The 144179-nt window shown below is 34.6% G+C and overlaps 5 long non-coding RNA genes across 5 annotated transcripts; 4 read left to right on the forward strand and 1 right to left on the reverse strand.

Annotated features, from left to right (window-relative positions):
- The first annotated feature begins 44686 nt into the window (after nucleotides 1-44686).
- Nucleotides 44687-49940, forward strand: LOC145691659 (uncharacterized). Its single transcript, XR_014132470.1, has 3 exons — nucleotides 44687-44727; nucleotides 46694-46856; nucleotides 49764-49940. It is a non-coding gene; the product is annotated as an uncharacterized LOC145691659 (long non-coding RNA).
- Nucleotides 49941-75551: 25611 nt separating this feature from the next.
- Nucleotides 75552-93024, forward strand: LOC145691660 (uncharacterized). The gene is made up of 3 exons (XR_014132471.1): nucleotides 75552-75594; nucleotides 90490-90646; nucleotides 92838-93024. It is a non-coding gene; the product is annotated as an uncharacterized LOC145691660 (long non-coding RNA).
- Nucleotides 93025-103604: 10580 nt separating this feature from the next.
- On the reverse strand, nucleotides 103605-107166 carry LOC145691661 (uncharacterized). The gene is made up of 3 exons (XR_014132472.1): nucleotides 107126-107166; nucleotides 105761-105893; nucleotides 103605-103842 (listed from the first exon to the last, which is right to left on the reverse strand). It is a non-coding gene; the product is annotated as an uncharacterized LOC145691661 (long non-coding RNA).
- A 10313-nt stretch (nucleotides 107167-117479) lies between these two features.
- On the forward strand, nucleotides 117480-122352 carry LOC145691662 (uncharacterized). Its single transcript, XR_014132473.1, has 3 exons — nucleotides 117480-117587; nucleotides 121387-121543; nucleotides 122167-122352. It is a non-coding gene; the product is annotated as an uncharacterized LOC145691662 (long non-coding RNA).
- Nucleotides 122353-133793: 11441 nt separating this feature from the next.
- On the forward strand, nucleotides 133794-136785 carry LOC145691663 (uncharacterized). Its single transcript, XR_014132474.1, has 3 exons — nucleotides 133794-133840; nucleotides 135388-135520; nucleotides 136514-136785. It is a non-coding gene; the product is annotated as an uncharacterized LOC145691663 (long non-coding RNA).
- The last annotated feature ends 7394 nt before the right edge of the window (nucleotides 136786-144179 follow it).

Here is a 144179-nt window from a genome sequence, read left to right on the forward strand (position 1 = left end):
ATAAAGCCGAGATAGATTCGAACTCGCATGAACGGCTCGAACAGTCAGTTCAGTGTCCACTTTTTTTTTTTAACTGACTCACCAAATGTGTTTTAGTAACTTTCTTATTGCTAATTTTATTTGCTTCACTCGTTTAACTTGCTTTTTCTAATAACTTATAACGACAGGGACACGAACACAGAAACATCGAGGACAGTTAAAAATCATAGATGCTCTCCCACCGGGAATCGAACCTGGGACACCATGCACCAAAGGCGCACGTGCTAGCCACTAGACCAGCCAGCGGGGCACTGCTCACTCTCTGTGTCGTTAGGGATTACGACCACTGTATTGCCAGCTATCACTTCTGAGGGTTGTATACTATGATCACATGTTTCTTCTTTGCTGGAAGAGTTAAACCTACATTCTATGTAATACATGAAATATTTAGACCTACATGCTCTTCATATAATGTAATAAAAGGTCATGCTGGGAATAAGAAAAAGAACATTCCTTGGACAAAACGGAAACTATTGGCATCAGAAATAATTATCTACGAGGCATGCGCAGTAGTATATTTCAGAATAGTTACTGTTTAGTTCAGTAAACGAAGAAAGGGGTATAAAAAAGCAAATATGTCGAGTCAACGAGATCGACCAGAGTTGACAGAGGCGGAGTAGTAATACAACAACTTGGTTAAATTGATAATTGGTTCTTTATTCTGTAGTAGATCGTATCACTCTTTACGGGAGAGTAGAGAAAGACTTAAACGCTGTTATATAGTAAGCATTAGTAACACGATCATACAGACACAAATGGATGTAACTGTGAGTACTACAACTTGGATTTAACGAAAGCCGTTTAGATATTCAGTGGTTTGCAGGGTTGTATAAGACACAAAAAGATAAGACACAATACAATTCTTCATACCTCAGCTTCCAGTAACTAGATACATGCAATTTCAGGAAAGATACTGAAACTGCTGTCGGATTTTAATACATGACGTATTGCAGGATACAAAATGCTTTGCATTACTTGTTTGTTTGTAGACAGCTACTAGCTTAGTGTTCTGAAAGGTTGTGTATAAACTAGAGATAGCCAATTCCGGAATTATTACTTTCCGGACTCCCGAAAGTAAAACCGGACAAATTCCGGAATTCGGAAAATTCCGATTTTGGAATAATTCCGGAATTCGGAAAATTCCGATCTTGGAATAATTCGGAATTCGGAAAAATCCGGAATTTAGAAATTTCTGATTTCGTTTACATTCCGGAATTCGGAACAATCCGGATTTTTTTCGAAATCCGGAATTTTTCTCAATTCCGGAATTTTCTAAATTCCGGATTGTTTCCGAGTTCCGAAATTATTCTGAATTCCGGAGTTTAACTGAATTTCATAATTTTCCGAAATCCGGAAAGTGAAAGTTCCGCTTCCGAAAAATGAATTTATTTTGGTTAATATGAATCGTGGCGGAAATAAGTCTTTGAGCAGGTAATGGCGACTTCTTTGAAAGAAATGGGGTGTATGAGAATTCAATCTGTCATATTTGTAGTGTCGTATGGAGAAAAAACAGGTGTGTCTTGAAGCAGTAGCGTAGCCAGGATGTGTGTTTGGGGGGGGGGGGCAAGTGCTGTTATAGGCACATATAGAAAAATTACAAACAAAAAATATATAAACATAAAAATATATAAAAATTACAAACATCAAAGTACCAAAGTACAATTTCGGACCTCTTTGGGGTCCGGCCCCTCCGGGCCCCCTTCCCTACGCCACTGTCTTGAAGGTACGGAACCCTTTCCCCGAAATCTCTACTTTTAAGTAAGTTTTGCCAAATTTCAACGGCAAGTTTAAAACTTTTATTATTATTATCATTATTATTATTATTATTATTATTATTATTATTATTATTATTATTATTATTATTATTATTATTATTATTATTATTATATCAACACCGTGTATAATCTTTGAAAGATATACGGTTTGTATCTGAATAGTAAAAGCTAATTGACTGTCGATCTCGGTCGTCGAGAAGTCTTCAGGAGGGAAGGACATCGGTCACGTTCTGGGTTTGAGTTCCGAAAGGGCAAGTTTTCGGGCTCGAGCCAAAAATTGTTAAGAGTTATAGGCTTCAGCCAAACATGTTCAAAACAGCTGGGACCGGGTTTAGGGCTATCAACGGCTCGAGCGGCTCGGCTTACAGCTCATTCACTATCGAACCGAACCAAGAAGTGAGCCGAGCCAACAGCTCACCCATCCGAGCCGATTTGAGCCATCGGCTTAGTTGAGCTGAATCGAAACGTGCCGATGGACTAATTTCAACTTAGCTGGCTTGAACCGGTTCACATGAGCCGAGTAGGGGACCCATCCCAACCGAGAAAGCTCGAGGCATCGGCTCAATTGAGCTGAGTCGATGGCTCGTTCCAACTGAGCCGGCTCGGGTCATCGGCTCATCCCAACCGAGCCGACTCGAGCTGTTCGCTCAGTTGATACGAGCAGAGCCGGTTGATATCGCTACCCGAGTTGGTCTTCTGCTTGGGCTCAAAAATTCGACAGTTCAGGTCTCAGCCTTGATTTTAAGAACAACAGTATATACTTATATTGGTGATTACGACAATTGAGGCTGTCTCGTAATAATAAAAAAAAAAACCTTGTCTTCTCGTTATCTAGACGAGACGAGATACACAAAAATTGCCCCACGAGATGCACTAAAATTACGAGAAGACACGCACCCCTGTCGTGAGCAGCACTAAAAAAGTATTCCATATTAGTGCTTACATTTCTCATGGCTTTCGCTTTCCAGTCTAATCAGGCCATTATTTAAAAAAGAGTTAAAACGAGCTGAACGAGCGAGCGAGCCATTATCAAACTCGACTCAACTCGAAACTCGCTCTGGAAAACAGCTCGACCTTGATCGCTACGCGGTAAACGATTCGTCTTTAGTCTGGTTACGTTAGGTTTCTTTGTCTCAGCTTGCAAACTTGTATGTTATATTTCTTCGATTCAAAATGTCTTTCGTATTTCTTTTATGATGTCCGAAAAGTTTACATTAATAACTTGTGTTTTCCTTGAACCGTTGGTTCACAAGTATGTATTTTCTCCACACGAAACTACAAATATGACAGATTGAATTCTCATACTCTCTATTTCTTTCAAAGCAGTCGCCATTACCTGGTCAAAGACTTATTTCCACCATGATTCATATTAACCAAAATAAATTCATTTTTTGGAAGCGGAACTTTCACTTTCCGGATTTCGGAAAAGTATGGAATTCAGTTAAACTCCATAATTCAGAAGAATTCCGGAACTCGGGAAGAATCCGGAATTTAGATAAATCCGGAATTGAGAAAAATTCCGGATTTCGAAAAAAATCCGGATTGTTCCGAATTCCGGAATGTAAACGAAATCAGAAATTTCTAAATTCCGGATTTTTCCGAATTCCGGAATTACTCCAAGATCGGAATTTTCCGAATTCCGGAATTATTCCAAAATCGGAATTTTCCGAATTCCGGAATTTGTCCGGTTTTACTTTCGGGAGTCCGGAAAGTAATGATTCCGGAATTGGCTATCTCTAGTTTATACACAACCTTTCAGAACACTAAGCTAGTAGCTGTCTACAAACAAACAAGTAATGCAAAGCATTTTGTATCCTGCAATACGTCATGTATAAAAATCCGACAGCAGTTTCAGTATCTATCCTGAAATTGCATGTATCTAGTTACTGGAAGCTGAGGTATGAAGAATTGTATTGTGTCTTAACTTTTTGTGTCTTATACAACCCTGCAAACCACTGAATATCTAAACGGCTTTCGTTAAATCCAAGTTGTAGTACTCACAGTTACATCCATTTGTGTCTGTATGATCGTGTTACTAATGCTTACTATATAACAGCGTTTAAGTCTTTCTCTACTCTCCCGTAAAGAGTGATACGATCTACTACAGAATAAAGAACCAATTATCAATTTAACCAAGTTGTTGTATTACTACTCCGCCTCTGTCAACTCTGGTCGATCTCGTTGACTCGACATATTTGCTTTTTTATACCTCTTTCTTCGTTTACTGAACTAAACAGTAACTATTCTGAAATATACTACTGCGCATGCCTCGTAGATAATTATTTCTGATGCCAATAGTTTCCGTTTTGTCCAAGGAATGTTCTTTTTCTTATTCCCAGCATGACCTTTTATTACATTATATGAAGAGCATGTAGGTCTAAATATTTCATGTATTACATAGAATGTAGGTTTAACTCTTCCAGCAAAGAAGAAACATGTGATCATAATATACAACCCTCAGAAGTGATAGCTGGCAATACAGTGGTCGTAATCCCTAACGACACAGAGAGTGAGCAGTGCCCCGCCGGCTGGTCTAGTGGCTAGCACATGCGCCTTTGGTGCATGGTGTCCCGGGTTCGATTCCCGGTGGGAGAGCATCTATGATTTTTAACTGTCCTCGATGTTTCTGTGTTCGTGTCCCTGTCGTTATAAGTTATTAGAAAAAGCAAGTTAAACGAGTGAAGCAAATAAAATTAGCAATAAGTAAGTTACTAAAACACATTTGGTGAGTCAGTTAAAAAAAAGTGGACACTGAACTGACTGTTCGCGCCGTCCATGCGAGTTCGAATCTATCTCGGCTTTATTTTTTAATCCATTTGAGAGAAAGTATTGTTTCTTTTCGCTAAGGTTGTCTCTTTTCGTATTTTTCGCCGTCGTTCGCAATTAAAGTAACTGGCTATTCTTATTCTTTCTATGAATGATGGATCTTCTCTTTGGCTTCACGTCAAACATGCACACGTAATGAAAAGACGCTGTCGATAATAATAATAATAATAATAATAATAATAATAATAATAATAATAATAATAATAATAATAATATGAAATATTACTAGCTAACTCGTGTGTTTATTTCGACAATATAATTTTATATTATTATGTGGAAATAAGTAAGGCTGGCTGGCGCCCGCCCCCCTAATTTTTTCGATGCGCCTTATGGGTCCATGGTGTCCAACGTTGGTCCCATCTCACTATCACCTCCTGTTCTCTCGATATAAGTTATCGACATTTTGCCTAAAGAGGGCTCTGCTTGGCTCCATGACTACCCATGACAATGACTCTTCTTTCATTTTTCATTGAAATCGCTTATTTTTCTGAGTACTATGAGTGCATACTGTCCAACGTTGCTCCCATCACTCAACAGTTTCCCGTTCTTTCGATATAAATTGCTATTTTGTTTGTAAGGGAGATATGGCGTTACAATCATTACGTTTGAAGAAGAATTGAGGAAGATATTGCCTTGCCACAAACAACACCTATTATTATTATTATTATTATTATTATTATTATTATTATTATTATTATTATTATTGTTGTTGTTGTTGTTGTTGTTTTACTTACCACTAATGTTGCCTACCTTTATTTGCAATGCAATGTGTTACTAAAAAGCAAATCAAATGACACTCCCCGCCATTCACGCTCTCTCTGTGTTAGAGGAAAGCACATTTATTATATGATTCTTTCAAATAACACGTTTCACAAGTTACTTCACTTTCAATGTGTAATTTCATATCATCACTAGCAATCATCTTATCATCACTACAAAAATAACCCCCTCCTGAAAAAAAAAAAAACTGACCGTAGCGAAAAGGGCGTGAACATTCTTTATGCGATTAATCGGGTCCAATATTTCAATAAGTCTCTGCACACAAATATTTCAGTAAAAGAGGAAAAGTTATTCAAACTTTCTGAATACCCATTTATGTGCGAAATTTGGTTCCCTTGGAAGTTTTTACGAGTTTAAAGGGCCGCCATTTTGAACATTTTCGTCTGATTATTCTGGTTAACGAACTGAAGATATTTCAACAATTAATGTTTGTGCCAAGTTTCATCTCAATCCGCTGAAAATTAGGGTGGTTACGGCATTCACAAATAGCGTTATATATATACAGATAGATAGATAAACAGACACACAGAGGGAGAGAGAAAAAGTGTTTTGCTCCCTTCTCGCACCTGTGGTGCGTCAGAGCTAAACCGGGCCCCTTTGCAAAACGTATTGACCAGCCTAACCTAAACACAAACCTCTTACTTGCTAACGTAGAAACGTGGTCGGGAGGCGTAAGGGATGTAGAAATTGTATTTTTAATAACCATGAGTATGATCTACTTCCATGTTTTTCTTTTTACTTTTATCAAGGCAAAAAGACAAAAACAAAACAAAAAGTATTATCAGTACTAAACCTTACCAATAATAATTGCTACGAAAGACTAAATACGATCTCTTTTACCACCTCTCATGAGCTGCATAGTATATTATAAACAAAAATTTTTAAAAATGTCCTCACCGAAGATTCGAACTGGCGACCTTTGCATTTGTAAGCCAGCACCTTAACCACTACACCAAGATCATGGCATGGTGAATGTTTAGTTTTCGGCCTATTTGTTGTATTTGTGTTTTATGTTCCCACTTCAACAATTTTTACTCTTTTTTCTAAGTTCAACAGCTGTGTCTGGCTTTCTCTTTCGGTGTCGTCCTTTATTTACACTATGCACTATTCGTATTCACAGCTTGTGTCCCTCTGCAATGTCTTATTCAGATTTAACTTTTCTTTTTGCCCCTCAGTAAACATTTGATTGATTTAATTCTCATACTCTCCACGGATGGAGAGCAGGAATGCCAGACTCGAAAAACAGGTGTACATTTACTTTCCTGACAGATAATACAAAAAGTGCAGAAGAACACACTATATTTTTATTTGTACCTCTTGAACTTGAGCACTTTCTGTGCCTTTTGGTGGCATCTTTTACTTTCCCTTTCTGTATATCATCGCGGCGCCTCAAACAACCGCTATGCGACATTTTTGTGGAAAATGAATTATGTCGTGCAAATAAACCAGAAAGCTGTCAGGCAGCGTCCATTATAATGTGAATATTCAATTGTTTCGCCACAACAATAAAAAATTATAGATTGAAATTAAATACTTCTGGTTTTCATCACGTCCGCATTGATTAATGTATAGGAATCCTCTATGTGCATATAAAGTCGCAAAAGGTGCTACGTAAACCCAAAAATAGTAATATAATACTTTTGAATCAAGCTACAACACTGCCCAGTGCATAATATACACAGAACCAATTTTATTTTATTTTTCAAGTGTTTTCGTGTATTTGGAAAAAAATTTAAGTTCGGATTTTTTTTTTGCTTCTCCTGAAAAGTTGTGGTTTTAACACACAGGAGCGTCATTTCAGATTTTGCTTTGGGGGGGGGGGGCAAGACCCCTTGATATAAGTAAAATTTAGGGTTTTTCACTGACTTACTACTATTCTATTGATAAAATCTATATACATCTCAAACTCAGGGGGGGCAAATGCCCCTCCCTGCCCCCCTAAATGACGCCCTTGTTAACACATAGCGGTTATTCGAGGGGCAGCGAGGGTATATGCACCTCTAAGGCGAACACAAGTGATAGAAAAAATAGACTCGAGTAAATCATTTCTCTTTACAGTGCATAAAGTAGAAGATTTCATTAAATATGGAAGCAACTGGTTGCATAAAATATTACTAAATAGATCAAGATATTTAGTATATTTAATATATAGTAAATTACACGATTAATATAAAGCAACAATTGAAATTAACGATAAAGCATAATTTGAAAAAAAAAAACAAAGCACAATTAAACAAAAAAAAAATAAAGCATAACGTAGGTTGCTCTAATAATAATGTAGCACAGGATTACAAACAAAAAGAATAGAATAATAACAAAAATTCACATATTGAAATTCTTTGCTGCTAAGTCATATGGAAAAACAACTTGTTTTCTGCTGTTGTAGGTAGGTTCAGACAAAACTTCAATAATGTTACCGTTGTCTATTAGCTGATCAATATCATTATTTTTAGTAGAAAAACGGAAGGAAATAAACAAAATGCCCACAGATTGTTCCAGAAAGGAACTGAAAATGTAAAACTAATTCGTCTTAGTAGGAAACTTCTAAAATCAATTACATTTAGCACAACCAGGTAAAAATCACTTTTGATTAGGGAAACACAGGGACAGTTTAGATTTTTTTTTTAAAGTATAAGTTGCTGTGAGAATTTTTAAACCAGTCGATAAATAAGAGACACCACTTACGCCCATCCATGTTGTTTCTTTTAGGTGCCCGCTTTTCATTGGTCTAGAAGAAAACGGCGTATCTGTCATAGTTCTTGCATGATTATAGGCCTACTATATAACACAAAAAATGTTTTTTTCCAAATAGCCCCTGATTTTCCAAGTAACCCCAATTTACGACAATAATAATAATAATAATAATAATAATAATAATAATAATAATAATAATAATAATAATAATAATAATAATAATTTTTAAGTCTCTATTACCTACGTGTATCAGTAAAAATACCATGTCAAAAATATTTTGGTGTTTACAGATAGGGATGCGCACGAGACGAGACGAGACAGAATTTTCCTGACAAAATTCGAGTCGAGACACATTTCTTCCAACAGAAAAATATACATTTTTCGAGTCGAGACCACTTTTACAGCACATTTTCGTGACGAGACAACCTCAAATTTTGTCTCGTGTGCCTCCCTATTTACAGAGAAAATTAACTGGAATATACTTTGTTAGAATCTAACCAAATGAATTTGGCGAATAGCTTTGCATAAATAGATTGCAACTTCTGGCTAAACTCATTACTCAAAACGATTTGTAGACAAAACCACAGAGAGAAGTGAAATGAAATCTTTCAGTTTAACGTCCCACAGTTATGCCACTTAAGTTAAGGGAGACGGTGATTAAAGCAAGTGAATGATGATGGAAGAATTGGTGGAATGAGGTTGTGGGAGGAAATGGAAGTATTGAGAGAAAACCCCATGAACGCAATGCTGATTCACCACAAACTTACTTGGTCGGAGACCAAACCAGAGCTCCCACGCTACACGGAGAAGTGATCACATTTTCAAAACAAAAGATCAAGCAGAAGCAACACAAATTATTCAAATTTTGATATCTAATACACAAAAAAGCACCTACGGCAAAAAAAGAATATTTCAAATACAAAAATGTTTCTTTTTAAATATAAAAGTCTTTAACAAAAATCAAGAATCATAATGTAATAGTTGGCCAAAGGGTTGCCAGAGGGCAAAATAAAATCCTAGAACATATGGGAAAACGAACGATCTGTCAACCCCAGGGGTAAAAGTGAGAGAGAAAGCGAGGGGACCCCGTCCGCCCACTTCCAGAAAAATATCTGTGGCGTCCCCTTGCTTTCTAAAATATTACAATGGGCAAAGATACGCACGGGGAATGGCGTGATGTCATGCATCTCCCTACCTTTTCAGCTCCACTGTTATCCCTGCTCAACCGTGGTTTGGGTACAAAACCTCGCGGCCGGAACCTCGCGGCGACAACCTCGCGGACCAAAACCTCGCCTGGCCAAAACCTCGCCTCCCAAAACCTCGCGGCCCAAAATCTCGCCAGACCGAAACCTCGCCTGGCCAAAACCTTGCCGCCCAAAACCTCGCGGGACAAAACCTCGCCAGGCCAAAACCCCGCCTGGCCAAAACCTCGCCGCCCAAAACCTCGCGGGCCAAAATCTCGCCGGGCCAAAACCTCGCGCCCCAAAATATCGCCATACCCAAAATCTCCCCTGACCAAAATGTAAATGTTCCAACAGATGATAAGGATGACGGTATAAAAGACGCTGTTTCAGAAGAAGTATCACGGGTATTTGACCAAGTCCCGCGATACCATATGAAAATTCTATTTCTGTATTAGAGGATTTCAATGTGAAGGTAGGGCGACAGGATGTTTTTAAACTGGTTATAGGGAAAGAAAGTCTGCATAAGGAAAGTAATGACAACTAACGAGGTTAGTTTCGTGAACTTTGGAACATCCAAAAACTTAAAATTTTAACAAAAATCTAATAATATTTATGAAAGTATGAAATAATATATGAGTTTTTACGACGTCTCTTGATTATGTCCTATAGGTTAAAGGAGACGTAGATGACCAGGATGAAGGAAATGATCGAACAAAGAAAGTGGGAGGAAACGGGAATAACCCGAGAAAGCCCACGCACACGATGTTTTGTATCTTCTTCTTCTTCTTCTTCTTCTTCTTCTTCTTATTATTATTATTATTATTATTATTATTATTATTATTTGTAATGTGGAATTGCATATTAGGAAACACATTGGGTAAATTTTAAAGAAAAGTTTCATTCGCGGCGAGGTTTTGTCCCGGCGAGATTTTGGGCGGCGAGGTTTTGGCCCGGCGAGATTTTGTCCCGCGAGGTTTTCAGCGGCGAGGTTTTGGCCACGCGAGGTTTTGGGCGGCGAGGTTTTGGCCACGCGAGGTTTTGGCCCGGCGAGATTTTGTCAAGCGAGGTTTTGGCCGGCGAGATTTTGGGCGGCGATTTTTCGGCCGCGAGATTTTGTCCGTATACCGCTCAACCGTATGATAGCTATACATTACATAACATAATAGATGATGAAGTATTTTAACATACAATATATTCTTTTTAATTTCACAACGAATTACTTAATTTATTACAATATCCTCACTATAATTTTAGATGAATATATTTCAAGGTATAACTTGTAATAAGTTCTTGATCATAATGCAATTAATTAGTTGGTTTTGAAAGTTTAACCCTAATAACATAGTCGGAAATGTCAGTGAATCTTCTTTAGAAGCTTATAGATGTAAAAACGTGAAATATACCGTGAAACAAAACATTGCTGAACATGTTATTCCGAATACCAGAAATCATGAAGTGACACTTCAGAATTGCGTGTTCACTGTTGTCGACTCCCAGCCTACTTCTGCCTACTTTAAACCTACTTTTACGAATTCGGAACACCTCTGAGAACCGTTCCCAGCATGTCTGGTTATAATGTCCTATAAAAAATCCCTTAAGTTCACATTGCAGAATTATACATTTTATGGATGGCGTATGTTTGACTTCATTTTTGCTGATAAGGACGATTATTCCATCATTTTTTGTATTCAAGATAACGCATGTAGTTTCCCACTCTTTTAGACGGTTCTAGCTCTGAAATTATGCACTTTTCTCCGAAGGTCCATATTTTTTTCCCCTTTTGATCAAAGAAATCATATCCTACAGTTTACTAGTATAGTTCATTAACACCCTGCACATAATGTATACAGTGCGAGGGGGAATTAACTCTATTGAAAAATGCTTATAACTAATTTTCATGAAATGAAAAGAATTTTGTTCCTTACAACGGTAGAAATGTTATACATTACAAGATTTCCAATTAGGCACCAATATTATCTAAAAGTTTTCGTAAGCGATTGTTTGCGACTGACTTCTGAAGATACTTCAACGATACTTTTGAAACAAATTGGTGAATTCGAATCTCCAAATTATCAAGAGTTTCTGGTTTTGTGCGACAAACTTCTCTTTCGCCCATCCCAAGGAAGAAGTTGCAGGGTATAGGTCAGGGATAATTCCTGATCATTGCAGGTGGCCACGTGTCCCAACCAGGAAGATACGTGTCGACGGACATGCGAAATGAGGCGGGACACCATCTCACGTAAACATTAGATTATTGTAATTGTCTCAGAACAGTTCAGATTGTGTGTCGTGTTAAATCACTTTTGCAAGATGTCTGTTTTTGTTATTGCTAAGGACTTCTAGTAAACGTTTCCTAAACCACTTACACATTTTCCTCCGTCCTGGATGTTGAAGGTTGACCATGTCTCTTAATATCTGCTAGAGAACCTGTGTCCATTGGCTTCAAACAGCAATTATTTATGGCCACTGCATCTACCGAGGCACGAGATGTTTTCACATTTCGTTACCATCTCTGTACTTGTGTCACGGACTGGCATAATTCATACCGGAATACCAGCTGAGCTCGCTCACGGCAGTTAAACGTTACTCCATAGTCCGCCACTGATACCTGCGATGACATAAATGAGATATCATGTAATAAATTATACCAAAATACTTTTCGTTTTATGAAAATTGGTTAAGTATTAAAATAGTGTTAAACAGTTTTCAATAGGGAGTTTATTTTGGCCCACCCTGTATATTTAGTTATTTATCGTTATCTATAACCATTTTTTTCGGTATGACGGTGAGTGTTGAAAAAGGAAATAAAAGATTTCCATCATTTCTGGCTTGAATACAGTGAGAAACATTGAGATTAGATTTATTCCTGGGGCGCTGAATTCACATCAAAGAGTCATTCCTTGATATTCTGTGGAGATCAACATTGAAACTAGAAGTCGTAGTTTATTCCTACCACTTCCGTTGTCAGTAGAATGATAAGAGTGGAGAGCGAATTTTATTCCTAAAACACTGGCCCGATTGCCCCATGCCGTAAACGTCTCCAACACCTAGTGACCCATTTGCCGGTTAATGTCGATCGTCGATATAGTGACGCGTCGAATATTTGCCGCTAGTGTGCCACTGGCCGTACGGTTTCATCGAGTGCAAACACATATCTAGAGTCGGGATGTTGAAGTTACTACCGCGTAACAGCGAGGACTTCATTTTGGTCCGCGCTTCTTCCATTCGTCGCGGAGAAGCGGGACGGACCAACACGAACTATCGCCAGTCATGTGCACGTGGTTATTATTATATATTGTTATTATTTTCTGACGAATTGTTTCTAAGGTGAGCCACGGGGGTCAAGAGTAGCCTCTACATCACTAACTGAAACATATTGTGATGAGTGACTATAAATGTACGCATTTAGATAGCAACTGTCACCAATTATTCGAAAGTGAATATGGGAGAGCTATGAAATAAAGTACATAATAGACGCGTGTACTTTCGTTGTAAAATTATACGGTGTCCGCATTTTACCTTATCAAAATAGTTATCGTCGAATATATACGATTAAAAGAGCACTCTGAGTAGCCAAATTGAAAAAAAAATCCCAACGATTTATCCATCTACAAGCGAGGTTTACTTCATCGCCTCCATGGTGAAATCTGAAGAACACGCGCCTAATAATCATAAGTCTTTATTTGGCGTTTTTTAAAGATTCACCTTAATATAAACAAATTACGCATATAGGCTATTTAATATATTCTGGGGAAGTAATTTTATGTGGTTGATTGGCGTTTCGTCGCGTCTCTGCCGCTGGTGATATAATTTTCAAAACGGAAATGGAGCCACCGCCAATTGTCGCTGCTGGGCCGCCAATTTTTGGCGAAAGATCGCTAGTAGCCTATCGGTAGTTCACTGATGCTTACGGCATGGCGTGGTTTGTTCGATTCGATTAAGCAGCAACTGCAGAAAGTCGATTAGCTGAGCAACTATGTCTAATGAGTGAAAAACAGAGCTTTAAAAATAATGAATACATTTAGTTCAAGAAACAATGCATTTCTCGTTACTTCCTTTGGGAACCTGTTTGAATTTGGCTTATTATCTGTGCATTATCTAGTCTAGATTGTGCACAAAGTGATTTAGTCTTGCAGGTGAAAACCCTAGGCAATTTGTCGCCCTGTGCAATCCCATCATTTGCCGCCCTCTTTCTCCAGAAAGAACAAATCTTAAGAGACAAGATTTTAAGTATGTTACCCCATTATACTTAAATCAAATTCATAAAGTTGTATATTTGGAGCATTGGACTGTATGGTTCAGAGACTTGGACATTACGGAAGTTAGAGAAGAAATATTTAGAAAACTTCAAAATGTGTTGTTGGAGGAAGATTGAGAAGATAAAATGGACAGAAAGAGTAACAAACGAAGACGTTTTAAAACGTTAAGGAGAGAAGAGGACGCTTCTAGCTACCATCCTTCGTAGAAAAGCGAATTGGATTGGACACATTTTGAGAAGAAATTGTCTTCTTCATACCGCCATAGAAGGAAAGATGGAAGGAAAGTGAGGAATAGGAAGAGAAACACAAGTGATCGATGATTTGCAAAAGAGAAGAAAATATTGGGAGTTAAAAGAGGAAGCTGAAAATCGAGAAACATGGAAGAAACATTTCCAGGTCAAACTGAAAATTAAGAAGAAAAGAAATAAGAAGAAAAAACTTACTAGTTCCAGGACCTGCCAAAAGGCAGAATATGTAATAATACTACCTCATTATGAATAACAAAGAAGAGAGAAATAGCACTATCACTCAGAAAGGCCTAAACACTACAAATACAATCTCATTGTGCCTGTTTCTTCTTTAAACAATAATCTATTAAGTTAGTGAAAGATAAACGAAACACACCTATAGAGGAAAGATAATAATCTTTTTTTATAGGATTCAATATCGAGCTTCACTCTCAAAATATCCGTTTGTAATTGCAGTGCAATTAGCTCTTTTATCTTTATTTCTTGATTTTCTTTCTACATGTGTTAAAAAAATTAAAAAAAACTTGTTTCCACGTTCAATGATAAGGAACTTGTTTGTGACAAAGACATTAGTTTTGATGTCAAAACTGTGACAATTAACTAAATGGAACAGGTGTTCGCTACTGTTCGAGAATTTAGTTCTTGTATTTGACTACAATTAAGCAATTCAAGTTGGAATTTGTTTGAACGTTTGCTTTAGAACTATCCATGTGACCTTAAACTAATGCGACCTAAACATGATTTATGAATGTAGTATTCAAATAGGTCAGCTAAGTAAATTTATCTAGCATCATCATGAAGTCTATTTCCAAGAAGAAATATTTATTTTAAATAACATAGTATGATAGATTTTGCCGCCCTTCGAACATTGCCGCCCTAGCAAATGCACATGTTGCACATATAGTAGAGTCAGTGATGAAAATTTTCCGGAAAATTTTCCGATTCATAAAAACATACTCCACTTATTCCTACATCGTTGTTTAGCCGTGATGTGAGGTGGAAAATTTTCTTCTATATTTTTCCGGAAAATTTTCCGTTCTTAACAAATACCAGTCATCAAGTAACAGTTCCTCAGTATTCATAAAATTGATGGAAATGATGTATAGAAATGTTAAAAAGTGAAAGAAAGATCGTTTAAAGAATCTGAAAATTTTCATTGCTCAGACAATTTTCAGTACTATGTAGGAACAAATGAAACAATTTTTCATGAATCGAAGAATTGTCTGTCCTGTACAGTGATGAAAATTTTCGGAAACAATTTGAAACGGAAAACTTTCCGATTTATGAAAAGATACTCCACTTATTCCTACATCGTTGTTTAGCCGTGATGTGGGATGGAAAATTTTATTGTATATTTTTCCGGAAAATTTTACGTTCTTAACAAACATCAGTCATCAAGTAACAGTTCCTCAATATTCATAAAATTGATTGAATTTATGTATAGAAATGTTAAAAATTGAAAGATCGTTTAAAGAATCTGACAATTTTCATGGCTCAGACAATTTTCAGTGCTATGTAGGAACAAATGAAACAATTTTTCATGAATCGAAGAATTGTCATTCCTGTACAGCGATGAAAATTTTCCGATTCATAGAAACATACTCCACGTATTCCTATATCGTTGTTTAGCCGTGATGTGAGGTGGAAAATTTCCTTCTTTATTTTTCCGGAAAATTTTCCATCCTTAACAAATATCAGTGATCAAGTAACAGTTCCTCAGTATTCATAAAATTGATTTAAAATGTTAAAAAGTGAAAGATCGTTTAATCTGAAATTTTTCATGCCTCAGACAATTTTCAGTACTATGTAGGAACAAGTGAAACAATGTTTCATAAATCGAAATATTTTGTATCTTGTATGGAAAAAATGAAGAACTTTTTATGAGTGGGAAAATTTTCATCATTTTGAAGCAAAAAGTAAAACAACATTTTGTGAATCGGAAAGTTTTATTGCTCTGTAGAAACAAATAGAAGGAATTTTTATGAATCGGAAAATTTTCATCACGATGTAGAAACAAGTGGAAGAAACTTCTCATAATCCGGACAGTTTTGGATATTATATATAGTGATGTTAGGTGGAAAATTTTCTACTATATTTATCTGCACATTGAGGTATACAATTCCTGTAGAGGAAAATTAGACAGCAACAAATTATAATTTTCCAATTTGATTTCAGGAACCAGAAAATTTTCTAACATTTCAAGTAGGGAGGTAAAAATTTACATAGTGTTTCTCTCTCTCTCTCTCTCTCTCTCTCTCTGTGTGTGTGTGTATTATATCTACTTATTTATAAATGTTGCAGAATGTAAATCTATAAAAGTAGTAAAGCTATGAGAAAACCGTCTTATGCGTATTAAACTGACGAAATCTAATATTGTAAGATCAAAGGTGGATTCTGAGGGAAGAACGCATTGAAGTTTTTGAAACATTCTTGAAATGAAGAATCGTTAGATTTTCACTTCATGAAACTTTTTAAGACAATATTTATTACAAGTAAATTTTACGACTAAACAAGGAGGTAGGAATAAGTGGAGTATGTTTTTATGTATCGGAAATCATTCATGACTTTTAATAAATTGAAATTTTAAATCATAGAATGGGATATTTGTACTCTACGAACTTATGTTCTCAGCACTTTGCATACACACACATACAAACACACACACACACACACACAAACACACACACACACACAGAGAGAGAGAGAGAGAGAGAGAGAGAGAGAGAGAGAGAGAGAGAGGAGTTGAATTGAGTTGATTTTGAGTTTAACGTCCCTTTCAGCAGCGAGACTATATAAGACGGGACCAACTGATTAACGTGAAATCCGAACTACATGAGCTTCCGCTGGGAATCGAAGCCAGGACTTCCATGCCAAAGGCGCGTATGCTAACCGCTTAGCAACGAAGGAGGTCGCAGATGAAGAGAGAAAGAGAAACACTGTGTTAAAGTTTACTTCCCAACTTGAAATATTAGAAAATTTTCTGGTTCCCGAAAGCTAAGTGGAAAATTATAATTTGTTGCTGACTAACTTTCCTCTACAGAAATCCAATTTTGTAGCTGAGTGTGCAGTTAAATATAGTGGAAAATTTTCCACCTAACATCAATATACTATACATAAAATCCAAAATTGTCCGGCTTATGTAAAGTTTCTTCCACTTGTTTCTACATCGTCATGAAAATTTTCCCATCTATGAAAATTCCTTTTAATTGTTTCTACAGAGCAATAAAACTTTCCGATTTACAAAAAGTTGTTTTACTTTTTGCTTCAAAGTGATGAAAATTTTCCCACTCATAAAAAGTTCTTCAATTTTTTCATATAAGACAGAAAATATTTCGATTCATGAGAAATTGTTTAACTTGTTCCTACATAGTACTGAAAATTGTGTGAGCCATGAAAATTTTCAGATTCTTTAAACGATCTTTCACTTTTTTTACATTTCTGTACATGAATTCAACCAATTTTATGATTGCTGAGGAATTGTTACTTGATTACTGATAATTTTTTAGAACGGAAAATTTTCCGGAAAAACTCCGCGGAAAATTTTCCACCTCACATCACTAAGTAGAGCCTGCTCTGGTGACAAGAGCGCCCATGTTGTGGTTTCCAAAGGGGGCAAGTATAAGCGATGTTTCAAAAATAGTTTCAAATTTTGCTGTAACTAATGTAAAAATTCTATTGGATTTTCGATATTCTGAAGTACAATTTCCTCTAGGGGGGAACAGCGCCCCACCTTTCCCCCCCCTGATGGGCGCCCTTGCCTGGTGACAATGTATAATTTGGCCACTCTTCAGGGAGGCTATAATTAACCAAGAAACAGCAAGATTATTCCACAATATCTTGCATAAATTAGTTGTAAGGTAATGCACACTTGAATTAATAACTAGTTATACCGTTAGATTACCCGTTGTTAAATGTGTACTCTTTTGATGCTGTTAAAAGTTAAACTTCATTTTGTAGAATGAATATTAACTTAATTAATTAAAATTAATTGTGTATCATAGAAAAAATAATTAAAATTCGGAATGTGGCTCATTGTTATGAGACACGATCATAACAGCCAACATTTGTGCTGTAATTTTAACTATATTTTGTCAATTTATAAGGGTAGAACATTTAAGATAACAATTCTTTACTTACGTTTTAAACTTGCTCGCACTGGATGTAAGATCTCATAGTTAATTTCTGAAACCTAACTAACCTATTAGTAGAGAGGGAATGGGGATTCTGCAGACAAATTTATTATTAGCCCATTTTAGCTATATGTCACCCTATCATCTCTAATAACTTCTAATCTACCCCTAATAATTTCTAGCGCACTCCCTATCCCAAATAACTTCTATCACATCTTAAATAACTTCTATCTTACTCCTTCTAATGCATTCTATCACTAAATTTAGTTACAAAAAAATCACTAAATCTGTTACAAAAAATCACTAAATCTAGTTACAAAAACAAAAAAATCACTAAATCTAGTTACAAAATCTGGTTATAACCGGTTTTGACTTCAAAAATCATTAAATCTGGTTACAAAAAATCATTAAATCTGCTTACAAAAAATCACTAAATCTAGTTACAAAAAAATCACTAAATCTAGTTACAAAAAGTCACTAAATCTAGTTAAAAATAAAAAATCACTAAATCTAGTTATAAAAATCACTAAATCTAGTTAAAAATAAAAAATCACTAAATCTGGTTTTAAAAAATCACTAAATCTAGTTACAAAAACAAAAAATCCTAAATCTAACAACATTTAACAAGAATGAACAATTGCATTTTAAACTCTGGTACATACTCTTTTAAATGCCGTTTGAATTATCAAAATCGGATAAAAAATAACGAATTTAGCATTTTGCCGCCTGTATTTATACAACCCAACACAGAAGGTTTGTGCACACACACACACACACACATTTACAATTCAGTTTGCTCGAGAGAAGCAACAGCATACATGTATGTATTTAGATTTATATAGCCTCTCTCTTTTTCTTTCTTTCTTAGCATGGGAACGTGACTTGCTTACATCATCATACATTCATCCACACTCACATTCTCTTCAGTCAACCGGAGCAGCAACAATATATTTTCTTTCTTTTTAGAAGCAACTCCGCCAGCATTAACCCAGATGAAACCTTTGCCGGAGTGTCTGTCTTTCGTTTCTTGATTCACAATCGTTGCTCATGAAAATTTCTGATCGGACAACTTCAACTATGCAAATTAAAAAAACTTTCTGTGTTACTTAGCTAGCATGGGCGAGAAACTGTTTAAATAAACCGCCAACAAAACTAATGTTTTACCATGCAGTGTCTCCAACTCAATATTTTTTTCGGAACGTTCCAGGATTTTAATTTTTCAAGATATCGCTTTAAAACATATCGGGATGAATTCACCCCATTACTAATAAATATGATAATTGTTAAAAATTAGTTGGCAACACTGGCAGTCTTACCCCCAAATAACGTTAACATTTAATACCTCAGCCCCTAATTAACCGATTTCAAAAACTCAAACGGCAAATGAATACTAATAACATATCCAATTTTACAAAATGCATAAATGGTTGCATAACCCTCAGGATATGCTTCTCTTTTTCAATATATCTACTAATTTTCATTAAATCGAAAAAGAAAAAACACTACCATAATCACAATAAAATTCTAAGACTTTTTTAAAGAATAACATTTTCCCGAAAACTCAAAAATAAACCCGTAAAAAATTCCCGAAATTTTGAATTGGCTATAACCGTCAAATATTAACCGATTTTAAAAATTCAAACGGTAAATGGTTTCTATTTTCTTATAGTTTTTTCTAACGCGTTACTGGTTGCCTATATCTAAGGATAGAATTACAAAAACAACTTTTATGACTTAAACATATAAATTTTACTTAAAACTAAACTATACATAATTACTCACTAACACCTATCAACTACACCACACATAAAAGTTAATTAAATTCTACCTAAAACTAAACTATACATAATTACTCCTAACACCTATCAATTACACCACACATAAAAGTTAATTAAATTTTACCTAAAACTAAACTATACATAAAAGTTAATTAAATATGGTCTAAAACTAAACTACACCACACATAAAAGTTAATTAAATTTTACCTAAAACTAAACTATACATAAAAATTAATTAAATATGACCTAAAAGTAAATATCACCACACATAAAAGTTAATTAAATTTTACCTAAAACTAAACTATACATAAAAGTTAATTAAATATGACTTAAAACTAAACTACACATACATACATTTTAACTATATCTTATAATGCCCCCAAGCTAATGTACTTACACCACCCTCTAGTATATATCTTTTATCATCATTTGAATCTAATGCTAACTTATTTACAACTATGGTATACACATCATGCTTATAACTTCGAATTAGATTTATATTTTTATATGTTTTCACATCATTGAATAGGGTTTGCTTATAATCATCAAATTGTAACTTTTGCTACTACACATTTTGTTATTCCTTTTGCTTTTTTCTTCTCTTTATTTTCAACTTTAAATGCATACATCTTTGATCTTAACCCAATAAATTCTGTCATTATTTTACCATTGTTCTCATCCTTCATCTTTCCTAATACTTTTTTGTTTACTAATGGTATTCCATATTGATTATCCTTTCCATAATCACTTGTATCAAATAAATCAACCATTTCTTTTAAGTCTTTGTAGAAGTCATCTGTCTCAATTTCATATATAAAACTATCAGTATCCATATAACATAAGCCTATATCAATATCATATTTAGGCTTCATAATGTTGTAATGGAAGTCATACATTAATAGTTTTGACAAATCTAGCACACTCATACCAACATATATAGGTTTGTTGAAGGTCAATTTTTCTTTTTTCATATGTATCGCACACAAATCTTCAGTAAATATTGTTCTAATATCGAAGTTCGGTTTCGCTATTAACTTCTCCACCCTGGCTGGATCACATTCTAAGGTAATAGATGGTCTCTTTCTAATGTTTTCCATTGTTTTACCAAATACGCTATTGTTCATTAACTTGTAAAAATCTTTCTCGAAATCATTCTTAGCTTTTGTTCTCATATTTGTATTTAGATCAATATATTCCTTTAACCAGTTTGATTGCTTGAACTCTAATACTCTATGAATTTTCTTTAATATCATCCCAAGTGACATATATAGTTTTAAGTTTCTGTAGTGAATAACATATCTTTCTTTATTGTAAAGCGTTGTTAATAATTTTGAATGTTTCGATCCTGGTGGACGCATATTTTCTGGAGCTAATGGTAGATCTGTATGTTTATCATGTAAGTATTCTGGATATTCTAAATCAACTTCTAATATGTAGCCAGTTTCTGAATCATCTGGAATATTCATTATGTTCATGTAAGGTTGAACCCATTTAAAGTCTTTGTAAGGCATGTATTGACTCATAGCCCATCCATATAAATTATTTGCATCTAGATAAGCTAAATACTTTGAAGGTTCGTCTTTGTTATAATTTTTCATATGCTTATTATTCGCTTTTACATATCTCTTACTACATTGTGAAATTCCACCTCTTATACCTTTTTCTATCATTAATATTTTGTCATAGTCAGTTAACATTTCTAGTTTAATCTTAGTCATCTTTAACATTGAATCCCACGATAAACCAGGAGCAGTGAAATACCAAGCAGGATCTTAACTATATGCTTTTAAACACACATCTCTAAAGTTTTCAAATATATCTGTTAATTGAAGGACATCTGTTTTGTTATAATGTTCAGTTAAGTCCTCCAATAACTCTAGATTGAATTCTTTACAAACTCGTACATGAAGCTTATGACGTTCAGGACTCATTTTTTCTCCTGTTAATCCGTTTGTAAATTTGTCTGGAGTTAATGGAACCGGTTCTTTCAATTTTTCAAATGAATCAACATAATCAAATGGATAATCACCTTTAGTATTAACTAGATCAAGTTTATCAATCGGGAAAAACTTTAATGTTTCTCGAAATTGTTCTGGCTTTAAATTCTTTGTTAACTCTGCTAAACGATTTGGCATAAATCTAAATGAATCAACAAATCTTAAATTTATTCCATCTTTTTTTGGTCCTGCTTTTACATATTTTTCATATGTTATGTACCTTTCTTCATTGTTTGCAATCAGTTTAATTTTCTGTGTATCATAAGCCAACTCCCTAATGAACAAATGCGTATCATAGCCAGTTAAGTTGTGAAGAAATACAGGAACAAAGTTGGGATTTTTATAGTTTAAATGCAATAACTGTGAGCTGCACCTCTAAACTTCCCAGTTAAATGATCATGATCTCTTACTTTTGCTTTATTTTTATTTATATCCTTTAAACATTTTCCTAATTCATGTTTCCATTCTTCTAACTTTTCAATCATGCTATCATTATCTTCAGCGAATTGTGTTTTCTTATTTAACATATTTATTTGTTTTCCAATTGCTGGTGGTAAATCATTCAAGTTTCTCTCACATATATGACAACTATTGGAATTACTATATATCTCGTTCTCATCTTTAGTTAGGCCATTCATTTCAACTTTTTTGTTATATATTTTCTTTATTTCTATTGCTCCTTGTTTTAAATTCTCCACAAACACCTTTGCAGCATCTAGACCTATATAACTAACAGGGGCTTTATAGTTCCCATTTGAATATTTGACATAGTAACAAAAACTCATTGGCTTATGCTTTTGATATTTTACTGTTTTACTACAATTATGCTCTATTTTTAACTTACATAACACATTCAAAATCGGCATATATCGCAAATGGTACTCTAAATGATCTATTATAATTTTGGAACTGTATTTGATTGTCATATGGTTTTGGAAGTTCTATTCTAACAGATTCATGTTCCTTACAATATAGCTCATGTTGTTGTAATTGCTTCTCATTTCTAAAATGTCTTATCAAACATCTATCACAAAAGTACAATTTCTCCTTATGTTTTGTCACTTGACTTCTTATTAATCTCGATAAATCCTTTATCCAACAAAAATGACTATTATTTTCATATTTACATATAATAAATTGACGTGTTTGTCCTGCTTATTTTTTGTGATTTGAAGTGGGTATATATTATATTCATTATCATAACTATACACGTTAATGGATATGTTAATTCTCTTTTCTAACTTTACTATATCTTTTAATTGTACAGGAAATTCAATACCATTACAATATTTATCTCGTAACTCATTTACAGTTTCTGTATAGTGTGAAGGTCGTTGATATTGAAAACATCTATCAATAGGTTTTAAATAACTTGCAATTGAATATAAGAAACATTTATTATCTTGATTTTTAATATTGATTACTGCTTTCTTATCTTTAATTGGTTTAGGAAGGTCGATATAGGAAGAAGCTCGTAATGGTACATATTTATTTAGTCTGATTTCTAAATGTTTAATTTGATGTAATGTCCATCCTGATCCTCTACCTTGAAATTCCTCCATTTCTCTACATAGTTTTTGTTTAGCATGGGTTATATATTCATCTAAGTCAGTTGATTGTAATATTCTTTCATTCATAGTTTTAAAATTGCGTTCTTGTACTTCTTTATCTTTAATATAATCACAAATGAATACAAGGTTGACTTTTAATGGGTGGTGCTTTAATTCTTCCTTGATTTTGTTAATAACTACTTTCCCACTTATATTTAAAAACTTCACCGGATCTTTATATCCTCCTATGTTTTCAATTGTGATAGTTTGTAATCGTTTCTGTATTGCTGTTTCCTTTGTTTCTACTTTAATTGGTATTCGTTGTGGTTTCGATTCTTCAAAAACATCTTGTTTAAATGGAAATATGTTTCTAATTTGTGATCTGTTTTGTTCATCTTCATATTTTTTAATACGGTCAATAAGATCAGCCTTTCTTAATTTAGAATAACCTTTTATTCCTTTTCTTTTACAATGGTTTTTTAGTTCATCAACTTTCATTGTGTATATAACTTTCAATTCATCTGGTTCATTTTGATATTGTTCGATTTTTTTGATTAATTCACTCTTATTTAAAAAAATATAGTTACGAATTTTTTTGACTTTACATATTAGTTTTAGTTTTGTAATCGACATCTCCCTCATCTCCTCAGCAGTAAAATTAACATTATTTATATTCATCTTATATGAAAAAGTACTGTATCGTTTTTTAATATTTACCAAATTTTTTAGTTCATTTTCATAATATTTTTTTCATGTTATATATACCAACATTAGCATACTTATTTTTCCTAACACAACTGCTAATACTTGTACACTCCTGCCATTGTCTACATATATTAGTGTGTTGTGTTGGTATAGGGCTTTTATGGGATCACCCCATCAAAGTCATTATTAATATGATAAAAACTGAATCATTTTCATAAACTCACTCATCATTATAATTATCATTCACCTTCTTATCCTATTTACCTTTAATGAAATAACTATAAAAGATAACATTTATAATATTATATTACTTTTATTTATTTAATTATTATGCAAATTATTAAACCCTAACCATTTAATAAATCCAAGTTATTTAACAAACACTTTATTACCTTTAATGAAATAACATTTATAATATTATATTACTTTTATTTATTTAATTATTATGCAAATTATATAACCCTAACCATTTAATAAATCCAAGTTATTTAACAAACACTTTATTACCTTTTATGAAAATATTCATAAAAGTTAAACATTAAATTTACACTACAACATTTTCCTTATCTTATCAAACTATTATGTGAATTATTAAACCATAAAATATAACATTTATAATATTACATTATTTAATTATTATGTGAATTATTAAACCATAAAATATAACATTTATAATATTACATTACTTTTATCTATCCAACTATTATGTGAATCATCAAACACTAACCATTTAACAAACACTTTATTACCTTTCTTTTTTAATATTTTTTCAACCAAATACTCATCCTTATATTTAGTTTTCAATAATTCTGGTTCATAAAATCTTCCTCTAACTTCTTCATTGTTTAAATCTTTAATTTATATGTTGGTGGATTAGATGGTATAACCTCATTAATAACAAACACTTCTGCTGACCAATTTGGTGTATAACCTTTTTCAAACAAACCTTTAATTTTACTTATACGAACATAATCACCAATATTGTACTTTAACTTAACAGGCTCATATTCTTTCTTATACACTTTTTTCAATATCACATGCTCATTATTCTTATTCACTTCTACAGGTTTCACACCAATTATTCTATGTACTTTGTTATTATATTCATCAACCAAACCTTGCAATATTTTTAACAACTTATAATTACCTTGAACAGTAAATTTCTTCCACATATTTTGTTTAAGTGTTCTATTAAATCTTTCAACAACACAAGCTTTTTTACCACTATAGGTTGAATAATGATTAATCCTATTTTCCTCCATCAACTTCTTAAATTCTTTATTGTAAAACTCTTTACCTTGATCAGTTTGTAAGTTACTAGCTTTTCTTAGTTTTAACACTGATTCAAATGCTTCTGTAACATTCTTACCACTCTTATCTTTAACAGGAACAGCAAACGCATATTTTGAGAACACATCTATAATCGTTAGCTAATACTTATACCCTTTATTTAATTTTGAAACACCTTTTAACACACCACTATCCATTTCCACAAGATCTGCTTGCCATAAATCATCTATACCTTTAACAATAACACTTAACCTAGGATAATTCTTTCTAGATGGTTTATGAATTTCTTCTATAATGTCTTCTCTAATACCTTCACCTTCGCATAGTCAATCGGACTTTTTAATGAATTGGGATTTATTAGTACCATATACAACACATATACCTTTCTTAATATATCTTCCATTCTTTGTTTGTTCTATTCTAATGTTATCTATTTTTGTATCTGTTGATTTCTTACACTTAACACAATACATCATACTATTTATTATATGGAAAATTATTAACCTCAATCTATAATTCAAACACTATATCAACTAACAACATTATTCTAAAGATCGACCTAATTCAAACTATAATTCAAGCATATGTTTGTTTGATGTTGTTGCCGATATTTGATGATTAATACTATAATTAACGGGTGTCGGTATTTGATGATTAATACTATAATTAATGCTGTTGTTGATTAATACTATAATTAATGCTGTTGTTGGCATTTGTTGATTAATACTATAATTGATCATGAACTTCAATCTATAATTCAATCTATAATCAATCTATATAATAACTTCTACAATTCAAACACTTTTCATCTATATAATTTAATCAATATAACATTCTATAACTTAGTCTATAATTCGAACAATAATTCAATCTATATAACAATTTATAATTCATCTGTATAATTCAATTTAGAATGTTGTTATATAGATTGAATTAAAATGTTGTTATATAGATTGAGTTAGAATGTTGTTATATAGATTGAATATAGCAAATGGTTTTATGAAAGCTCTCTTTCTATATACATTACAACAAACAATAATTGTCCTTCTTCCATAGCTGAATTTTTATTTGGTTTAATTGTAATTATATCGTTCTTGTTAAAGTTAAAAGGTAAATTTTCAATCAAATTATCACCCAAATATATCTCTAGAAAGTATTTATCCAAACTTAATTCCATGTGCATTATTTTCCCATTATAGAGAAATTTGTAACCATTAGAGAGATTAAATATTCTAAAGATTGGTTCCTTAACATTTTTAGCTCTTAATCGATATAGTAGAGGTATAGTTTCCTTCTGCATAATCAATTTAGTAGTATCCATCCTAACCTTTTGAAAATCTTCTTTCTTTATATATGTGTCTTGTAATGTTTTTAATACATCTTCAAATTTGTTTCTATCACCTTCCAATTGACTATTAACATTACTATTTATTAAATCTAGCTGTTGTAAAGTTACTACATCATGTTGGTCAATTCCATCACCTACATTAACAAGTCTTTTGTTTTTGAAATCAACCCATGTTATATTATTTGATGTAAAAACTTCACTTACATGATTGAGGTTTGTAGTCCCCCTTTTAGTATTACCAAAAATATCCATATTTATTATATAATAATTTTGAATTATTTAACAGCAAGTAAAACAGTTATACGAGCTCCACCAAAATCAATCAAATCACCATTCTCATCTTTAATTGAAACTTTGAAATTATTAAATTTATTGTGATGTATTGGGAAAAATATCTTTTCATTAGGTTCATATATAATTGGTTCTCTAAACTCTGCATTTGTTCTAAATGTTGCAATTAAGTCTGTTTCGTTGTGTGTTGTGTCATTGTGTTTTAAAATCATACCTTCTGCTAAATCACAGTGAATATTTATAGTATCAAACGGATGAAACTTTGGTGGCTTATCTCCAACATGTTCTATATTAATAGTTAACTTTTTCTCACTAAAACCTAATACAGTATTAATGGTATCTAAGGTTATATCACAAACCTCACTAATTATTTTAATTCTATTTCTCTTCCTGTCTTCCGTAAGTTCAAAAGTATCTTTGAATTCATCAGTGTAGAATGGAAGGTTTGATTTAATATATTCTTCTAATTCTTTTAAACTATATTGACCAGGTTGAACTATGGCTTGTCTTGTAACTTCGGGTTCTTCACTGCAAAATGTTAATTTGTTGTTCTTTTCTGTAATATTTGGAGTTAAGTATGTTGTGTAAAATCCTGCAACAGCTACTTCTAAATCGTTTTCAAATGGGTAGTGCAAAGACATGTTTAATACAGATGAATAACCATTTAAATTAAATACTTTCATTTATTATATAATAAATAATTAAAATGGATAATTGGGATATTAAAGTAAGGTTAACAGAAGAAACGGCGAAGAGAAAGAGGAATGGTGAGTTGTTATCTGATGATATAAGATGTTTAATAGTTGGGCCTAGTGGTTGTGGTAAAACGACATTAATGATTGATAATTTTTTGTTGGCACCTAAATGGTTAAAATATGCAAATGTTTATACCTATTCTAAAAGTTTAAATCAACCTAAATACCAACACTTAATACAACTTTTTCGAGATATAGAACGTAATATTAAAGACACAGTAGCAATAATAAAAGGAAACAATGAAGAGATTATTCCATTAAATGAATGTGAGGACTATTCTGTAGTAGTATTTGATGATTTCATATTAAAAGAACAAAATCACGTTAGAGAATATTTTCTCGAGGTCGTCATAAAGGTTTGAACTATTTCTATCTTGGACAAACATATTCTAAAGTACCAAAACAATTAATTAGGGACAACTTAAACTTTATTTGTATATTTAGACAGGAACAATGTAAAATTTAAAACATATATATGATGAATTTGTTGCATCTGATATGTCGTTTGAAAAATTACAATCATTATGTAATAAGTGTTGGAGTGAAGAACATGGTTTCTTAACAATAGATATGACTAGGAAGGCGCATAATGGTAAATATAGAAATAAAATTAAAGAATTTCTAAAAGTGTAAACTAAACATATATGAATGCAGGTGAACGTATATGTTATGTTATGTTATGTTATGTTTTTATTTTTTCTTTATATAATAAATAGATGTTAATAAAGCTAAGAAGTATATTAAGTTAAAAGAAGAACTTATTAAAAGATTTAAGGAAATTAAACAAAGTAATCGAAGTAAGTATGAGAAATTTAAAGAACAAGATCAGCCTGTTATTGATGCAATTAAAGATTTAGGGCAAGATATATCAAAAGTAGCAGAAGAAAATAAAAATCTAATTCAAGAGTTAGTTCCAGTTGTACATAAAAGTGCGAGAGTGTATTCAAGCTTATTAGAAACACCGCCTATGTATGATAGTCCTATAAGTGAAAGTGATACGCCTATTACAGAAGAAATAAAACACATGAAAAAACAAATTAAATATAAAGTAGAAGGAATAGAATCTTTAGCAACAACTCATTTTGGTAAGATTGCCTCAAGACATTATGCAACTAGAGATGATAAAAGTTTTGGAATACAACCATATGATGAAGATGGGAAAATTATACATATGATAGGAAATGCAGAAGTTAAAATTCATGGTGATGATTTAGTTAGTAATAATCGACATTATACAGGAACAGAAGGTTTATGGGAATTATTGACAAAACATAATCCAACAAATTATAATGATGATGATCTAGAAAAATATAAACAAATAGTAATTGATTCTAGTGTTGCATTTCATAATAATGATCCAAGTACAAGAAAACAAAAATCTAGTAAAGGTAAAAATATAAAGAGATTATCAAACCTATTTGGGATGAATATATAAAACCAACAACACCTTCAAAAAAGACACCAAAATCTGGAGAAGGAATAAAGGTATATAACGAATTATCAAAAGAATATATATGGATGGATGATTTGAGAAAACTGATTGATCGCTTGATTGTTATTGATGGAGAAAAAAATCTGGAAATGATAACTTTTATAATGAGAAAGTAGGTATTATGGATATGATAATTTGTAAACTTTCACAATTTATACCTAATGATCCAAAAGGTATAGGTTATTTGATAAAGATATTGAATACGCTACCACCAAAATTTTGGAATAGTGAGAAGTATGGTAAAGGATTAGTAAATGATTTGATTAATAAACTTCCATTTGAGTTGCATATTCCAGGATTTCAATATTGTGGTCCGGGTACAAAACTTCAAGAAAGATTAGAAAGAGGTGATAAAGGTATTAATCCATTAGATGAGGCTTGTAAAGAACATGATATATACTATAGGGATAATAAAGATACAGAATCAAGACATATTGCAGATAAGGAATTAGAAAATAAAGCTTGGGAAAGAGTTTTTGATAAAGATGCTAATTTAATAACTAAAAAACTACCTGCTCTTGGAACTGCTTTAGTGATGAATACAAAAGTAAGATTTGGTTTAGGTTTATAAGTAACAAAAGTAAGATTTGGTTTAGGTTTATAAGTATTTTTTAGATTTAGGTTTATATGTACTTTTTATGGAAATTTTTCATAAAAAGCTTTTAATTATATTATAAATATGCAGTTAAAAGGTTTTACATTTACGATTCCTAATCAGGAACTTAAACAATTAAATATAGATCACATTTTAACTAACAAACAACTCAAACAAAAGGAAGCAAAACTAAGTAAAGGGCAATGTATGTCTCTATCTCTTTCTATACCACAACTTAAGAAAATAAACAAAGAAATGAAGGCAAATGATAATAAAGTTCATTACGGTGGTTTTATATTTACTATTCCAACGATTTTAGCTTTAATAGGTGCTCTAGGTTCTGTTGCTGGAGGTGCAGCTGCTATTGCTAAGACTGTAGATGATGCAAAAAAGAATAAAATGGAATTAGAGGAACAAAAGCGACATAACTTAGCAATGGAAGAAAAACAAGGTGGTAAGCTTTCAAAAAACGTAAACTCCAAAACAGTAAAGAAAAAGAAGAAATTAAACCTTTAAGTAATTTAGACCTAATACAACTTGTTAAAAAACTTAAGATAAGAAACTTTAGAAGTGTATTTATGAGTGATGAATTGTCTAAACATCCAAGGAAGAATGAGTGAGGTATTGTTAATTTTGATACGTCTAAAAATATAGGAACGCATTGGATTTGTTATTGGAAAAAAGGAAATAGAAAGTATGTGTTTGATTCATTTGGAGGTAATCCGCCAAAAACACTCGTAAAATATCTTGGTCATAATATAGAGTACAATAGCAGCCGTATACAACATTTTAACGAGGTAATTTGTGGACATTTATGCATTACAGTGTTAAAAATGTTTACAGATGGGTATAGTTTTTCAGAAATTATTAGTCAGGTGAATAGGAATAAGGATATTTGGATAAGTTATATTTAAGTTTTTATGGGTTTATTTTATGGGCTTAATTCATAAAACGATTACAAATATTTTTATAATAAATATGGATAAGATAGAATCATATGAATTACAATCCTTTAAACCTAATCAAAAAACAATCGAGAATTTAAATAAGCCAAACAAGTCTATTGAATTTGATAATGACGTGGGTGATGGCTTCATACATCCTTATTATGCTGATATTTATGTAACTTTTGAAATTAGAGGTAGAGACGCTGATGGAGAATATACTACTGGTGAAAATATTAGACTTATTAATAATTTCTTCCCACATCTGTTTTCTCAAATTCAAGTTAGTAAGCATGGACAGATATTAGATATTATAGATTATCCTGGTTTAACTTTAACAGCTGTAAACACATGTACGATTTCAAAACCAGAGGCAAATCACTATGATGAATGTGGATGGGAAGGAATTACGTGGGCAAGAACAGATGAAGAAATAGTGTTTTTGCTAAGACTTTTGCCAGGATTTTGTTCAGATTTTAAAGATATTATGTGGAAAGGAGGTTTGAAATATATATTTAAAAGAAGTGGTTCTGATGATAACGCATTTGCTATTTGGAAAACAAAAAAGCAGGATGGAACATATGAAGACAATCAACCGCATCCAGGTAAAATTAAGATTACAAATATGGAGTTAAGAATGCCTATTGTTAATTATGAACCTAACTATGCCACCTTGTTAAGATCTAATGTTAAAAGAAGGTAAGATTCCTATTTCATTTAACACGTATCAATGTTTGCAGAAATCAGTTAGTGGCAAATATTTAGAATTCGATTTAACCACACAATTTAACTCAAGTGAGTTTGATATGCCTAATTTCGTGATTGCCTTTTTCCAGACAAATAGGAATGATAATCAAGAAAGAGATTCAAGCTATTTTGATCATTGTAAAGTTCAGAATATCCATTTTCGTAATTCTAGAAATGAATCTTTCCCATTAGAATCTTTAAACTTAGATTTTGCAAAACATAAGTATTTGAAAGTTTATGAAATGTATACGGTATATAAGCGAGCTACAATTGGAAATACTGAGATGTTTTATTATCCTAAAGAGTTTTTAGAAAATAGACCAATGTTCGTAATTAACACAAGCAAGCATAAATCAGTAACTGTAAGTGATAGAACTAATTTGAAATTGACTGTTAATTTTGAAAGCGATGTTCCAGATAAAACAATTTTCTATGTTGTTATGATTGGTAAGAAAAATTTAGAGTATGATGTTGAGAAAGAAAAAATAATTGAGAAGATATAAATCAATTATATGTTTATTAGATTTGTTTAGTTTGTAAGTGTTTTTATGACAATATCATAAAAACTTATTTAATAAAATGACTATTCCAGATAACATTCCACGTGAGAATTTAATTGTGTTAATTGAAGATACTATATTAAATCTTGAGAAGTTATTAATGAAAAACAAAAGGAAGTTCAAGAGAATAAAATGTGTTTATACTACTCTTATTACGTTATCAATTCTATTATCAGCTTCTACAGGGTTCATCAATGTATTTATTCCTGTTACAGTGTATTCAATTATTACAACAGCATTTGCTTCGGCTTCTGCTGTTATCACTGGTCTATCAACACGGTTTAATATAGCATCAAAGAAGGAATATTATAAAAATATGGTGAATCGAATTGGGCTGTTTAAAGATGAGCTTAATGTAATTAAGCTCATGAATGGTGAATTAACAGATGAAAATGTAAGAGATATTGTTAACAGAATCAATGACATACTTAACGAAATTCGAGACTATTAGAAAAAATTCTATATAATAAATATGGCAAAACACGTTGATTTTTTAAACAAGCTTGGAAGTCTTGAACAAAAACCGGTTATTGGATTAAGAGAATTAGAATTAAATACAGAATATAAGATTGTGAAAATGGAAAAGATTAAAACTAAGTTTGGAAAGAGTATTTTAGTTGAGTATGAAGAGTTTAAGTTATTTCTTCCACCTAGATTTACAAAACACTTAACAGATAAAATGATTGATGAGATCGTTAAAGATGGAATAAAAATCAAATACACTGGTTTAAAAGATAATTATCCAACTGTTGAGTTCTGTATGTAAATCCAAAGAATAATAAAAATGAACAAAAATATGTCGTCAGAATTAAAAAAAATGGAGTGAATAGAATGGATCCTCAAAAGAAATTTATACTTACTAATAATTTCAATGTAATTGTAAAAAATGTGCAAACCGAAGTTCAAGTAGTTTTTGATATTAATGGCTGTCTATTCAGTTTGAACTATGGTCAATGGACTGAGTTTAAGAAATCATTATTTTCAATAGAGAATGAAGTTAGCAGAAGATTTCACTATCAATATCCTAATTTGTAACTATTATGTAATTATGTAGAATTTAGTTAACTTTTATGGTAATATCATAAAAGTGTTTTTTAATTTTATTTAACTAGATTTAGTGATTTTTATAACTAGATTTAGTGATTTTTTTTATTTTAAACTAGATTTAGTGATTTTTTTTATTTTTAACTAGATTTAGTGACTTTTGTAACTAGATTTAGTGATTTTTTTGTTTTTGTAACTAGATTTAGTGATTTTTTGTAAGCAGATTTAATGATTTTTTGTAACCAGATTTAATGATTTTTGAAGTCAAAACCTGTTATAACCAGATTTTGTAACTAGATTTAGTGATTTTTTTTGTTTTTGTAACTAGATTTAGTGATTTTTTGTAACAGATTTAGTGATTTTTTGTAACTAAATTTAGTGATAGAATGCATTAAAAGTTATTATAAGTAAGATAGAAGTTATTTAAGATGTGATAGAAGTTATTTGGGATAGGGAGTGCGCTAGAAATTATTAGGGGTAGATTAGAAGTTATTAGAGATGATAGGGTGACATATAGCTAAAATGGGCTAATAATAAATTTGTCTGCAGAATCCCCATTCCCTCTCTACTCCTATTCATTGTGTCTCTTCATATCGGCCTGTACAAATACCACCAATTTTCAGGAAAATTATAAAAGAAATGTTAGTACAAGGACTTCATGAACATTTTAACAGATATATTACACTACATATCTTGTCACGCACATTTCCGCGAAAATTGCAGCATTAATGATAAGTTATTACACCTCCATAACTACATCACAAATCACTACAATACGTACTTTCGAACTATCTTGCTTTATTCTATTTGATCTTGAGAAAGAATTTGATAAGGTTTGATACCGTCTACCTCTTACATCAGATTCATTTATATATATACAGACGTATGCAAATTATTAGACTAAATGTAAATTCTTCAGGATTTTCGATGAATTTCTGTTTTTTCTCCATTTGTATTGTGTACAATTGATATTTTTAAAACCTAAAGTATGTTCTGGACTTTATATATACGGTACCTTGTCAATAGAAAGTAGTGATCCTTTTTATTTCTTACTGTCAACAGTGGTAAGAAACTGGCAACAATATTAAACAACTGCATCATTGTATACCGGTACTTATATTAGCACATGTTGGCCCTTTCTTTATACGTCGTACTAAAAATGCATTCAATATTATTATATTTTTAATACTCCAAATAATAGTTTAATGTGTATTAAGTTCAAAACACGTGCATTTTTGCTTTCTTAAATGTTATTTTTAGTTAAAGATCTGTAGGAAAAAATATTGAAATTTCTTTAATTCTGTATTTTGAGCTATAGCGAAAGTGATAATTATGGGAAAAACCAAAGACGTATCACCACGTAAAATTGCATTAAATGAATGTCTTGTGCACGAAAAACGTCACACAAGCAAGAAATAACTAGGAAACTGTGTATTTCTCAAATCACAGTCAGTCGAATGAGTCGGCCATTGAAGCTCGGTGCATCATATACACAAAACCGCTCAGGTAAATGTCGACATAAAGCGAAAATCAGTCCTCGTGTTCAAAGGAAACTACTACAGATGGCAAAATCGAATAGAAGAGGTAGGCCTACTAGCAAGGATTTGTCAAATCAGTAAAAGGTGTACGAATGTGGCATATATTCATCTACAGCGAGAAGACAATTTTGTGCAGCGGGCTCACCAGTGCGAAGGTCTTGCACAAAGGCCAAGTTAACCGGAGCAATGGAAAAGAAGAGGTTGGAATGGGCAAATGAAATGAAAAATAGATTCAAGGATGACTGGAGCAAGGTAAAGTACCAAACTTTACATATTTAGCCTGTATATTTTGTCAATTGGGATATCTTTGAGAGGTTGTAGTACACTTGAATATTTTTAACATTGTTGTGTAAGGATTTATGAGAGGATTTGCTCCTCCGAAAATGATGTTTGCTTTATGATATTGTGATAAAATTTAAAATCAATGTACTGATACATTATACTATTTCCAGGCATGTTTCTTTGATGAATAAATATTTTCCATAAGTGAGGAACGTACCCAATATGTTCGCAGGACGTCAGATGAAACATTTTCACCAAACTGTGTTTCCCAAACAGTAAAGCACCCAACGTCAGTCAATGGTATGTAGCTGTATGTCAGTGTATGGTGCTGGTAGACTGTATCTCGTGAAAGGAATGATAAATCAAAATCAATATCTAAAGGTGCTAGAACCACAAATGAAGGAATGGTTTCCGGAGGGAACTTTATTTATATGCATGATAAGCCCCATACCATAAAGCAATGACTAACTTATTTTCTGAGGGAAAATGGTGTTCAGGTTCTGTCATGGCCAGGAAATTGTCCCGACTTAAACCCTATCGAAAACTTGTGGGCTATTGTTAAGAAAAAAGTGAAGAGAGAAAGTGTAACTACCAAGATTGATCTCATCGCAGCACTTATCAGAATACGGCATCGCGATGAGGAAGTGAAATATACTTGTGTAAAGTTAATGCAAAATATGACAAAGTGTATAGAAATGGTAATAAAATCGAAAGGAATGCGCAGAAATTACTAACAGGTTGTAACAAGGTGAAAGAACGCAGCAATTCAAGATTTATTTAAAATTATGTTTAAGATTCTTCATATTTCAATCTTTAGTCTAATAATTTGCACACATCTGTATAATATATACAGTATATATACAGTATATACAGTAAAACTATTACACAGAACTTATCTTAGACACGCATCTCAACAGTAAGGCACATTTACAGCGCATCACAACAAAAGCTTATAGTAGTCCAAATTTATGCAAAGGTCCCACAGGCACTACTTGGGGCCTACCTATGAAGTACTTTTACGTGTTGTGACTTGTGATCATCTACGTACCCTGGATCGCAACACCTCTTTCATTATATATATATAAACTGAAAAATATTGAAACAGCATGCATTTTACACTGAATCCAACTACACAATCTGACATATGAACGTTATCAATGTATGTCCATTCCACATATTCTTTCCCATCTTGAGATTCTCCATCCCAAATATGAGCCGTACGTCTTCAGGACCAGGGCCGTCGCGTGGGCAGGGCGACCGTGGCGATCGCCCCGGGCTCCGCTATCAGAGAGAGCGCCGGGTCAACAAATCAACAAAATTCAAGAAATTCAGATTATGTTGGTAAATAATTTTTTTTAAAATTAATCTTAATTCAGATATTCTAATAATGATAAAGCCACGCTAAGTAATAATTATTTCATAAGGACAACACATAACCTGGTTTTATTAAATTTTATGTCTCAACTACAAAAGCCATTAACTTAAAAAAAAATTGACCTTACATTATGATCTTACATTACATATTTAAATCTAGGGGTACAGAATAAACTCTCATAACACACTGGAGGGGGGTCGCCTTGGAATTCCCGCCCCGGGCGCTTAAAACCCACGCGACGGTCCTCTGTTCAGAACCACCATCTACTCCTCATCTATACGATGACAGCTTATATGGATTTTCTAGTTTGCACCTCTACTCTTCATACACCTTTAGCACTGCTTTTTACACTCTATCATTTGCCAAACCAATATTAAAGTTGTTTTTCAAGTGGTACTACGTTTGGTTATCAGATATTTTAAATATACATGTTAGGTGAAAACAATGTTACAATGTTATATTTATTACTGATTGTTGAATATTAAGAACGCTACAGTATCAAAAAGATTCAAATTTGGAAATTTCTACCACACTAACAGCACAATTGAAATCAGGGTAATGCATATCCAAGGTAGTTTAATGTTGGATAGCATGGTTATTATACTACGTGTTTCGAATATATGGGAACGAAGTTACAGAAAATTTAAAATTTGACTTATTTTCAAAAGAGTTTATTTCGAAAAAAAATATATACTTAGATATTTATAATATTCAAACACGCGTGGTTTGGAATGAACAAACAAATTATGTTATCTTTCACAGCAACGGAGATACGATGAACATTTGTAAATATTGCAGCACTGCTTAAAATTGCGTATTTGTGGAGAATAGTTAAAATGATTGTTGTTTTCCTGTATAACATTCCAACAACAGTTTTTAGTAGTTGTAATTTCAATAAATAGTCGCAATTACACATTAGCAATTGTGCTATAAGTGATGACAGAGGCTTCCAAACTTTGGATATTTGTGGTACTGTAGTGTCTGTAGCAAGGATGTCATAAAATAGAGGATCTGCCCATACAACAAAATCTCCTCACTCCGCGCTACTAAGATCGCAATGTTTCGAGCCAACAATCATGGCGGAAACGAGAGTAGCCAATCAGACGTGCCGGCTCAGACGATGCTCGATTGTTTTTTGGCTTCAAATAGTTCATATGATGAAGATACGTATGGGCAGATCCTCTATTTTATAAAATCCTTGGTCTGTAGTTTCCAACACTGGATAATAAATGTAGTATTGTATGTTTTCGTTTAGCATGTAGATAGACTTGTAATATATATATATAATAATCTGATGTTGTGCCGCTTGAAAAATATAACTTTATATTGGATTTGCAACAGTGTTCATCTGTTAGTGTTGCAGAGTAGGTCAATCAATTTTTTACTAGTTGGTGTTTGCTTTGTACAAACTTCCAGTGTACTTTTTTCCCTTTTTGATTGGAAGCAAGAAATTTGTTTCAGCTAAAGAAAAAAAAAAAAAAAAACTGTGGGAGAGGACGAGTGCTACTGCACCAATAGAATACTTCCGAATGAATAGTACACTTACTAGCAACTTCAATATAGAGGAAAAAATATACATGTCATTGATTTTTCGTAAATAATGTTTTATTATAAAAATACACATTGCATTTACTTTCCATACCAAATCTGTTAAATTAAAACACGAACTGTCCTATGGCCAATAAGTAGTGAACCAAAGTTCTCCCATTTCCCAAATTTGAAACATTTAACTAGGAACACAGTATGAATCTATGGTAGACTTAAAACTACCGTATGTGAATTCAATACTCAAACTTTTGTAATTATTTATTTTGTATTTATTTTGTAATAACTTATTTTGTTTTATAATAACTTGTGTAAGTTGTTACAAAATAAAGACAAATATTATTTAAAAAAATAGATAACAAGGGACAAAGACAGCATGATAAGTCATCAATAACCGTTGAGTTCATTTTTCTAGTCGCTGCCTTTAAAGTAGAATTTAGGGTAATTCAAATTCTGGTCATATTACAATTTCTATGGATGGCAACACTGAAAATTCTTCCGATTCGTATTTTGGGGTGTAGAATAACATGATCTATGATCTATTATTGTAGTATCTCTTTTCACTTACGAAAAAAGGGCAAAACAAAAATGTTAAGCTTTTGAAAAATATTTAGTAGTCTGCCCCATAAAGAGAAAAGAAACAAAGAAAACAGAATTTGTACCAGAGACACTAAATCAATGTCTCAAAGCTGGTATCTCTTACTGTTTTTGTTTGAAGGAAACAAGTGTTGAAATTGAAAGTAATAGTAAATTTCAATCACTACCGGTTTCAGTAATTTCTTGCATTTAGTGACAGTGGCGGATCTAGCCCGGGGCTAGGGGTGGTGGGCCTAGCCCCCCTGTTTGTTGAGTGACAAAAATGATTTAAGCTATTACTTATATATTTTTTGAAGTTTATAATAAACTCATGATACCTGTCATAGTCTGGGTTCTAGTTGGGCCCCTCCAGTTTTTACCTTGTAGATCCGCCACTGGTTAGTGAAGGTATGAATTCTTAAGATTGTGAACCGATTCCAAAAAGCCGCTTCTTCTTTGCTTAAAGGAATTAATTACACAAGTAGAAAATGCAATGTTTTGTTCATATCGCTCACATATTTTAGATATATTAACAGAAAATAGAAAACAAAGATCGTTTGTATTATATGCTTTAATTTTTATTCCGGTAATTACAAAGTATTATTCCATAATTTGACATTTTGATTAAAGGTCATTTCAAGAGCTTTACAATGATACCAAAATCACTGAATATAATATTGCTGAATACAAAAAAGTTTTCTTTTTAAGTGAAATATATGTGTCGCCCTGTGCTAATGTTCTCGCCTTTGGTGCGAGAGGTTCCGGGTTCGATTCGATAGGTACCGTCAAATGGGGTGAATAGAAACATGGGGGTGAATAGAAACAAAACTCCCAGATTAGTTTTGGATTTATCTGGACGATAAATTAATCAAGAAAACTGAAATTTCTTAACATACGGCTAAAGAGGCACAAATGTGATAAATAAATCCTTTCAGAAAAGTGGAGTTGATAAATTAATATGACGTTTACTGAACTTCATTAGTATATTAAGACCTTTTTTGGGAATAATCTGATACGCGAAATCATTAACATCACCAGACTTATATACTCATATAGCCAAAAATGTGTTTCTATTCACCCCATTTGACGGTACCTACATTCAATCGGACAGGCATAATAGCACTCTCAGGCTAGCCATCTTGAGTGTGGGTTTTTCCTGGATTTTCCTCGTTCACACTAGCCAAATGCCGGAATGATACTAACATAATAGTCCCAGCACTGGCGTATTTACGATTTTGTTCCGGGGGGCTTTGCTAACTTTCGGAGGTGGGGGGACTTTGCCTAAAAATGTGAAAATTCTGCAAGATATTTCATATATTTTACTATAGTAAGTAAGATTTCGGAGAGAGCTTAAGCCCGGAAGCCCCCCTAAATACGCCACTAAGTCCTAGACTGCTTCCTTCCTTCTTAAATTCCCCAAGCAGTGTGATCGCCGAAGGACATCATCCCTCATCAAGGGCGCCGATTTCTCTGTTAATTTGGTGGGGGGCATTCAGATGCAGAAGGCATATATGAGGATTTTAAGACAAATTGCATTCAAATTATGCCAAATATTGTATATTCATAGATACAATGCGGAGGGGCCCACATGAGCTTTGGGGGGCCCGCGCCCCCACGCTTCCCCAGAATTGGTACCCTTGCGAACGTAACGGGCTAACATGGTCATAGATTTCGAAAGCCCAGAAAACAAATTCCTAATCCTTAAGTGGAATATGTGATAGTTTGGATGATTTTCTTACTAATGTTTCTTACAATAGATTTGAACTGAACACTTTCTATTTCTCTCGACTTCCTCTACACTGTATTCTCTTTGTTCTTTGTAGTCATTATTTTATCCTTGTTCCTTTTCTTTCATGCCCTCCGTGTTCGAACTGCCTCTCCTAAAATATCAAATTGTCCACAAGTGAAGCATACGACCCAAGTTGAGAATCGTAGCTTTCAATTAATATTATTTAGGTTTTAACTGACAATCTTTTCTTCTTTCTTTCACAGAGTAATGCAAATCCGCGAGAGATATCCCTTTTCGTGGGATTTTTTAGACTTAATTATTCGGAATGGGATAAAGAGAATTTTCGTCTAAATAGACAATATATCTATCTATCTATCTACATCTATATCTATATCTATCTATCTATCTATCTATCTATCTATCTATCTATCTATCTATATATATATATATATATATATATATATATATATATATATATATATATATATATATATATATATATATACGATTTTTCACTATATTTACGTTATGAGAGACAAGCAAACGTAATGAATTATCAATAAGCATGTCAGTGTTGTCAACTTTTAGTCTGAAGTTTTTCTGTTATTACCAATGCTAGTGAGGGCTTAGTCATATGTGATTCTTTAAAATCAAGTGATAAGAAACGTAATTTGTGCTATGGTAATTGACAACATAACAAAATACACAGGGTGTCTCAAACGTTTCCTGACATAGGGTAAGTGTTATCAGAGCTACAACAAAATGACAGAAGAGAAACCGTTTCCAAATATAATGTTTTCAATCTAAAGTGAAGGATTTTATTTATTTATTTATTTATTTCGGACGAGGCGTTTAGGCTGTACACTCTCTATACACCCAATGTTAAACGAAAATGCAACGTTGTCATTTACCTGGATCCACAACTAACTGAATGAAATTACTGTCTTTTAAGCTAACGTGTCGATGGGCAGTTCCCATGTCATGTAACTTCATTCACTTATGGTGTGGACCCAGGTAAATGGCAACGTTGAATTATCATTTAACATTGGGCGCATAAAGAATGTACAGCCCAAACGGCACCGTCCGATTTTCTTTTTCTTTTTTTTTTTTTTTAAATCTTCACTTTAGATTGAAAACATCATATTTGGAGACGGTTTCTCTTCCGACATTTTGTTGTAATTCTGATAATCATGGGCGGGGCGACTAGGGGGGGCAAAGGGGGGCAGTTTCCCCCACTTTTTCTGGAGTAACCCATTAATATATATAGCTTCATTTGAAAATGTTAAGTTTTGTATGTATTACTGGTTCATAAAAAATGGTGCCATATAATATTTCCCGTTTTGTAAGTACATATTGGTTGTCTTCTCGTGGAGTTAGGCAAGCTACAGGAATTGCGTTTTAATTGCAATTCAAAGCAATTAATATTGCAATTGCGTATTTCTTTAAATTTCGTAGCATATGCTTATAGTATTTCTCTACTGTCTTTCTCTACTCTCTACTGTCTTTCATTTTCTATCAAGGTACATGGCGTCTGTGTTTCTCTATTATTTACGTTCAGAGAATATTTCGTCAACGATAAGTCACGTAAAACATTACATATACACAGCGGGGCCTGCACAACTTTCTATTTGATTCAATATTCATGAAGTGCCTGACATTTAATATGCAATAGTTAAGATGAAACTCACTACGTTAGTGAATTTCCGAGAAATTGTACATGAATTTGATGTATCACTTGCACCTATTCCCTTTTGGAAAACCGAAAATTGAATCCAAGACGGCAGTTCGGGTTGGTAACATGTGTCGGAGAAGCAGTACTTGATCAAATTTGTTTTGCACATGCCCACGTTCATGTTCAGTTATATCTAAGAAACTAAAAAGCAATTTTGTGTCCGAGCGTTATACTAGTGTATGATTGAATTCCGGATATATGAAGACTCATAAATACGCAAATTACCACTATGGGCCGCTAAAATTAGTACAATACACATTGTGGCGGGGAGAACTTTGTATTTGAATCAATTTTACACGAATCTTGAGAGGACACTTCGCGAATGTACCTTGTAAGAGTAATAACATATATGTAATGTCATGTGTGGAATTATAAATTGTTCATTAATCTCCAGTTTGAGCATAACTTTTGCAAAACAAGCCTCATTATTCATTACTATAATTAATATTATCCTTTCTATTTACTTGTTTTGTATTTTTTTTTTTTTTTATTAAATAATCTGATCACACAATTTTCCAGACAGAATTTTAAGATGTTCATGAGCAAGAAATCAAATCTCTTCTTACACCTTCGTTGTTTAAGAGTACAAAGGGCTAGTACCTACTTCCGTTGCTCTTGTCAATTTATTTAATAAAATATGAAATACAATATATGGTATTTTAATCGAAGAAGATAGTATCCTATTAGTTATACAACCATTTGTCAAACAAAGTGTTAGAAACAACCAGATAAACTAAGATTGATATACAAATATTCAGATCATACCTTGCCCCCCACTTTTAACGTCCAATCGCCGCCACTGCTGATAATAACAGAGTTACTCTATGTCAGAGGTTTTTGTAGACACCCTGTATTTGTTCTCGATTAAGGAAAATAGTTATTCACGAACCATTATATTTACGTAGAAGATTAAAATTTATTGATAATACACCTTAAAATGAAACAAGTTACACATATACGAGGGGGAGTCAAATGAAAACCATAATTATTTTTTTTAAAATAGGGTCTATTATTTATTGGTCACACAGGGTACAGAAGTAAATCACTTTTCAACATATTCCCCTCCTCGTTCAATGCAAGTCCGCCAGCGCTTCGGAAGAGCCTGAATACCTGCAGAAAAAAAGTCTTTTGGGCGACGGCGCAACCACTCGTGCACCGCGTTGCGTACCTCTTCATCGGAGTGGAACTTCCTGCCGCCACTCCTTGCTCGCTCGCTTTGTTTCAGGCTGATGGTAATGCACCCATGTTTCGTCACCAATGACAATTCGCGACAGGAAGGCATTACAGTCACGTTCAGCACGCAACAAATGATCTTCGCACGCATCAACACGTCACTGTTTCAGTTCAGGCGTCAGTTGTCGGGGCACCCATCTTGCAGACACCTTACCAAACTGGAGAACATCATTCACAATATGATGTGCCGATCCATGACTCATGTGTACACATGCTGCAATTTTGTCTATTGTCACACGGCGGTTTTCCAAAACGATGGCTTCAACGGTGCATGTGGCTAGTGGGGCTGCCATTTTGGAACTGTTGTTGCACCGGTGTTTGTGCATCTGCCGGCTGCTGCCACCTAGGAGACATCCGGCATACTATCGTAAACAGGCATGCCAACTTACAGCTCACTGGCGCCATATGCGGATTTTTATTTCTACTTTTACGGTTTTCAGTTGACTTACACTCGTACATAAGTTTAGTTTCATTTCTATATTTTTATAATAATAATAATAATAATAATAATAATAATAATAATATAACAAAACCGTTACATTATTCCCGCCCATTGTCAGAGAAAGAGTGTTGAATCTTTAACTTCTCTCTTTTCTTTTTCTATTTTTGTCCTTCATTCAATAAAAGATTTCCCAAGCCTCTCGCTCACTCTGTCGTTCCTCTGCAAAATGGCATTTTCCTGATTAGTGGTGAGAAGGCAAAAATAAATTCTTACTCCCCTTCACTTCATATTTTGGTCAACATCAAGAGTCAACATTCATCCATATTGCTTGGCTTGAACAAAATGGTTTTGCTTGGGGATATGGGCTAACGGTCGTGACACCCGCTTCTGAAAAACGATAAGTGAGGTACTGAGGAAGAAAGGTTTTATTGCGCCGCCCTGGAGTCAGACGTTGACAATCGTAGTTTTTGGAAGGCAATTTTTAGAAAAGATAGAAATAATGAATATTTGAATGAAAGGGACTTTACAAAACTCATCAATGATAAAAAAATTGAATTGATCGAAATGCACACAAAATTAGCATTACACACAAATTGCACACATTTTGTGTAATTACACATACATTGGCAACACCGACTGCAGATGATTAATGGTAAGCACAGTTCTAGAAATTCTAAATTTTATTTAAACTATTATGCATTTTGCTTTATAGTGAAAATCTTTCATTCTTGCAAAATACTCTTTCATGATAAAAATTATGGTTATAAATATATGATAGTACCTAATTGCATTAATTAATTGGATAATCATTGTTCATAACTATAATTGTACCGTAATGATAATTTAAGTTTCTTTTTATTAAAAGATGACAAGTTTGGCTGCCTCCTCTGTCGGCGTTAAATGTGATAACAAGGGCGCGAAATGCGTCTTTAACTATCCATGAAAACAGGAAAAGACAGCGTATAATATGCATTTGTATCTGTTTTTTTTTTTTTTTTTTTAATGGAGAAATTAATCCATATAATAATTAAAATTGTAAGAACATGATTTCGTTAACGCTTACGGAAATACACTATTTGCTTCAGTGAATATAGTTACGAACAATGAACAGAAGTGATTGTGAACATATTTTTCTGTTGCTTTCAAGGGCATGTTTTCATATATAAAAAAAGAAACATTGTTTCCGAAAACAGAGTTTCAGTGTGTTAATATACCAACGAAACAATTGCAAAATGTTGGGTAAGGTAAGTGAAAAAATATTATTACATACTCGTATTTGATATACTGCATTTCCTCTGTGTTGTTAACATCTACTGATGACGTTCCCAGACCATACTTACTTTCTACGCTTTTATGACAAGTTATTTATATATATATATATATATATATATATATATATATATATATATATATATATATATATATATATATATATATATATATATATATATATATATATATATATATATATATATTTGTTTTCCCTGTGAAAATATTTCTTCAAGTTTTTTTTTTTAAAGTAAATAAAGAAGAGTAAATAAAGAAGTATACATTAAGAATAGTTCGTGAAATTAAAAGCATTTTTCTTTCAGAGTAACAACATAATTTATACGGTTTACCAAACATTGTTAGGGTCCTCAAGTCTAGGAAGCTTAGGTGGGCAGGTCACGTAGCTAGGATGGAAGAAAGTAGAAACGCTCTCAAAGACTTGACTGGAAGACGAATCGGAAAACGACCATTAGGAAGACCTAGGCACAGATGGGAGGACAATATTAAGAAGGATCTCGCAGAGATTGGAACACAAAGTAGAAAATGAATGCAGTTAGCTAAGGATAGAAGTCAATGGAGAGCTTTTGTGAACGCTGCATTGAAGCTCCAGGTTCCATATTCCATAGAGCTAGTTAGTTAGTTTTCCCTGCTTTAAATGATTCCTTAAGGCGTTCTGAACTGTTATTATTCTGGCGCTGCCCAGAGTATTCCGTACAGATTGATAATACGCGTGGAAACTGATGTACCCTGGAACTGATTACGTGCTATCCTGTTACCTTCCGTCTTATTATATGCAATTATTTCAACACAAAATTTACTTGTATTGACTTCAACATTGTTTCTTATAGTGCCAGTTGTATGCATGGGTGCAGGTTCACTTTACGACTACTTTTTCTTATGGGTATATACGGTACATGTCCAGACATATGCAATAGAAAAGACCATGCCAAAGAACACAATCATGTGCTAAAGATATACCACATTGACTTGATCACTAGTCTTCCGTTGCAAGCGCTTCTATCAGCAGAAGGAATTCCACTTCCTTTCTCTCGCTTAGCAACAGCTGAACCCTTATTGGCTCAACGCGTGGGTGTGTGAGGGTGGGAGCTTTAGTTCGCATTTTTGACACGGCTCAAGACATGTTGGCAGCACAATAGTATAAAATAGTTGTAGTATAAAATACTCTATGTCACTTGTTATTTTTCTAAAAATCTTTCTTTTAAGTTTTGCGCCTCGTAGGCATGGGCCCCCAAAGAACATTTTTAGGGGTCACCTCTCTAGTTGCTATATTACTTTGGTATTATTTTTATTTCTGTTAACAAAATCTTTTTAAAAATGTTATCTTCGTGACCTAGAGGGGCCAGGCCCCCTCTTCCTCCCTTCAGGCGACTATATCACTAGGCTAAACGAAAGAATGATTGATGAAAATCCATGATTATGGAAGAATGGGTGGAATGCGAATGTAGAAGGAAATAATAGAATCCAGAGAATCATTGTTGTCTATCACAAACTCACATGGCTTGAGGTTGAACCAGAGACCCGTTGGAGTAGAGGTAAGCCCTCTTAGCACTAAGCAACCGTGTACCCGGTGATTAAAAAAAAAAAAGCCAAAGTAGCATAATTTCCTTATATATATAGGATTTCCATATGACTAAAAGTTCTTGCAGTAGTCATTAGTATTCATACTGACCAGGGTTCTATTATTGTGGCAAAAAGTGTTAGTGGTTGATCTAGGATTGTGAACTATTAAAATAATACTATTTCAATTAAGATGTATCAAATTCTTCTCTTCAGACTCGGAAGTAATAGCCACTGGAAAAGATGATCTTAACCTAGGTCACCCATCTAAATATCGTCCATCGTTGCCTTAAATATTTGTGTTCTATAGTGTCATAGTATTTAAGTTTAGTTTAAAGGTTACAACTTTTTTTTTTTTCGCAGGTTATTTTTGTTGCATTGGCATTAGTGGTATGTGTGGCTTTGGCATATCCAGGAGCACCCGTACAGGGAGTAGCTGTACCTTTGCAGGAAAGACCAGGAGTGGCAAAGAAAGGAGATGACCTCAAAGGAGATAACACTTTTGGATTTGGATATCATTACTGGGGTAAGTCAATAATTTATAGCAAATAAAAAAAAAATAGTACGGAATAAAGAAAATGAAAACTAATTGTCCTGAAAGTTGGCAACTATGCCGCGCGTAGTTCCAAGAATAAGTGACAGATGGAAATGTCAAGTCAGAACAATCCGGGAGCAGTGTTGCTAATGTTTCATTGTACTGCTAAATCTTGCCAGTTTCATAGCTAGAAAATATATAGTTTTGCTATTACTTATCATTTTGACCAATTTGCCAATTTCTAGCCAATCGCTCTTAGCAGTTGTTGAATCTGTTCCAATCAATAGTAGACCCAAGATTCATCCTGGCTGACCTGCCGATCTAAAGCCGTGGTTATTAACCGTTCAAAACTCGAAGACTGGCAAAACACAAGGACAAATCTTGAGGACCAGCAAAATTAAAAAGCACCAGATTTCATTAGAGGCTTAATTCTAGAAGGCTATTTATTAGTAATATAATTTTCATTCTTTACTGAAACGATGAATGTAAAACAAAATTTAGATCCACAACTGCAGTTTTCTTTCAGATTTAAAATTTTACAGTAACTGTTTCATTTATTTTCTCCTAAAAGTTCTTTTTAAGGAATCCATGCGAATTTTCCTACTGTTTACTTGGTTTTTTTTTTTTTTTTTTTTTTTTTTTGAATTTATGGATCCAATCTGAAACTGCAAAACAAAGAGCGAAATCAACGCCCCGTCGGTTCATATATATTTTGTCTTACTTGCGCACGCAGCAGAATAAGTTGTTTCACACTAATAAGATGTTGAATCAGCTGCTAACACTTTCAAATCTGTTTAGGTCAAGATATTCTTCACTCATCGATAAGCTAACCTGAACTAAATTAATGACTTGTTTTTGAATCTGGAGTAGAGAGTTACATCAGAACAAATTTTCATGGATAACATGCACCATGTCCAGGCCAAAGACAAGCATTCACTAATGCGGATTAGCAAATTATGATTTCGAGGACCGATATCGGTACTCTAACTGGCTGCTGAAAACTACTGATCAAAACTGTTGTTAGAAATGGTAGAGTAGATAGAGGTTATTTGAGGACAGGGACGTACGCAGGGGGAGGGTCCTGGGGGTCCGGCCCCTCCCCCGAAATTTCGACTTTTGTGTAAATTTAGGCTAATTTCAGGGGCAATTTTAGAAATTTTAATAGAAAATACCGTCATATTAAGTTTGGACCCCCACCGAAATAAATTCCTGCGTACGCTACTGTTTCAGGACCATATCATGATTGACGAAAGAAAAAAAAAAAAAAAACGAATGAACGGAGATAATATTTACTCATGCGCAGGGACAGATGTAATATTTGTCCACTCCTTGCCTGGAAGCTGTTTGCCGCCACTCACCCCGACGTACAGTATTTTAACAAACAGAATTTTTTTTTAAAAAAATAAACTTATTCTATGCATACTTTGTTTCAATATTTTTGTACAAATTTTAATGAATTTTTGCATAGTGACAACATGTTGCTAGGAACACATACACAAGAGCTCTGTGCCGAAGTGCTCAGTGCAGCAGCACATCATTACATTCCCGCCCCTTCCAAATTGTCTAATGCAAAATTTCACTTAAGTGCAACCACCAATAAATGAAGCCATAGACTCCTTAAAGGGATTATTATTTAGAGGGTGTTTTCTCTTGCTCTAATCATGTTTATTATTATAATTATTTTTCAACTTTTGCTTTCTTTGTCTTGCTTATTAAGTTTTGTCCAACGTGCTCCTCCTAAGAACTTTGATACCTTAGTCTCGCGTCGTGGTAAATTCAGACCTGTTCGTGTCCAGTTATCACAGAGAGTAGTGCGGTTACTCCTGTTACGCATCATACATACTTGACTTCGATATGGATATGACAGCCAGTCCTCAGAATGATATCCCTGACGTATGTCACAATTTTTGAGAAGTTGCAGTTACCGAGCGACCAGAAAGTTACTCAATGTGTTCTGCATATATTAGAGCGAAAATGTCCGTGGAGAACATGGACGTAAGAATACCCTACCGTATTTACAAGTACATGCGTATGCTTCTATCAAAAGAAGCTGTTTTAACTGACTAAATGCTCAGTACGTGGTGCTGGTGAGTCAAATTGTCTGGGATGTAAATTACATGTTATTTTCATTTGTGTATGAACATGTTTTCACTCACAGTACAAAAGAATATTTTTTAGAAAACATAAATATTAAAATGAACTGAAGGTTTGAATTTCTTATGTAACTTCTTTACGTAATGTTCAAGAATGTTCTACTTATATATGAACAAAACTATCGTTTTTTAAACAAAATTGTACTTTTTCTCACATCATAAATGATCCCAGCAAGTAAAGTGAGTATTGACAATGGTTTTAGTAAAGTCAATTGTCAACAGTCAGAATGGCTTCAGTGGTATAAAGGTGTATTAAAACATTAACTGGAGATGTTCCAAATATGTTTATCTTGGAGAACTAGGTTAATAACTTTCGACTTTACTGGAGAATTGATATGAACCATACATTAGTAATGAAAGAAAGGCGAAAGTCACTTAACGTATAGTGGAGATGTTATTGCTTAGAATATCACATACGTTTGCATTAGCAAAACTTTCACCTCTCAAAGTATTTACTACAAACCATCTCAATAAGCCGTATTTACAATCCTTAGTGGAAAAGAGTTGGCAACTGTTCAGAATAAGCTTGATGTCCTTTTTACATCTTCATACAGAAAGGTAAAAGTAAATTTAAGATATCGTAGTTAAGAAATAATCAAATTAAGGAATTACAGGTTCTATCTCTGAAATGGACCTTCTGAATTTGCTATAATGTATATTGTGTATGTACAAGGTTATCTCTTAATTTTTATTTGATATTTAGCAATGATACACAAGCTAATAACGGTGTTCTCTGTTTTTGCAGGATTCCCTTTCTTCTGGGGATAAATAACGCAAAGAGGAGGTACAACGCTGTGAAATGTCATTGAAGAAATAGTTCGCTTCCCTTAAAATGCTTAATGTTACTTATTAATGCACTTCGTCTTTAAATGTACTTCATAGAATAAACTATGGTAGCAAATTAGATTATTAAAGTCATTGCAACTTAAGTTTGTTTTGAAATTTTTATTTCTCGTCCTACTATTTCACTCTTGATTGTGTACTGCAGGGTATCTTTCAGCACTTTGCTAATTTAAAAAGTGGTTGGTAAGATTAATTTCCTGTAAATACATATAACTCAGGGGCGGATCCAGGGGGGCGATCGGGGCGTTCCCCCACCTCAAGAAGACGAAACTTTTTTATTTTATATATATAAATAAAACCCATACCAAAGTTTGGAGCCCTTAAAAGTAGGAGTATGACCACCCACCGCCCCCCAGAAGTCGGTTCTGGATCCGCCCCTGATATAACTGTGGGTGTATTGTGCCGGGGGCTCCTCTTAGCATGAGCTTGTGTGAGCATCAGTTCTATTAGCTTAGATTTAGATCCTAACTTTAAAAACTAATTTGTTATGGATTACTCAAGGGATGCAATAGGGCATGAGAACTGATGTCTTACGCAGCACATATAAAATAGGGAATTATGTTTGAATATAAATTAAACTCAACAAGTTGCATTTGACAAAACTAAGACTAGTTAGGTAGAAGGTAAAATAGGGAGGAAGAAACTAACTAAAATGATAGGAATGAGCACTAGCCTCAAATATTCCTGGTACTTGCTGACGTTGTAGACGTCTAGGATCATGAATGGATTCTCCTCTATGTCTTGTCACTTTCTGGTTGGAAATTGATGAAATCAAATAAAATTGACGTCTGGATAAGAATACCGTCAAAACTGTCAGGGACGATGAATAAAATTGTCAAATGGGTTGTTCTCAATCTCTAGATGATGGTTTGAACACTTGTTGTAGATTGCTTCTGCTGCGATGAACCTCTTCTCCTATGGTTGAAACGTCTAGAGCAAGCTTTTTCTCCAATTTGGTTGTAGTTTTCTTCTTCGATGTCACTCTCTTGTGAAAACTTCTACAACTACCACATTGAGACGTGTATCCTGTAGTTTTGTTTAAATAGGGCTGACGTTAGTGTTCATTCAACTACGAATCTCTTGCAAAGCAGAAAGGAATGTGATGTGGAAAGAAAGGACACTAGTCTTATCTTTATTTGTTAGTTTTCAGTGACGAAGTGAATATGAAAGCTTACACAAGTTCGTCTGAGAATATACACTGAAGATTAAATGTTTTGTATAGACTGAATCAATAATTTGAATGAATTTAAAGTAATTTGATTTCAAAAATGAATTAAACTGTTCAATTGTCTTGGTTTTAGCTTTAACAAAATATAGCAGTAACGTACTTTATATAATTTCCCGCTGCTGAAAATTATTTATGTTTCCCCTATTCGCTTACTCCTTTCTTTTTTTTTTTTTTTTTTTTTTTTTTTTTAACCTTGCTGTAGTTCATTGTATTTTGTTGCTCGGAAAAGAAGAATATAAAGAGAGAATCCTCGGAAGATTCACTGTTTGTTGCAGGAAACCGATGCAATAAATTGGTCACCTCTCTAAGGGAAAGAAATCAGGCCAATTTCTTGCAACCAATGACTCGAGGGAAGCATGTTTCTACAGTTTTCCCGTGGAATATTCATAGAAGATGTTTGGACATACAATTTTCCCCTAGAGTTGGAAAGCTCTAGCCGTAAGTTAGGCAATATCCCCAGGTAGGTTTTTGAAATAGAGGAGTATTTTAGCATTGTAGATTCTGTGTTTATTCTAAAGGTAAATGAATCTATTTATTTGCTTAGAAAAACGCTTAGTGGTTTGCTTGTAGGGACGGAGAGGAACTGCGAAAACTCGAGGAATACCCAGACTGTTTGAATTTGTTCTTAGTGAAGAAAGATTTGTGAATATAGTTGCGATTTGGTTCGATTCCTATATAGGCTATCTACATGAGTAGATGTGGGTCTATTGGTTACTTAGAAAAATTACATTGTAACATCTATGAAGGGAAGTTTGAGAGTGTTATGATTTTACCAATGGTCCTTTCACCTTGAATGCAAGGTCTTTTTGATAAACTTAGCCAAGGGAGAAGGATGTTTTCCCTATTCTTGTAACCTATCCTAGGTTTTAGTTAGTTTCCCAATGATAGAACATTTTGAGTATAGAGTTTCCGAACAGTGTTAGGCCAGATTGTTCTCAAAGAGCAGTCTTTAAAAGGAAGGAATACGGAGTCAGAGTAGAGAGTGTTGGCTTACATTATACCCACTGATCCCAAGAAATTTGAATGACGATTATTAAGAGAAATTATAGAACCAATACGTATACGAAACCTGCCTCCTTTCCCTCTTCATTTAAAATTGGTGAAGATAAACAAATTATTAATTCGTCGACGAGAACCAATTTAGGTTCTAGATTGATACTTCTCCCCGATATAAACCGTCATTATGAAGACATTTATATCTCGAGTGCGGACGATTGCGTGCTACACTAAATTCAGAGCTACGTCGGTAATAGTAAAGTGAAGTGAAATGAAATCTGTAAGTTTTACCTCCCACAGTTACGACCCGTATACTGTTTCTATATATTGCCATTTTCCGTTCTCCAAATAAGTTCCAAAGGACGAACGAAAGTAGACCCTATCAAGTTAGGAAGATGGAATTCTGTATATATATTCCTCATTAGCAATAAAGAAAGACGTCTCTCCAAGTCTTTGAAAATTTCCGTTTTAAGGAAAGAAGGAGAGCATTTTCTATAATTTGTTTCTTCATATTGAAATCAATATTGCTTGAAGCTTGTAATCACGTCACAGAGAAACGGTTCAACAGTTTGAAATGAAATTTTGAACATAATATCTACCCCCAAGCTGACCTTTTTTTCACTTAACTTTGGTAAAAGGTGTATATTGGTTGAAAATTTAGGCCAAAAATGGAATAACTTACGAGGTTTCTATTGTTACATCTTCATTGATATGCGTATTCTTAGTTGAGGAGAAAACTCAAATATTTCCCGTAAATCCATTCTTCTCATGGGAAGAGCGGACATTTCAATTAATATTGTAAGAAAAGGGAAACATATGTTATACAATTGCATGTTCTTTGTTTATTTATATTTAGCTTTCATTACATTTAAAACTCGCACTTCTTTTGGATTTTCTGAAGTGAGTACACAGCAAAGAACTAGAAGAGTAAGTTCGTCTCCTATTTTTTTTTTTTTTTTTTTTAAGAAATACAATGAAACGTTTGTTTTCAATAATGTGTTGTCTCCTCCTTCTCTCTAATTTCAGTACTTCCAGCTGCAAACTCTCTACAGCACTGGCGGATATTTTTGACATTAATGCATGACACACCATGCACCATACACTTCCGTCAAATAACCATCAATTTTAAACAGTTTTAAGTCTTCTGCGTTAAGAAACCGAATAACTTTGCAATTTGTGGTAGCGCCAAGCGGGTGTTCCATTTTAAATGGCTGCCAAGCCCAGACTGAGCGTCCCAGAAAAGAGCTGTAATGTATCAAAAACGCCCCACCGAAAAGTCAAGGAAGACAAGGTCTCTCTAACTAGATCGGTTAATGACCAGCAATACTTCCACACGTCATAGCAACAGCATCTAAGATACATACACCAAAGGTACGTTATTAGATTGGATATCCATCTTAGGCATCAAATATACCAACCGGAAGCTTTTCAAATCAAATTACTACTCTTTTTAGAAACCTAAATCAAACAAAAACTTTGTTAACAGTGATGGCTACCAGAAACGTTATAAAACCCCGATATTCAGAAATTCCCATTTTGCTCTTGAATTTCGTTATTACTAGTAACCAAATTTTCTAAAGTTAGAAAACATGAATACTGAAATTAGTGTATATCAGTTATTTTCTTCAAAATATGAGTTAATTATTCAAGAATTCTGATCTTCTACGTTTATCAAACAGTTGATGAACAAGCGTTTTCCTTAACTGAAAGAGACAATTGAAAATGCCGATTAAAATGAGTACTTTTTGTTATGAGTTTAGTACTTCCACTATGCTTTAGTATCATAATCTTCTACTGAAAGTAACAAAACTAGATAAACTTCATTCTTCAGGAGAGCTCCTTCGTGGCTAAGCGGTTAGCGTACGCGCCTTTGGCGTGGGAGACCCGGGTTCCATTCCCGGCGGGAGCTTATGTGGTTCGGATTCCACGTTAATCAGTAGGTCCACCTCTCATATAGCCTCGCTGCTAAAAGGGACGCTAAACTAAAATCAACTCAACTCAATTCATTCTTTAGGAATTTCGTGTAACTATTTGGAATTGAACGTTTCTCGTTTTATTTTCTCCCATTAAGTGTGTTCTTTCCTTTTTTTTTCTTTTTTTCAATACTAGAGTACAATTTACATTCCCTGGAACTTGGTTTTTGAGATTCACAAGTCACAGTATAGATAAATCACTTTAACACTAACATCCATTTTATGGTAACAATACGTGGCAATTAGTAGGCTATTATTTTCAAGTTTATAGAAAACTCATTTATCTATTTCTGGCTCATAGATAATTTTGTTGGCGTCAATACAATTCATATATGAAAAATCCCATAACTCTTGTCAATTTTTACGAAAATTCCCTTTATACAATTTAAAGAAATCAAGTCAAAAATTTCCTCAAAATGTAAATATTGTATGTACCATGATTTCTGAAAAGAATTGTAGGCATTTATATGTAAAAGGAATAAAAAACACCAACGTCTATTAGTCAACTTGGGAGTGAACAGTGAGAGAAAGATTTTCAAGGTAAATACAAAAAAGTTCACCCAACAGGAAAACTTGCGAAGGAAGAAAAGGAAACTACACACAATTACTTTACTGCTTACCTAAATAACTGAGCTTTTCCGCCATCGATTTATTCCCTTGCTGTTTATTGAAAAAGCACCATCTATCTTGCACCGGATTTCAAGTCAACCTGAGTAACGGCAGAAGGGATTCAAAGCACAGAACAGTATGTTACATCAAACCCTATTCAATGGTACGTTAACAGTGAACCAATAATTAAAACAAGAATTTTAGGAATGAACAAAACAATGGATCAAAAAATTGCGATCTTCTCCAGTTATTTTAGAAATGATAAAAAAAGTGCATCAAAAGATTGCGATCCTGACCAATAACTAGTTTTTGGATCAGGGACCACAACATTTTTGAACTGCCCCGAATTTTGAATCGAGTTTTTTTTTATTATCTACGGAATGAGAACATCATACTGTGTTAAGTGATAAGGGGCCACGATGGCTAAGTGGTAGAGCGTTGACCTCCGGTGTTTCGATCCCAGCTCCCACCAAGTGAACTTTGTGGTGGACAAACACCGTGTGCGTGGATTTCCTTGGGGTTCTCCCGTTTCTTCCCACTTTTTTCATCACACCATTTCATTCATTACTCATCATCATTGTCTCCTTTAGCCTAACTGGCATAACCGTGGGACGTAAAACTCAAAGATTTCATTTCAATTTTGTGTTAAGTGATAGTTTGGGTTTAGCTACACTGCCTGTAGTTCTCCAGATATGAGGTGTACATGAAGATTATTGACTGAAATACATTGGATCTCTCGATCCAAGAAATGACGAGATGAAAACGAGAATACGCTTGTATATATATATATATATATATGTATATATATATATATATATATATATATATATATATATATATATATATATATATATATATATATATATATATATATATATATATATATATATATATGAATATAATACACTGCATAGTAGGTCTCCTCGAAATTTTTGAAAAAATGTAATAAGCATTTTTAATTACTGAAAACATGAAACATTTATGGAAATGGGAGTCCTTTTTTAGTGACGGTGATAAATGAACATGAAAGAAAACAAAACTTACACAACTACACAAAAGTAATGAAAGGAACTAACTGTTCAAACAATACAGTTTATAAGTGTAGAAAACTTAAGCAATAGGCTGCTAATGCAAATTCTATTTTTTTAAAGGAATGAGAGAGAGTGAGAGAAAAGGAAATACGTGTACAAACTTGTGAAAACCCATAATTGTATGTTTTCAAATTTGTTCAAATATGACCAATTCAATACTGGAAATCAGGGTAAAATTATCGTATGAATATAGTATAAGCCAAAATCTACCTTAAATATCTATAAATTATGATGCATAAAGTGTGGAACCAACCATAAATCATCAAGAAGGATAGACTGGCCAGTTTTTACAAGTTCGAACCAAAATTGGTTTATTTTCTGTAACAAAAAACAGCTTTCTTCGACCTGCAAAGGAAATAAATGTAAGAACTTCACATATATTTATTAAAAGTTACAATTAGGTTCAAAATTTTCACACATTCCATATTTTTCTTAGTTGTCTAACGCACAAAGAAAATTTCCCGTTTTTATTTTCAGTATGTAGTAACAAGAATTACAGTGTGTAGTAACAAAGAAGACTTTAGTTAAGTATCGTAAATTGAATAAGAATTATGGTTCCATTAAGAGCAATTTTAAAAAAATACTGCATTATAATGCAGCGTGAATTTTGTTGCTGGAAATAAGGATAAATTATTGAGATTACTAGTACTACTACTACCACCACCACTGCTGCTACTACTACTACTAGTAGTAGTAGTATCAGTAGTAGTGATGATTTGAGAATGTATTACTGCTTCTGAAATTGCCGAAGAAGTCAGATCAACTATTGACAAGGAGATGCGCATGAAGTATTTAAGGTTTACGAAGGAGGCACCAGATAAGAAAGTTGTGAACCATTGGGCTAAAGCAATAAGATATATTTTTAACTTATTTTCAGCACACATTATATCATCATCATCATCATCATCATCATCATATGTTTCTTCCATTATTGGTACGTAACTTGGTGCAACTGATCCTAATCTTCTATGTTCCACGGTTTTTCCGCTATTCTCTTCATCTTCACGTATGATTTTCCTGTTTTGATATCATCATTCAATTGTACTCTCCTTCGCTCCTCCCTCTCTCAATTGTAGCCTCCTATAAGTATACCCTCTGCCTCGTCCCTCATGATACAGCTTATTCTTACTAAATGTTCCAACCAGTTTCAATTCCTATTCTTAATCATATATACAACTATTCTTTTCTCACCCACCATTTTTAACATCCTCTCATTCGCTTCTGCTCGACCCAGCTAATTCTCACCAATCTTCTCCACGTCCAAAATTTGAAAAACTCCCAATCGTTTCTCATCAAATTTCCCTAATGCTCATGTTTCTGATCCATACAGTACAATACTCCGCACAAAGCATTTTATGACAATTTTTCTCAACTTCTTATGCAAGGTCCACATAAAAACTAAGGTATTTTCCTCCTAAAAGCTTCTTTCGCCATTCCTATATTCACTTTTATTTCACGTTCGCATTTCATACCATTGCTAATAATACTACCTACGTATCAAAACTAGTCACCCTCTCTATTTTTCTCCCCTCCTACTTCTATATTTGACACCCACTGCTTCGTTCCAATCGTCATGATTCTTGTCTTTCTAACATTTATTTTCATCCCGTATTCTTCACAGCCCTTCGTCAAATTTTCTAATATCATATTGATTTTCTTTTCAGATTTTGCAACAAGCGCCGTATCATCTGCAAATCGTATACACCTAATCATTCTACTTCCTACCGAAATACATTTTCAATATATAGGCTCTTCTTCACAAACTCTTCTACATAGATATTAAATAATGTTGGCGAGAGACAGCATCCTTGTCGAACTCCCTTTATAATTGCACTCTCTTCTGTCATTTCCTCTCCTAATTCAATATTTATATGTTGGTTCGTATATAAGTATCTTATAAGTCTTTGCTATTTCCATTTAAACCCAATCTTCTTTAGAACTCCCACCAACAATTTCAACTCACGAAGTCAAAATCTTTTTTCTAGATCAATATATACCACATACATCTCTTTCCTCTTTCTATAAACCTTTTACCAAAACCCTTAACAATCCAATTGCATCTCATGTGCCCAAACTTCTCCTGAACCCGAACTGTTCCTCTTCAAGTTTTTCACTTATTCTTCCATACACCCTCTTCAGTACTCGAAGCAAACTTTTTTGCAGCATGCCATATTAGTGCAGGAATTTTAGATCAAAAGTAAGTTTTTTTTAAAAAAAAAAAATCATACAAGCAAGAAACTTTGCACAGTTGTAGTAGGTGACCTTCTTATCAACATACTAAGAGTACTGTAAGATTGAGCTTGAGTTTCGGACGCCATATTGGAAAATGGCAGCAGATTTTCAGTTTTTAGCCGATAATTCCAAAATTAGCAGAGATAGCGTAAAATATAAAGAGACATAATATGTAGAAAATGAAAAAACACGCACTGTGCTAACATCTCTCTAGCTTTATTTGTTCAGGAGATATGATGATTTAAGTTATGGGAACTTTGTTATTTTGTGCAGTAATTACGGTTTCTCTGGCAGAATTCGATCACTACAGCTTGCATACTTACTCAAACTGTACAGTGACATGAAGAGGATAAAAATACAGATTTTAGTGTATAATACATTTATATATCTCTATTAGTGATTTGTAAATCACAGTAATAGCTCTCTCGGTCCGTAAAGTTTACAATAAATGTAATTACTTTGTAGCAGACTTATATATCTTTTGAACATAACTTATTTTACTTGACAAACCTCTAACTTAGACTTAATGTTTTTGCAATGTTTATATTATTTTCAAAGATGAAACTACGTTTTTATATCTAAGGATTCTAAAACATATTAGTATACAAGAATTTATATTGAAAATTATTATTAAAAATATAGACTGAAGTTTGTTCTTTTGTCTATGTAATTTAAATATTAAACATAATTCGTCCTCATTTGTTTCGAAGTAGGAACATCTGGGTAGCTATCACACGAAACGCACTGGCAATAACCGCACATGGGTGAACAATGCAGGCCAACGTTGAAAGAGACACGATTCTTCTTACAATTATCTATACACCCACAGGATATTGTGTGCAATAACACAGAAGAAGCTATAATCGACTGGCATCGGGTCGCTGTTCAGGAACAGTTCCCATTGAGGCGTCGCAGAATATAGTATAAATCGAAAACATTATTACTGTCTTTCCAAAATATACAGAGCGTTCACAAAAATTACTTCTATAACCTGGTGACGGTTATAAAGCAGGTTCCAGGTCTGGGCAAACCGGCACCAATTTGTTGATAGATTGTGTCCATCAGCAATTTATAGGCTGTAATGTATTTTCTCGCACCAAAGACTAGAGCGTTGGCACCTACCATACGTGGAGCCAACAGTCACTAGTTGATTCCAATATGAACAAACATACGTGTCTCCGGCTACGTTGATCCTTAGTTTTCGAAAAAAAATCTTGAAAAATAATTTTTATGGCACTAAATTCAGTGTCGTCGTTGCCAGTATTAATTGGAATTTTCTTTTATTCTCCATGAAAATTGTTTGTTTATTTATATAATTTTTCTGTAAAAAAAATATAGTGTTAACTAACAGATTGATAGTACTGTTGTCCTTGCTCTTCTAGTGGTGACAGTCATACTTCTAACAATGACACAAATACGCCTTACAGCTACGCATACATTTACTTGTTGGCTTGTAATGTTTTTCATAATGGAAACTAGATGACCGTTCCTTTGAATAAGTTAATCCAATACACAGTCTTAACATACGTGAGTCTCTGTTGAGCATGTTGTACACACTTTATAAAAATATATAATCTTCTCTATTTTACAAAATATAGAAAATTTCAAAGAACTGTTTCGATCTTCAATGCCGATCTCCGGAATTTCTTACAACATATTGTTCAGTTTGTAGCCATTGTATTCATTTTCAAGAAATACGTGTTGAAGGCAATAATTATTATGAAGATTGAGACGTTGTTGTTGGCCTGTTAGCCTTTGACTTGAGAGTTAATTAGGCTTTCTAGTGTTATAACAGACCGCACATTAATTCGAGATACAAAATTTGAGAAATATGAAGAGGCAGATCTATCCTGGGGCAGGGGATCCTAGGTCCCTAGTTTTTTGAGTGACCAAAATAATTGGTTATTTTTTGACTACGAGAGCCTGTTAAGAACTTTTTGTCTCCCCATCAACTTGGAGTTTGTATATTCCTAATGGAGTCGAAGCAGCTGTTCATGCAACCAGGATATATTTTTCCTCCAAAGGCCATCGTAAAGCTGGATTTTTGCAACGTTTTTAATGAACTTCGCCGGGACTCCATGTTTACTGCAGTGTTGAACTATTTTCCCTCAATATACACATATGTTCACCAGTGTCACGCTCAACCCAGTAATCTATTCTTGGGCCAAAATACTATTTCTTTCCAGAGAGGAGTACAACAAGGTGATTCCTTGGGCCCAACACTTTTTGCCATAATAATACATTCTTTAGTACATTCAATTAACACTGAACTAAACATATGATATTTGGATGATAGGACTAATGCTGACAAACCCGAGGCATTCCTATCAACGTTAACACATATAAATGAGAAAGCATCAGCTCATGGTTTAAATTTGAATTTCTCAAAATGCCAAGTTGGTTTCCTTGAATCAGATGAAGTCGCATCCGACGAATTATTCAGAAGGTTCGAAGAAGTTGCCCCAGGTATACGTCTCCTAACTAAATAGGATGCTTGTCTTCTAGGTGCTGCTCTCACAAAGGAAGCAGTTACAAATATTAAACAAAATATCCAAATTAGAATATTTTCATCTTGACTCGATTTCACCACACGTAGCTTTGTTGTTCTACGTGCTTCATTGTCAATCCCTCGCCTAAACTACTTTCTACGGTACTTCCCATCTTGGCATGAGATTTCACTGCTGAAGAAATATGATCATATCCACAAAACTGGTCTGGAGTCAATTTTGAACTGCTCCTTGAGTAACGACTCTTGGATGCTAGCATCCCTACCCGTTGCATTAGGAGGTCTTGGTATTCGACGAACCGTTGATATGGCGTTTCCTACGTTTTTAGCGTCCTTCCACGGATCTCTTCGTTTAATCGGGGCTCTCCTTCCTCAAGACTACCACCTGGACTCAGATGGGATATTTCAAGAAGGCTCTAGCAACTGCGTCATCCCCCCATGCTGGGGCATGGTTAAATTCGTTACCTTCCCCCCAATTAGGTCTTCACATGTTTAATGAAACTTTTCGAATCACAATAGCCATAAGAATAGGTTCAGCTGTTTGCGAGCCAAATCGCTGTCCAACTTGCGGTGATCAAGTTACCCAACGCGGCCTGCATGGCCTCTCATGCATGAAGAACATTGGCAGAAACACCAGATATTCATCTGTTAATAACATAATTTTGCGAGCCCTCACACCGGCAGGAATTCCTTCCATTCGTGAATCGTCAGACTGCTGTCGTTCCCATGGTAAACGACCTGACGGCATGACATTAGTACCTTTGATGAGAGGCAAATCTCTAGTATGGGATTTTACATGTTCAGACACATTTGTCCATTCAAGCCTCCCACTTACTGTTATGAATGTTGGAGAAGTTGCTAGACGTAGAGAGACAGAAAAGGAAAAGAAATACAAGAATCTCCTTGATAAATTTATTTTTGCTCCAATACCCATCGAGACAAGTGGAACATGGGGTTCTAGAAGCCTTGATTTTATCAGAGAGGTAGGCAGACGCATATCTATAGTTTCTGGAGATGTTCGTTCAACATCCTTCTTAATCCAACGTATATCCATTGCGGTCCAACGTGGCAACGTTTCGTCAGTTTTTGGTACGTTGCCGCCAGGAAGGGAACTGGAGGAAGTGTTTCTGTTCTAGTAGAACAGAAACAAAGGAAAAATAACAGTAGGGTACGTATGTATGTTTTAGGTCACATTCCACCCCCTTCCACCCCTAACTACTAAAAAAAACTATGAAGCCATCACTGGCTATAGTACTTTAACACAGAAGGATAACCCAAAGTGAGATTACATAGGCTTTTATGACATTTAAAATCATACAAACTTACATCGAAAATCATATAACTCGTAGTGCTGTCTTTAATTTAACAGATACTTTTTGTTTGATTAAAATCGGTTCACAAATGCCCGAGTAATAAGAAGATGAACTTTAGACTGCATATGAGTATTGAATAAATGCACAGCCAAACAGTATATATATATTTTCATTCATCTAACTCACTGATACATGTACACAGGCACACATACAATCCAGTTTGCTTGGTGAGAATAAAAAAATAAGTTGAACTAAAGCCAAGGTTATCTACTTCCATTGTATATGAGAATGATTCCGCATGCAAGTTGCGTACGTGACTTCCATATGAACATAGCTGTCGTAGAAGTCACAAGTTGCATCCCCTCAGGCAGTCATGCATGTTTTTCTTCTCTTTCTTTTTAGTAATAAAGCAGCTTATGGAAGTGTAGTAATAGCAATACTAATTCTGTCACGTTATATAGTTACAACTTTCTCTCTCTTCACAATCGAAAAAGTTTTAAAATTCTTAGTTGTAACGTGATGATTTTTGCCTTCACGTGACAAACAGGGTTGGAAACTAACATTTTTACATTTTTTCCAGAATTGTTAAAATTACGAATTAAGCTCTGAAACTATTACTAACGACTCGCTATGACATATGGTAAACATGATATTTTTTGCAAACGATAACCAACCCCGATTTTAATGGCGTACTCGAGGGATGTTATTTTTTTAAATCGTCATAACTTCGTCGTTTATTAACCGATTTTCAAAATTCAAACGACAAATGAATACTAATAGCAAAACCAATTGTATAAAGTGCATAAGTGGTTGCATAACCCTCAGGATATTTCTCCCTTTTTCAATATGTCTACAAAATTTCAGCAAATCGAAAAAATAAAATTATTACCGTATTTTATATTTAATTCTAAGACTTTTCTAAAGAATAACATTTTCCCGAAAACTCAAAAATAAACCCGTAAAAAATTTCCGAAATTTTGAATTTGTTATAACTTCGTCAAATATTAACCGATTTTCAAAATTCAAACGGCAATCAATAGACAAATAAATTTACTATCTATCGAATGTTTTGTAGGCTGCCTAACTCTAAGGATATAATTACAAAAAACTCAAATAAATCCCTTATTTATGCATGTATCTTTAAAATTTAAATGACATTATGTTCTGTATATCCAAAGGTCTTAGTTTTTTATAGTCTTGATACTATAAAAACACTTATACACTTAAAACATACTAACAATTACAAGTTCGGATATTGATAATGGAATCTTCTGCTATTTTTTAGATTCATTTCTAAAGTGAAACTGATGTATTTTATAAATATTATCTAAATCTTTCAAAATCTCATACTTAACAAACAGCTTATATTTTTTCAAATCTTTCAACACTTGCTCAGTTTCGTCATTATATCTTTGTGGTAATAACGTCTTATATTTCTCATCTAAATATACTAAAACTCTTTGACCATAACGATGTGTCTGAATCAATTTCCATAATATTATCTCATACGCTTTACCTTTTTCTAACTCATCTATGCGAAAAAATCTCAATGCTTTAACGTCATTTTTTATTCAAATAAGTAGCCATAGCTTATTTGTTATAAGGAAACTGTTCGTTTTATGAGAAATTCATAAAACCACTTCTCATTTAAAATTTATAAAACCACTTCTCATTTAAAATTTACATACAGAACTCAACAGTTGGATAATTCTCTTTTAGACCAGTGTATTTGATTTTTATTCCATCTTTAACGATCTCATCAATCATTTTATCTGTTAAGTGTTTTGCAAATCTAGGTGGAAGCATTAAACTCCTCACACTCAACTAAAATGCTCTTTCCAAACTTAGTTTTAATCTTTTCCATTTTCATAATCTTATATTCTGTACCTAATTCTAATTCTCTTAATCCAATAACTTGTTTTTGCTCAAGACTTCCAAGTTTATTTAAAACCTCAATATGACTCGCCATCGTATTTATTATATGGAAAATCAATGAACCCTCTTCAATTTTTATCTTCACCAAAATATTTTAATCATTTTTTTATTAATTTCGTTTATGGAAAACTCTCATAAACAACACAAAAATACATTTAACTATCTAAAACTCTTCTACTACTTTCTCATTCTTGGGATCATATGTAAAGTTCTTTTCTCCAATTAAAATCGCATAACATATAGTATTAGCAGCCACAGCTTCTGCAAAGTCTACTACAATCTTTATGTTTGTTCTCTCATTTACTGATACATTTTTCCTCTTACTACAATTAATCACATACATTAGTCTGTTATCTATAAACTCTTTAGGATCATAGTACATTTCGGTATTGCCACATGTTATTCTCTTATATGCAGTATAATCTTCGTACATCTTAAAATAATCCCTGTTAGCAATATCTAAGTTTCTAAATTCCTTTGGAATACCTCATTCCTTCCATTCTTAAGATAGATATTCTTTACCTTACAATGATAGAACTTACTTGCATCTGCTGTTTGTTTACCACTTCTATCAGTTTGGCACATTACAACTACGAAATCAGGCATATCAAATAGTCTAGAATTAAATTGAGTAGTAACATCAAACTCCAAGAAAGAACCTACAACAGCCTTTTGAACACATTGATAAGTATTGAATGAAAACATGATTTTAGGTTCTTTAAGAATATTCAATTTTAACTGGCTTTCATAATTAGATTCGTATTCAACAATGGGCATTCTTATCTCCATGCTTTTTAATGTTATTTTTCCATCATGAGGAGCTGTTGCACCTGCTTCTGTTCCAGCCCATTTGTAAAAGATATCGTTATTGTTATTAGCTTTTGTAAATGTTATTCTCAATCCGCCTTTCCACATAACCTCTTTATAATCACTTAAAAAGCCAGGAATTAATCTTAATGGGTACAAAACGCTAAAGTCCTTTCGTAGACCAATTTATCATCTGTTTCAAATCCTGCTTGTTTTAGATATTTAACTTCTGGTTTGGAAATCTTTAATGTTCCGATAGCTGTAGATGTTATTCCAGGTAGTTCAATCTTATCTATAACAACTCAATGCTTTCTAACCTCAATTTGAGAAAAGAAGAATGGTAAGAAGTTATCTACAAGTTTTATAGTATCATTTGCACCAAATGTTCCTCCAACTGCTGCACCAACAACTTCAAAAGTCATATGCCAATCTGCTGTGTGTGGATGTACGAACCCTTCCCCCACATCGAAATCAAACTCAATATCTTTGTTTGGCAGTAGCAGCAAAACTAAGAAGAGCTGATAAACGAAACCTGTGTTCCACAGCAACTTGCACGGATATCAACATAGCGGGACTTTAGTTAGTGTCACTGGCGCAAATTCCAGGGAGGATGAGGAGTACATGTCCCCTCCAATCTTGGAACGGGGGGGACTGTCCTCCCCCCAATAATCCGATTTGAAATGTGTTTTTTGAGGAGAAATGTGATGCTTTGTGTCAGATTGCCACAAAGGAATGTGGGATGAAATTGATGTTTCCCCAGAATAAGCCTCAAATCTGCCCGCCTCACAATGTTGAAGACAACTCTACTCTTTCTGATCCTTTACAGCACTATTTTTCAACTTTATAAATATTTTGAACATCGCTTTAAAAAAATGAGAACAGTTTAACCTGCTCCCCTCTTCCCAAAGTTGAAGTCAGGTTCGCGCCGTTGGTTATTATAGCAAACGAATATTTACATCGTTTATTCATAACGAAAGGTAAATGTTTGAATTAAAGAAAATCAATAAGGAAGAATAAGTAGCCCGGGAAATTAGGTAGGCCAAGAGGATGCTTCCGTTACTGCTAAATTTTTGTGTATAGTATCATATAAGATTCACCAGTCTGCAATTCTTTCCATTAAAACTGCAATCAGTATATTTCAGCTTCAACTTGTCTTAATATTTCCTTTCAGGTAGATTTGCCTGGGGGGAGGGGTGATCCTACACCGACATATGAGTTTTACGTTTTATCCTAGTATATTAGGAGACAATCGATTAAAATATATTTAATTCTCAAACTTACTTGGGCTATTGCCCTCCGTTGTTTCCCAGAGTTGTACATAGCCCCCCCCCGAAACAAAATTCTAAATACGCGACTGTATGAATTGTTGTTTTTGTTCTTCTAATGTCTACAATCATACTCCTAGCAATGGCACAGATACGTCTAACCAGGGATGCAAATAACTACTCGCCCGGGGCGAGTGGCTCATCGATGCGGGCGAGTATTTAATATCATACGAAAGGTAAGTAAATTATTACTATTGTGCAATGAGAGCCAGTAGCTTTTTTCTTGGGCTAGTAAAATGTTGTTGCTTATTTGCATCCATGCGTCTAACAGATACATATATACCATTTGTAAGCTTGTAATGTTTCCCCTAATAGGGCTTAGATGGGCCGTTTCTTCAAATAAGTTAATCAAGTACATATTCTGTACATCATTTAATATCAGTTACACATGTTATAAAAGTATATAAAAGAAAATAGAAGCTTTTCAAGCTTTGCAAAATATAAAGAATTTTAACAACTATTTCAAACTTAAAAACCGATTATCGGAATTTCTTACTACATACTGATTAGCATGTAATAATTATATACGTTTTCAAATATTTGCTTTCCAGTAAAATCGTAGATGATGAGGAATTAACTAATAACTGTACTTTGTTCCTTATGTTTCAAAAAAGGCATATTGATCTCGGATACAAAATTTGAACATCAGTACGAAAAAATTAGAGAAACCTTTTGATTTGTGTGTGTTCCTAGCAATGTCTCAAATACTAAGGATCTGCATAAAAATACAACAGTATTACCCATCTTTGCTAAGCTTTATTTGGTTTGCAGTTAGGTATGAACACAGAAAAAGTTCCTCGAAATATATTGTAACATTTTAAAATATCAAATAATATAATAGCAAAATTTAAAAAGTCACTTTAAAAACACTCATTTTCGAATCATAATTACGTTAGGTGCATTTTCCATACATCATTTCATTCAAATTTGAACATATTTTCGAATGACACCATATTACCTTTCACCGTCTTACATCACCATCTGTTTGCAATAATTTAAAAAAAATACACAATTTCATTTTGTAAAGCAACCAAGGTCACAAACGCATTATCTCCTGTCTAAAAAAAAAAAAAAATAGTTTACAAGTTGTAAAATGGCTTGTCAGTTGTAAATCCTCAGCTTCCTAATTTTTACTTATATTACGTCAAGTTACAAAAACTGACACAACCATGTAGCATATGTTGGAGATACTTGTTTTCATTTTTACATTATTATTTTTAATGAAATAACACGTGGGTATACATTTGAAGCTAAAGGAAACGGATGTTTAATGAAATTGATTCATTGATTGAGAAATTATATTTTACTGATCTTCCTTTATTAATTGCGCTTAGGATCACATGCAACAAAGGTAAATAAGTTTGCTACTATCCATCAGAGATGGTTGATATTTCTCTGGGGCAGTGGTCGCCAAATTTATGAAGCTTCTGAGCTACTGTTCCGTTTCTAAATCCTGCTGTGAGCTACCAATTGAAAGAACTATATTACCAACATTTAAAAAAATCTTAAACTTACATTTATAGTAAATATGAAATAAAACTATTCAAGTTAGCAAATGTCTTGAAGTAAAACTATCCAAGTTAGCAAATGTCTTGAAATAAAACTATCCAAGTTAGCAAATGTCTTGAAATAAAACTATCCAAGTTAGCAAATGTCTTGAAATAAAACTATCCAAGTTAGCAAATGTCTTGAAATAAAACTATCCAAGTTAGCAAATGTCTTGAAATAAAACTATCCAAGTTAGCAAATGTCTTGAAATAAAACTATCCAAGTTAGCAAATGTCTTGAAATAAAACTATCCAAGTTAGCAAATGTCTTGAAATAAAACTATCCACGTTAGCAAATGTCTTGAATAAAACTATCCAAGTTAGCAAATGTCTTAACATACACAAGAAAAACCTAAAGTGCACAACTCCACGCGCATACAATCAATTGTGATATAAGTTGACAATGGCAGTTATGCGAGAGAAACAAGCAGTTCTTGTCGTTAGGGTCCCCTGTCATTAGTGTCAACTCAGTGGAGGCATCAAGGTTAGCCAACCGGACCATTAACGCTATCTACCGAAAATATCCCCAGCTCGCGATCGATGGTTTGGCGATCACTGCCTTAGAGTTTGCCCAACTGGACTAAGACTGGATTGGACTGGTAAGACTAAGAATGGACTTTCGTTTTCTCAGAAATTCTGAACCGCAGGGTACTGGATGCTTATGAATTACATTTTCTTAACCTTCTCACTCATTTGTATACCTTCAGTCTTTACATGCTATTTAGGTTAACTTTCTCTCTCAATTTATATTTGTAATTTGGATTTTGACTTTCAACATTATTATATTCAATGCGTGGATTATATTGTTAAATTATACTCTATTATAATAAAAATAATAAAAGCCAATGAAGGCTTCCAATTGGTTACGACAACCCAACAGTCTAAACGCTCCCCAGGATTCTTTCAGCATTTTTCACTTTCAAAAACTCTGCAGGATGGCCTTGATTCATTACTTCTGACTTCAGCAGACGAGCGACAGACATGGAACATATACTCGGAACCTTGAGGCAAATGACGACAGATACGGAACATATTCTCGGAACATTGTGTCAAAGGGCGACAGAGATGGAACATATTCTTGGAACATTGTGTTACAGAGCTACAGAGATGAAACATATTCTCGGAACATTGAGTCAAAGGGCGACAGAGATAGAACATATTCTCGGAACGATGAGTCAAAGGGAGAAAGAAATAGAACATATTCTCGGAACATTGAGTCAAAGGGCGACAGACATGAAACATATTCTCGGCACATTAAGTCAATATGACAACTAAGACAGTCACAGTGTATAGACTACGTGAAGGAGTTTCATTCGTCACGGTGCAAAACAACGTGAAAATTGAAGTTCCCAACAATGGAAGTTTCCACTGCCATGTCTGCCTGTCAACAATTCGTCATATTGTACACAACTCTCGATCATTCCCCATGCAAAAACTATAGGCATGGTAGAAGGATTGCTCTACTAACGTTGCTCGTGAAACCTGCAAGAAGCGCACCCATTAAGAGATCTACTGGATCCGGACATCCTACAGAAAACTTCCTTACTCAACATAGATTATTATACACTTTCTCAATAAAACAATACTTGTTTAACAAGGAAATGATTGATGTAGTATGAAAATTTGATTTTACACTTCATCTGTACTTTTTCTGTGATAAAACCAATCTAGTTCTACTTGAATCAATTTCAACGAACGTAAAAATTAGTTACTGAACTCTATGTCTTTGTATGTGTCTGTTATTTTCGAATTTTTTGATTTTGAGCCCTCCATTCGATACACCATCAAAAACTATCTGAAAGAAATGATGGATTCTTAATATTTCCGAGATATTGGAAAAAAGTTCCGATTTCAGATGTAAGGAGCATATCTTTAGTACCGTCAAAGAGACATGATGCGAATTTTTAAAATTTGAGCCTTCCAATTTGAGCATGTGTCTTCGTAAAACAACATATCGTAGAATGTTTTAACAAGTTTCCTCCTTCGTATAAAAGTAAACACTTTCTCATCACTCCCGACTACACAGTTCCAGAAGTCTTGTGGGTTGTTGATGTGCGTCCTTGCGATCTCTAAGCGAGTATGTATATGTTCATCTATTAGTTTCCGTTACAAAGCAGAACAAATAATATGAGTACAAGTACATGTCTCTGCACTGCATTCCAGACATTAAGTTGTTTTCAAGTTTGCCGCATTAGCTTCAATAATCGAAACATTTTCATCTTTCGTTGTCACTTGCGGTCTACTCAGTTTCGCTTTAGTTTGTAATCCCTGTTCCCCTTTTAATTCGAATCGTTCAATTCAATATTTTACTGTTTTAATATCCAGGCTCATGGCTCGAACAACTTGCTTTTTAGGCATTCCAGCTTCCCATACACAATCATTCTTCCTCTAGATATAAGAAACAAATAGCCTATCATCTTTGGTACGTTTTTCTATAATACCAATTTACCATAGACAACAAACGGCTCTATTAAAGTTCCTTCAATTTACCATAGACAACAAACGGCTCTCTTAAAGTTCCTTTAATTTACCATAGACAACAAACGGCTCTCTTAAAGTTCCTTCAATTTACCATAGACAACAAACGGCTCTCTTAAAGTTCCTTCAATTTACCATAGACAACAAACGGCTCTCTTAAAGTTCCTTCAATTTACCATAGACAACAAACGGCTCTCTTAAAGTTCCTTCAATTTACCATAGACAACAAACGGCTCTCTTAAAGTTCCTTCAATTTACCATAGACAACAAACGGCTCTCTTAAAGTTCCTTCAATTTACCATAGACAACAAACGGCTCTCTTAAAGTTCCTTCAATTTACCATAGACAACAAACGGCTCTCTTAAAGTTCCTTCAATTTACCATAGACAAAAAACGGCTCTCTTAAAGTTCCTTCAATTTACCATAGACAACAAACGGCTCTCTTAAATTTCCTTTAATTTACCATAAACAACAAACGGCTGTCTTAAAGTTCCTTCTGGCAATGCTCCTGGAATATTTCCATCTTTTTTCTGGGGAGAGGGATACAGGTGACAGTATTTCACACATACTTACAGTCTTTTTCGGTGCAGAATAATATTAGTCGAGTACATGCTTAATTGACCTCAGGAAACCGCTTTTCGCTATATTGCCGCATTTACGCAAAAGAATCAACGTTAAAATTAAAATGGCCCTGTCCCTTGTGGTTTAAATTAGTGGTAGGCACAAAAACCGGTATTTCGGTTTTCGGTCTTTAGAAAAACCGAAACCGTGTTCCAAGGTTGTTGCATGATATACTTATACCGTAATTGCAACTGCGGAATTCGCTTCTCTATTCAAATAGACAATTGAAAATGGCCACTTAAATAATAAGTTTTTAATCAAAATCCAAAGAATACAAACTAACCAAAAATTATTCCGCATTCAAGCGTAAGTGTGGCAAATATTGATGCAATACAAATATTTCTCGTTAAATGCTTCAAGTGCCACTTAAATCAAACAATTTACCTGAAATCTTCCACAGTTCATAATTATATGAAAAGTAAATCACCAATCCACAACACGTAACACTTTGTTTCCAATTACATTGCCGAAAAGTCAGTTAAAATTTAATATAGAAAATTCACTGTTTTTCGAAGAAATGTTTGTTATATTTAACACCGACTAGTTGATCCATTCTTGTAGAATTTTTGACTATAATAAAGACCAATCACTAATAACACATACGTCCATTAAACAGTCCACATTTTACACTAGACGTTATAATTTCGAAGAATGCTTTTAGTTGGATCCAGCTGGTAACATGTCCCTCTGTCGCATGAAGGTTCGTTGCGTATTTTTTCTCTGATTATACATTATAGATGTCAGTACCTGTCAGGCTACTTCTACCCACCCACCTGACCGCCAGAAGTCCAAGGTCAAGGCTGATTTCTATAGCAACAAAAACTAACTAAACAGCTACCTTCCACCTATTTTGGCTGATTCTTTTTATGAAATTAAATAAAATCGCGCAACAACTGGCTTTTGAAAATTTGCGAGGAACAGGTTTTTCATTAAAATTGGTTATCTCCAAAAACAGATTTGGTTCTCACCAAAACCGGTTTCGGTTTTCATCGGAGCCGTTTATCGTTTGTTTCGAAAACCGGTTTGGTTTTTCACCGGATCCGGTTTCGGTTTTCTTCAAAACCGCTTCCTCGGTTTTCCAAAATTGGTTCTATTTCTGCCCAGAATAGTGTTTTATTGTTTTCTGCGAAATCGATTCCGTTTCCACAGAAATAACTTTTTGTATTTTCTAAAAGGTTTCACCGAAACCGGTTTTTTTGTGAAAACCGGGACCTGTTTCGATGAAAAATCGAACAGGTTTTGGAGAAAAAACGAAACCGGTTTTGGTGAAAAGCCGAACTGGTTCGAAAGAAAACCGAAATGTCGGTTTTTCGAATTTCGGTTTTCTAGGAACCGGTTAGTTTTTCTAGAATCCGGTTTCCGGTTTTTATAAAAAATAACGGTTTTGCCCATCCCTAGTTTGAATAGATATTTTCAGTTCAATTTCACACGATTATAACTTTTAGGCTAAGGGAGACGATGATTTAAGCAAGTGAATGCTGATGGAAGAATTGGTGGAATTAGAAGATGGGAGGAAACGGGAGTGCTCCGAGAAAACTCACGAACAGATTTTATCCTCCAAAAAATTTAAAATACTTAGCTGTGGATCGAACAGGAGCCCCAGGTAAAAGAGGTAAGGATTCTACTATTTAGCCACAGTTTCCCCACATAAGGTTAATGGAGAGGATGGTACCTATGCTTAGCCCGCTGAAACGATTTTCAGTAAACGCTTCTCACTGTCTTATCATTTTCCCCGATGTTGATCAACAGAGAAACCAGAAGCTGAAATGGATGTCTATCACTTCCTATCTTAGTAGAGAGTTAAAGACGGAGATATAAAGTATTGCAAGGTTCTACACATGCTCGCAACACCACGTGCTGGATGTAAATAACCTTCAGACGACAAACATGAGGAAGATGTCGTCTTTCAGCATCAATGATCATCAAGGAATCAAGATTAATGAATTCAGCAACATTTCTGCATAAAAGGAGTCAGATCACCGCAAAAGGCATGGATCTCCACCGATTGATAATCACATCCATTCTCTAGGATGCCTGGTCTCTCAGAGCTCATTTATCCTTATCACGCTCTAAAACTCCTGGTCTGTCAGAGCCCCTTTATCCTTACGATTCTGTAGGACGCCTAGTCTGAGATTTTGCTTTTGATAGAACGCCTGATTTTGCATAACTTATCACTCTCTAGAACGCCTGATCTTTGAGTTTATTCCCCTTCTCTAGGACTCCTGGTCCCTGCGAGATACCTACACTCACTACTTGCGCACAAGAACCTTGGATTCTGTCACCCTAGGACGTTTGATAACTGGCTTCGTATAAACTCACCAACAAACCACCAAATATCGAAGAGAAACATATTTGAACTGTAATTATTATTATTACTGTATACAGGGTGCCCCAAAAGAAGGTATACAATACCGTACTGCATTTTATATCATTTCTTATTTCTATTCATCAGGTAGACTTGGTTTTTTTTTATTATTTGCTCTTAATCCTAGAACTCATACCCAAAAATCTTTACACTTTTACATAGGTGGGGTCCAGTAGACCCCATCCGGGTATTTCAGTGCAAGTAATTATAAGTGAATATTTCGATCTCTACAACATTAGTTCATTATGTGCTACTATTACTAACGCTATTTTGACATATCCACACTCATTGACAACAAAAATTTTCGATATGTTCATCGTAAGAAGTATAGAATTCATCTAACTGTTTACATGTAGCTCCGTAGGAGTAACATTTTATCATTTTTTTCCTTTTCTTTGAAGCTATGCTTCCCCTTTCAAGATTTGTGCAATATCAAACATATTTTGTGTAATATTATAACCAACATATCTTGATCGTGAAACATATCTTGTGTAATAAAATACTCGTATGCGCCTTGTGGAGAAGTTGTTTTGAGGCCGCGTACTGGTCCAGGTGTGTGTGAAACACATTGTGTTGACGAGTCCGACAGTGAGGTGTAATGTAACAAGTATACTGTACAATCTCTTCCTGTTAAAATACCTTATTCAGCAGCTTCTGAATCCGAAAACAAGTTTCGTTCCCATTAGAAAATTTGATTTCATTTGAACTATTTGTTACGGATTACGTATGCTGTGCGTTTTCGAAGTATCCTTCTGCATCACTCTCCTCATGACTATATTAAGGATTTCCCTCAGAAGATAGAACTCCTTCTCCAAGACACTAAGACTCAATTTCTCTAAAGTTACTATCTTTTGGACTCACTGAATCTTACGTCTTCCTTTTCCTGTACTCATTTTCACTGGCTAGTAGGCGTATCTTGAAACTAACACCAAATTACACTCACACGTAATAATGTAATAATGTAACTTCACCCGAAGTAGAGTACTGCCTCTACGCCATGAAAATTATGAATAAAAGAGGTTTATTATTAGCAAACAGGTTCGTAAACACGTTCATTATCTTGGAAACTAAGAGCAAAAGGGTTACACAGTGAAAATTACAAAACAAATATAATGAGTTCTCTTTATAGTCAAGTAGATAGATGAGTTTTCGTTTGATAGACGAGTTTTAAGATTTAAAATTGAGTTAATTTATCAACGCAATTTATAAAACACCTGTAAAATCTTAAGTCTATATTTAAATGGAAATAAAATGCATTTATCTAACAATGTTCATGTATAGCGTTACAAACAATGAATTATTTCTTGTTGGGGTCTGAGAGACCCCAGGTATAGAAACTTGGAGTAATGATACAAAATAACAGAAATCTCGGAAATTATTGCTTGCAGAAGCCTAAAATTACCTAAGTTACAAAAACACATTTAGATGTAAGATGCCACGTAAGATGAAGATTTGATGCAGATTTATTATAACACGAGGCACTTTAATTACCTCTATGGGGTCTGTCAGATCTCACATATGCGTTCTAGGGTTAATGTGTTTTTACTCACATCTTAAGCTCGGAAGAAGCAAAACAAATAAACCCATAAATTAGAATGTTATACTTGATCAATGCAGGGGTGTCTATTTACTTTTGGGCCACCCTAACAACATTTTTTTTTACAATAAAAGATGAATGGGAATGACCAAAATTTCTAGTGTACCATTTTAGCTCTACCCTAAAAGACAGAATTTTAGAGTATTCTTGGGATGGTTAATCGATTGTAGAAAACAGCTTATTGCTATCTATTACCGTTTGTGATCAACGTTATAATCCAGAATTCTTTATTTCTACCGCTTCCGTTGAATGATCCCTCAATCACCACACTCGATTCGTAACTTTTCACCCTTTACATCCTGAATAAAAATTTATATTGATGCATCCAGGGAGGGGGCGATCGAGGCAATTACCCTCCCTCCGAAGAGGAATCTTTCTTATTTTATATATAAATAAAACCAATCCCAGAATTTGGAGCTCTTAAAAGTAGCTCTAAGTAGAAGTATTATAACCCACCGCCTCCCCAGATTTCCGTCCAGGATCCGCCCCTGGATGCATCAAGTAGCTTTTGAGATATTTTGTCTCCTGGACGAACGCACGGACAGACTAAGCTAAGAAAAAATAGCTTTTGATAAATCGAAACTTCTTTGAAACAAAGGAGATGCTATTAATTAACGGTTTTGCTTTAATGCATGTTTACTAACAGAAACGATCTATAACATAGAAAATAAACATTGTAATTGATGTTAATGCTGTATGTTTTACGGTACAGTTATTCCTAACCATTCATAAACAATACATTGTTTTAATTCAGTACACATCACATAATTTACAAGGACGATTTCCGTATGTTAAGAGTATGAGAGGTAATATTAATTAAGGATTTCAATAAAGTGCATACATTTATTTAATTAGAAACAAACCGTAATAATTATTTACATTAAAAAGTGCAATAAGTAAGCATTTCTTTTGGAAACTAACGCATCATTGCCTATGCTCACGTTAGCTATTGCTTTTATACTTTAAGAAAAATAATTAATTTCTTTGTTCATACGGATAGCAAGGACAGTTTGAACCATATATATAGAAATGAAAGATGAATTCGACAACAATTAGTACTTGTACCTGGAGAAGATAAGTGGAAAACTTTCCCTTAAAATGATCGGCAAAGTAAGTAAAATATTTTTTATCCAAACAATCTATCGTATTATCTACGTAAAAAGTAACAATTTTATTTTTTCAGTGTAATTTCAACCAGAAATAGTTGTACCTCTAATGTCAATTAAAATAAAAGCGTTTTCTTTAAGTCTTAGTTGTGTGAAACAAGCTAAAAATGAAACAACTGCTTCTTTGTTACAAAATTTTTTGTTTTAGCACTAATATGAGTCAAGGAAACTTCACAGAGTCTCAGAAAGTAACAGTAGCGTCTGTTAGGTACGCTGCCCGCAAAGTAACCGGAGAGAAAATGAGCCTTTTCGAGGTTTAAGAGATCCCAGAACTCTTGTGTCTCGTAAGCTACCCTATTTCCCATTGAATGTTGGAAAGCAATCAGAGACTTTCTTTTGGATCACCCTGTATATGCATACAGCAATACTGTGGCCCCGCGTAGCGTAATCGCTAACGCTCTCGCCTTCGGTGCGAACGGTGCCGGGTTCGATTCCCGGTGGGGGTCGAAAAAGTGTAAAACGCCCCCAGTGGGGGCACTCGGTTGAAAAAGTGTAAAACGCCCTGACTGAGGTTTTCTTGGGTTTTCCTCATTCACACCAGGAAAATGCCGGGGTGCTAACTAACTTATAGGTCCCAGGCCGCATCTTTCCTTCCCCAATCCTTTCTTCCTTCCCTTTCCCCGGATAGTGTTCTCGCCGAGGGATGTCATCCCTCAAAGGTGAAAGGCTAAATGGCCTTAGATGCCGAAAGCCCATACATCTAAATCCTAACCTAACCTAGCATACAGCAATACTAATTTGTGAAATACCAAAAGCTTCAAAATTTTCAACACACACACACACACTGAGAAAAAAAAATGTAGGTGGCATACTTAAAAACGTAGGTTACATTCGTAATTCCTGTAGTTTCTGGACTTAACGTACAACCGTATATAACATCCTGCAGCAAACGTATAGCTGAAAAAGTATGTATTATACGTACTGTCTGCATAAGTGCAATGACGTCATTCGTGTGACGTTATCTGCAGTAACAAGTATATACGGAGGTAATATCTAGCTTTGTGACGTCAGGGTCGTATGTAGCATGTGGGTTAATAATGACGACATACACTGACTATCAGGACGGAGCATGATTTCAAGAAGTATGCAATATACGTTCTGTACGTATGTTTCTTGCGTTCAACCCCGAGACAGCATCTATATTGTACTTGTGCCCCATACGTACGACTAGATACAGTATACGTATTGTACGTATGTATTATACAGATTTTCCTTATGTCGCACACAGCTTGTCCAGATACAGCATACAGAATATCCGTATGCACCATACAGAGTGCATATATGTAGCTTACAGACTGTCTGCATGCAGCATATAGATTATACGTATGTCGCGTACAGGTTGGCCATATGTAATGTATAGATTGGATGTATATAGCTAATAGGTTGTCCATATGAAATATACAGATTTTACCTGTATCGAATACGTATTGCCTTCTTGTAATGTATGGATCGGACATATGCAGGATCTAGAGTGTACGTATAGTGCACCATTATTAAAGTGCTGCAACATACTGCAAAGTGCATGATACATTCTTACTGTAATGTTGTCAAATATTGTTGTACTCTGTATGAAAACAAAAATAGCTTAAAATATGGTTGATCTCCTTTGTGCCAATAATAATAAAATTAACAATACTACACTTTTCAAATCTTAGTTTGGAGCAGTGAAACTGTCCAAAGAAATGTATTTACCTGCAGGGTGTCCTATAAGTTTGGGCTTCCTGCTAATTCGTTGGAAAGCTACTGCAAAGTCAAGTGTTGAAAAGTGACACAAGCGTTAATTTTAAAATTATGGGCACAAAGCAGGGGCGGATCCAGGACGGACTTCTGGGGGGGGGCGGTCGGCGGTAATACTGCTACTTTTAAGAGCTCCAAACTTGTTATGGGTGGGTTTATTTATATATAAAATAAGAAAGTTTCCTCTTGTGGGGGGGGGCGATCGCCCCCCTCTGGATCCGCCCCTGGCACAAAGGAGGTTAACCATATATTAAACTATTTTCGTTTCCATACAGAGTAAATCAATATGTGATATATTACTGTAAGAATTTATCATATGGTTTGCAGTTAGTTAGTTGCAGCACCTCAATAATAATGCAAAATGCACAGCCTTATACAATCCTATATTCAAACTCAAACAAGATTTACGTACAATCATTTATTAAGCTGTTATCATCCATTGCTTGTACGATATAAAGATTATTTTACCTCATTCTTTCCCTTAATAGTATCTTCTACTAAAGTGCAGTTGTTACCACAAGAGGCCTGAGTAGAATTTTCCAGAAATAACTTCTCTGTACATTTTAATTAACAGGTATTTTTTTTTAAATGTCGCAATAATTAAAAGTGTGGTGTCAGCCGGAAACGCATTCGCTTACAATATTATTCCTACTCAGTACTCGCCATTAAAAATGAAACACCAAGAAGGAGACTGGGTAGATGCGCCAAAGTTCCCAGGCCGATACCTAATAGTAAGTGCAGAATACTCTTAAACGTTCGCTGTATTCGCTGTGTGACAACGTGGTGACAGCGGAGGCGTTGTGCAGCCATCGACTAAACATATTTATTCTTCCCTGCTATAGACATTCTGCAAATTTGGACTTTCCTGGATGCATCCTTCTTAGTGCAACATTTTAAGGAAAGAGCAATTTAACAGTCTCATACATTGCTTAAAGAAAGAGCAATGATTCTCAGAATTACTCGGAAGATATATATACACAATAATTTAAAACGGTTATTTCAAACTTTGCAATTCAAAGCACGAAAAGAACTATAGATAAAGGAACACTGATTTTAGCCAAATAGTAATTAGTAAACTCAATCACACTCAGTACCATTAGTTGCTTGGTGTTATCCGTAAGTCAGAGATCACGGTATCTCATTTCGTGTAGATTTTTGCATTTGTTTAACGCTAAAAATGTATTTTATCGCTAATTGAACCCAGTACCATATATATACCGACAGGACGTACCTTAGTCACAAGGTGACATGAGTGAAACACTAAACTATTCGATTGACACCTGCGGCCTTGTCAACACTAGAGAAAGTTACAAAGTGATTAAGTAAATACGGAACATAGTTCATACAAAGTATAGCGATGTATGAAGTCTCCGTTTCATACGACTTGGATAAAGGATACATCTGAAATAGCAACAAAGAAATATATAATGATTTCTCTGGATAATTTGGATTAGTCCAGAATTCGAACACACACACGCTGGTAAGTCCAACATTTTTTTTTTTTTTTTAACTTCTTTCTTCGGATTCCCAATAAAGTTGACTACTGAAAAGCTGAGTTATAGATTCTGTATTAAAACAACACCTTCGCTAGACATGTTCAGTATACACATTGTCTTACATACAGAACAATACATTAGTTATTAATGCATGTCTGAAATAATAGTGCTTGGTATAGAATTTTACTTCATCCAATCGCAATAGCACAAAGATAAAAAATATTGCTAGGGATAATGTTCTTATTACAGAGAAAAAGAATTAAAATGACTTAACATTAACAATCATTTTCTTTAAACAGAGATAATATTTTATTATAATTTATGGAAGAAAGAAATAATTTGTAGTACAGTATCTTTATTAGGGTTATATATTCGTACAAAATAATGTAAGTACAACTGAGTCTGTCTTCAGAAAGGGCGTACTTTTAGCCACAACCTACACTGCTTCTTTTGACTGTCTTTCAAGCAGAATCCTGGTTTGATGCACGAAATACCTGCAACAAAAATCAGAAAATATTTAAAATGTTATATTCAGTGTGCTTAATTTGGTTGTACTTAACAATACAAAGTATCTTAACATTTTTGAGATTAAATGGACAAACTCTGTTCGGTCAGGTATGGACTTTTGGGTTGCACGTAGAAAAACTATGAAGTGTTTATTGATGCTGAACAACAACTCAAAATGTATTACCATTCAAAAGTAAGTGGGTACCTCAATGGTGTTCGGGCTACCATGGGGTACCTAATGTCTGTATTTTTTAGATATATGAAAATATATGTCTCTAAAATGTAAGGAACTGACATCTGTTTACCGAAAACCTCAACTCGGTAAGCCTTATGGATATCGAGATATGGGAAAATAAAGAGCGACACTACAGAACTGTGGAGTTTGCGTACTAGATGGTGCAGTTTCGGAAACGTAATTACGAGGGCTTACAACAACCTCAAAAGTAGTTTCAATTAAATACACTACACACACGCCCTGATGGGGGTTTTCGGGTACCATGATATTCCCAGAACTCTCATTTCTAAATATTCTAAAATATGTCTTAATAACGTTTTAAAGAACGTTAGAGGTGTGTGTTTACCGAAACCGCAAGTCGGTACGCCTAACAGTTACCGAAATATGGTGAAATAAAAAGCGACACCATAGGTACGTGGAGCTTGCATATTAGACAGTACAATTTAGAAAATTAATTAAAATATGACTATCAAGATATTGTCAAATAAAGGGAGGATCCATATAGTTATGGGGTTTTCGTGTTAGGTGGTAAAATTTCCGAAACCGGTCATGTAAAGTTAATAAGCATCAGTAGCAATTTCATCTTAAAATAATTAGGTATTTCCATGGAGTTTAAGAACATCATGGGGTCTACCAAGATTAAATTTTAAAAGTTTTGTAAAATATATGTTGACATTTGTAAAGAGTATTAGAAATATGTATTTACCTAAAAGTTCCAGCTAGTACATCTAGCAGCTAGAGAGACACCATACAATAAAAGCGTATTAGATCTTGAAATTTCAGAAAACAATTATTGATCCTAACAAAAGTTAAATAAGATGGTACTTATATGGGTTAAGTGAGAACCTCAGACTCGTCAGTACAATTTCGATCGAAAGATTAATTCAGCTCTAAATTTTCTTTGGACAATTCCAGGCGTTCATCGGGCTCTGAAATAAAGTGAACATTTTTTGTCAATATCTAATATAGCAAGCGAGATATAAGGAATTATGTATTTTATGACGTCGTAAAAATAGAGACCCACATGGATTTGTACTTTTGAGTATTTGCTGTAAGAAGAAGAAATTTCAGAAAACAACCGTATATACCTTAATAGACAATTAAATGGGCGGGGGCACAGTGGCTTAGTGGTAGAGTGCTTATCTCTGGTGTATTGGGTTCTTGGTTCGATCCACGGCCAAGTCAGTTTGTAGTGGACATCGTATTCGTGGGTTTTCTCGGGGTACTCTCCTCCCACCTTTGCATTCCATCAATTCTGTCAACAACATTCACTTGCTTTAATCATAATCTCCCTGAGACTAAAATGCATAATCGTGGGTCGCTACACTGAAATATTTCCTTTTATTTAATTTTAAAATTAAATAGGGAGTTAAGTATGATCGTATTTCTATGGGTTAAGTGAATACTCCAATAGTTTCTGCAAAAAAAAAAAAAAAAAAAAAAAGATTAGTTAAATACCCTACCACTAAGCTACTGTGTCCCCGCCCACTGAATTGTCTATTAAGGTATATACAGTAGTTTTCTGATTTTTTTTCTTATAGGAAAGACCCAAAAGTACAAATCCATAAAGATCTCTATTTTCACGTCATAAAATATATAATTCCTTATATCTTATTTACTATCTTAGATATTGACAGCGAATTTTCATTCTTTTGCACAGCTCGATGAACCCTTGGAATTGCCTGAAGAAAACATAGGACTGAACTAATCTTTCGATCGAAATTGTACTGAGGTAGTCATTTAACCCATAGAAGTACCATCTTATTTAATTTTGTTGCCACCAATAATTGTTTCCGAAATTTCAAGATCTCGTACGCTTTTATTTCACAGTGTTTCTCCAGATGTTAGATGTACTAGCTGGAAGTTTTGGGTAAACACATATTTCAAATACTGTTTACAAATGTCAGATTATATTTTCAAAAGCTTTTAAAATTTAATTTTGGTAGACTCCATGATGTTCTAACAGTCCATGAAGATATCTAATTACTTTAAGATGAAATTGCTACTGGTGTTTATTAACTTTCCATGACCGATTTCGGAAATTTTAGCATCTAACACGAAAACCCCTTAACTGTGTTGGTCCTCCCTTTATTTGACAACATCTTGATAGCCGTTAGTCATATTTTAATTCAATTTCCGAATTGTAGCGTCAAGTATGCAAGCCCCACATACCTATAATTTATCCCCCCCCCCAAAAAAAAGAATCAGTTCTTTACATTTTAGAGACATGTATTTCCATATATCTAAAATGCAGAAATTAGGTACCGCATTGGAACCCCATTGGAGTACTCACTTACTTTTGCATAGCAAGGTAAAAACGCCAGTGGTTCTCACTTTAAGTTTGAAAACATACTATTTTGTCTCTTCTCTGAGCATCGTGAATCTGTCGGAGCTGTACCATAGTTGGAAAGACTCACTGATCCTTCCTATAGTGACCATGTAGTCAGAATTCAAAAAGGAGTAGCCCTTGAAGGAAAAACAATATTTTAAAATCCTTGCACCAGTAGTCGTCACCTTAAAATCAAAATGTTCCAGTAGTAGTCAGGATTTTCTACCAGTGTTCATCACTCAAATAACTTGACAATTTATTCAAAAACGCACTGTGTATCAGTTTAGGGTTGAGAATACAATATAAAGTAGTAAGCTTAATAACTTTGCATCACTTTTAGTACTCAAGAAAGAAAATAAAAACGTTTTTACATACTTTTTAAAGCAATTTCAGAAAGAAAAATGTTAACTGAATTCAAAAGTTAACTGTATATCACTTCCACGTTAAGAGTACAATATTAAATACTATGTTTAATAACTATACGTCACTTTAAACTCTCGAGAATGAACATAAACGTTTGTACATACATTTTAAAAACAATCTGAGAAACAAAATAAGTTAACTGAATTCAAAATTTAATTATACATCACCTGAAGCTTAAGAATACACTATAAAATGCTGAGATTAATAAAAAATGAAATCTTTAAGTTTAACGTCCCACGGTTATGCCGGTTAGGATAAGGAGACGGTGATAATGAGAAATGAGTGAAATGGTGGAATGAAGAAAGTGGGAGGAAACGGGAGAACCCCGAGAAAACCCACGAGCAAGGTGTTTGTCCACCACAAAGTCCACACGGCGCGAGTTGGGATCGAACCAGGGACCCCAAGCACCGGAGGTGAACGCTCTACCACTGAGCCACCGCCCCCCTGAGATTAATAACAATGCATTACTGAAGAATGAAAACAAAAATGTTTTAGCTACCTATATTGTATTTACATGTTATTTCTCATTAACATTTTTTTTTTGATAACTCATGATCAAGTCTAGGGATGCGCAAGAGAAAAGATTTGAGGTTGTCTCCTCTCGAAAAGGTGCCGCGAAAGTTGTCTCGTCTCGAAAACTGGATCCGTTTCTATTGGAAAAGCTCTATCTTGTCTCGAATTTCGTAACAAAAATTGTCTCGTCTTGTCTCGTGCGCATCCCTAATCAGGTCCATAGCCAAAAACTTCATTTCGGAGGGTGCTCGATAGGGCTTTGGGATATCCGAATTTAGATATAGATAATCGATGTCGACAAACTATCGAAACTTGTTCGAAATATCGAAAAATACAGCAATATCGAAATATAAACAATATCAAAAATCGAAAATATAGAAATATGAAAGAGATCAAAAATATGGATATATCGAACAAAAATGGATATATGATCTTGGAATACGATTTGGTGGAATAATGAGGGAGAAAAATAATCATTGATTAAATATTAAATTGAAAAGAAATAAGAGCCTGACGCTCAAATACTTATCTATCCGGCACCCATCTTGATCCCCATAAAATATCATGAAGTGCTTCATTGATTCTAAACCCAATAATAGTAATTTAACAATAAACACAATATATTATTCACTACGCACCTTGAAATGTAGAAATTAATGATTGTAATCCCCAGCTTTCCAATAGACCTTTGATTTCTCCAAATGAAGATTCGGATATCTTGTTTCTTCTCAAGCAATAATGGGTTACAATAATCAGTTGCAGTCCAAAGCCAAGTCACTAAGTTAAGCATAAATATAAAAGAATTCATTAGTTAGATGCATACAAAATCCTACGCATGTAAATCCGAATCTACTTGTATTAAATTGTAAATTTAAAAAAACTAAATTATACTACAGTTATAGTGACATCAAACATACATTAAATAAGGTATACAGGGTGTCTCAAAAGTCCCCTGACATAGGGTAACTCTGTTATTATCAGAGTTACAACAGAATGTAGTAGGGAAAAGCATATCCAATTATGATGTTTTCAATCTAAAGTGAAGGAATTTTTAAAATCGGATGACCCGTTTGCGCTGTACACTCTCTATGCGCCCAATGTGAAATGAAAATGCAACGTTGCCATTTACCTGGAAACACAACAGAAGTGAGTGAAGTTACTGTCTTTTACGCTAACATGTCGATGGCCAACCCCCGTTTCAAACAGTAACTTCATTCACTTATGTCGTGGGTCCAGGTAAATGACAACGTTGCATTTTCATTTAAAATTGGGTGCATAAAGAGTATACAGCACATTCATCTTGTCCGATTTTTTAAAAAAGTGTTCACTTTAGATTGAAAACGTCATATTTCGAGATGTTTTTCCTCTTACATTTTGTCGTAACTCTGATAATAACAGAGTTACCCTATGTCAGGGAACGTTTGAGACATCCTGTATACATCATAAGAGGTTCCTTTCTTAATTCTACACGGATGTGGTTTCATTGAATGTGAGGTGGGTGATACACATTAGGCCTTTTGGGAGTACGTCACACGGACGACCGTAATTTTGTGTTCAAAATTTTTATGAACTGGTGGGATATGTGATACATATGGCCATGGGCTAGAATTTTCTCAGTATGTCAAATATGCAATCAGATTTCATGCAGCTTAATTTGGTGAAAAGCTATTGCCAATTGAACGTTACATTTACCCCTTTCTTGCAGATGTTGAACCATGTCGTTAGCACGTGAGGAATGGATCGAAATAATCAAACTGTGGGGCGGGAGGAGTATATGTGCAGTGGTTGCCGATTGCAGAGTCATCCACAATGTGACTCTGTCACATGTTTCAGTGTCACAGTAATTAACTAAATTTGAGAAGACGGGCACATTCGTGAACATACAACGTAGCGGTTCAAACTTGCGGGACCTTGTTCCTTCCCCATTTTGAACCGGTACATGAAAATGCCATTTACTCCATGTTTGCCTGCGCCGATTTTGAAAATTCCTTCACTAATCGATTTCTCCCGTTGAGTACTACAAGAACCAGTTAAAATCTCGCGGGCTCTTTATTCTTCTCCATTTTGAACCGGTACATGAAAGTGCGATTTTTTTTTCATGCTTGCCTGCGCCGATTTTGAAAATTCCTTCACTAGTCGATTTCTCTCGACGAGTACTACAAGAATCAGTTAAAATCTCGCGGTCCTTTTTTCTTCCCATTTTGAACCGGTACCTGAAAATGCGATTTTCTTCATGTTTGCCTGTGCCGATTTTGAAAATTCTTTCAGTAATCTATTTCTGTCGTCGAGTACTACAAGAATCAGTTAAAATCTCGCGGGCCCTTTTTTCTTCCCCATTTTGAACCGGTACATGAAAATGCGATTTTCTTCATGCTTGCCTGCGCCGATTTTGAACATTCCTTCACTAATCGATTTCTCTCGTCGAGTACTACAAGAATCAGTTAAAATCTCGCGGTCCTTTTTTCTTCCCATTTTGAACCGGTACATGAAAATGCAATTTTCTTCATGCTTGCCTGCGCCGATTTTGAAAATTCCTTCACTAGTCGATTTCTCTCGACGAGTACTACAAGAATCAGTTAAAATCTCGCGGGCCCTTTTTTCTTCCCATTTTGAACCGGTACCTGAAAAATGCGATTTTCTTCATGTTTGCCTGTGCCGATTTTGAAAATTCTTTCAGTAATCTATTTCTGTCGTCGAGTACTACAAGAATCAGTTAAAATCTCGCGGGCCCTTTTTTCTTCCCCAAGCCAATATTTTTTTGTATATTTTGAATGTATTCAAGTATGGAACAAAAGTATTATATAATTCCCTTAGTAGGCTTCTCAACTTAATATTTTTCAACTTAAATTTTATTTATTTTAATTATTTATTTTCTTGTGACTCAATATTTAATTGCAATCGTTCATTGGGGAGAAGGGTGGCCATTCTCAAATATATAAATATAGTATTCTTAAAATTTATGTGTTCTCGTACTATTAGTTTCTTCCACTAGACCTGGAAATTGCAAAATTAATACCTGGAAAACCTGCAAAATTCAGGGAAATTGAGTTCCATATTTATGTATGAACACTGCTATTTACATTTTTTTTTTTTCGAATAGGGAGAACTGTACGAAAGGGTGGTTTGAGAATAGTATAACAGTAGGTTTCTGGGAGTGTTGTTCGAAATGAAATCTTTAAGTTTTACGTCCCACTATTATGCTGGCTAGGCTCAAGATGACGGGGTGTTTTCGGGGGGGTCAATGTTGCCAATTTTGGGTAAAGTCGCTAAATAAGGGGAATTCGACCTCAACGATAGCGTAGGGTGACCATAAAATTTTCAGTTAAAAACGGGACAGGTTCTTGCAACACTAGACTTTTAGATCTACCTTTGTTCTTATCAGTGCCTTGATATCAGAGTTCCCCCTCTCTCTCTTCGTTACAGAGCGGGTACTTATGAAAAAGGAAAGACACGTTGAAGTTTGTTTAACACACAACCAACTGCTAAAACCTCTGCTGCCTTTCGAGCAGTACTGCGAACTATAGAGTATGTTTAATATAGGGATTTTCAGTTCAATTTTTGCCGCTTTGTTATTATTAATACTTTTAAAAGGAGTAAAGGTACTGGGTTTGTTATTTACTTCTTTCATTTACATAAAACGGGACGAATACTACTTTTTTCCATCTACTGATGGGACGGCCGCGACACGCCCCTAAAACGGGACTGTCCCGGTCAAAACAGGACGTATGGTCGCCCTACGATAACGACAAAAAAAAAAAAATCCGATTGGAGACTTTTTTGGGTGATTTTTAAATGACGATTTACCTACTTACACATTTAGCGACTTTTTGCTGCAAACAAAATGTTCATCTGTAGAGAAGCATTATTAGTTCAAAACAGTTTTTACGTTCTTTTTTTCTGTTTGTTTGTTTTAATCAGCGCAAGTGATGAAGAGTTTGGAAATACAGCGTACTCACTACTCCACAATCCTGCATTGTTATGTTACCCTTGCCCTCTAACGAAGAATAACTACAAACTTGATGTCCTTTAGTTCGCAGAGTTTCCGTTGAGAGACACACGTAATACATCATTACCGATAGCAACAAGATTAGCTATAGATGCGTGAAAAAAGGCGAAGAAGGTGTTTGTTATACTTGTCCTTTGGGGTCTTTTAATTATTCTGCACTTTTTCTTTTACAAAAAAATTGCTTAACGTAAGTACTGTAATGTTAATTATTTCGGAACTATTTTGACCACAACATGAACAAAAGTACCCGAAACAACCTGAAATGATCCCTGAATTAAAGGATTGGTTGCGCCCTGTTTACAAAGATGTGAATAGAACCAGCGGCGCAAATCTGTCTTCAACATTGGGGGGGGGGAGGTGTTGTAAGACCGTTACCATACTTTTTTTGGCGATGTCCAAAATACTTATGAAGTTGAAAAACAATGTTGTGGAGGATCAGAGTTGTCTTTAGCGTTAGGAGGCTGCAGATTTGAGGCTTATTCTGGGGGACATCTCACGTTCCTTTGTAGCAATCGGACAAAAATCATCAAATTTCTCCCAAAAAACACATTTCAAAAAACACACTGATGATGAGCAATGAATTAAATGGTGGAATGAAGTAAGTGGGAGGAAATGGGAGAACCCCGAGAAAACCCACGCACACGGTGTTTGTCCACCACAAGGTTCACTTGGCGGAGCTAGGATCGAATCCGGGACCCCAAGCACCAGAGGTGAACGCTCTACCACTGAGCCACCGCGGCCCCCGGCCGGGAATCGAACCCGGGTGTCCCACGCCAAAGGCGTGTTCATTAACCACTTAGCCACGAGGGAGCTCATCTGTGAGGCAGTGTAAACCCCCCAAAAAAGAAAGAAAATAAACGCACACTGGATGTTTGCGCAACTGAGGATCAAAACATTCTCAATGGAGTATGAGAAATAGTAAACGTCAATCAATGTGTGCTTTTGCTTATTCATTACTTCGTTAATACTTAATTCCTTCTAGAAATAGTGAAACAATACTATGAAGAAACACTAATTAAACTAATAACAATTACGTTGTATTTCTTACCATACCGTTTTTACCACCCATAGAATTTCAATCTAGCACTATACTGCATTAGTCACGCCGTAACGAAAGCTGAAATTCAAAGACCTGGCACTCGTTAACTGTTGAAGCTGTGTTGTAGCTACCTGTATATCACGCGGCCTGCGTTGGTACTCCTCAACATAAATACGTCACAGCCCAAAGCCAGGAAACATCACAAACAGAAGACAGGGGCACAAGCAGTGCCTGACACTTCACGAACTCAAACCCACCAAGACTCAACTCAACATGACCTTCAATTACGTTCTAGAAACCAAACCAGTGCTAAGGCACAAACTCACCAACTTCCTATATGAAAACACAAGAAAAAAATCTAACGTTTTGGTTCCAAAGTGATGACATAACAATAATACTAAAAAGGTTTTAATTTTCAGTAACCCAAACATTAATTAACTAGGGAACATAACAAAGCAAAAATAAATAAATAAAAATAAATTAAATTAAAAAATAAAAACCTGACAAGTAAGCTCTCCCTGACTACTTTTTTTTTTAAATTTCAGTGAGGCTGTAAAATATGTCAATATCTTCGTTATATATATATATATATATATATATATATATATATATATATTTCATTGTAAACAAGTTCTTTAAACAAAAGAAAGCTCTGAGAGCGCTTACCTCTGACGCGGTAGGTCCCTGGTTCGATTCCTGCTCCCGACAAATAGGCTTTTGGTGAACACTGTAGTTGTGGTTATTCTTAAGACTTTCCAGTTTCCTTACATTTTCTTGATTCCACCATTATCATGTATCTCATCGTCACCTTCTCTCTTACATTGATGTACAATCATGGGGCGTTAAACTAAAAGAAAAAAAAATCTTGCAAATATCCTAGTAAAAATGAGTTTTCTAAACTACACTAGTGGCCCCGCGTAGCGTATTCGCTAACGCTCTCGCCTTCGGTGCGAACGGTCCCGGGTTCGATCCCGGTGGGGGAACTCGGTCGAAAAAGTATCAAAAGATTTTAAGTCCAGCCATCCTGAATGAGGTTTCCTTGGCTTTTCCTCATTCACAACAGGCAAATGCCGGAGTGGTACCTAACATATAGGTCCCAGGCCGTTTTCTTCCTTCCCAAATCCAAAAATGAAAATGAAATCTTTGAGTTTTACGTCCCACGGTTATGCCGGTTAGGCTAAAGGAAACGGTGATGATGGGTAATGTATGAAATGGTGGAATGAAGAAAGTGGGAGGAAACGGGAGAATCCCGAGAAAACCCACGCACACGGTGTTTGTCCACCACAAAGTTCACTTGGCGGGAGCTGGGATCGAACCCAGGGACCCCAAGCACCAGAGGTGAACGCTCTACCACTGAGCCACCGCGGCCCCATTTTTCCCCAATCCATTCTTCCCTTCCTTTCCCCGGATAGTGTGATCACCGAGGGAAGTCATCCCTCATATGCGACGGGCTAACAAGGCCATTGATGCCGAAAGCCCAGAAATCTAAATCCTAAATCTTCACTACACAAGGGAATTTTCGCGCTGAAAACGGTTTATTAGCAATTATGTTAAGCAGCCCTGTAGTAAAACTGCTCCAAGTAATAAATCGTCACATATAAAACGGAATGAATAAACACATAACATTCATTTTGCTACCTTGAAATGTAAAATGTTTCAAAACATTAATATTCAAAGATTTCTCAAAATTCAGATTCACCCATTCCATTGTCCTCAATCATTAACGAGTTTTACAATAGTAAGAATTGTATTCATAAACTACATTACTTACTTAGTACCATATTAAAGCAAGTTACACTAAAAGAATATATAATTAATGGAATATTTAACTAAAGTAATAGTTAACTAGTGTACTTACCCAAGCATTTGTTTCTTTCCTCTCTTCTTTTCCGTTTGTAAACAACCTCGTTTCGCAAGCAAAAGACGGTAGTTCAATGACGTCAGCCATGGCGAAAGAAAGAGGTGTCTATAGGCGGCCTGGATCTCACACACAGATGGACGTATTTAACATATAGCTGAAGTATTTAACATACGTATACGTATGTAAAATACGGAAGATTGTTAGATGTCAGACATCCTGCAGCGACATGATGTAATATCTAAGCGGGTAAAAGGCAGTACCTATGTAGTATATGGATAAAGTACGCTCCGTACAGATTTCCTTAGTAAACATAACGAATCCTTGTATTTGTACAATATACCGCTGTCCGGATAATGGATTTTTCTCAGTGCACACAAAATGAAATGGAGCTCTGTGCAACACAAGTTAACACAATTTTAAACGTAAGCAAAACCATTTTTAGATTAGGATATTAATGAATTGTATATTTATACGTACAATTGGATATGATTATTTACCAACGACATAGGGGTAACGAGTGGCAAAAGATTTTATTGTAACAATACACTTCTAAATTGATCTATTTTTTTTTTCTAAATTTTCCTTCATTATTTTCTAATATTCCTGGTCGCACAACTCTTAAAATATTTCTTTAAAACATAAAGCACTTACAGCATTTTATTATTTATTTATTTATTTATTTATTCTTTTCAGTCTCTTCTTGTGTTTGTGGCAGTGTTTGTTTGCATTGCCGTAGCCTTTCCTGCACCGCCACAAGAAATAGCTGCCCCAGAAGGAAACCCTCAGCTGTCAAAAGGTGGAGACGATCTCAAAGGAGATAACACGTTCGGATTTGGATATTCCTATTGGGGTATGTTTGACTGAGTAAAATAGAACTTACCTTGTTGAGAAAAACCTTTAATTGATATAATCGGATATTCAATTAGATCATAATGTGAATGAGTAAGTTGAGTAAGACGTATCTTTGGAGATGCAACTTACAGCTTAAAGTATAAATTGAACCATTATTAGGATTAGTACTCCAGACAATCTAACACAATGGAAATGAATCGGGACCATTCTTATGAAAGTTTGAGCTCAAACCACTTGGCTACGAAGGGACACAATCGAACATAAAAGTTTCTAATCAAAATAATAATAATAATAATAATAATAATAGTAATAATAACTGGTATCCTATGATTTGCTATTTATTTGTTGAAGTACAGGGTGTTTCAAAATGAATTTCGGGGATTTTAGGCTTTTAATATTTATTACATTTAACATACACTTATAAATAATAGATTAAATGAAAGAGCAACTTAAGAGTCTTCATCCTGGCGAAATTAAAATACCGCTAATTTTACAGAAATTATGTGATATCTTCAAATAGATAAAAGATAATCGAAATGTGGAACAAGAGCGCCCTAGACAATATTATTTTACATGAGAAACCGTTATCACGACTCACTTATCTGCTTTCGATTTCGAGTCATTTTGAAAATCGGCATTTATTTTCGCGTTTCTAAACAGTTGAAAACGGAAAGCCACTAGGTGACTTGTGATAACGGTACCTAACGCAAAATAATATTGTCTAGGGCGCTCTTGTTCCATATTTCAATTATCTTTTATCTATTTGAAGATATCACATAATTACTGTAAAATTAGCGGTATTTTAATTTCGCCGGGATGAAGACTCTTAAACAGTTTTTCCTACAAGTGTTTAATGTGAGGACCATTCATCACACGGCACATATCGAGACGATAGGCGAGAAAGGCCCATTAAGTTTCCACCGCGATATGGCATAAAACACATTCAATTTAGGGGAGTCTCGTTGCAAGTGTACCATTTTGTGGGAATTTGTTGACCCACAGATGCGAATATGATGGGTGTTCACATCGCCACTTAGATGAAATGTCAATTCATCACTGAAGACGACATGATTCAGAAAATCTTCATCGTCGTGCATCAACATTTCATTTTCAAAGTTGACACGTAAACTGTAGTCTGTAGGCTTTAGAGCTTGTAGTAACTGCAAACGATAAGGACGTAGTTGTGAGCGTCTGCTTAAAATTCTCCTAGCACTGTAACTATAGATTCACTCTTTGCAAAATCTAAAACACGAAAAGCTTTTCGCTCACTAGTCGCCATCTTTGCTACTAGCGCTTTCTAACGGCAGACGGAGGAAAGAGGACATGCAAACGCGTGCGTACAAAACGGGCATGTAAGGAAACAGAACATGAGTGATTTGCTCTTACATTTTATGTATTATTTATAACTGTAAGTTAATTGTAATAAATACTACAAAGAATTAAAATCCCAATATTCATTTTGAAACACCCTCTATAGTGTTTCTTTTTATAGGGCAGTGAATCTATAATTTTAGGTCAAATCATAATCAATATAATACATGCAATTACCTTCCACTGGAAACCGAATCTATGCAGCACGCAGGCGCAAGCCTCTAAATTTCTCCACTTTGATGAGCGGAGAAATTTGTACATAGAAAGAGAGAAACTTCAAAATACAGAAAAATCGAATTTGGGGGCTTAATGAGTTCTGGACTTAATCCGGATAATTCGGGAAGTTATCAGAAATAGTGATATTGTGAGATTTAAAAAAAAAAAAACTTTAAACATTCCTTTCCTTTAACGAAAAGATGGATCTAATGTATATTAAAATAAAACCATTTTTTTCTGCAAATAATTAAAACAAATTCAGAAATGTTCAGTTAAATAAGATAGAGCTAGGTACGTTCATTTAATTGAGAATTTTAAGGAAATAATATTTCCACAAAAAATAGACCCAGTTCTCATTTCGATAAGATTATTGAATGTAATTTTTAATATCTGACATCGATTCGGATGAATAGAATTCGCATAATTACTGAAGTCCTGAACTTTGTACTTTTTAGAAAACAAAAAGCAAACTCATGTTATGCAAATACCGTTATTAAACGTCATACTTTGTAATGCGCATCATTAAATCATCTGAGAAATATTGTTAGGCCTGTATTAAAGTTGAGGTTCGGAATTAAAAGACTCCTTTGTTCTTTTTTCAGGATTCCCTTGGTTCTGGGGCTAAGTACAAGAAGCAGCATCCGACAGGGACAATATGAACAGACCAGTTCTTCAGTAGGAGAGATCAGGCCTAATACTTTCATTTAAGTAATATAGTGGCACTTTTTTTTTAGTTTAGTAGCCTGTAGATGTACCTATGTATATATTTCTTTTATGCAACAAAAATAAACGCATTTAAAAAAAAGTTTTTTTCCTATTCAAATATTGATAAATTTATATCAATATCTTATTATGTAAGCGGTAAAATTTCAAACAAAATCATAATAGTTTATATCTTTGTTTAAAGAGTGTAAGAGGTCAATCCTGTTTCAAGAGTTCACATTGCCAATCGTGATTGCCATCAACAGTTTGTTTTCTCAGTAGAAATACCTTTTAGACGAATAGCTACAACAATCTGGCACGAGTTTAACTTCGTTTACAAGAACGCGTCCTGGAACGAATGCAACGCACGCATCGCCTTCAGTTTTTTATTTTTTTATTTTTCGTTTTCATTGTAAAGGAACTGAAGCGGCTGTGTAGGAAAATAAATTGCAAGTCGTTTACTGAATACACGGACATATGTAATTATGTTCTTTTTGTTCAAACATATTTCAAAACACCGCCACCGGAAGAACTTTTGCAAACAGTGGTCGGTTGAATTCATTTTAGAGCTTTGACCAGAGATCAGTGATTGTAGAAATCTCTTACTAGAAAAATTGATAATGGAATAATGGAAAGATGACTGAAATAATCTCCTGCGAATATCTTCTGAAAAATCTGACAATTGTCAGTGTCTTGTGGGCCTTTTGATTGAAAAAATATATGAAACTAGTATAAATAATACCACCGGGGAAGTGGTTAATATTAGTTAAGAGTTATGAATTAAATTGGCAACAGGCAGATCTGCAGGAAAATATCGCGAAACGATCACTGCTATAGAAATGTGGGTGTACATTCCATATTAATGAGCCAACAAAAATAAACTCAATATTTCGAGCAAGGGCCATAGAGAAAGAAGAAAAATGTATGTTTGGAACGATAGTCCCACTTCTCTTGAAGGAAGTTGTTCATCCGAATGGGAACGATTGTTAATTCCTATAGAGAATCATAGTTGGTGACAGACACCAAAATCTCCAACAATCAACGCTGGCGCTCACGAAAATTGTAGAATGGGTGCTGTAAAGATTATAGATCGAGGAATATACAATGCATGTCCTGCTGAAAGTAGGACTGAGGTTAGAGCGCCGTTATTCACAGTGGTAGAAGTTTGCGATTTCCCTGGTACATGGCAGTATGTCAGAAGAAATTTGACGAACAGTGGATAGGGTCAGTGTGTGGTTGACTGCAATACAAGCGAGATAACAGGTAACGAGCGTGTCATGGATTCCTCCAAACAGGCTAAGCTCGCAGTTATAATGACACTTACTTATAAACATAATAAGACAAGTCAATACGTATGGATAAATAGTAATCAGAAGAATTATTATACTAGCAAATTAACACAATCCTTTTTGAGGATAACTAGATTTTACCTTTTCATTTCCAAAAGAAGTCTCACCACATTACATTCAATAATCGTTACCTACTTCTTACTTTCTTCAAACATATCTATTATTATTATTTACCCAGCAACCTCAAGGCATTTCTTTTTATCTTCCTTTTCGCATAGCTGCTCAGCTATAACGCCTCTGATCCTTTTCATAAAACAGGTACAGATTGACAATGACAATGACAATGATAATACAAACGGGTACAGATTGACAATGACCAATACAGATTGACAATGACAATGACAATACAAACGATAAACCGTTGTACAGTAACCAATTTTTGATGGTAGAAGATGTTAGTGGAACTAACATTTACCGTCGAATGAAGGATGTGTATGTGACTGAAAGTATGTCACATACTGCAGTGTTCAGATGGTGTAGTGAGTTTGATCATGGACGTGTGAGTACAGCGGGTCCAGGTCAAGCACATTTGGTCGAAGATAAAGGTCATCAAAGATGAATCAGTTCCTACAGCAACGCTCTTTTGAGGGAGAATCGTCGAATAACCACCCCGAAGATTGCAAACAGTCTGTCTTTGAACAAGACAACCGTGAACACTATTCTTCATGGACATTTGAAATACAGCAATTTTTGTACTCAATGGGTCCCAAAACATCTCACTGAGGACCAAACGTTTCTGCGCATGGGTGTTTGCTTCCAGCATTTACGTCGTTAGCGCACAGTGGGAAACAAGTTTCTGTCCCGAGTTTTGTCTTGTGACGAAACCTGGTGCATTTCTTCGATCCAGCAACGAAGAAAATGAGTATGAAATGGGGACATTCCGGTTATCCTCGCCCAAAAATGTCACTCCTCAATTCGAGCAAAGAAAGTGATGCTCATTTTTTTTTTTTTTTTTTTTTTAATGGGAATGGCTTCTTGATGCTGAACTGGTTGGAAACGGGAGGTACAGTTAATGCAAACAAATACTTCAATACCTGAAGCAAACTAAAAATTGCCATTAAAAATAGTTGTCAAAAGGAGGCATGTTGTGAAAAGGAATTATTCTGTTGCAGGATAATGCCACCCTCATGTGACACAAGTGTGCAAAAATCTCCTGCAGCACTTAACGTAGGAAGTTTTCCAGTATTTCCCTCCTAGCATTGACCTATCATCCTGCCAATTTCATATGTTGGGGCCATTAAAAAAAGCACCGACGGGACGCGGGTTCACGGACAACTGTGAGGTCTGGGAAACAGTTGCAAATTATTCCGCACTCAACCCACGACTTCCTTCGCGTCTCGTGGACCAATTGGACACCTGTCTCAACCATCTAGGATGGATTTTGTATAGGTAGTATTGTTACACAGATCTGTCCCCTATGTAACACTTTTGAATGTATAGTATACCTATGCATTAAAACTAAATAAATCTTTGCTCAAATGTATCACTTCCACTTTCATTTGAGCATGTCTTATATAAGAAATGCATAGTGATCGGGTTAGGAACGAAATTTCGCAATGCAACTGCTTACAGCCCAGAAATCAAGTTGTTATTTTTTCAATGGAAAGAGCCCGGCACTTTGATGGTTACGTCGCCACTAGCTACACAATCAGGGCGTTTATCATTAGTGCAGAACATGTAAGAATTAAAAGAAAAAATGGCATGTCCGAAGAAAATGGATTTCCTGCAAGCAAAATGGCTAAAAGATCAGGGACGAGATGTTTTTATTTCTCAAGATGCTTACTGAAGCCATAAAGGAGGTGGGCGGATAAGGGCCATTTTTCGCCCATCAGACAACGGAAAACTGAAGTGTGTGATTCCAACAAGTTTGCAATGTATTTGTATACTAGAAGATATGTTGCATATGTAAAGATAATAGATACGTGGTAAAGAAAATAGTAAGTCATAGAAATAAGTGCCCAAAAAGAGTTCGTTTCAGTGTTTTGCGACATTTTGGTAATGTTTGCTGTCTTTTATGGAGGCTTATAGCAAGAAGGAGTCGATGAACCAAAATAAATCTGACTCGTCATAATATAACGCTGTGTAACCTTTGATATGAGTACTAATTGGTGTTGGTTCAGTGTGTCCTTCTACCTATTAGAGAACAAAATGTATTGCGCGAGAGTATAGAGCGATGACTACCGTTTATACGCTGTAATGTACTAGTTCAACTGGAGACGCCAGCTCTGATGTTGTGACTGAAAATACATGCTCAGCATGTCAATACAATATATAAAGAAAATGTATTGTTTGCGCGGATGTGTGTGTAGGGCAGCAAAAATAGAGATAGCACGTTATGGAGTATTGAGAAGGCGTGTCATTTCTGAAAGTTGTATGAGTAAAAGTGCGAGCAGGAAACCCAGTCGCAGAATGGCATGAAATTCTGCAATATATATATATATATATATATATATATATATATATATATATATATATATATATATATATATATATATATATATATATATATATATATATATATATATCTCGAAGAATCATACATACCACGCGTCAATGAAGTACCGATGGGAATTCATTGATACGTGATATTGCAATACTGAGGGAAAGATGAAAAAACAAGGACCAACAATAGCTACCTGATATATCTGATTCTACCTAATACATACCCATACCCATACCCACAAACACCCCCCACCCCACCCCATATATATATATATATATATATATATATATATATATATATATATATATAGAGAGAGAGAGAGAGAGAGAGAGAGAGAGCAAAGGCAGATATACGCGAGCTCGTGTGTGTGTGTGTGTCAAGGTGTAGAAGTGTGGAGTCTGCGTCCTGTGCACCTAGATAAGCGTCACGGGCGGCAACTCTTGGAATTACACGTTTCCATTGCCCTATTTGCTGCGCTGCGATCGGAGTGTTCAGTCGTGTTGTGCCGCAATCAAACCATAGTTAAGAAGTGTAGATATCAATCGTGAGTTTGCAACTGTTTGTGCAAACATATATTGACGAACTGAATAAGACATAATGCCGAACGGCCAGTGTGATTGTCGTGAAACGTGGCAAAGAAAATCTACGGCTTTTCGTACCTGTTCTAACAAAAAAATTATATCGATCCTGAGGAGTTCTAAAAACTGCGATATACAGAGTAGTACGAAGTTGTGCTCGAAATGCAAATCATATGCATATCGTGTGCTTCGTTCTCGAAGCACTCCTATGCCTTCGTCTGCTGTACAAAAAGATCGTGCGTCTACGAGTACTGCCGTCGACACCATCTGTAAGAGTCCTAAAATAGAGCTCTCAACTCTAATAGCTGTTGTATAATATGTAAGCGTAAGAAATACTTAGTGTCTGTACCAAGAGCAGCTCGAACGCAGGTCTTTACAGAAACGGGAATCTATATTTCGTCGGGAAAACGCTGCTGTAAAACGCATCTTACGGAGTCGGTATTCGTGAGGAGGCTCTGCAAGCTGTACGCCCTGTAAATGAGAAGACAACAACGTCTGCGAAAGATATTGAAAGTCTGATAAACGATATCAGAAAGGTAGCACAGAAGAAAGGTATCGATTTCGACTCACGGGAACGACTTTTCGACTCCGATTATTATACTCTTATGGGTATTTCAATGTCTGATTTTAACTGTATTTATGACCTAGTAAAGTCCAAAATGCGTTCCTCAACACAGAGATCCTCTCGTACTTGTTTGGAAGTGTTACTTGTAAAGCTTCGAACGGGTTTCTCGAGTGGTGTTCTGTCCACATTATTCAATGTCAGAAAACGAAGAATATCATCTTCTGTGCACTCTGCACGTGAGGCTTTAATGCAGAACTTTGTTCCACTATATCTTGGAACGGAACACATCACCGGAACACAGGTTATTGAAAACCATACGAGGTCTTTAGCACGACGATTATTCATTCCCGATGACGACAATGATACTGTAATACTTGTTGCTGATGGCACGTACATTTATATCCAGAATAGTTCCCACTATTCCTTTCAGCGACGATCATTCTCGTTACACAAAGGAAGACCTTTGGTGAAGCCTATGATGTTGGTCACGACGACAGGTTACATTTTGGATGTCTTTGGACCTTACTTCGCGGATTCAAAGAACAATGACGCTAACATACTCACTCACATCTTAAAAAATGATGAACACAATATCAGAGAGTGGCTGCAGCCAAAGGATGTTCTGATTGTTGATAAAGGCTTCCGTGATTGTTTGGCACTTCTGGAAGAAATGGGCCTCGTACCTGAAATGCCTAGATTTCTCAATAAGCAGCCACAATTTACAACAGCGGATGCTAACGAGGCGCGTCTTGTGACGAAAGTTCGATGGGTCGTCGAAGCCGTTAATGGACAGTTGAAAAACTGGTGCACATTGGATAAGTGGTACCCAATACGCAAATACCTTATATTGGTGACTATGTGCGAATTATATGTGCTCTTCTCAATGCTTTCTATCCTACAAGGATTCGCAACACCGAAGATGACGAAATAATTGCTCAGCCGATGCTGGCTTTAGTTAAAAAACCTAATTACTTAAAACAAATGGTCGATGAACAGGCTTGGCGCGAAAAAATGCAATTTGGACTAAGGTAACCGATACAGATCTTCAAGATTTTCCACGACTAACTTGGGATGAGCTACGGCAATTAACTCTTGGCACATATCAACTTAAACCCAATCTTACACTCACGAGCACTTAAGTGACGAAGGTATGTACTCTCTGTATTTACATCATGACGATGCTTCTGTTCTCCGAGTTCAGTTACAATCACGACACATAAGATCCAAAACCTATAATATTTGGATTAAAACAGAGCAAAGCAACATCGCACATATATAGTGGTACTGTCAATGTAAAGTAGGCGCACGGGTCGTCGGATGTTATGCGCATATTGCTTCCGTACTATGGTTTCTGGCGCCACAATTCCACCGCAGTTAAGAAACCAAGTCTAGAATATACTCATACACTACAAGATGCCGCCGCTGCATGATAATCCACTGGCGATTCGGATGACGACAGCAAGCACGATGCCTAATCTGCAAACTAGCTACAAGTGCCTCCAGCTATCTGATTATTATCTATGCTTGATTATTTCCGATGTAATATATTGATCTCATAGTCATAGTAGACTTCATTCTTCTTATTCTTGTAGTTAGTGTTCTATTTACAATTGCTTTACCTCTTACTTATAGCGCTTTCCGTCAAAATATATTTGTTTTCTTATTTTTATGAGGTATACTATTGAAAACCATGCATTTCACATCTCGGGCCTGATGGGCGAAAAATGGCCCTTATCAGTCCACCTCCTTTTCCATTGAAGAATGCTATATTAGAAAAATCAACGTTTAAAGAGAATATTATCTCATGAACCAATTGCTTCCCACTCCATATCCGTTACTTGGTTTTTTATCATATCGAATTTGAGTGAAATCGAAGATGTCTTAAGAACTGATTGAGATTTCGCTTTCCTCTGAGAGATGATAGTATCATTCAGTTCATGACGTACACCTTGGCTTAGTTTCATGACACCAATTTATGGTGAGTAGTGACGAGTTGGCACTAGACTAAGACCACCGCTACAAACAACAGGTGGAGATTGATTATGCTTTGAACGGGTAAGCGATTGAACAGAAAACAAGTTAAACAGCTTATTTCCCGCATAACTACATAGCTGGAAAAGTCACTTGCCTTTTGAGACGCAGGGGTTAGGGGTGCAAAATCAAATCCATGTGACTTCCATGTTGTAGTACTCTACAAACACCATTGATGGTGCCCTTGACTTTTTAGGGAAAATTTAATAATTGCCATAAACATATATAAAGAAATGTATTATATGTATTTTTAAATAGGAAACTTCTAATCTTTCTTCTGAATATTAATAATCATTATAAACAAACGGAGGAAAGAAAGAAAAAAAAAATTAGGAAAAATTCTTTTAACAGATGTCAGCAAATTAGTAGTAAACATGATTAAGTTTGCGTCCAGATTATGTTCTAATAAATTAAAGAATTGATAAATGTTATAATTAATGAGTGATAATAATAAGACATTCACCAAAATGGAGAATGGTCCATAAGCGTCCTTTTATCAAGGAAGCTATAGAAGACGTTGAGCTACAGCTTAATATGGGATCTGAAAATCATGAGCAAAAGAAAGACGAATTTTCTTACGTCGTATTTTTGAAACAAATATTCCTCGTTAGTTTTCGTAAAAAATATTCAATTTTGATGCAATATCGTATATTGTTTTAAGCTTTCACATGATTTCTACTACAATGGTAACCAAGAAAGTTCTGTCGCTTTTTGTAGAGGTCTGTATTCACTGTGAGTTGAATGTGAATGGAGATAGAGCGAAGATTAGTTATTGGTGTGGGTTGTGTCAGTTCAGTTACTCCAGGCAGTAAAGCATACTACCTGGTTGTGTCAGTTCAGTTACGCCTTGAACTTGCGTAAGGATAGAGTGAACATAGATCCTCCACAGAGCGTCGTAAGGGCGTGTACGAGTTAAAACTGGGGTCTAACGCCGCTGCAGCCAGGCGGAAGATAGCCTGGCCTTTGGTGAGAGTACTGTGACTATGCGAACAGGGCAGCGGTGGTTTACCAAGTTTAAGGACGGTGACGAAATCCTCGAAGACGCACCACGTGCCGGACAACCAACACATATGCAAACTGAAGACCTTCAGGCAGCAATTTAGGCTAACAGTGGCCAGATATGTGAGGAACTTGAAACTACAATTCAGTGTGATGGAGAATTCATTCGGCAGGACATCCACCAACTTGGAAAGCACTACAAGTTGAGTCGATGGGACATCATTTGACTCGGGCCAGTAGGCAACGCAAGCAGACACCTGTGCTTCTTTACTGTCTCGTCTGAGGAAAGAGTCATTTCTGGACAGGGTGTTGACAGTGATGAGAACTGGGTCCTATACGAAACTCCACGGTGCTGTCACCATCGGTTAGAATCCCATGAACCGGTTCCAAGACAGCTGAAACCAGCACTGCACCACAAGAAGGCCCTCCTGTGTATTTGATGAGCTGCTCGCGGCATCGTGTATCAGGAACTACTTCACCACTGTAGCTGTGTACTGTCAACAGTTGAGCCATGTTCAAGAGAAACTGAAAACTCTGGAACCAGCACTTCTGAATCTGTTACAGGACAACGCTAAGTCCCACGTGGGTTGAATGACCCGGAACACCATTCTACGCCTTGGATGGAAACACTATTGCATCCGCCTTACTGCCCGGACATTGCGCCCTCGATTTCCACCCGTTCCGTTCCTTGGACAATCACCTTAGAGGACGGCAGTTCAAATCCCTAGTAGATTTGCAAAATGCACTTGATACCTTCTTGGTCCAAATTCTACCACGATGGAATCCATGGCCACCCAGAACGTTGGCAGAAGGTTGTCGATGTTGATGGGGACTATTTTTAATCTTCCAGGTACGTGTTAGATGGTACATCGATGTTGGAATGAGGTGGGCGAAAAGCGACAGAACTTTCTTCGTCGCCTTTATATATTAGATATGGTTGCAATATGGCATATGTATTTTTCAGAATTCGCAATTCTTACCTCTGATTTTTTTAAAAATCAGTCTACATTAATATAATGACATTAACTCTCTACCGTTTCTTTTTCCTTTCTCTGACTTTGAAAACATAGTTGATAACTAGAAAAATTATTCACTTTTTAAACATTGAGGCTTCTGTACAATTTTCCCTGCTTGGGAAACAAATCTGTCGATCGAGTTTAAATGAATTTATCTTTCATCCTATCTGATTTTAAAAATATGTTCAAGGGTAAGTTTCATATATGAAAAGTGATTTTTTGAGTATGATAATTATTCGTGTTAATTGCGATTTTCCCATGCAGGTACGACAATAGGAAAAACTACTTCATAATTTCATTAGCACTTGACTTACTGTATATGTGATACATTTTTTTTCTATGCGTAGCTTGTAAAGTATTGTTCCAGGTAGTACAATATATCTATCTTTTATTAACACAATTGTATTATTATTGTGTTTGTTCATTTTTATGGCAAGTTGCACAGTATACACGGCTGCTTCAATGAAAGCCCTCTACTGCAATATGTTATCCTTCTGAAGAAAGGCGTACAGGGAATGTATTTTGTAGTTAATCTTATATACGGACTACGGAGGTGAAATTTTACACGGGAGAATGAAGTTAATTTCCTTTTGAGTTTTATTAAGCTTATACACCTTGATGACTAAACAACATAGGTTTGTACTGTCTTATATGTCTTATTCTATTAATAGTTTTTCATAAAGTCCCAAATTAATTCGGGAGATTTGCATCATTTTTCAGATGTTTATTTGTGCTTTATAATTATTATTTTCGGCAGAAGTTGAATTCTGAATCAGAAGATACATCTATTTATCTTTTAGCTCCACGCGAACATAGATTATATCTGCTTTTGGCCAGTGGTAGTATTCAGCTGATTCGCACCAGTTTGCCAGGTTGTTAAAATATTTTGAGTTCGCAGAACCCTTGTTATATCCATATATAACAGTAATGTTTACCCATTTATACCCAGGAACAGTAACTGTTAGTTCCCCTATCTTTGTTTTTGAATTCCTTACAGCTACAGGGTTAACTATGATCTCTCAGAGCAAGGTACAAGCGTTTATGTCTTAATATCAAATGTACAGATATTAAGAATGAGAATTGGAATCACATGACTGTAGTGATGGGGGTATTTACACTATAAACGGGTACATACCATTATCTTTAGTTGTAGATCTATTGCTGGATTAAGGTCTTTCCAATACTTTGTGACAACCATCTATCTTGAATAATTCGTTTCCAAGATATTCGCAGTGCTACCTTGTAATATTACGATTACGATTTCGTAACACCACCTTGTAATATTTCGATGCTGTGTAGATTGTTACTTGTCCCTTCTAGTATCCAGTAAAAACTTGGCTTTTGTCTATCTTGTATGGTTTGCTTCTTAAGAGAGTTATATATTTATCAACCAGTGGCGTATTTACGATTTTGTTTCGGGAGGGGCTTTGCTAACTTTCGGGGGGGGGGGGCTTTGGCTGAACACGTGAAAATTCTGAAAGATATTTCATATACTTTACTATAGTAAGTAAGATTTCGGGGGGGCTTAAGCCCGGAAGCCCCCCCTAAATACGCCACTGCTATCAACCTATCCATATCCACCTACAACCTCTCTCTCTTTCGGTTGTTAAAAAATTAGAATAACACCACAATGACTAAACAATAAACTTAATGTTAAATATGTTGAAATGAAAACCAAAGTTTTGGCAAGCTCTTTAATATATTATTTTATCTGCTTAACATTTTATACAGAATATACTAACTACTGTATAGTGCAATTACTGTTTGTGCAACATTTTGTCATAAAATTATACAAAAGATTACTCTCAGAACTATTATCGTCATTTGACTATCCAATTACACTTATTTTCCTCCGATCGCAGTCTTATGTTCCAAAGCCATTTCCTATAATATTTAGTGGATTAACCCCAGAACCATGGGAATCCTATAAGAAAATAAACAATATTGACAATGAATGTATGTATAAGTTTCCGAGCAAAATAAGAAAAAAAATATAAGTATTTTTTATCCTTAATGACATAATATTAATTAAAGTTCTATATTTAAGTATATGATTATTAATATGATTCCGCAATAAATGTGTTTCAAATGTTTATTAACCTAAGTATCTGCCAATTACTCTCAAGTTCATAAAAATAAAAATAAATTAAATTTGTTAATATCATTTTCATGGAAAGTTATATGGATGTAAATGCATATACAGGTATATGAAGCGTCGGTATATACGTATATGTAAATCATTAGAAAAAGTCAAGTTTGTGTGCAAAACACTATTTAATATCACGTTCTATGCAGTAAATAAATATCTAAAAAGCTCATTATAAAGCTTAAAAAATAATTAAGTCATATATAGTAGCTTCTAACTACTTATTCTTTATTCTGAGTTGGCAACAGTGTTTACTTTGTGGTACTACGGAGTATATCAAACAATGTTCAATTTCAGATATATGCATGGAATAAAATTTTAGTGTTTTTGTCTATTTGTTAAAAGGTAGAAGGGTATGACAAGATAAATGGTCCACCCTATATATATATGTTCATGTAAGGATGATGTTTATTTTTCAACATAAGAGTTTTTTTTAGTCTCACTTCGTAAAATGGATCCATGTTAGACCAATGTAATCTATGAAAAAAATTAGCTCAATTGAATAATATTAAATGGTGTCTTAAACGACCTCAAATTTGAATGCTTTAAACAAAGGCACCTTCTGAATAAGAAATGCCTAGTAGAAGTGACACCTTATTTTTGACTGTCATAATGGAGATAGAAGCGCATATACTACTGTATACCACCATTATAACGGCTATCTTGATGTCCGCCATCTTGGATACAGATCCAATCTTTTTCTTTAGGAAGGGGTTATGTGAAATGTTATTTTGGGGTACCTGCTCACTTCAAACAAACATTATGTTACTTCCAACTTATCTCAACAAAATTCCTAGTTATGCTTTGAATTAAAAGTAGTCCCAAAGTAGGCAAAAGATAAACTTGACAATAGTAAATAGGAATGCTCCGTTGGGAAGTCAGAGATGTTAGTGATAGCAAGCTCCATGGTTCCTTCTGTTCGAAATAACGAGCTCTGCGATGTTTTGTTTCACATTTATACTGGAAAAAATGTGAAATATTCCCTCACAAAATATATCGTAGCACCCGTTATTCTGAACAGAGGAAACTATAGAACCGGTAGTCTCTAACATTTCCCATTTGCCGCCGAAATTCTCCGTGTTCACTGTTGTAAAGTCTTACGTTTAGCCTGCAGTGAAACCACCTTGAAATTAGAGCATATCTGAGAATTCTGTTAAGAGCATGTCTGAGAACCATGCTCTGTAGATAATCTCTTGCACACCGATCAAATTTCGCTGTTTTACGATTTTGAACAACCCCAGCTCTGAAACTATGCACTTTTACTTACAGGTGTAAATGAAGTTTTTCTCTTATTTTGATATTCGGATCACCTCTTAAAGTTTATCGGTGAAGTTCACCAACACCATGTACATACATTTATATTTACACCACCTTGCATATTTACACATATATGTAAATTAAATATTGAGAAATTAAATTCTTATAAATTGTACAGTATATAATTACTATTATGTAGATTGTAAAAGAGATGCTACACCGTATCTTCTTTAATAAGTTGTTGAAATAAAAGCATTCTATTCGATTTAATCATGGGCAAGTTCTATATCATTTCGTACAAACGTATTTGTAATGTGGTCTTCAGATGATTAATACATATCAAATCGTATAAAAAGAAAAAAATGGTAAACTCTATACAACAATCATGGAAACATGTGAAATACAACCAAATATTACGGTATCTATAATAAGTACTCACCCCACATCATGTTAGCTGTCTGCATATTTTCTCCTCTCTGTTGTTGCAAAGGAATTCTCTGAGGATATGGTATAGGTATGGGCCTGGGAATAGCCAAAGCAACACACACGACAAGGGCAAGGAAAACGAAGACCTAAAAAGTTAGAAAAATTCTTATTACTTGATGTTGTCATTCCATGCTATTAGCATTAGTAAAATACTGGCACTCTATAACTTAGATCGGAGCGTTGAACAGTATCGAAAAAATGTTTGCAGATGATCTATAATTAATATTTTAATTTGTCTTATAACTTTTATTGCTTTCAATTTCTAATTTATTCTTAATTAAAAGTGCTTCTTCTGCGCATTTTGTTGTTGGTTTAATTGAATACACTATGGATATAGTACTTGAGACCTTTTCTACATTCAGCTAGTCATCAGTTGCTTAACCTTTCAATTTACTCGTTTAACACAGAATATTCCTGATTGCACTTTAACATTATTTCAATACAGTGATATGTTTGAGACAACCTAAAGAAAACTTTAAACATGCTTAGTTCCTCTTCGAAATCCATGTGGAACAAAATGGACTATGTATTGGTCAGTATTAATCTGTTAGAGTAAAATCTAGGAACGTTTGTCCATATGTCATTTAGAGTATACAGATCATATCGACGCGTGACAGAAATTAAACAGATATCTTCTTGATGTTTTTCTAACGTATGTGGTACGTGTACATTTGACAATATTATCTGCAGTTGTTACAATCAAAATAAGTATTCTGTAATCATTGGTAAAGTATCTTTTGGAAATGAAGAAGACTTGATTAATAATGGCTCTCAGTTAAAAATTTTTATCCTCAAAGTGCAAGATGTTTCCCTTTTTGACTGACCCTGTACCTTATTCCTTGTTTTTTATTTCCCTTCTGATGTTGAACTTTCTTAATTTATTTGTTTTAATTTAAATTAACTTTTTCTCCGCAATTAATTTTTTTAAATGCTTAGTAATATTTATACATTTTTCTCCACAGCCTTTATTAAGCAGCGAATATATTGAATTATTCAGAATTATCATTCCATCTTATTGGCATTAGTAAGTTACGTTAAAAATTTCTATACTAAATTAATCTACTGAATTTTCAAAAGCAATTTTCAAAAGGCAGACAATTTTCATCTTTTCAGTATTAATCTCAAAAATAGACATTGTCTGTAAATGTCAATCATGTACATTTGTATTAGTTTGGTGCAAATTAGTTTACGTATTTACTTACTGTTAGTAAGAAACTTCATAAATTGACTAATTTACTAAATACTATATTTACGTAGGGCAATGTTATGAATAAATTTGATTTCTGGATATTAATTAATTTCATATAGTTTTACCTACCTTAGCGAACATTTTTGTTTGGAGAATTGTTTTTCTTCTTGGAGAAGATACAACTTGTGCCTTAATTACTTGAACAGCTGTATTTATACAATAATATATCCTTGAAATTTTAACACTTCATATAGTGCTTATGATTCAGATAATAATTTAGCTCTTAGCTTTGACCAAGCGAATACTCATTTGTTACATTTGAATAAATACATATCATGGTTGATTCTTTATACACTAAATACAATTCAGTTTCATCACTTTCACTTTCTATAGCAGTTATTGTACAACCCAGTAACTTTAAGATACGGATACGGGTTCGATATATGTTAAAAATGTATTTTGTACCGGTCGTGACGTCTATTTAGAAAGCTGGAAATTATAATCCACGTCTCATATAATATCATTGCTAAGATGATTGCTAAACTCTAATATAATCTAAACTATATAAAGAATATTCTGCATTGTAAAAGCTGGCGGAAGTTTCTTTTTATACAATATTATCATCGTCTTGCTCATCACCAAGTTCAATCGCAATTAACACGAACAATTTCAAACTTGAAAATCAAATTTCGTAAAAACTAAATTATCTTGCAACATATTTTAAAAATAGGATAGGAGGGGGTGTAAATTTCAAATCAATTGAGTTATTTGAATACCAAGGAGCGAGATTGTAGAAAAAAACCTCAAATATCAAATACTGTACACCATGTTGTTTAAAAAGGAATTATTTTTCGAGTTATTGAGTAATGTTCTTAAAATCAGAGATACGAAGCAGAGTAAAAGTCATTTTTCAATCTAGACTGATTTTAAACTAAGCAGTGATAACAATTAGGAGTCCTGAAAAATATATACGCCATATTGTACCCCAAATTAGATATCTCTCTTTACGATTATACTATTAGATCACATTTTCTAAAATGAAAGTTGAAGAAGTAACCCTCTTTGTAAATAAATTCGCTCCCCATTGATTGCTAATTTTGCCTCAATTGGTAGAAATTGTGGAGAAACTTCAAAAATATACGTATATAACTTTAATATTGCATCAAAACCAAATTATTGTCACGAAAATTAATGTATAAGTCTTGTTTCAAAAATATAAAGTGGGTAAATTTATAACTTCTTTCTCGTGCTAATGTGGCTTGAATCCGACGTTAAGGTTCTAGGTCTGTGTCTCATATACTCAGGGTTGATATGTTTAAAACAAAATGTTTAAAACATGTTCAAAACGAGGGCTGTTGTTTTATTCAGTTTGTTTTAAACTTTTTAAACAAATTGCTTTAAACGTGTTTTTTTTTCGATGCTGGTTGGACATGTTTAAAACAACTAAAATATCAGAGTGAAGAAGCTAATTTAATTTTCTAACAAACAACCCATCCTCCGCAGGATTTGTGCATGAGTAAATTACAAGCAGAGTTATATTCTTATTATAACAGCGATTACTGAACGAAATTCTGCACATCAATGTGCGTATAACTAAACCAACAGAAACTCAAGTGAAGTATTTGAACATTTCTTAATTTCCAAGCATAATGGAGGTTAAACACACTGTACACTATTCTAAGATCCATATTCACAAATTCAAAACTTGGGTATTTTTTGATCACTATAATTTCCATAATGATGAACAGTTCTCACATCGTAAGTTAGAAGAAATACTCTGACAAATACAATGCAACTCATAGAAAAGAGCAGTGACTAGCCTACAAGAAGCAAATGACATTTTAACTAAACAGTTTTCAAGATACATCTCTATCTGCAACATGGGTAACTAATAATGATTAGTGTCTACGGCATAACAACACAATTAACTCTAGACACCCGCCAGGGATTTTCACAAAACGGTAGACTCTCATGTTCGGAGCTCTGGTGAACCCCCTAATTATCACAGCCATGAGTTATACGCCATTGGAAAGCTTACAGACCACAAATTCCAACAAAGTAACATTCGTGAAATTCCCGCCGTATTCGTAGAAAAAGAACAGACATAAATAATCATTAAAAATATGAAGATATTGACTTTGCGGTACCCTGGCCACCCTTGTAGTCTCCCTACGCTGACAAAATAATGCTAATGTGTAGGCCACATACTTGTGACAATAATATAAGAAATGGTACCCATTGCTGCCATTGCGTAATGAATTCGTTTTATGTAGGAAATATTTTTTAAAAAATATACGCAGAAAAACATTCATTGAATTAGACATTCTCTCCCCTCCCCCACTATAGTACCACGTCCATATGCAAATCATTTTTGCTGCACACATCATGTATACGAACAAGAATTATGCTTCTAGACCACTTCAGTGAAATATATCTTGTGTTATATGGGACCGTCCCGAAAATAAATGTAAATTAACCAAATTTGACCCCCTCTTCCTCTATAAATAACAAGTACAAATACAGGTTACTATCACGTAGGGGACTACTTCATTGCTTCACATACCAATTTTTAGGGATGTACCACACAGAGGGGAGGAATACCCGCCAAAACCTGATAAAAAAAATTCGATAAAAAAAAAAAACTTCATCCTCCCTTTCTCGACCGTACATACCTACCCCCTATATACATAAAATGCAACTGACGGAAAGCTTCATCCCTCAAAAATACTTTGGTACCAAATCATCTTTCTAGCTTAATTAAGGACTGAGCTATTGATGTTTGTTGTAAAAATAAATGTAATTTATGTAAAAAAAAAAAAAAAACTCCCAAAATTGGCTAACTTTGCCCTCTTCCTGCTACCCCATATAAGCAAGAAGTACAAATACACGATATTACCATGTAGTGGCCTACTTCGTTGCTTCATGTAACAATTTTTATAAATCTATCCCCCAAGAGGGGGAATGCCCCCCAAAAAACTGTTGAAAAAACAAAAAAACCAAAAAAACACGATATTTACCCTCCTCCCACATACATAAAATGCACGTCAGCAAAGCTGCATCTTTTAGGAATAAATTGGTACCAAAACCATCTTCCAGCCTTAATTTCAGGTTTAAGACTGAGCCATTGAGATTTAAAGCCCTGATAGAATGTAACACAAAGAAACTAAAGTACATATTCTGTGAACGGAGATCGGGAAATTCCCAATTTCTTTCTCCGGAATTGAACATTGGGCGGATCGAGATTAGGGAAGTTCCCGAAATTTGATCTAACGGTTGAATATAGATGGCAGGCAATACCTAAGAGTGTAAAAATGTAATATATATGCCTAGTTAGATAATTGTTTTAAACAAAATAAACATTTTAAACATGTTTTTCTTTTTGTTTAAAACAAAGTACTTTGTTTTAAACGTTAAAAACGTTTTAAACAAAAAAACATGTTTTAAACATAAAAAAACGTTCTTTTTTAAAAAAAAAATCATGTTTTTTTTCAACCCTGCATATACTGCTAAAAGGGACACTAAACCGTTATCATACTCAGTATAATTACCACAATATTGTAACATACATAAATACATACACCCAGTGGCAGGGGCGGATCCATGGGGGGGGCGATCGGGGCGATCGCCCGCCAGAAGACTAAACCTTCTTATATAAATAAAACCCATACCAAAGTTTGGAGCCCTTAAAAGTAGCAGTATGACAAACCACCCCCCCCAGAAGTCGGTCCTGGATCCGCCCCTGCCCAGTGGTGCTATTCAACCGGTTCGCTCGGTGCTTGGGTTCCCTGGTTCGATCGTAGCTCGCGCCGTGTGGACTTTGTGATGGACAAACACCGTGCTCGTGGGTTTTCTCAGGGTCCTCCCGTTTAATCCCACTTTCTTCATTCCACCATTTCATTTATTTCTCATAATCACCGTCTCCTTTAGCCTAACCGACATAGGCGTGGGACGTAAAAATTAAAGATTTCATTTCATTTTCAACCGGTTCGCTACTACCAGTTGTTAAAATACTTCCAGTTCGTAGAATAGTTTGTTGTACCCAGACATAACAGTAAATTTTACCCTGTTATACCCAAGAACAGTATATTTTATTTAAACTTTCTTTGTTTTTAGAAATTCTTACAGCTACAGGGTTAAACATATGATATGGTATAAGAACAAAGTACAAGCATAAGCATTTACTTCTTCATCTCAAATGTTCAGATATCAAGAACGAGAACTGAGATCACATGAGTGTAGTGGTGAATGCTATCTTTGAAACGCATAATATTATCAACAATTTTTAATCCATTGCTGTTTTAAAGTCTTTCCAATACTTTTTGACACAAACATATTTGGGATAATTCGTTTCCAAGATATTCGCTGTGCTACCTAATATCATCACATTACCTTGTATTAGAATGCTGTGTAGGTTTCTGCTTGTCAGTTGTGGTATGTAGTAAAAAATTTGCTTTTGTATATCTTGTATGGTTTGTTTCCTAAGAGAATTATATGTATTTATCTACCTACCCATCTACTCTCTCTACTCGCTCTCTCTCTCTGTATGGGGGCGCGGTGGCTCAGTGGTAGAGCGTTCACCTCTGGTGCTTGGGGTCCCTGGTTCGATTGCACTTCGTACCGTGTGGACTTTGTGGTGAACAAACACCGTGCTTCTGGGTTTTCTCGGGGCTCTCCCGTTTCCTCCCACTTTCTTCGTTCCACCATTTCACTTATCTCTCATCATCACCGTCTCCTTTAGCCTAACTGGCATAACCATGGGCCGTAAAATTTAAAGATTTCATTTCATTTTTCTCTCTCTGTATATATATATATATATATATATATATATATATATATATATATATTAGGGTGTCCCTTATTTTGCGTAATTTCGAGTTGCGTTACGCACACCCCCCAAATGTATTCTAGGTGACAGTAAACACGCATAAGTGAAGTAGCAAGTCTCTGCAGTGATTTTCAAAGTGGGGTCCGCGGACCCCTGGGGGGACGCGGGACCTAATCAGGGGATCTGCGACGCCTAAAAACTTAAATGTGTTGTAATAAAATGGAACTCACAAGTGTTATGCAAGAAGTATTTTTAAGATTAAGATACTGCAGATGTGGGCAGTACGAGTACAAAATAATATTCATCGTTTCCAATGCTCAAGGACTCATTGATTCTTGAGATGAAAAATCTGCCGGCTGAAATTCACAAATCACTTGTAGGACACTTGAGAGCATTAGATGCAAGTTTTCGAGAATGTTTCCCTGTCCCACAACCTGGTAATGGTTGGATTGAAAATCTTTTCACTAATCTAGAAATCAATGAGATGCAGGGTATGAATCTCTCTAACACAGAACAGAAATAACTATTGGAACTATCTTGCGATAATTCATGGAAGAACGTTTTCAAACAAAATGAACTTTGTATCTTTTGGTTGTGTGTGCGTTGGAGTATGAAGAGTTGTCTAAGAAGGCATTGCAACATTTGATGTCTTTCCCTACCACTTACTTATGTGAGCAGATCTGTTCTGCTCTTTGCATTATTAAAACCTTAAAGCTGGTAATGTGGAATCGGCCCTGAGATTGATGGTGATAAAACTTATTCCACATTTCAATGCAATTATGGAGAAACACCAAGAATTTCATTCCTCACATTAGTGACCCCAGATTCGAGAACATTGTTTAAAAAAGGGATTTCCTTTAAAAAAATAAATAAAAAAGGAAGAACTGATTTTCAGTCTTCAGCCTATTTTCAGTTGAAATTTCGTTCATTAGGAAACAATCATGTATGTTTGGAATAAATTACATAATGCATTACTTTTTTAAAATCTTTTTCTTATCAGTGGTAATTCTAATTTGTATATTTTTTAATACCATGTGAAATTTCAGATAGTATTGCAAGGGGGTCCGCAGATCACTTTCAGAATGAACAGGGGGTCCGTGTTATCCGAAAGTTTGAGAACTACTGCTCTACGGGAACGAACCCGTGCCGACTTGACGAAAAAGTCATGAAATGACGTTTCCACATTACCATATAATTTAGAACTTCCAACCGTGATAACAAAGAAACTAAAAGAGACAGAGAAACGAAACTTTGCACGAAGCAACTAGAGACACAACGACATCTGGCTGTGTATTGAGGAACATCACCGGATGAACATTCTTGCCAACCCAAGAGAAAGTTATGTTATTGTAAAGTGATGACCTAAGGTAAACGCACCGGATGTCGACAGGTTAAGGACTTTTTTTAAAAAATCAACCGCCTGTTGTGGCCATAATATTGGTCGGTGTTGGCCCATTTTTTTCCTTGAACTGTACAGTCCCTACTAATACTAAAAGTCACTTCAATGTTAATGTTAGAAATTTTTTATGAAACTGGAACTCGCCAATGGAACCCGAATTCGACACACTTCGCCTGGTTTCGACAGTTGCGGTATCCGAATTCGACAGCTTCAATTATATCCATGTAAAACATTAAGTCGGCATTATTAGTAGTACTAGTAATCTCTTCTCAGCTTCAAATATTGTTTTATTATTATGCAGAAATAATCAGACGGACAAAAGAACACAACTTAGATTTTCTGAACTGAGTAGTTACTTCGATGATCCTCAATTCGACATGCTGGAACCTGATTTCGACATCCCATGTCGAACTGAGATTACAAGTATCGGAGAAGTATGCAACAAATAGCTTTATGAAAGACTTTGAACATACTTGTACGTTTAGATATTCAGTTAAAATTATATTTGCACTACTGAGCATGAATTCGACAACCTTGTCGAAATCCGGTTCACGTTACGAATAAAGGCTCGTGTTTTCGACAACCTCCTGTTCATGTTACATCACAACCTTTGTCCTCATAGAACACAAAACGCACTGATTGAAACTCCTTTACAACGTTAAAGTACTACTATTTGCTTGAATCAAACCTAACTTTAATAAAAATCTTGGGAAAATAACTTGCCGTCTTGTGATTTCCTTAAGATTATGTGTTTCTTCCCGAAGAGTGTGTCACAGACACAACAATGTACTTCTTTTCTCCATACATATGACTCATCTACTGTAGTCTAACCGTGCTTTTGACACGAGAAAAGACACTCCCATAATGTTGTCACTTCTATGCACGATTGCAGGGATGACATCTTACGCTTATTTCACAACATTTAAGCATAGGTATGTCGAATTCGGGTACCTGTCGAATTCAGGAGCGCATAATTCTCCGATACTTAAATTGGATATCATCATTGGAAGCAACAATGAAAGTAAAGACAAAAGAGGTGGTAAACGTATATTAGTGTTGCAAACGTTTCGAGAAATAAGGTGAAACATGGGCAAACATCGTTGGCGCATACAAGGAGTGAGGTATTAATATTTTGTACACCTTAAAATAAATACTGACAAGACCTGTTTACGCTGACTTTAAGTCTAGAGGGTCAACTGAACAGTGTTGCCATCACAGAAGAGAAAAGTTGAGTTTGGAAAAGGTGCAATAAGTCAGAAAAGGTCATTAGTGCTATATTTCTTAAGTTATTAGCGAGTGTAACTTTTACTAAGGCCTGCAGTTAGCTTGCACGAGCTAAGACCAGGAAGTATTTGAAGTGTTACAGATTTAAAACGAACATATTTAAGACGCTGAGTATTGATAATAAGAACAGACTTATCATTAAATGTATGTAATACATAACAAATCTAGTATTGGATTGAGATTCCGGGAGGAACTGAGAAGATTTTGAGGGATCCTACACGCAAGATATTCTTCAAATTACTATTAGATGATAATATTACGCAGAATGATTTCCTTTAATGAAAGAACACATGGATATACACTTGTAGCTAAATGAGACGCATGTTTAGTGAAATTGATTGTTTGGAAAATTATATTTTGCTGTTCTTTTCCCTTATGAATTGCGCTTAGGATCACTTGTAACAAAGGCAAATAATTTCGCTACAAGAAATGATTGATATTTCCATAGAGCTTGCTCAAACAACGAAGATTGAATTTTCATGTATATATTGGTTATGGTGAGAAACAACGACATTTCAATGCTGAATTATTATTATTATTATTATTCTGTTAACAATGCTTATCATGTTCTACTATAATTATATACGTAGTTTTGAACCGAAGCCCATGGTCTCCGTTATTTGGAAGCATTGGGTACTGCATACTTCTGATTTCTTTTTAATCTTCTCAGTCACTTTTAATGTTGGTTCAATTTTTTCATAGTATTTTGGTTAACTTACATTCTCATAATTTATGTTTGGATTTTTTATTTTGACTTAAAATAGATGTTCAGGGCTCCTATTATATTTAAAAATAATATAAAGCTCATGAAGGTTCCCATTTGGTTAGGACAATGATCTTCGAAGCGCTTTACATGGATTCTTCAACATTTTTAACTTTCAATATTCTGCAGGATAGCCTTGACCCACCATTTCTGGTTTCAACAGAAGGAGGACAGAGAGGGAACATATTCTCAGAACGTTGAGTCAAAGGGCAACAGAGGTCGAACATATTTTCTGAATATTGTGTCAAAGTTCAACATAGATGGAATATATTTTCGGAACATTGACTCAAAGTGCGACAGAGGTGGAGCATGTTCTCGGAATATTGAGTCAAACGGCGACAGAGGTGGAACATATTCTCGAAACTTTCAATCAATATAAAATTTAAGAGTGTCACAGTGTAGACCACGTTAAGAAGTTTGGTTTGTCATGGTGCACACAATGTAAAAATCGAAGTTTTCTACGAAGGAAGTTCCTACTGTCTCAGTCTACCTGTCATCTCCCTGTCCATCACTGCACACACAGAAACTGTAAGACGAGTGTGGTTCAAATGTAGCGCTACTGACACAACCACAATCAACTTTTTCTTGAAACTCATACATACATAACAAGTTTCCCACAATGACATGAGTGTCTTGGGTCTACTATGCTATTAGAATAACCCCTATCAACTTCATCCTTAATATTGAGACCGGAAGTGTTAGTAGAGATCTACAACTTCCGGTTTTAATAGAGAGATTAACACAGTAACATTTTAGATAGAATATACTCTTGGAGCAGAGGTGCATCCAGGACTGACTTCTGGGAGGAGAGGTGGGTTGTAATACTGCTACTTAGAGCTACTTTTAAAAGCTCCAAACTCCTCTTCTAGGAGGAGGCGATTGCAAAACATCGCCCTCCCCCTTGGATTCGCCACTGTCTTGAAGGACTTAATTGATCGCAGGAAACCCTTTATCTCTATGTTACCGTTTTTACTGTATAGCGATCAACGTAAAAATTAAAGTACTTGATTTCAGCGAATAGTGATTTGTATAGAGGGTTAAGAGAGAACATGGTACTTATTCTTAGAACGCTAAATTGATTTGAAAAATAGCTTCTCACTATGTTATCGTTTTATAAATGTAGATCGGTTTTGAAATCTTGACTTGTATTGAATTTCTAACACTTTTTGTTTTAGTGAAGAGTTAAGAGTAGAAATGACAAGAATTGTTGAAACGGTTAATCGATTGTAGAAAACCGTCTTTCGCTATCTATTACCGTTTTGGTTCTATTGTGATCAAACTTAAAATGAGAAATGATTTATTTCTACCACTTCCGGTAGATGGATTACCGTAATCAATAAACTTGATTTGTAATATTTGATTATGCACATCCTGGCCAAAACTGATGGTTATCCATCGGATAATACTTGAGATTTTGTGTCTTCCGTACGGATAGACAAAGTAATAAGGGATTTTTTGGTATATCCAATATCTTAACACAGGGTGTCTACTACAATTCTAAAATGAAATTTCGTGATTTTTTCGTGAACCTTTCTTTACCAAACCATAAAACTATGTAACATACTCAAGAGCGAATTTAGGTGCGAATTAAGCCGACTTTTTATGCATACGATAGACGCATGCTTTGCTTGCGACTTGATAGCGACGTTTTATAGAACAAAGTCTTTCAGTATGTATTTATATTTCTGCAGATAAAAAAATAATCGTGACCCAAAAGCTAAATTTCGTGACTTTTTCTTGACTTTCATGCCCGTTTTATATTTCCTGACTTTCATGACCGATAGACACCCTGTAAAAGCAAAAAAGCCGGTTTTCTTAACCATTTTGCTCTGATGCATGTCGACAGACAGAGAATTTCTATAAGATTTCAAGTACTCGCAGAAGACTCTGGTAATTTACATTGTACTTGATGTTAATGTAATGTATTTCACGGTATCTTATTCCTAATCGTTCGTATAAACAGTATAGAACATTCTTTAATTCATTACTTATCACAATTTACAAGGACGATTTCCGCATGTTAAGAGTGTGAAAGATTTCAGTTATTTAACCAGAAACAAAAAATAATAATTACAGAAATGAAAAACTGCAATCAGTATGCTTGAACAAATTTGCTTTGAAAACTTATGCATCACTGCCCATGCTCACATTAATTATCGCTTTTATAAAACAACATTTTTTATTAAATGTCTTTGTTCATATGGATAGCAAGGACAGTTTGAACCATATATATAAATGAAAGAAAGATGAATTCGACAACAATTAGCAACTGTACCTGGAGTAAATAACAGGAATACACTCCCTCAAAATGATCGGGAAGGTGAGTAGAAAATTATTATCTAAACAATTTACCGTATTACCTATTCAAAAGTAACAACTTTAACTTTTCAGTGTATTTTCAACAACAAATATTTGCTCTTACAATTTCAATTAAAACAAAATGATTTTGTTTTTTGTCTTAATTGTGTGAAACCAGCTAAAAACGAAAACACTACTTCTACGTTTTCACAAATCTTTGTGTTAGTACTATCATAAAGCAAGAAAACTTCTCACACAGTCAGAAATAAGCGGTAGCACCAATTACGTCGTCTGTTAGTGCTCACTCACCAAAGGGCAAAACAGGCCAGCCAGGGTACAGTACCGTGAGCACTGTAATAAAGCCTCGTACCTTATCTATCTATCTATCTATCTATCTATCTATCTATCTATCTATCTATCTATCTATCTATCTATCTATCTATCTATCTATTTATCTATCTATATATATATATATATATATATATATATATATATATATATATATATATATATATATATATATATATACTGTAGGCACGTACCCAGGATTTCGTGAAGGGGGGGGCGTGACATGAAATACTGTGGTCATCATACCAGGGGCTCGATCATACTAAACTATTTTACTGAAATACATATTGGTTCGTTTAGCCAGGATTTCGTAACGGGGACGGGGGTGACATGAAATTCTGAAGGCCCAGGAGCTCGATTAATCTAAACTACTTTACTATCAACATATATTGGTTTGTTAGGACAATAAAATGAGGATATGTTGGTACCGGTAAGTATTTCAATAACAAACTATGAAGAAATCTCGAGTAAAATAATAATAAAAAAAATTGAAAAAGATTATATAATATTTACGTCCTTTTTCTATTTATTCAAATATAACAATTTTGCGAGCTCAACTATTATAAAAAGTACATATTCACTATTATAAAAAGTACATACTCAATCATATCTTGTAAAATATTTTAGAATATCTGCGTTCCTTTTTCTGTTGAATCAAATGTTAACAGAACTTTCTTTCCACATAAATTTTTGTTTTTATTATTCCGTCAACTACTGTCTGTTCCAAATGACAGGTTAAAGGGGCAGTAGACAATTGTTTTTGAACTAATATGCTTGATACTGCAAGGATGCGATGACGAAAATTTATGATAAAAAATGTCCACGCTCTTACAGAACGGCACTATGCTTTCCGAAGCTTCCTGACTAGAAATTCTGAAAAATCGCTAATTTTTCTAGAAATTTCAAATTCCCTCACTCTTCCAGGATATCTCGCTCACTTCGCTACCATGTATTGCAAATAATACAAATTTCCTCGTAAAAAGAGTAATTAAAAGCTTCTTGTAGTTTATTTTTAACTTTGATTCTTCTTTTTCTCATTTCATTTTGTTTCATCCTTCCTTAATTTGTTCATTTCTGGTCTCGATGGGGGGTCCTACCCCCCCTTCCCCTTTGGCTACGTGCCTGTATGGAGCACGTGCTTAACACTGGAGTAAGACATCTCCAAAGTTATGGAAGACATACGGTTAATGTACTTAGGCCTCTCTCTCTCGGTAGTACGTCCTGCCCAATGCATCGGGCTGGCTGTCCTGTCTTTGATAAATGTGCGGCTGGTCTTTGGATATCTAGATATGTCGTCAGACTTACAGTTTTCATAAGTTTACTTTACATTTCCTACCACACGCCTCCAGTCAATGGCGTATCAATCAGAAGCACTCGGGAAGCTTAGGTCATAAAGATAATACGACATAATCCCGAGGTTGAAATTAAAGAATAGTAGTTGTAAATTAAAATCACTTTTGAGTCTACTTATGATTTCAGCTATAATTTCTTGGGGAAGAGCGGAGTAACAGAGAAGTTTGATAGTATCTAATTTTATAAACAGAAAAAAAAAATAGCTTTAATTATTTGACGTATTTTGCATGTCTCAGGGAAGCAAACATACTTTTTCAGTGTCTTTACTGTTTGTATAAAATCAAATCGCTGAAGTGATTAAAATCATAATTGCAAGTCTCATTCAAAATGGTGAATAATGCTAACTACTAAAATATTTACAGAGAACTAAAGTTTAATTCAAATTTTATAACTTGCAAAGCTATATATTGTTGCAAAATCTGACAGATGCAACTTAAAAATTCTTAGTGCAAAAGTATCAGAATAGTTGAAATCTTTAAACAAAACAACGGAACAAAATAACTGTTTCAATCGTAGACTGCACAGAAGACATCTTTACTCCTCCTAGTTCAACAAACTTTACAGGTCGTGTTCGAGAAACCGAAGATTTTTTGTAGTAATCACTAGCAGAATTTAAAGCACTTCAAAATAACATGACATATGTAATTTTTGTAGTCTATCATTAATTGTATTTGAAACAGAAAAGTAAATATAATTTGCATATAATTATGGCATGTACAAAAAATACTTGAAAAATAAGTCTTACCAGCTTGGCTGGGGATGTTAATGTCTCATAAGGCCTACATAGTTTTACTGGATCTGAAACATTATTTAATTGGAAGATGTAGTTGAGGATGAAGCAATGCTAGCTGAGCTCTTGAAAAAAATATCTTTGTTGACCTTTTGCAGTTTTGATAAATTCATTAGATTTTCCTGTCTTCAACTTTTCAACAAATTCTGTGCACGACAGGTCGATATGAAAGCGAATTATAAGCTCTGCTTTAACACGTTGACCACCACTATATATTTTGAGCTTTCTCATCTGTGCGCCACGGGCAACAATTCGCCACTAATACTTTGCTTTAACCCCATAAATGTATAGTTTTCTTTGTGTATGGTTTTGCATACACGCTGTGTGGATATTAAATTTTGACTTCTACGTCATATGTATGTAATAGCATACACACCTATCGAGCGAACGTAAAAAAGTGCAATATATATTTGTATGTATGGAAAACCATACACGAGGAGCTGCATGAAGGAGCCGTGTGTATGGAAATCCATACACAAAGAAGCAGCCAGCGAACCATGTTCATTGACAAACGATTCCTTTCGTCTCTCCAAAATAATCTGAATAGACCACACAATAGCACTAGTAAGAAGAATAATTACATTTAACGTCCAGTTTTAAAGTCCTACCTTACACCGGACAACGAGGTCAAAAACAGAACTGTCCGGTAAAATATCGGTCTGTTCGCAACCTTAGATATAAGGCTCCTTAATTAAATAATTATGGAGGTTAGGAAAAACCTCCAAAATATTGACCAGATGAAAATAGCAAAAATATCAAAAGGAAAATACACAAATCTTTAGATCCTGCTCAATTCAGACAACATTTATAAGTAGTATGTGTTAAGTGCTAGGAATAATCAAACAACAATTGAAAATGAAATGAAATGAAATGTTGTGCTTTAATGTCTCACGGTTAGGCCCAATAAGCCAAGGGGGAGGGGGCAGATGGTTAAGGCAAGTCAATGATGATTGAAGAATTTGTGGAAATATTGTTGGAGGAAACGGAGGAAATTCACGGATACGATATTGTCCATCACAAACTCACTTGCCCAGAGAATGAACAGGGGATTCCAAGCATCAGAGGCAAAACAAGTTAACACAATCCTTAACGTAAGCAAAACAATTTTTAGATTAAAAGACTATTGAATTGAACTTTTTCACGTATATGATAACTTGCATAAAGTACAGGATATGTTTTACCTAAAAATACACTTCTAAATTGCACAAATTTTTCTTTAATATTCCTTCAGTATTAACAAATATTCTTGATCGCACATCAACAGGAATACTTCTAGAATATAAAGCACTTATAGCATTTTATTATTTAATTATTTATTTGTTCTTTCCAGTCTCTTCTTGTGTTTGTGGCAGTGTTTGTTTGCATTGCCGTAGCCTTTCCTGCACCACCACAAGAAATAGCTGCCCCACAAGGAAACCCTCAGCTTTCAAAGAGTGGAGATGATCTCAAAGGAGATAACACGTTCGGATTTGGATATTCGTATTGGGGTATGTTATATTGAACAAAATAGAATTTGTTATCGAGAAGAGCACTTAATTGACATAATTGACCATTCAATTTGATCGTAGTGTGAGTGAGTAAGATGAATAAAAAAGATTTTTGCGCACGTAACTTACAGCTTAAAGTGTGATTCGAATAAATTTTATGGTTAGTATTGAACAAAGGAATCGAACCAGGACCACTCTAACGCAAAGTATGGGAATAAACCACTTGACTATGAAAGAGCATAATCTAACATAAAATTTTCTTATCACACATTTCATTTAAGCTGGTGTCCTATGAATTGCTATTAGTTTCATTGTTCAGGTATGGAGTTTCCTTTTCAGTGTACATAAACCTACATTTTACGGTCAAAAAAGAACCACCATACTGCATTCAGTTCTTTCCTACTGGGAACCGAACCTAAGACACTCGCTGGGGCTAGCCACTAGATCAGCGAAGAAAGTTGTACCTTTGTAAAAGTAGGTTCAAAATGCAGGAAAATCAAATTTGGAAGATTAATGAGGTCTACAGGTAATTCTAAAGTTATCAGATAAACGAAAAAAAAAATTATTGAGTCTATATTAAAATTTAGGTTCGGAATTAAAAGTCTCATTTGTTCTTTTTTCAGGGTTCCCTTGGTTCTGGGGCTAAGTATGCAGAAGCAGCACCCGACAAGGACGATATGAAGAGACCGGCTCTTCCGTAGGGGAGAGCGCAGTTAAATAGTTTATTTTAAATAATATAGTGACACTTTTTTGAGTTTAGTAGTCTGTAAATAAACCTATGTATATATTTCCTTTAAACAACTAAAATAAATGCATCTTTTAAAATAAAAGGTACTGTCTTATTCCTATTCAAATATTGATAAAGTGATATTAATATAATAATTACCATAGCTTAGTTAAGTAAGAGCGAGTTTCCATTTTTTTGGCGTTTTTTACTTTTTTTTACATATATTTACTAAGTAAAGATGTATCTACATCTAACAGCGGTAAGCAAGCTAGTTTCACAGTTGTTACAGTTGTAAAAATGCAATTGTCCAGTAAGAAGTGCACACTTTGATTTCATTCCTTGCTCCTCTTGAAAAACTAGATTTTGTGACATACCGCCTTTAGTGAACTAAAGTATGGTCATGTAAGCTGTCAAATTTCAAAGTCACGATAATGTATTTTTTTGCTTAAAAAGTGTAAAGGGTCAATTCCATTTGAAGGGTGCACATTTCAATCGTCTTTGTCATTAATAGTTTGCTTTCTCACTAGAAATAATATTTAGACGTGTGGCTACAACAATATGGCACGAGTGAAGCATCGTTCTCAAGGACGTATTCTGGAAAGAATATAGCGGACCGTGTTTTTTTTTTTCGTTTTCATTGTGGACTGGCTGATGCGAATGCGTACGAAATGAAATTGCATGTCACTTACTGAATGGAAATATATATATATAAAAAAACAAGAATTTTAGAAATGATCAAAATTTGCGATCTTGGCCAAGAATTTTAGGAATGGTCAGAAAATGTATCAAAATATTGCGATCTTGGCTAATGATTAGTTTTAGGATCAGGGGCTACAAAAATTTTGACCGGCCCCTAAATCAAGTTTTCGTATTTTTTTACGGAATAAGCACATCATACTGAGTTAAGTGATAGTTTGGGTTTGCTACACTACATGTAATTCTCCAGATATAAAGCGTAGAAGAAAATTTTTGATTGAAATATATTGGAGTTTTTTGATCAGGGACAACAAAATTTTTGAACGGCCCCTAAATTGATTGTTCGTATATTTTACGCAATAATCACATCATTTGAGTTCAGTGATAGTTTGGGTTTGGCTACACTATATGTAGTTCCCCAGAGTTTAACAGCCTTGTTTCCTGCAGACACTGCTTGGGCGAAAAGTCATTTCTCTGCGTTAAAGCAAACTTTCTGGAAGTTCTGTCGGAAGATGCAAAAGCAATATGAAGCGGTATGGGAATATTTTCTTCTATAATACGCTTTGCGTCACTACAAGGAATCCTACTCAATAGCAAAGAACCCTTCCGACCGTAGCAGAATTATTTCACAGCTGACACAGTAGGGTTTCGTCGACTCAGAAGAAGAACCTACAATATAGCCTTCTTTAACTCAGTTCACACAATAACAAAATATTGACCGTTTATATCCCACCGATTAGGTAACGTTGCTGTCTCCTGTGAATGAGTCAGAAACATCAAACCCGTATGGAAATGAAAGGGAACTGCTATTGGGGAGAGCACATGTCATGGTCTGCTTTTACTATATTCTTTGTAAACTAAATATTGAAACAGTGTCTAGAAAAAGCTTTGAAGATCGAAAGTATTGCAAGTAAATATAATGTGGCCAAGCAAACACAAAAAACTGGGAAATTTCAAGTTTACCAATAAAAATGTCACTTAAGGAGCTTCGTGGGATTCGGCCATATAACGACTCACCGAGGGTAGTCGTCAACCTGGTTCGATCGATGATATATAAATCTCGAGTGGTAGTAATAGTTTGCATGTAAAAATATCTTTAATAATTATACATATTATTATTCTCACCTTTTCTATAAGAATTATAAAGTCGATGAACGGCACTAAAATGGTTTATTAGTTGATACACTTTATAATATATTTTCATTCAAACTGTCATGCACACAGACATGATGATTAGGTATCCATAAAACAACTACATAGCAACTCACTACATAACACTATCTATATCTCTTACAGATATTAAAAACATTCTTCTTTTGTTATTTTTACATTAACATTATATTAGGTATAGTGCCTGTGTATGAGCACTTTCTGCCTAAGGTGCAGGTAATTATTAAACTATCCAAAGTATTTCGTTATATAAAATGTCGCCCGACAATTGGACTGAATATAAAAGTCATAAGCGAGCTTGGCTTTTATCTTCAAGAACCACTGGTCCGTTTACAATAATGGTCTTACATTACATATGTCCATCACATATTGATCGCCCCTCGCATGTATCTTGATTACATATCATAGATATAGATACATTTATAACAAATCTTTCACATCATTAATACTTATTTTTCATTACATTAATTATATTTATTTCATTATCATTCATTACATTATTATTATATTTTATTATTAAAATGTCGTCGCCCATTTATTTAATCTTTGAAGGGTGCGAAGTCAAAATCGTAAGAAACAAACATGAGTTACCATTATCCAGGGCGCATTATACAATAATTATATTAGGTGATATTTTAAAATAAACATTGGATTAATAAGGCATCAAAATATAGAAGAATCTCATTCAAGATAGTCGTTGAATAATTAACTTAATAGAATGAATCTTACACTTAACATAATCTTTGGCAGTTAAGTTTTCAACACAAGTCAATCTAATATAAATAATCTTTGTTTTTAATCAATTATGAATCGAATTATAATTCCCCATATTGTCTGTATAGCGAAGTTATAAGAATTGTTTTCATTATTGATATTAACACATAAACTTAAAAATAAAAGTTTACAAGAATCTATAACTGATATGAGTTTAACCTAATTTCATTAACGGTAATCAGCTTACATTCGTACTTGCATATGATTCTAATAAAGTACATTGTACTGCACAATCATGATTAGGTTTCACAACATGTTGTACATGTATTTCATCGTGATTCTGATTTTGATACGAAGTGCCATCTCTTGACCTCCAATTACGTCTATCCATGTAGCTTGTTGTATTCCTGTAATTTCGCCCTATATTCTGATTGTTTTTATGTCTATTTCTGTTGTGTGATCTGACATCAGGATTACCATGATTAATTAGGTTAGGCTGATTCCCTACATAACTTGGCCTATTTTGCTCGTTTTGATTGCTAGAATTTACTCGGCTTAGGTTGTGTTCCGTATCGTTCACACTTCTAATATTTAGATTCCGAACAGGTACAAAATGATCTGAATTATTTTTACTTTTACCTACTCCTGCTTGTTGATTCATAGCATGGTATTGGGTTTCATAGCATTGGACAAGCATTAATAAATGGTTGAAACTCATACACTGTGTAGAAAACAAGATCTGTTGTAACTTAAATGGGAGCAAATTTCAAATCGATGCTATTATTCTGGATTCCGATTGCAAGGGATTTACAACTTTTAATTCGTTGTATGTATTTACAACAAACTCTACAACAGACTTGTGCAGACGAGGATTGAAATGTTGATTTCTAATGGTGGCATCTCGATTTGCAAGCAAAAAGTCATTTTCATAATTCGCGATCAATGCCGCTTTGATTCCTCATACGTATTGATGTGATCGCGTACTGCTTTAAACCATAAAGAACATGGTGGGAGTAATACATGAGGGATTAATTTCATATATTGTGATCTATCTATACTCATTATATTGCATTCGTCCTGAAATTTCTCCAGGAAAGAAGTAGCGTTTTCATTACATTTACCACTGAATTTACTCATAGCCCGTATTTCACTCATCTTAACACTTAACTTTACCTTTCTTTTATCATTCCGTGTACTTATTGGGTGACAATTCCTATCCATGACGTGATATATCGTTGCACCATCCCTTTTTCGCCCATCTGTACTCTTCGGATGAATTTCTTCCACAATAATATCCTCATCAGACACAGGTGAAGGCGAAGTCATCTCTGGTGAGTGGGGAAACTCCAAGCGCTCACTACCCATATTATTGTGGTATGTGTTGTCCTTAACCTGTAGCGTTCTAACTTCTTCCTGTAGAGTAGCTATCAATTGCGTATTTGCACGTATGTTGTTAGAATTATTGATGACCTGAATCGTTTGCTGTTGAACAGAAGATTCTATTACTTCTAAATCCTTTTTTACATCACTGATTTCTTGGATTTGGTGGTTGTGCTTATCTTGACAATCCTCAGATATTTTTCTTAACTTTTCCTCGAACTGCGAGGAGATGTGATTCATCGCCTGGACGATTGACTGTTTTGTTTCATCTGACTTCTGTTCCATTCGTTTACTCAATTCCTCGTATTTCTTGTTGGATTCTTCTGACTTCTGTTCTATCTTCTGTTCTATCGTCTGCTTCAATTCGACCAAATTTTGTTTCATGGCTTCAAACTCATCCTTTCTACATTGTTCTTGCCGCTGTAAGGTTAGCAAGATTCGTTCTTCGAATGTCATTCCTGGTGCTACACTATGTTCACCGTTATCACCCTCATTGGATTCATTTTCTATTGCCTCACCGTTCATTTTTCATATAATTAATCTACCACTTCTCAGTCTGGTGAAATTTGTATTCATTAACTTTATTACAAAAGTAAATTCACTCTTACTTTGCTTCGGGATGTGAATTTACAGCAAGATCCCGGGTGAGGTAAACCAAAATTTTTATAACGACTCACCGAGGGTAGTCGTCAACCTGGTTCGATCGATGATATATAAATCTCGAGTGGTAGTAATAGTTTGCATGTAAAAATATCTTTAATAATTATACATATTATTATTCTCACCTTTTCTATAAGAATTATAAAGTCGATGAACGGTACTAAAATGGTTTATTAGTTGATACACTTTATAATATATTTTCATTCAAACTGTCATGCACACAGACATGATGATTAGGTATCCATAAAACAACTACATAGCAACTCACTACATAACACTATCTATATCTCTTACAGATATTAAAAACATTCTTCTTTTGTTATTGTTACATTAACTTTATATTAGGTATAGTGCCTGTGTATGAGCACTTTCTGCCTAAGGTGCAGGTAATTATTAAACTATCCAAAGTATTTCGTTATAGCCACTATCAGCCCAGAAGAATGTACCACCCCCAACGTGATTTGGTACAGAGATTAAATCTCACGTAGTACGGTACACACTACGTCTTTCGTCGTCGTAATGGTCTGCAGTGTGTACAGTCACGAACATTAATAAATGGAGGCTGAAGCCATTATTTCTTATGGTTCCAACCTTCATTTATTTATGTTCGTGACTGTACATAATGGCTGGTCTTACAATCTCCATCAGCATGACCGCTCAATGGAAGACAAATTGTCTGAACACATTTGTGGCTGTCAGCACCAACGAAGTTCAAATTAATATAAACGAACTCAAAAGTAAACTTTCTATTTTGTACGTAATTCAAATTATTTTGTTTCCCCATTGAAAAATCTAAGTTCAGTAGGTATATTTGATTCAGTACTGTAGACTAACCAATATCAATAAAGTTAAACCCCGAAAATCAGCCGTGCAAAGATAAGCCTCCAGCACTTGATCGAGATTATTGTTCTCGAAATAGATTTTTCGAGGAACCGAAAGGCGATTATTGTACAAGTTAAAATAGAAAAAAATTCAGTTTACAAAACCAGTATTCGGCTTCAATTTTCAAAATCGAATATTAGTTTTCAAAACTAAGATTTGATTTTTTGTTTTCTTTCAACACTGTGTAAATATTATTTTAAAGTGAATATGATTAGAAAGAAAATGACATAAAGTAGGAATAATGCGCAAAAGCACAAAAAAAAGAACATTCGCATTTCTGAACGTGTTTAATTTGTACTTCAAAGGAGGCATATTGTAGAAGTGTTCTACAACACACAGACAAATTACGTACTTATCTATTTTATGTGGGTACTTTGCTTGAAAGGCGTCTAGGAGACTCATCTCTAGTTAGTGTACATGAGCCCTGGGTTGAACTCGGCGTTCGTATATTAAAAGACACTATCTGTAGATGCCAAACAGTATCTACATATATGTAGATGTACTTGAACGAAAGACATTGTCAGAATACGAAACAATGTCCAAAATATCTGGTTAAAGCATGGATCGCCTGGTGAACATAATGTTTGAACACATAGAAGAAAAGCACCAAAAGCGACATAGGCCCGTAAAGTGACATACCGCCGTTTCTGGGCTACAACACGCTGCACTCGGGCGGAATCATTATCAGTGGTTTCTGTTCTCACCACTAGGCGGAGCAAGTGCAATTTAAACCAGTTATGAGGGTGGATTAATGTGTGAGGACAATTGTTTTGGTTTTTGTTGTGCTAAAATTTCTGTTGATAATTCTTCACGATCAGAAAATGAGAATTATTTAGAGATAGGTGATTTACTCATTACATACTTTTATTCTTTAAGTTATTAAGTTAGCAAATCACCGAGGTTATTTTGTCAACTTATAGTCTTTGGTGGTGAAACGTGTACAAACATGTAAAAGTAGGGTGTTCTATAAACCGGCATAACCTTTCACTTACGTATCTCCAGTTCCAAGGAAACGGAGAAAGATCGCAACCAGAGGCCGTAAAGCTACTCAAGTGGCAATAGTAACCTCGTCACCGTGAAAAAGAAGTATTACATACGATGGAAAAGAAGGTGCAGAGAGAAACTAAACGGAACGCAGGTAGACAAGAAGGCTCAAAAGGAAATGCAAGTAGAGCTAAGTCCCAATCTACGTCCAAGTCAAGGAAAACGCTACGGAATGAATAAGCAGACTCATAGTAGGATGGAGGTTTAGTTTCTAGTGTAAATGAGAGTAATGATGCATTCTGTATTTTTTGGCTAAAGACTTTTCGGAGGACACCAGAGGAGAAAACTGGGTTCAGTATGTATCCTGTGAGGACTGGGCACACACAGAATGTGTCGGTGTGGAAGAAGACATTTACATCTGCGATTATTGTCATTGATTTAGACTCATGTGTAATTCCATAGCAATATTTCATCTTAATGTTTACTTAAATTACAAAATTAGAACTGTGAAGTGTGCCTAATACTATGATAAGATTATTTCTATCAGCACTTATTTTTACTTTTAGAAAGCAAAGTATGGTGCAGATCTAATAGTATCTTAGAAGAAAACCTACTATTGTGCGTATCAGAACTTGGACAAGGATATCAAAATACAGTTTTAAAAAGTTGTCTTCTTTCCGTTTTGCAACATAATAATTTTCTAAAGATATGTGGGTTTTGCTGACAGGTTTTTAAAAATATATGATTTCGAAGGCAATTGAACAAATCGCCATAATCGTGGCAATATATGGCAATTTTTAAAACTAGTTACACAATTTTATTTAGTAGTGTTGCTGGTTTAAAGAAATGTGCAGTATTTACTTCATAATTCCGGTCCTTCAGTTCAGCTTTACGAGCCAAAAACAAAATGATATGTCGGTTTTGGTGCTTTTTCCCTATATATTTACTAATACTATCAGTAAGCAATGGGAATTACTTGTAGTTAGACACTTTTTTCATCTTCCGTGCGATGTTGTCACACTGTCATATTTGTACTGAAATCTATATCGGTAACAAGAACCCAGAGGCTAAAATTCATATGATCTATTCGCATCCTTTTTACCTCTAGTATAACCCTACATTGAGCATGGCTCCAAGTTTTAGAACATCCGATGTAGATCGACCTAGGTATACGATAGAAATCTGTGACTTTACCTGAATATAATACTAACTCAATGATGTACCAATTGAACCACCCCCGCTCAATATAAAATTATTCTGTATCGTATTTTTTATTATTTAGGAAAGTAGATAATACTTTGCTCCAACACTTTACAAATTATAAATAACACAGTAACCAAAAAATTAATAAATCAAATACCAAATATAAAATTTTAACAATATTTTATTAAACGAAACAATGGTGGTGAATATGTACTATGACGTTAGCATAACACATATACACCTTTGCTTACGGACTGAGCTAACAATAACACGACGAGCTTAGAAATTATATGATTATTAATATATATTTCAGCAAAAAGTTTTGATAAATTTATAATTCTGAAATTCTCAATTAACCAAAATAAGAAAATGATAAAATCTCTATCGAAAATACTGTAATGCAAGAAAAATGTAAGTATTAAAACATTCTAGCTTCACAGAATTTACTTTCTTCACAAAATATTTCCTCCAAATATATCAAGCCAGACAAGTGAATTTTAATAGAAGCCAAATATAAGTTAAAGGCACAACTTCATAATGATATTTCCTTTTCATTTAACAATAAACAAATTTATCGACAAAGGTAATTAACTCAGAATCAATTCAAATTAAACTTTAGATAAATTTCAAACTTTATGCTAGATGAGAGAATTTAATAATTTCACGTCTTATTTAGTGCAATCCGCAAAAGTATCGAGTAATTTTCAAACAATATATCAAAATATATATATATATATATACTAAAGGAAAGGAAGAGACAAGAAAAAATATTGGACCAAAATACGAGATGTCATATTTTACACGGAAAAAGCTAAAAGTTCCACGATAGTTCAAAAATTTTTGCTTTCACTAAATTGTATTGAAGTATGAATTCTGCGTAAATTGGAATAATACGACCAAGTTGATTTCAAAATCACAACCCATACAAAAAATAAATCTAAACGAAACCACATCAACCATATACTAAAATTGGTTTCACTCACCTCAATAACTTTCTCAGTCGGGTTCTCTTTGTCCAGACTTCGGTTTCGTGGAGCAATACTAAACTCACATTTCAGTTTTATACAAAATTAATCCTTAATTATTTTAATAACTTGGAAAGTGGAAAAAAAAAACTGGGAACTCCAGTATTCAACCAATAACTCTATAGTCAAGCAGGGTTCCAATCCTGCATTATGTATTTCACCACTTCCTTCACACAAAAAGAATTCACTAAACTTTAATCCGTTTACTAAATCTGAAAATGCCAATTCTCTGAAGAATTAATAGCGATTCAAACTTAATTAAATACACTAAAATATCGATAATTATATAAAAAAAAAAAGTGTCCACTGGAAGTCCCGTCGACCATGAAAAATCATTTACAAAATTTAAACAAAAAAAAAAGCAAAAATATCGTAATTCTCGCCATAAAATAATATTCTTTATTAGAATCAACAAGAATAAACGAGCACTATACTCAGACATTAAATAATATATAATGTTTCAATAAACTAAGCTGATTTCTGTGTTGCTCCATATGTACCACTTAGACAACACACAAAGCCACTACTACGCAGAGAACGAAAGAACAACATCCATCACTGAGACAGACACCAAACAAGGAACGGCAGACAGAACACCTTCTCGGTTAGGTGGATACACGATAAGCCAGCGAGGTGACGCTGGCTATCGAAAACGATAAGTAGGAAGCGAGAAAACAAATCCCCTTACTTCGCGAAGTTATGACGATTAATCTCGTCTAGCACAAGTTTAGTTTAAAACCACGCAAAATTGATTCGTACAAACATCAATCTTTAACTCTTTCTTTTCAGACTATTAGACTATTACAAATTTTTCTTTCTTCTCAGAAAAAAATTAAAAAATAATATAACAACATGGATGAGAAGTAGTTGAAAAATGGTTGAAATAAGGTTGAATATTTAACAAACTTACAATAGTCGTTAATTTAAATTACAGAAAGATGTTTCTAAAGTTTTCTTATATATATATATTCTTGGCCGAATCCAGAGTTTTCCACTCCAACTGGAAGTCCAGGAAAAGTTGGATCGGTACAACCTTTTATAAATAAAGACGTAATCTCTTATGCAAGACTCTGCATTGTTGATCATGGCATTTCCAAATTTGTGGCCGCCGCACGCACGGATCTTTTTCGGACTTCTTGCAAACGCCTGTCGTACCTTGTTCACCTTGACATCTGAAACAGATAGGCGACCAGCACTCTGTTAATGCAGAACACAACTTGTTTCCATAAATGACACATGCCAAGAACGAATAATTGGTCGGGACAGTGGTTCTCTTCCATACTGTGTCCGAAATTCTCGTTTCATTTGGACTTCGTTTCTATGAACAAGGATACACAAACAGCTTCTTCCTGTGTCATCCATATTGTTCGTCAAATCTGTGTCACCTGGCAAATTTGAAAGAGAAAACTTCATATGTTATCGTTATGTGGAAGAGACAGTCCTACCACCGAGGGAAGTGGGAAGAAATCGACGTAAAAATAATCCATAAAAAGACTAAGTTGGTTTTGAATCCATAGTTTTTGGAGACACTGAGGTCAAGTTTCATAGCTGTTGTGATTTTAAGTTCAATTTGAGCCTCATGTTCTTGGAGGATGTGGAGAAACGAAATATAAATTGCCAAAATGATTGAGATTAGCGTCGAATCCATAGTTTGCGAGGGCGTAAACTGATTCGTGATAGTGCCGATGATACTTAAGCAAACGTTTTGCAGAAAATGCTCATGTCAGGTCTCATTGTCTCATAGATGTTTGTACTACTCTGTTCTTTACATTTTAGCAAAGGATTTTTCTTGAAGTATTGCCCTTTTTCTTCTAATTTTCTTGGACTAGGAGGTTCCAAACTGAAGAAACATTACTAAACTAGTTTTTATTCATTACAGTATCATCTACGCATCAAGAACAAAGCTTCGAATAAAATTTACTTACTTTTCCTCATAAATTCTGAATATGGAATAAAAATTGAGGGGCTTGATTTGAGTTTTCGAAGTAGCCCTCCATCTCATTCCCGAGAGTGGGAGTGGGTTAATTTTATCAGAGGTGAAGTTCCTCGCCACAATATATATATATATATATATATATATATATATATATATATATTTGTTTCAAACATTTTTTTCCTTCTATGCTCATTTTCCCAGAATGTTGTAGTCTCAAGTTAAAAGCTTCTCCCTATTTCTGTTCAGACATAATTCAGTTTGTATCTTTGATGCGATTGATTCTTTGAGAAAAGTGTAAGAACCATTTTATAACTACAAGTTTCCTCATAACAATTTTCTTCGAAAAAAATGATAATTTTCGAGATAATTGCAAAAACATTGGAATTCCTCACCCTTCACATTAGAAAAAAAAAAAATACTCGCTGCTCAAATCATGGGCACTTTTCACGATTCGTTGAGGAGGTCAAAACAAAGATCTTGTATTTTTCGAAGTATTGCTTTCTTTCTTGTCTAATACTTCTGGACTAATTGAAGTGGGTGATGAGTAAGGCAATGGAAAAACTGAGTTGAAAACAAAGCCTTTACTAGCTTCTGAAATGCTTAGTATTATTAGCATAATTAATTTCAAACCAGCTTCTACAATAACTGTCATTACGTGATAAAAGGAGAAAACAATTAAAATAAATTGTTGTTAATGCATAAACAATGAGCTATAATTCGTATTTATTCGAACGTAACTAATAAGTTCTTACTTAGTTAAAGTTAACAGATAAATTAATATATGAATCATAAGCAGTATATCAAGTGTGAACCTTTCAAGGATAAATTACTGTATAAATATGGCTGATCTTGAAATTTAAATCATAAATTGTGTCTTCTCTAAGAAGGAAACAATTCTAGAAACAAACATGTTCGCAAAGGTAAGATTGTTTTTCTTAATACATCTAATATTCTGAAATCAGATTTATTCACATATATGCATGAAAATATATCAAAGTTGAGTTGACCAATTTCTAAACACCTCTTGTCAGCTTACAAAACATTCAAAAAATCATTTTTTTTTAAAACAAACTTAACTCCTACACTTGGAAATAAGCTACATAAGTTTCAGAAAATGTAAAATAAAATACCTGAATACATTAAACAGGATACATTATCTGAAATTAAGTATTAACAAATAGTAAAAAATAAAAAATTAAAAAGAAAAGATTCCAAAAAATGGAAAAGAGACCTTTCGGAATTGGATTTATTAGATAATAGGTCTAATATTACATTATCCAAGTACAACCTGCGTTTGATCAATATACTTGAAAAAATAAGCCACGTAATGTAATTATCTGCTACGTAATCAATTCAAGTGCTTTATTTGTAAAAAAACTAAAATAATACAAATGTGTTTTTAGTCAGAGATAATCTTACTTTTCGTGAAAATGAAGAATTAATTACAAAAAAAAAATATTTCCAATCGGAGAATATATTGCTTATAAAAATTTCATAATTAAAGTTATATCTAAAATGACTGTGGGTATGGAGAAGGATGTAGAAATTGACTAAGTCTAACCGTAATAGCAAATTAACTAGAAAACAGAAATAATAGTAATTAAGAAGATTATTTTATTGAAGATAATGAAAGAAAAAAGTTCATTCTTTAGTTCATTATGTTAATTGGTCCCTTATTATGTGAAGAGTGATGAGAAACATTGTTCAACAAAGTGCAACACAATCTAAGAATGAGGTATTACGTACTTTAGCTGAAGACCATATTGCATGGAAAACACTTAATTAGCTACAGGATGCCGTCCCAGGCTTGAAAAGTTCTTATTTTGTTGATAACGAGGTAAATATTCCAGTAAACCTGATTTTCTTTTTTAATTTATAAAGTGAGGTATTACACAGATCCAAAAGTTATCGTCTTCATCTTGATCATGCGTCGCCAAATTCAAAATGTATAAACTCACAGCGTATAAATTCTAGAAACTGACTAACATTTTCTATAATTTACACGAAGTATTTAATAAATAATTTCATCCAACCAAATTCAATTTACTTGTATTACGGAGACTAACTTACGTTCTCTTTATGTTCTTTTGTAACGTAACACTTAAAAACACACACACACACATTGTTGAGCAACATTTCTCAACACGACTAATATTGATTGCAGAGAAAGTGAATCTAAAATTTCAGTAGCTGTTGGCTTTCTGAAAACTACAAAAGCAGATTATGGTATAGAAACAATTTTTGAGTTAAATGTACTTAGGAAGTTCCAGATTAACAACGCTTAATTCGAACGCAGAACGCAATTTCAAAAAATATAATTCTAATTACTTACAATGTTAATAACTAGATATCTGTCATACCTGTGGACAATTTTAATGAGTTATTCATCGCTAAGTTTACTGAATATTTTTGAAGACAACTTGGAATGACAATATCAAATAACACTACTAATTCTTGTTATTTTTAGGTCTTCGTTTTCCTTGCCCTTGTCGTTTGTGTTGCTTTGGCTATTCCCAGGCCCATACCTATACCATATCCTCAGAGAATTCCTTTGCAACAACAGAGAGGAGAAAATATGCAGACAGCTAATATGATGTGGGGTAAGTACTTATTCTAGCTACTCAGTAGTATTTGCTTGTATGTTACTTGATTTGAACATTACTCTACAGGAATTAATAATAGATTTAAAGGTAGGTTTGCTTATATTAAACGTTGTCTGTGTAAAATCATATGTGACACATTACGTTCACTATATTTTGACCATAATAGGCAAAATGTCAGATAAATAATATTATTCTTGGATCGATATTAAAATCGTAAGAGGGATTCCGGATAGTAAAGGCAATCTCAACAACAATTACGTGAAATCTGAACGCTCGGATATTACATTTGAAGTGTTAGGAAGTAATACCAAGTGTTCTCTGGCAGCACGTCCTTGTACCTATGTGTATAGATTGTAGAGGTCGTTTGTTTTTCAATTACATAGTATAGTTTCTTTAACATAACTTGAAAATTATTTTGACCGTTGAGAATACATTTATGATTAGTGCCGTGCCGTGAGAAATCAGCGCCCGGGGCAAGAGTATGAGACAGACCAACCGCGGAGCGCCACCACGGTTGGCGCGAAGTTTAAGAAGGTTTTCAAAAATAAACCCTGCTTTTGTCTTGATTTTGGGCACTTTCTATTACTTTTTTTTCTTTCATTTTATAAATGTGCACATGCATTTCCCTAACATGAGTAATATTGTAGGGCCATTTAGTAAAGAAGGAAGAGGATTTAAGTACATACTAGTATTTTTCCAAGTAATTTTTCTTGTTTTTTCTTCTTTTCTTTTTCCTTCCGAATTCTGTGCTCCTTACTGCGACGCCCGGGACAGTCGCTCCTCTCACCCCCCACGGCACGGTGTTGATTTTCAGGAAACTAGACTAAGTTGCATTTTCTCTTAGTATCTTGGACATCTCATATCAACATTCAAACCTAATTAATTATTAATCTCTAGTACTCATAAAATATTTAATTTTATATTTTTCATTTACTATTATTATAAATGCTTTATGTTAGTAATGGTCTAATCATATCCATTTTCTTGTAGGATTCCCATGGTTCTGGGGTTAACTGACTATACACATATATTATGTTAAATGGCTTTTGAACATTGGATTGCGATCGGAGGACACTAAATATAATCTTCACAGGAGAACAACTTGGATAGACAAGAAATAATTCTAATATTTTATATTGTACAAAATTATTGCACGTAGTTTAACAGTATGTTAAAAACTGAATATAATATTAAAGAGTTTGCAAAAAAATGTTTTTACTTTGAACATTCTGAACATTGAATATATTGTATAAACCTATGTTTTATCAGTTAATGTCCGTGATTAAATAAGTTTTTCTTTACTTTTTAAATATTGAGAGCGTACGCTATTCACAAAAGTTCCAATTTATCGAAGGAATATAAGAACGCCTTCATTAAGTTTAGAAAAGAGAAAGGAAAACAAAATAAAAACAATAAATTTTAAGCATAACGCTATGAGATATTATCGTGAAGGCCAAGTGCAATGGATAGCAAATAAAACTAAATGATGATGGAATGAATAAAGTGGAATTGGAGGGAAAGAAGAAAATAAAAACTGCACTACAAAACCCTTCAAACCCGACAATTTACTAAATGATATTGTGAGAAGAGAAAACATATTTTAAGAGGGCTAAAGAGTTTCTTTTTGCCGAAAATGCTGTACATTTTTAAGGACATTTTATGTGAAAATATATTCTTTATTTCTTTATAGGATCATATAAAAGAGTGGAAATGACATATTCGTAATCTTCCAGGCTTTGTTACTACAGACAGAAATGTGAAGGTTAAACAGATCCTTCCCTTTTCATGTTGACAACAGATAAAAACTGATTTTTTGAAATACCTACTGAAGAGTTCTTAAAGGTGTTTCGAAATACCTATAATAAGCGATAAAGATGGGTTCACACTTTCCGATAAAATTTGAGTATTTCACTTAGTCTGTGAAGGTAGAGAGATAAATCGTGACATATAAACTTCATTAAAAGTTATGGACAATGTGATTCAGCGTTTTCGATCATTCTTTATATACTGTAAGTGGAAAAGATGACATCTCTATAATACTGGAAATTCCCTTTCTTTATTCAGAAGGTACTAAATGTAAGGGTTCGTTTAATCTGATGATGTGAAATTCGATATAAAACCTTAATTAACAGGTTAAGTGCCGCGTGAGGCTACGTTGGTCTCACATACAATATCTCCTTACGACCACGTGGTGCCAGGTTGGTGTCACACAATCTCTTGTTAGATTATGACCTGGAATGACTCGCTGATCTCACGTTTTACATTAAAATCTATTGCAGTGTATAGTAATGTTCCTGGTAGTACGAGAAATAGTTTTGGTCTATGGAATTGTGAGTTGAAAGGTTTTTTGTAGCTACTACTGGAATAGATCATGTCGAAGCGGTATCATGATTATCTTTCTTGTTTTCTTAGTATCTGTAGGTACTTAGATTTCTTTTCACGTGGCTGTATGTCTTCATGACCACCCTTATTTCAACTACTACAATCAATCACTACCCTTATTCATCAGTCACCAGGGGGGCGCGGTGGTTCAGTGGTAGAGCGTTCACCTCCGGTGCTTGGGGTATCTGGTTCGATCCCAGCTCGCGTCGTGTGGACTTTGAGTGGATAAACACCGCGCTCGTGGGTTTTCTTGTTTGTTCTCCCGTTTCCTTCCACTTTCTTCATTCCACCACATCATTCATTTCTCATCATCACCGTCTCCTTTAGCCTAACCGGCATAATCCTGGGACGTAAAAATTAAAGATTTCGTTTTTTTTTTCATCAGTCACCAAGCATCGGAAGTATACACATCACAGAATGATGACTCGTTTTCATCACTATCATCTCTGTCGCATACATTTCCTGTCAGAGTTCACGTATCCGCTTTTGTTCTTCTTCAAAAGGACCCACCATTATGGAAAAAAGTAAAAGAAATAAACGTAGCACAGCAGCTTATTCGCACTATTATATTAAAAACTACATTATCCAAAGATCTAAGTTTTATTCAAATCACTGAAACTGATGCGAGATAATAAAAAATAAGTGGAATAAAATTACAATAAAGCGTGCAGAAGTTTCCGCTATAGTATGCATTCGTATTTTCCCAGGAAAATTTGGACACAACAGGCTAAAAGTTAGCATGGTAACATGGTGACATCTGGCCAACAAGCATATTCCGGACGGTGGTCTATTTGGAGCCGTGTAAGACCAACGTGTCACCAGATGAACGTATGAATATTGCATAATATCGATAATACAGAATTACTTAAAGTGAGAATATTATCACTTAGAAGAACACACATAAACAAAATATGAAGAAAATACATTTTGGGCCTAGGAGAATGTTTTTGTTGCGGTACAGGTGGCAGTTAAGCTGTTAAAATAAGATATCATAATGTTTTAACATATTCGAAGATTTCTCTCGTGAGAATGGAAAACCAGAGTCATTTCTATAATATTTATGTTCATTTTTCTATATTCAAGAAATTAGTAGGAACAATAGTAGGAACAATTGTAACAATTGTATTCAACAATTGTAAGAATTTAGTAGGAATGAAGCTTTAAATATAAATTCTTATTTTTAATTACGGAAATATATGAGTTATCATTTTCGAAACATCTGCTTGTTTCCATACTATGGAGCATTTTGATCACTTAATGATTTAAATTATTATTCAGTGTCTGGGGAGTGGAGTTCGGTAGCGGGATACATGATTCACTGTTTTCAGAAATGAGGACAATTTCTATAATGATGTATTCAAATTTCGAATTGTATATTTAATAGGAGTCTATACCGTACTATAATATAGTATATACTTTCCGTCTAATGATCGACTGCTTATGACAGTCTATCCGTATACCTACTTATCAATATACCTATCTGGGAATGAGCTCTATGTATGTCATATACCGGTATATGGAAGTGAGTTCTTTGCTCTCACTTACTAGTTATTTAACTGGTTCAAAATTCTCTGTAATGTCTCTTTTAAGAAGCGAAACGATGTAAGTCGGAGTATATTGTTTTAAAGCAGTGGTTCCCAATTACTTTAGAGTTGCGGACCTCCTTTTATTTGTAAGGAAAGGTACAGGTCCCGAACAAAAATTATTGTATTTGGGTAGTAATAGTAGTGGAGAGGTATGGAGCAAAGTTTCCAACAATTGCAAACCTTTGTTATAAACCTACAACGTACAGTACATACATGGAGGAAGTTGACAACTTTTTTCACATTCTATAAATTGCAAGATGTAATTAATACGACGGACCTTTAGGGGTCCGCGGACTACCAATTAGGAAACACTGCTTTAAAGTAAGACTCCAACCTCGACTCGGGTTAATATCGAAGGTATATTCGAGAGGGGCGAAGGAAGATAGTAGTCCAACTCCATCGAAATTGATTTATTAAGTGGAATGGATTCGGATCGAATGATAGAACAGTAACTAGGTAACTGAAGTTCGTAAGTGTATCTCCACATGGCAGTGGAGGCTTGCTTAGTGTGTGGTATTCCATTGTATTGCATGGTAATGTTGAACTTTCTTTTCCAATTTGCTCAAAAGTTAAAAAAACGTCGCTTACCATTATTTTCGTCCGAGCTGCTCATTTAAACTGGTTGCCAAATCCAAGACCCCACGCACTAGATGCTCGTAAAAGAAGTAACAGCAAATGGTTAATACTAGTCACTTCTCATTAAGTGATTTCGGTTCCATTCCAACTTGAAATATGTGGATCAAATTCAATCTTAAACTGCAGATCAACTTCTCGTTTAACTTTAGTGTTTGAAATAAATTTGCGTGCATTCTTGTCACAACGCATCGCCTGTACTCATTGATGCTGATCGAGGAGAAGCCCTGTAGATATAGAGTTTAGCTGCGAGTATATTGAATAAACAGTAACAGACAGACGACAAGGGGTGGTCCTCCACCTTCGACGTTTGATAAAACGCAAAACTGTCTTGGCTACAAACTCTGAACGATATAACTGCACAAAAATTCGTTGACATCAGGCAGGAAATTTCCAAAACGTTCCGTAAAAATTAAACGTGATTATTTGAAAGCTAAAATTAATTAACTTTAAGATAATAGTAAAAGTAAAAACATTAGGTAAAAGGTATCAAAAGTATTTAAAACGGGCTATCAACCTAGCGTTTAAACGTTAAGGAAAGCTTACGAAACATTTCTCACTGATACAGATAACATTTTGAATAGATGGAAAGATTTGTTTGAAGATTTTTTTCATGTAAGTCAGAAACTAACGTTCCTGGAGAAACGGAAATGCACACAGCAGAACTGTAAATTCCAAACCCTGAACAAACATAAATAGAAATCGCTATAAAGAAATTAGAGTAAAGCAAATCTTCGGGTGTGGATGAAAATTTGGCTAAGTTAATTTTAGATGTAAGGGAATAATTGCAGAAGAATGTAAATTGCAGAATTGCAGGGAGAAGGGAACAATTGCAGAAAATTGCATATAGCTTCCTTAATACTCAGAAATCTGTCAAAAATTATATTATTTTTGCTGAGATATACGATGCGCATCCTGAAAGTAAGTTTCCCCATTTTTTTTCACAAAAACAAACACACTCTCAGGACACCATTTATTGGAAACATGTACAGCAATGTTGCTGCTATTTTTCAACATAGCAACCACCGGAATTAAGACACTTGTCGTATCGTGGGATCAACTTCTGAATCCCACTGTCGTAGAACTCTGCCGCATGCGAATGGAACCAGCGTGTGACAGACATCTGCAGCTCGTTGTCGTTGCCAAAACGCGTAATCATGAAGCGACGGTTCTCTACGATGCACTGCCGCACCAGCTCAAGTTCATCATTGATGAGGGCGGTCGCCCACTGCGCTCTTCATCATGGACACTTTGACGATCTTCGGAAAACTGCCTACATCAGCGACGCACCATCTGCTTATTCATAATATTCGGATCATACATCTCACAGAGCTGACGATGAATGTCTATTGATGCATTGCTTTGTGCATTCAGGAACTTGATTACCGACCAAACCTCGTATTTCGGAGACGGAATACGAGCTTCCATTTCGAAACACTGTTGCCTCGCTACTGGCGCCGGGCGGGAGCTCTCTGCCTGGTATATGATTGCTACGTCATAGAGCTGTTACGCATGCGCACTGCACACGGCGCATTGCGTTTCCTTTCACGGGGAAAATTTCGGGAAACTTACGCACGCGCATTGTACACGGCGCATTACGTTTCCTTTCACGGGGAAAATTTCGGGAAACTTATTTTCTGAATGCGCCTCGTATTTCAAAACAACGTCTCCGAAATTACTCTTCAAACCATGATCAGTTCAACTTGTTCTTCAGTTCCGACCAGGGAATAGTGATTACAGATCTCTCTTAATGGAAAGACGGACAATTGAATAACGGACGAATGACCCTAACAATCTTTTGATATATTATGAATGTCTTCTGACATTTTTTTTGAAATTGTCGAAATGTGAGGGTTTCTGAACCTTTTGATTGACACAAACTATACGTATGAGGTGTATAATCGGTAAAACATTATTTTTGTTAAAGATTGTGAATGCAATTTTCAACAGGCAGATCTGCAGGCAATTTTGCAAAATCATCACTGTCACAGGAATCTGGAAATACATTCCATGTTAATAAGCCAACGAAGTTAAAAACAAGATTTTGAACCAGGATTCGTAGAGAAATAGGTAAGGTTGTTGCTGTTTAGAGTGAGAATTCCCAACGGTCACGATCATTAGTACGGAAAGAGACTTATAGGCTTTGGTAGCACTCAAATCTCCAACAATCAACGCTGGCCCTCATCGAAATGGTAGAGCGGGTGCTGTATACATTTTAGATCGAGGAATGTATAACAAATAAATTGCGATCGGACGAAAACGAAATTTCATACAGAAAACAACCGAGAAATCAAATTGGTATTCCTACAATGGAAAGCGTCTGATATACCGATGGTCACGTCCTCAGCAGCTCCACAATCCATGTACTTATCATTTCTATAAAGCATGTAAGAATTAAAGGAAGAAGATGCTGTAACTGTTGAAAATAGGTATCCTGCAGAAAGATAATATTTCGTGAAAGATCGGGGATTAGTTCCGTCTATTCCTCAAGATGCTTTCTGAAGCCTTTAAAGTTTCATTGAAGAAAGTCATATTGGAAAGATCAATGTTTAAGACGAACTTCGTATTATGAACCAATTAGGGTCTACTGACCGCCTCATATCCGTTAGTCCTTCTAGTACATATTCAATTTCAGTGAACTCGGAGATGGCTTGAGAACTGATGGAGATTTCGCTTTCCCCTGAAAGATAATACTTTCATTAAGATGATGACGCACTTGCTGGCTTAATTTTATGCGTGCAATGTATGGTGATAGGTTGACGATAGAGTAAGAACGCTGCTACAGAATAATGCCTGGAGATTGATTACGCTTTAAAACGGGAAATTGGGTGTAGGTTGTATTCCAACAGTTGGTTTTCTGCATACATTGCTTGGATGAAAAGATTATTTGTCTGGGTTTAAACAGACTTTCAGGGAGTTATGTATGCAGATGCAAGAGCAATATGAAGGGAAATTGGAAATTTTCTTTCTTAAGACGTTTTGCATTAGTAGGGAAAATCTCTTTTAATAGCCAAGATCCCTAGTATACGTTTCTCTTTCTGAAAAGCTGGGCAGTGTTTAAACCAAGCAGAATTATCTCACAGTTGATATAATAGAGTTTGTTCTCCTCAGAGAAGGAATATGTACTATGACTTTCTTTGATGCAGACCACTCAACAGCAAAAGGTTGGCCCTTTATATCAGACCGATCTGCTAACTCCATTGCCTCTTGTGATTGAGACAGAAGCATCAAACTCCCATAGTAATGAAAGTGAGCCGATATTAGGAAGGGTACATCCCATAAATTGTTTTCACGTGCATTGTTCGTAAACTAAAAATTGAAAGAATGTCAGAAAAATGCTTTAAAGATCGAAGGAACCACAAATAAAGTTAGCAGGTCAACACAAAAACGCGGGAAGTGCAAGGTTATCAGTAGAAACGTCACTTAAGTGCGTCGTGGATTTCGTCAACTAACAACCTAGAAGAATCTACCACTACAATGTGGCATGACACACACATTAAATCTGGGCCAATCCACTGTTCACCACGTCTAAGTCATCGTCATGGTCTGCAGTGTTACAATAATGATCGGTCTTACAACCTTCAGCCGAGACACTTTGTTCGATGTAAGACAAACTATTTGAAATACATTTGTGCCCGTCTACATCAACGAGGTTCAAATGAACCATCTTGTAACAGAATTTAAAATTGAACTTTCTAACTTGAATGTAGTTCAAATCATTTTGTAGCACTATCAAAAAATCTAAGTTTAATACATTTGGTACAGTACTGTAGACCAACCAAGATCAACGAATTTACACCCCGAGAATCAGCCGTTCAAGGTTAAATCCTCCACCATTTGATCGAAACTAGATAGAACATTCACATTTTTGAATGTGTTTAATTTGTGCTGCAAAGCGAGTACAATGTAGAAATAATCTACACTATACAAACAAGTTACATTCTTATGCATAGGCTGCTAGGAAGTTCACCTTCATTGCGTAGGAGGCCTGGTTTAAATCTGGCATATTCGAACATAGTATCTGTAGATACCAAACAGTATCTACATACGACACG

The sequence above is a fragment of the Thermobia domestica genome, chromosome 8 (assembly GCF_964235325.1).
Source record: "Thermobia domestica chromosome 8, izTheDome1.hap1.1, whole genome shotgun sequence".
NCBI classification, from domain to species: domain Eukaryota; kingdom Metazoa; phylum Arthropoda; class Insecta; order Zygentoma; family Lepismatidae; genus Thermobia; species Thermobia domestica.